Source organism: Oncorhynchus keta, chromosome 22 (assembly GCF_023373465.1).
Source record: "Oncorhynchus keta strain PuntledgeMale-10-30-2019 chromosome 22, Oket_V2, whole genome shotgun sequence".
Lineage (NCBI taxonomy): Eukaryota > Metazoa > Chordata > Actinopteri > Salmoniformes > Salmonidae > Oncorhynchus > Oncorhynchus keta.
This window is the reverse complement of record NC_068442.1, coordinates 18,832,731-18,950,539: the sequence shown is the minus strand read 5'-3', so window position 1 is coordinate 18,950,539 and position 117,809 is coordinate 18,832,731. Positions and strand designations below refer to the sequence as shown.

Here is a 117,809-nt window from a genome sequence, read left to right as displayed (position 1 = left end):
GAATATGTAGACTAAAATGTGTGGTAACTTATCATCGTAGTGTTGTTATCGATCATGCAATAAAAAAAAAAACACTTTAGACTACATATCCCAAGTGGCAAAGCCCCCTTTTATAACCGTATCCAGGAAGTCATTTGCCGTTGTCAAGCAAACTTGTGCGTGTCTTTGCAAATGCTCTCTGAAGAATGTGCACTTCACACGTTTACGAATGTAGCTAGCTATCTAAGGTAAGATAAAATACGACATTGGGTATTGGGATGGATAACCAAAATGAAAAGTTATTTGTGATTCCATTTGGACTTTTAAATACATTTGTTATCTGCAGCCAATCAACACGTCAACACATTTGTATGATATTGAGTGAGATGTTAGCCAGCTTCTTTTCATACTCAAGCCAGCAGAGCCAACCCCTAAGTGTGATGTATCAGCTAGCTGACTAACAAGGCTAACTAACCAAATAGCCAGATAAGCGACTTTTTCTGACAATATACCTCAGATAGAATGTCTTGTTTAGGAATTTATGCAACAAGTACGTTAGATGCGCCAGTAGAAGTGGCGCTAGCTAGCAATGTCAATTTTTATATGCTTTGTTTTTAGTATCTTAGATATATTCTTAAATGGTTTCAATTGCAGTTACATGAGCCACATCACACTCCTTTACACATAACAGCCATCTCACACACATAAATATGTTGACGCTTTCACTAACATATTATTATTCACCTTTATTTAATTGCTTCCAGGTGTCCGTGAGTGATGATTTGTTCCCAGGACTCTGTACCTCTGGCGCGGCCAGGCACAGAGATGGTACTGGTGACTTCGCTGAGTGGGTCTGGTCAGATGAACCCAACCCCTGCTGCTTACAAGGACTCTGACATGCTGGTGGAGCTCTACCTCTCTATAGAAAAGCTGGTGAGGCTCTTATTGGGAAGGGATGTGTGGCCCTTTATGGGATATGGAAGTATGCTTCTTGACTACATTTAGGGCATTAAAACAATTATATAATTGTAGTTTGCACAAAACGTATACATTCCTATATTCGTATGCTTTTAAAGGACAAGCATGTGACTCCACAAATTAGCTAATGTTCTTAAACCATTAACATGCTCCGTGACCTTGATTGCTGAGTGGACATATGGGGGGATATTCAAAAGTGTCACAAGCATCAGAGGTTGATGAATGGCACACTGGACGCTCAGGATGTAGGCCTAAGCACAGCATTAGAGAACATAAATGACACACACCCTCTGTCTATGTACGTAGAAGTCTTCATATTTAATACCCTGATATCAACATTAAGGCTAACATCAATAAGATTTTTTTTAAAATGTAATCTCTCCTTGCAGTGTCTGTTTTCTAAAATGTTTTTTATCAAAATGACAAAACAAACTCATTGCCTTTCCGTCAGTGTCACTATTGAAATTATTTGGTGGGCTAGTTTATAAATGAGGCTGTGGTGTGGTTGCCTGGTGCAAAACGCTATTAGCCTCTTCAGTGAAATTGGTCTCTGGAAAGGAGGAGACAGCTGGGTGCAACTAGAGAAATCTGTCCATTAAAGCTTTTGGGGATATTTGGATTTATCTCTGATGTCTGTGCTTCCTTGTGAGTATGCTAAGCCAAAAGGCATGTAGTGCAAACACTCCCATCTATAATCATCTGTGGTATGCAGTCAAAAATGAGATTTTCCTTTATATGGATTTGGTCATTCCATGGTCACATCACCATGCGGCAAATTAGTTAATAGAACAATAAGAAATAGTTCCAAACCTCTGCCTATACAAGCTAGTTTTCTGTTTTTCCCTCCCCACTCAGACACTCTTAGCTAAATTCTTGCTTGAGAAAATTGAAAACAATCACAGTAAGGTACATAGTTGTTACCCACCAATTAGTTGATATTGAGATATAACCATCTGCATTGGACCTTTAACCTAGAACCTGACTGCCTCCTCCAGTAACAGACAGACAGACAATAGTCACAGTCACTTGGATCTCTTTATTACTTTTTCATGAGTCAAATTTTGAAAGTTTTCATTGCCTGTTTGTCATGCAATAAAATGCAAATGAATTACTTAAAAATCATACAATGTGATTTTCTGGATTTTTGTTTTAGATTCCGTCTCTCACAGTTGAAGTGTACCTATGATTTAAAAAAATACAGACCTCTACATGCTTTGTAAGTAGGAAAACCTGCAAAATCGGCAGTGTATCAAATACTTGTTCTCCCCACTGTGTGTGTGTGTGTGTGTGTGTGTGTGTGTGTGTGTGTGTGTGTGTGTGTGTATATCTATATATAAATATAAAAAGAAATGTGCGCTCACTGTCAACTGCGTTTATTTTCAGCAAACTTAACATGTGTAAATATTTGTATGAACATAACAAGATTCTACAACTGAAACAAAAACTGAACAAGTTCCAGACATATGACTAATATAAATGGAATAATGTGTCCCTGAACAAAGGAGGGGTCAAAATCAAAAGTAACAGTCAGTATCTGGTGTGGCCACCAGCTGCATTAAGTACTATAGTGCGTCTCCTCCTCATGGACTGCACCAGATTTGCCAGTTCCTGCTGTGAGATGTCATCCCACTCTTCCACCAAGGCACCTGCAAGTTCCCGGACATTTCTGGGGGGAATGGCTCTAGCCCTCACCCTCCGAGCCAACAGGTCCCATAGGTGCTCATTGGGATTGAGATCCAGGCTCTTCACTGGCCATGGCAGAACACTGATATTCCTGTCTAGCAGTAAATCACGCACAGAACGAGCAGTATGGCTGGTGGCATTGTCATGCTGGAGGGTCATGTCAGGATGAGCCTGCATGAAGGGTACCACATGAGGGAGGAGGATGTCTTCCCTGTAACGCACAATGTTGAGATTGCCTGCAATGACAACAAACTCAGTCAGATGATGCTGTGACACAGCGCCCCAGACCATGACAGACCCTGCACCTCCAAACCGATCCCGCTCCAGAGTACAGGCCTCGGTGTAATGCTCATTCCTTCGAGGATAAACGCGAAGAGCAATTTTTGCCAGTCCTGTATGGTCCAGCGATGGTGGGTTTGTGCCCATAGGCGACGTTGTTGCCGGTGAGGACCTGCCTTACAACAGGCCTACAAGCCCTCAGTCCAGCCTCTCTCAGCCTATTGCGGACAGTCTGAGCACTGATGGAGGGATTGTGCGTTCTTGGTGTAACTCGGGCAGCTGTTGCCATCCTGTACCTGTCCCGCAGGTGTGATTTTGTGATGTATCGATCCTGTGCAGCTGTTGTTACACGTGGTCTACCACTGCGAGGACGATCAGCTGTCCTCCCTGTCCCCCTGTAGCGCTGCAATTTATTGCCCTGGCCACATCTGCAGTCCTTGTGCCGCCTTGCAGCATGCCTAAGGCACGTTCACAGAGATGAACATGGACCCTGGTCATCTTTCTTTTGGTGTTTTTCAGAGTCAGTAGAAAGGCCTGTATGACAGCTTTATAGGGATGATTAATCCTACGCAGTGGGCTTGTCTATCATGTAGAGAAGTGGCCTCAGAGCCCAGGTATACAGTAGCTTATTGTTGCGTCTCCCTTATGACCTACACTAACTACAGCTGAATGAGAGGGAAACAGAAAGTACAACACTCTGACACACATATAGTACAGAGACGGAGGAGATTTAGGTATCAGCACTGGGGAGGACCAACACATCTGATTCAGCAGCCAAACCATGTTCAGACCACTTCTATTCCTCCTATCGAGATACTCGACTGAACAAACCACTTCAGCATCTCTGACCGGACCTAATACACCCAGCAAAAAAAGAAAGTATGCATGGAATTGATATACAGTGTATTTACAACCCTTGAAGTTTTCCACATTTTGTTACGTTACAGTCTTATTCTAAAATTGATTCAATCGTTTTTTTCTCTCTCTTCAATCCCTTTATAATAAAGATCTGTGGCTATATATTTGGCTATATATAAAACCTGCTCCAGAGTGGTCAGGACCTCAGAATGGGGCGAATGTTCACATTCCAACCGGACAACAAGCCTAAGCACACAGCCAAGACAATGCAGGAGTGGCTTCGGGACAATTCTCTGAATGTCTTTGAGTGGCCCAGCCAGAGCCCGGACTTGAACCCGATCGAACATTTCTGGAGAGACCTGAAAATAGCTTTGCAGTGACGCTCCCCATCCAACCTGACAGAGCTTGAGAGGATCTGCAGAGTAAAATGGGATAAACTCCCCAAATACAGGTGTGCCAAGCATCATACCCAACAAGACTCGAGGCTGTAATCGCTGCGAAAGGTGCTTCAAGAAAGTCCTGACTAAAGGGTCTTAATAATTATGTAAATGTGATATTTCTGTTTTTTATTTTTAAGGTCCAATAACATGTTTAAAATAATCCATCTACCTTGAGGATCTGTTTGGACAATTTGCACATTTGGGTCAAAATGATTGATATCATCACTGCTTTTTTAGTTTCTTTGCCAATAGGAGAAGTATATTCTGCACCCCCAGTCATTTTTCCATACAACTACATCTAAAATTGTTGAATGACTTTTCTGTAAACAATAGATATTATATTCCTTCTCTTTTAGCCAGGTAAATACTGATAGTCTTTTATTATCGGTCAAGCCATTATAATTATAAATGGCTATACTTACTTCACCATTTACCACAATGAGATACAAGTTTCAATACTATTTATCATAATATATGTTTGTAAACTTGCCATTAAATAGTGCCATAATGATTGAATGTCCAAATAGCTGTACCACTGTCCAAATAGCTGCACTACTACTGAGTAAACCTCCAATTGTTCTCCACTATTCCATCTGCTAAAACCTCCCCCCATCCCAGGTTGGATTGTCGTCCCAGTGACAAGCAGACCACCCCTGTCCACCTGTATCCTATGGCCTTTGCGAGGTTGGGACCTATCCAGCACTGTTTCATACTGTAGGCTTAGAGAAACAATGTAAAAAAAGACCATTACATATTTATATCTGACTGAGGGATGCAAAGTACATTGAAAGGAGGTGATTCCACACAGGTGTGGTTCCAGAAGGTGAAGGAAGCATGGAGAGGTCAAGAGTTTTAAAAAATAAAATTATTATTATTATTTTTTACATTTAAATTATTATTATTTTTTAAGAGGTCAGAGTTAGCCTGACTTGTAAAATAGGCTAAGGAACAGAAGTTTGGTTTTGGAGAAACGTCATCAATGCGTGCTCTGCAAGCAATGCAGTGGATGAAGGCGCGGCAAGAGCATGGTGAACGGATAGATGTGATAATGGACAGCGAGGAAGAAGGAGAAGAGCCAGGTGTAGTGGGAAGAAGCGTGTTGAGGAAGAATGGCGTCAGACATGATAAGGAGGAATCTGGGCCAATAGGAGTGACATTTTGGGAGAAAGTGGGCCCCTGCTTGTTGGCAGATCCATTTGTGGTTTCAGGGTGGGTGAGAAAGGAGTTGTGGGCAGTTGAATCAGTGAAGTAACCTGTAGCGGACTTGTGATACTGTATGTTTTTGTGTTTTTTTCTGATCAGAGGGAGCAGGCGCTACCACGTTGTTTCTGGTGCAATGGTCATGTTTCAGCAGTGTGTAGAAGGGATATTCCAAGATGTGGGATGTGTGCAGTAGTGCATGGGACAGAGTATTGTGTAATTTCGGTGGATAAAGTTGTATGTGTCAGCTGTAGGGGTGCCCTTGTTGCTGGGGATCTGAAGTGTCCTGGGCGACAGAGGCAGGTTGAAGTGGCCAGAGTCAGAGTAGTGCAGAGGGTGTCGTATGCTGAGGCAGTGAAGGAAGTAAAGGGGGATGAGTCAAGGGTGAGGGATCCTGAGAGGATCCCAGTGAGTAGTAGATTTTTGCCAGCACAGAGGGATAGGGTAACGAGTGAGTTATGCTTCAGTAAGGTTGACTTCTTAGTGTTCATACTGTAGCAATGGTTATCAACTGTACCGCAGAAATGCAATGTAACTCACAGCAAATAGATGTTGTGGTGGCAGCTGCAGAGAAGGGTATACGAGATTTGACTTCAGAAGAGTTACAGGGTGTGTTGAGGGGTGGTGGCCCGTCCTCCCAGGCCATCAAAGTAGGGGAATAGTGTAGGTGGCATCTGCAGAGAGGTACCTGGGTATATGAGTTAATGGGGTGCTGATTTTTATTTATATGAAATAGTGGTATATAGGTATAGGGTCAGTTGGTGGTGCAAGTTTTTCCTTTTAGGAACAGGAATAAAGATAATTTAATGTTGGTAGGTCGTGACTGGGTTCACATTTTAGTACAGTAGGGGGCGGTGTATGCACCTTTAAGTTGGATTCGATCCGCCAACCCAATCCCAAAGAAGAAGGTGTGGTTCCGGAGTTAATTAAGCAATTAATATCTATCTTGCTAGGGTTATGAATGAAAATGCTGGGCAGGCCATTATGTTGGCTACCATGGCTTTGCCCCCATAGGATGACAATGCACCCATCCACAGGGCTCGAGTAGTTTTTAATGGTTTGATGAGCATGAAAATGATGTAAACCATATGCCATGTCCTTTTCAGTCACCAGATCTCAACCCAATTGAACACTTATGGGAGTTTCTGGAGTGGTGCCTCAGACAGTGTTTTTCTGCCACCATCAACAAAACACCAAATGATGGAATTTCTCATGGAAGAATGGTGTCGTATCCCTCCAATAGAGTTCCAGACACCTGTAGAATCTATGCCAAGGTACATTGAAGCTCTTCTGGCTCGTAGTGACCCAACACCCTGTTAAGACATTTTATGTTGCCATTTCCTTTATTTTGGCAGTTACTTGTAACACAGTGAGCTCCAAAAGTATTGGGACAGTGACATATTTTGTTGGATGCATTTGCTGTTTGTTTTGGATGTTTGTTTTCAGATTATTTTGTTCCCAATAGAAATTAATGGTAAATAATGTATTGTGTCATTTTGGAGTCACTTTTATTGTAAATAAGAATAGAATATGTTTCTAGACACTTCTATATTAATGTGGATGTAACCACGATTTCAGTGCTGGAGTACATAGCCAAAACAACAAAAAATGTTTCGCTATCCCAATACTTTTGGAGCTGTATTTTGCAGTATTTGCAATTATAGGGGACTGTGTACTGTATACTCTACTATATATGACGTGTATGTGAACAGTACTGTATGTGAATCCTTGTTTTAATCAAACATGAAGTGGGCATTATGCAATACCAACTGTATGTGTGAAATGTACAGTGTTGACAGACTCACACATTATGTGTTCATATTATGTGTATTGACTCATAGTATAGATAAATTAAGACAATTAAAATCTACACAGACATGGTTTACTGTTAGACAGATAAAGGCCAGACAAAAAAACATACCATGGCTGTGTGATGCACACAACCAGGGGTTGGAACCAGTTCAGGGAACTGCACAGAAAATTTGAGGAAAAAATATGTTTTTCAAGGAACAGAATCAGAACCGGGAACGAAAGTGATCTATTCCGGAACAGAAACATTATTTTAAAATAATGTGAATCAGTTAATAACGATATTTTACATTCCGGGAATTTTTTCCTATCCCACTAAAAATTGCAACAAAAGCCCTTTGCAAAGCCCTCACTGTCACTCAGAAACGTATTCCAGTGTCTGCCTGCCAGCTGAAAATCTTTGCGTGTGTGTGTAGGCTACCCCACACTCTGGTTTGTACTGTACCATACATAGCTCTCTCACTGAGCACAACTCCCTCCTGCTCTTCCCACTGCTTTAACAGATAAGGACAGAAAGAACCGCACCATCATGCTCACCTATGTCCTTAAGAAAGGCCCAATTGCTCAACTTGTGCGGGCATGACGGAAGTTTGTCTGCGCAGGGGTGAATCACTAGCAGCAGACTCTGTCTCTCTCTCTCCGCTAATGAATGGAGATTATAGGTCTGTTAAGGCGTGGCTGGGAGGGAGCCAGCCAGTTGTTTAAGACCCAATCGAATCAAGTCATCGGCCCTCTGTGACGTGTGAGGAACGTCTCTCTCTCTTTATCTTATCATCTTGCAGGTGCCTACTTGCCCAAGCTGGTGCAGCTGAAAATTAACAACAGTATGATAACGTCAGTGGGGTAAGCGGAAAGTCCCACTCTATAGTGCTCTGTCTCTCTGTCTATTGTAGTTATGTGTTGGAATTGTGTGTTAAATAAAATAAAGCATTTTCTGCTCTGAGTACTACAAACACTACTACTAGCAGCAGCTAACAGTATAAAGGCAGGTAGCCCTAGATGCTCCATTCCTATGATAGGGGACAAAGCAGGAGACCCACTGTGTGTGGGTTTCCCATCCTCCCACAAAGAGAGCTGTAATTGGAACCAGAGCTAGCGTCGTCCCATGGGGATCTCTGTGACGCTTCACCCTGGCCTGGCTGTCTGCATCAGGAAAGGCCCAGAAGCAGAAGGCTCTGGAGGCCCGCAATGTGGTTAAGAGCTAGGCTTTGAAGACCGAGACCACTGGGTCCTGCTGGTAGGCTATGGGATAGGAACATACACAGTACAGGTGCAGTGGCTTTATTTCCACTAAGGCAGGCCGTAGGGAGCTGTAACACTAGGGCGAGGGGGAACAGCAAATCTGACTGAGGGCCTTTGTGGAGAAAGAGGATGCACCCGGCCTGTAAATCGCACAGCAGACAGACAGACAGACTGTAGCCTGTTTGCCAGATCAATTTTTGCTTTAGCCAGAACCTCTGTCATTTGCATGTATAACAGCACAAAGCACACAGATTTGGCAACCAGGCAAGGCTGACAAGGTGCTGCTGGAAAAAGCCTGTCGTTGGAGGATGAAGATGAAGCCATTGTGCATCTGGGTAAGTGTTATACAGGAAGCAGAGGATGCGAGACGAGCAGAGGAGAGAAATATCTGTGTTACATGGCCTGGATGTTCTGTAGAGGGAGCTAGGGATAAGAGAGGAGAGGGAAGGTAGAGTGATACAGGATCAAGGTATATAAGAGAGGAAAGGAGCAGAGGGGAGATCGAGAACTGTGTGACCCACCCTGTGAGGAACAGCCAAGGGCCGGCCGGACGTGAACAGCCTCGATAGCATTTCCTGCTCTGGGCTACAGAGGCTGATGAGGAGAGAGTGTTTGTTAGGGAGGGTGGTGGTCAGGGACAACTGAATACTGCGCCTGCTGTCAGGAGAGAAAGTAGGGAGTGTAGAGAAAGTAGGGAGTGTGCTGTTGGGGCTAAGGTTGAGGGGACCAGCTTTTAAAAATATACTGAAGTTGGGGACAGACCATAAGTCATAGATAAACAAGGCTTCCAAAGGGTTTCCCATGGACCTGGGATTGGATGCGGGGGCTGGGTAAGTGTGCAGAGAGTAGGGATAGAAAGTCCAGAGGGGTTGTGGAGAATGCAGTATGCTGGCTGGGTCCTGGAGGCCTGTCGGGAGACTGTAAGGAGTGTGCTAAGGTCCAGGGGTACTCATAACAGAGGCTGGTGAGAGAGGAGAGAGTGTGCGAGGGAGGGCTGGGACTGGCGGATGGAGGTGTCAAGTGGGGACCGCTTCGGGAAAAGGGCTGGTAGGATCCTTTCAGATGTGATTATTTTTCCTTATCATGAATTCCAAATTTTCAGACCAATACTATGTCTTACAACTGTTGCTATTTTATTATCGTTATTAATGGACAGGTGGCCTTTGGTCTAAAAGGCAACCATTTTGGTCGCATAGTCCTATGCTCTAAATATTTCTGCTGTGCAAGCTGGAGTATTGATAATTTGGTTGGTAGCACCTAGTCTCACGTTGCCATACCTCCAAAATCACATCGTGGTCACGGCTCCCTTGGCGGTCTTTAGAATTTTGTTTTGCAAAAACTGTTTGAACGATACGCTGGCTCCCAGTGGCAAGATTTTGATTGGATGTTACATTTTAAGAACCCTCCCCCCACACGCCCATAGAAGGGGTGCTGTGTGTTATGTGCATCACTGTTTTCTGTCCGGGTAGGACACATTTTGTAGAGTTGTTGCGTATGCTAGTTTCAAGTGTGGCTGACAGTCTGCGATTTATATTTATTGAAATTGAATGTGGGTTATGCTGGTAAAGTTAAAAGTCCCCAAAACATTCTAAATTGCTTTGGTGACAAACACACTTTGTGCCTTGTATCCATAGAGCCCCACACTGGATATGTCATAATATCCATAAAACCTAGCGGTCAAACTGGGAAATGGTTCCAATCGTTCTTTCACCATTCATTTCAGAAACACTTAAAATAAGGGCTGTGTTTCATGTAGGCTTACCCTGGCATGATGTTTTAAAAACCATGTAAATCTTTTGGACAAGGTGACTTTTATCAATATATTCGGCGCTATTTACTCTCAGATTAAAACATGCTAATTAGCACAAATCAGACATCACGCAAGACTACAAATCCTCGCAAGCTTCTGCACGTTGTCTCTCAATGGCAACTTTGCTAACAGGTACATTTAAAGAAATGTGGTGGTAGGATAAGCCTACACAAAACACAGCTCTTATTTTAAGTGTTTCTAAAACCCCCTATGGGAAAAATGAATGGTGGAAAAACTTTTGGAACCGTTTCCCTTCTTTTTAGGTTTAACGGTGGTTGGCATCCATTGTTAATTGTGCATTACCGCCACCGTCTGGATGGGGTATTGAATAAGAAAAAAACATTCTGGGAAAGGGGGAAAATGACATCATACAAAATAAAACACGTCAACTAACATTTTTAAAAAATGCAATCATACATTTTCCAATCACATTCCAATCCAAAATACATCCCTTAGGAGCCTGTGATGGGGCTACGTTCACCGACAGGATTTCTTGCACCGCCTCGGCTGTGAAATCACGAAGTCCCAAAAAATGTTTAGCAGGATTCAAAATGATTCCAATTTTCATATACTTTTTCTCTGCTTGTGCTGTACAGTTTATGACCATTACAATAAATAATACAACGTCCACCTTTTTACCATGTAGCATTTCACTGTCCATTGGTTAATGAGAAACCTTCACCGGTCTTGGTGGCTCTACTACAATTGCTTCTTCCCCGCTACTCGTTCCTTCTAATTTTCTCACCGCCTCCAGATAAGAGACATGCTGGACACTCCTTACCCTTGCCACCTCATTCTCCTCCACCCTAACAGGACACTCCTTACCCTTGCCACCTCATTCTCCTCCACCCTAACAGGGCACTCCAAGAGTTCAAGCGCATGTTCACCTCCACAGTTGCAGCATTTCCCTTCATATGGCATACAATACTCTTCCCTTCTGCACACACTTGACACATGACCAAATATTTTAGATTTATGACACTGAAGGGGCTTGTGCACAAAAGCTCTGACAGGGTATCTCATGAATCCTAACTTTATATGAGAAGGGAGAGACTCTTCATCAAAGAACAGTAGCATGGATGAAGTGAACTTCTTTTCTCCGTCCATCGTACAGGTCAATGAACGTGCACCAACCACTCCTCCTATGTCTTCAGTAATATCCTCTACCTTTATTTCTTGCGTCACCCCAGAAATAACCCCCTTGATAGGCTCCCTGCTACGAAAACCCAGGCAGGAAACATTCCACTCCGATATCTTTTTTGAGTCTTAACACTCGCGTCTTCTGCTCCGCAGACACACAAAAAAATCTAAATAAGACCACTTCTTGTGACTCTCACCGACTCCACACTTTCTTCCAACACATTCCAGATTTTCCTGGATACGTTAAACGGATGTCTCAAGTAGCATTCATCCAAAACCCTGACACTGACCAAAAACAAGTCTAGTGGTTTCCTATTTTCCAACACAGCTTTACTTCTCGTTTCCCGTCTCCTTCGCCACTGTAACCCACTCATTCTCACTCCGTACTATTAGCTTCACTCAACTCACTAGCAGTTTAAAAAAACACCTCAGTTTTTGCAATCATCCTTCCGTAATCCTGGCTACCTGAACTATTTCCCTGTTTGTCCGCTAGGTTTTATGGGTGTTATGACTCATGCAGTGGTACTCTATTCGTCCACATGGCTGCGCTTTATTACCACAGGTAAAATCTTGGAAGATTGCCCATTATTTCGCTGTAGTATGGACCCGAATAAACAAAGTGAGTGGGAGAACCAATTTAAATTAAGTAAATGTTAAAAAAACAATTTTTTTTTTTTACAGTCCTAGTAGTAGGCCACTTTGTAGGCTAACTCAACTGAGCTGCTAGCTAATGTTACACATTGTTTAGCTACGTGAATTAAATGTCATCAGCTAGCTAACTTTCTATTAGCTAGCGATCTTGATGTAATTATTGTAAATGAAAACAGTCTTCAAATGCTTTTGTAGAAAGCAGTCATGAAATGAAGAGGGTGAAATTGCAGCTCCAACTGTCAGAAAAGGGAGAGTGTAGGCTACTTGATAGCGCAGGTAGCTTTGTGGGAGAACATTATGAAAACATTCTCCAGTTCCAGACCCGAGAGAGAAAAACCTTGAGGACAGAGAGATAATAGTGACATAATATTCAGTGCGGTCTAATTTGAGTATAATGAAGCCTGTTTCTTTGTGATGTTTTCTGTCCTCAGATAAAGAAAGCCTGTGTTTTCAAATGAAGAGAAGTGTCCCAATGAATGTTCAAAAAGACTAATGGTGCATTTCCGCACATGATTTACACCAGTGTTTTACCCATAAGGCTCAGACTTTTCGGTTTCCATCTACACGGGCCAGCACCCTTGTGCCACTGGGCCATGTCTCTGTTGGACCTGCTCTCACTTGGGGCCAAAGCCAAGCCACTGGTACTTTGCTGTTTAATTTACATAACAAAGGCTAAACCTTCTCACAAACCAACTTTGTATACCAGCTGTATTTTTGTATACAAAATGTTGATAACATAGGTAGGCCTATCTATATGCCATGAGTTACATGTGTAGGCCTACTTATGTTAGCACAGGTTGTATAAAAATATACAGTTAAAACATCACACACAATGTATAAACCTATTACAATTGGGGCAGGCGAACCCTGCTGGAGGTCTGCTGGGTGTGCAAGATTCTGTTTCAGCCCAGCAATAACACACCTGATTCAACTTATCAAACACAAGGAGTTGACAATCAAGTGTGCTATTTCTGGTCTGTAACAGAAGTTTGGTCACCCAGTAGAACAGGGATCAGTGGAACAAGGTTGTGCTATCGCTGGTATGGTGTTTTTTCTTTTGTTCACCTGAAATGATCCTTTAGTAATAATAGTCTACTCCTCAATGATCTATTGTTGTTTTCACTAAGATGTCTAATCTTAAAATACGAGTTATCTTATTTGTACATTTTATAGCGATGAAGGGTTGATTCTTTCAAGGGAAGTGTTTTAGCTTGTTTTAATTGTTAAACTATTTTATTCAAAGGAACTAGTGTCAATGTTGATTACTCGCATATCACAATCCTGCAATAAAGAGGGGAAGGGCTTCTGTCTCTGTGTCTGTTTCCGTGTTGTATTCTCAAATGAACATTTCCTTTTTGCCTAGTAGTTGAACAAATTATTTTCAGATGGTTATACCAAGAATCATTTAGCTATTTGATTTTGAATTGTAAGACCCCTTGAAGTATCAAAAAATGATTTAAAAAATATTTGTTGAAAACAATGTTTGGACCTTACTGCTGTTAGCCCATACAAGTGCATTGAATAACAGATTCACTACATGGAACAACAAAAGGAAGTTTGTTATGAAGTGTCTGTCCTATATCTGAGAGATATAATATATAATAGATATAATATACTAAGCTATTTAGAATAGCAAGATAATTTGATTTTGAATTTTAAGAACCCCTGAAGTATCAAAAATAATGATATACAGCACCAGTCAGAAGTTTGGACACACCTACTCATTCCAGGGTTTTTCTTATTTTTAAAACAATTTTGACTATTTTCTACATTGTAGAATAATAGTGAACACATCAAAACTATGAAATAACACATGGAATCATGTAGTAACCAAAAAAGTGTTTAAAAAATCCAAATATATGTTATATTTGTGATTCTTCAAAGTAGCCACCCTTTGCCTTGATGACAGCTTTGCACACTCTTGGCAACTCTTGTAACATAACAAAATGTGTAGGAAGGGAAGGGGTCTGAATACTTTCCAAATGCACTGTAGGTGGATGCCATGGATTGAGATGCATCCAATGCAAAAAGAAAAACATATCTCTAGCTTAAACTGATGCATTTGTATTATGCTAATTATATTCCTGTGGGTGAGTGGACATCGACCTGAGGGGGTTTTAAGTGCCGACATATAACATTGGTTAGTGCAAATCCAAATGTGAGTAAAATGTAGGTACAGTATGAAAATAATATTAGTCAATAATATCCTTTTTTATTAACATTTTGTTGGCTTTATAATCATGAGAAATGTAACTATACTGAACAAAAATATGAACGCAATATGCAACCATTTCAAAGGTTTTACTGAGTTTCAGTTCATATAAGGAAATCAGTAAATTCATTAGGCCCTAATTTATGGATTTCACATGAATGGGAATATAGATATGCATCTATTGGCCACAGATACCTTTAAAAAAAGGTAGGTGCGTGGATCAGAAAACCAGTCAGTATCTGGTGTGACCAACATTTGTCTCATGCAGCTTAACACATCTCCTTTGCATAGAGTTGATCAGGCTGTTGATTGTGGCCTGTGGAATGTTGTTCCACTCCTCTTCAATGGCTGTGTGAGGCTGTGTGAAGTTTCTGGATATTAGCGGGAACTGGAACATGCCGTCATACATGTCGATCCAGAGCATCCCAAACATGCTCAATGGGTGATATGTCTGGTGAGTATGCAGGCCATGGAACAACTGGGACATTTTCATCCTTCATGAATTGTGTACAGATCCTTGCATTATCATGCTGAAACATGAGGTGCTGGCGGCGGATAAATTGCACGACAATGCGCCTCAGGATGTCGTCACGGTATTTCTGAGTTCAAATTGGCATCGATAAAATTCAACTGTGTTTGTTGTCCGTAGCTTATGCCTGCCCATACCATAACCCCACCACCACCATGGGGCACTCTGTTCACACCGTTGACATCAGCAAATCGCTCTCCCCAAAAGACACCATACACGTGGTCTGCGGTTGTAAGGTCGGTTGGACGTACTGCCAAATTCCCTAAAACGATGTTGAAGATGGCTTATGGTAGAGAAATTAACTCTGGTGGACATTCCTGCAGTCAGCATGCCAATTGCACGCTCCATCCCAACATGAGAAATCTGGCATTGTGTTGTGTGACAAAACTGCAGATTTTAGAGAGGCCTTTTATTGTCCCTATTACAAAGGTGCACTTGTGTAATGATCATACTGTTTAATCAGCTTCTTGATATGCCACACTTGTCAGGTGGATGGTTTTTCTTGGCAAAGGAGAAATGCTTGGGATGTAAACAAATTTGTGCACACAGGTTCCTTGACTAACCTGTACCCCCACACATTTCCTCGGTACCAGGCCCCCTGTATTCTACTGTTAATTGTTATCTTTACTTTATTTCATTTTGGAAATATTTCTTGAACTGCGCTGTTGGTTAGGGGCTTGTAAGTAAGCATTTCAAGTATTCGGCACGTGACAAATAACAATTGGTTTGATTTGAATTTGAGAGAAATACACTTTTTGTGCGTATGGAACATTTCTGGGATCTTTTATTTGAAACACGGGACCAACACTTTACATGTGGCATTTATATTTTTGTTCAGTGTAGCTAGTTATACCTAGGTAGCTTACAACGTTAGCTGACTTTTCTCAAAACGTACTTCATTGTGGCTAGCTTCTTCTTGGCCCTAATGCTAGCCAGCACAGCCAAATATCACTCCAGAAAAAAATATATATATATACAGTGCCTTGCGAAAGTATTCGGCCCCCTTGAACTTTACGACCTTTTGCCACATTTCAGGCTTCAAACATAAAGATATAAAACTGTATTTTTTTGTGAAGAATCAACAACAAGTGGGACACAATCATGAAGTGGAACGACATTTATTGGATATTTCAAACTTTTTTAACAAATCAAAAACTGAAAAATTGGGCGTGCAAAATTATTCAGCCCCCTTAAGTTAATACTTTGTAGCGCCACCTTTTGCTGCGATTACAGCTGTAAGTCGCTTGGGGTATGTCTCTATCAGTTTTGCACATCGAGAGACTGAACATTTTTCCCATTCCTCGTTGCAAAACAGCTCGAGCTCAGTGAGGTTGGATGGAGAGCATTTGTGAACAGCTGTTTTCAGTTCTTTCCACAGATTCTCGATTGGATTCAGGTCTGGACTTTGACTTGGCCATTCTAACACCTGGATATGTTTATTTATGAACCATTCCATTGTAGATTTTGCTTTATGTTTTGGATCATTGACTTGTTGGAAGACAAATCTCCGTCCCAGTCTCAGGTCTTTTGCAGACTCCATCAGGTTTTCTTCCAGAATGGTCCTGTATTTGGCTCCATCCATCTTCCCATCAATTTTAACCATCTTCCCTGTCCCTGCTGAAGAAAAGCAGGCCCAAACCATGATGCTGCCACCACCATGTTTGACAGTGGGGATGTTGTGTTCAGGGTGATGAGCTGTGTTGCTTTTACGCCAAACATAAAGTTTTGCATTGTTGCCAAAAAGTTCAATTTTGGTTTCATCTGACCAGAGCACCTTCTTCCACATGTTTGGTGTGTCTCCCAGGTGGCTTGTGGCAAACTTTAAACAACACCTTTTATGGATATCTTTAAGAAATGGCTTTCTTCTTGCCACTCTTCCATAAAGGCCAGATTTGTGCAATATACGACTGATTGTTGTCCTATGGACAGAGTCTCCCACCTCAGCTGTAGATCTCTGCAGTTCATCCAGAGTGATCATGGGCCTCTTGGCTGCATCTCTGATCAGTCTTCTCCTTGTATGAGCTGAAAGTTTAGAGGGACGGCCAGGTCTTGGTATATTTGCAGTGGTCTGATACTCCTTCCATTTCAATATTATCGCTTGCACAGTGCTCCTTGGGATGTTTAAAGCTTGGGAAGTCTTTTTGTATCCAAATCCGGCTTTAAACTTCTTCACAACAGTATGTCGGACCTGCCTGGTGTGTTCCTTGTTCTTCATGATGCTCTCTGCGCTTTTAACGGACCTCTGAGACTATCACAGTGCAGGTGCATTTATACGGAGACTTGATTACACACAGGTGGATTGTATTTATCATCATTAGTCATTTAGGTCAACATTGGATCATTCAGAGATCCTCACTGAACTTCTGGAGAGAGTTTGCTGTACTGAAAGCAAAGGGGCTGAATAATTTTGCACGCCCAATTTTTCAGTTTTTGATTTGTTAAAAAAGTTTGAAATATCCAATAAATGTCGTTCCACTTCATGATTGTGTCCCACTTGTTGTTGATTCTTCACAAAAAAATACAGTTTTATATCTTTATGTTTGAAGCCTGAAATGTGGCAAAAGGTCGCAAAGTTCAAGGGGGCCGAATACTTTCGCAAGGCACTGTATATTGATATGGCCATTGTTGTAGACCATTTCTCCCTTCTTGCCGCAGCTTTAGCTAATCTCGAAATATCAGAAATGCAGCGAAAACAAGCGTGCTGCAAGCGTTCTAAAAATGTGCTTGTTGACTAAAAGTGCTTGTTTTTTTCTGTGTCACTACTCTGGTGAGGACCTTTGGCAAGACATTTGATTGGTTTAACGTGTTACGAGTCGTCACTGATTAACACCCCTCTTTAGTAGATTTCCGCACTTCCGCACTTCCCCTGGTTTCCCGTTTTACAGATGGAAAAATTAAGGAGGCTTTTATATTATTTAAAAAAATGGCTTCCTATTGGTTCAGTCCAGGGACCAATCACAATGTGAACACAACACAAAACATAATTTGTTTGGTCAGATTGTGGCAACTCATTTACCAATGAGGGGATTCAATTATCTGGCTCGGGTTACCCTGGTGAAAGGAGTTTGCAGTGGTTGAAAAGTGATTGCATTAGTTTTGGAGGCGGTATTATGATACTCATAGTTTGTCGAGCCTCGTGGTTAGTAGGGTTGTGGCTACCAGTACAGCTCCATCTAGTTGTCACATTGGGGATAACAGTTGTGGACAACTGTAGCATTTTAGCTAAGCCTAACCCAAAACCTTTTCCTAACCTTAACCTCATTTTCCTAACCAGCTACGTAATGTCACTTCTGCTCGTAGCTGGGTTAGGCTTAGCTAAAATGCTACAGTTGTCAACAAACCATCAATCTCGACAAACCATCAGTATCATCACAGGGGCTCCAGGGGATGAGCTTCAAAACATGATTCATATAGGCTATCTAAATACCTTTAAATCAATCTATTACCCTGGTGCTCGTTTTAAAAGTTGGGTACACCAGTGCTACTCGTACCAATGAACAAAGCCCTGCCGGTAGCCTTTTTCCCTCCTGATGTTCTGTTGTGACAACTCCACCCTTGCCTCTGGATCATGGCTGTGTAGGGACCTGGGAACCACGCTGTCTCACCTTCAGGTGCTGTGGATATCTCACTGCAGCCTGGCAGACCTGGATGGTGTCCCCTCCTCCTCTCTCAAGGTAGAGTTTGTAGTGGAAAACCTTTGCAGTGTACCATCATGAACTACAGTCTACAAGACCTGTTACTCCACCTGGCTTCTATCCACCTCGTTCACCTGTGAAAACCTCACAGTTCAACGAAGTTTGACGTTTTATGTATTTGACTATGTAAATGTTGAGTTCCACTAAACCTGAGCCTGTGTTGGTATGTCCTCTCCCTATGCTAGGAGTTGTATGTGGCCTACGACAGAGTGTCGGACCTGAGTCAGTTGAGCATGCTGGAGAATCTACAGCTGTTGGACCTGGAAGGGAATGATGTGAATGACCTGGTGCAGGTGCAGTACCTGGGCCAGCTCTCCCAACTCTGCACGCTCACCCTAGAGGGAAACCCTGTCTGTATGCACCCCCCACCCTAATGCCAAACAGGTATTTGTGCACACTCCTACACTCCTAACCCTCACCACAACCACAATCATGTGTATTATTGTATATATTACTGAATCTGGATTTTAGATACTCCAAGATGTGTGTGTGTGTGTGTGTGTGTGTGTGTGTGTGTGTGTGTGTGTGTGTGTGTGTGTGTGTGTGTGTGTGTGTGTGTGTGTGCGTCCAGGCATGGGGGTTGTGAGTGTTTGAGTCTGGTAATGAAATTATCCAGAATGACTGTGCTACCATGGCTCTGCATGCTGGGCTCAGGCTGTGAGTCATACTCTCCACAATGTCCCCCATATGGGCCCAGATGATAATGTCCGCATCAGGCAGAACAGGGTGCGACTGGAGAGCAGGGGACAGGGAATTGGTGTTCAGAGCAAAACAGGCTTTGCTTGTGTAAGTAGGGATGGTACAAGCTGTGGTGATAGTTAGTATAAACATTGCTCAACTAGGCAGGGTTGAAAATATACTCTCTTTAGCACAGGTGTTGATATGGGAATGAGCCCATATTAAAATGGTATATTAAGGTTTCGCTATAATGATGTGATGCAGTGTTGAAGTGGTATGAATGGATGAGTGAATGTGTTTATTTTTGACCCACCCAACCAGCAGCAGGAATTAGGAAACTGGGGCAGTGAGGGAGGGAACGCTGTCCTGAATATGCATTAGGCTTGGTCCAAGCTCTGAGAGAGGGGTCCTTGGGTTTGCTTTTTTTTCTTCTTTTCTAGACTCTATACCCTTGGTGGAGCACAGAAAGTGCAGCTCTCTCTCTTTCTTCTCTCTCCTCCCCCTTGGTCTCACCTCTCTCTTGTCTCTTTCCCTCTCTCTCCCCTCTCTCTCTGTTGGTTGGTGAAGGGTGAGAGTACTCCGCTCTAATTTAATCTCGTAGCAGCAGCATAGTGCTTTTACTGGTCTCTCTCCCTCCTCGCTCTCCTCAGTGCTGTCTCCCAGTGCTGATATAGGACCAGAACACTGTACAAAGTGCAGATTATTGCCATTATTAGCACTCAGAACCATTTTCTTTGTCTCCTCCTTTGAACAGAAGTTACACTCATTGTGGCTTAAAGCTCTTCTAACAGGGCTATGTTCTTTTACAGTATGTTATTCTGGTGTTAAGTGGTGTGTTTGGCGTTGAAAGGATAACTTTGAAAGGCTGGACATTCCTTGGCCTTAATCAACCATTAAAATCACAACCAAAGCACAACATTGGACCCTTTATGAAGTCACCTATCATATTTGTATCACCTAATATACTGAATCGACTGTGTAGTTCAGAGGTAGGCAACTCTGCTTCTCCAGGGCTGCACTGGATGCATTTATTGTTTAACACACCTAGCCTAATTCAACCTGTCATCTGCTTATATGGACCTCGATTAGTTGAATGAGGTGTAAGTGCTGGGCTGGAACAAAAGCCTGCACATACTGCAGCCCTCCAGGACTAGATTTTCCCCACCCTCCATGTAGTACCCTTTGACTGAGCTGGTCTTCTGCAACTGAAAGTAGTTGGAGTGGATCTGTTAGCGTTTCTTTTTTTATGTGTGGGATCTCTTCCTTCAAGGTACCCTCTCGTGTTTCTTCATCCTGCCTTCTCCTTTCCCTAGTTCGAGGAGGAAAACGGTTACTGCTACCGGTTGGCGGTAAGGGAGCTGGTCCCATAGCTGCATTACCTAGACTACATGTGTGCAGAGGAGAAGGCAGGGCTTGGCTGCACCAACTCCATGGGGGAAGACTGGGCCCTGCTCAGAGAGTCCATCAAAGACAGCAGCTGTGTAGAGATGGCACAGGGTGTGTGGGTGTCAGTCGTTTTGCTTCCATAAGGCCATTAATACTACTCTGTATTGTACTCTTCTATATGTTCCCTCTTCCCTGTCTGGCCATAGAGGAGAGAGCAGCCAGTGTGAGTGCCTACTCCAGACCTAGCTCTGGCCAGCGCCTAGCTAACAGCCTCTCCAGTTCCCATCCCTCCAGTCGACCGGTCAGTGCCAGGCCCCTCTCAGCAGTGGACTCCAGACCCCTTTCTAGGTCGTGACCCTTATCAGGGGCTGGATCCAGAGCCTTCTCTCCTTCCGGGTCTAGATCCGGTTCTGCTGATGCAGGTCCAGCCTCTGTGGACCCAGACGCTAGCGTTCTGACGCACGGTGAGATACTGTATTGGTGTCCTTAGCACTGAAAGCCCTACCATCTCCACATACAAGGCCCTACTTTTAGTAATTGAATATGGCCCATATAGTGAACCAGGCTTATTGTTTTGTATCCTTCTTGTGTGTTATTCAACAGTTTCTAATGTATTTCACTTATTTTCAAACAGTAGCATCCAAATGTATAATTAGTCAACACTACCACCATGAGGACATGTTGTAACAGGGTCTGAAGATTCATCATCATGTCGTTTTAAATCAGTGATCATTGATTTTCTGACCCCAGAAATCAGGCATACTATGCCTTTATCCAGTTTCATAATTTCCCATGTTGTGACAATCCCATCCCTGATTAGCTATCCTCCACAGTAAGGTGCAGGGAAGGTGCAGGGAAGATCTTGTTCTGTGGGAACCCTGTCCAGGCCCTCAGAGCCAGGCGACAGAAGATGAGGGTATGTTGACCCATCAGTGGGGAGAAACTGTAGATACTGAGTTCTTACTCATCTCTGGCACATTGACCACCACAGCAGAGATTTGACAGTTTTCCAGCGCCAATGGAAGGTGGCCCAGAGTGAAGGTGGAATAGTTATGTGTTGTGACAGACCATTATGGCTGGGAGACGTCGCCCCCCCCCGTCTCTCTAATGTGATGTCAGGATGAACAGAAGGAGATAATTATCTGAGAGAGGAGGGGAGGGTGATGGAGCGATGCAGCTGTGGCCCAGGTGACATGACAGATGGAGCTCCCTGCCAACGTCCGACGATCTGTCATCTCTACACACTCTGTCACTTTCTCTCTCTGTTCTTCACTGTATTTCTTCCTCTGCCTCCATCCATATTCTATATGTTCATCCCTCTCCACATTCCTGTCCCTCTATCCCTCCCTCTGATTCCCTCTCTCTATTCCCCGTACCCTCCTATCTCCAACCTCATCCATCTCTCTCTCTCTCCCTATGCAGGTGCCACCCCCACCTCTGTATAAAGCTCTGTCTTTAACTTCATAATGTCTCCCTGCCTCTCTCTCCCTACCTTTGTATGCAGACTGCGGCCCCCTCACCTGTGTCCACTCCGAGCGCCCCACCCCTCCATGTTTTGGAGCACACATATGACCTTTCGGAGCAGGACGGACACCAGCGCAGCGACGTGTTCTCTGAGCTCAGGGCCTGGAGGGAACAGCATAACATGTACCGACCACTCAGTCCTGTGTCAGTCAGCCAGCCACTCTGAACTGACTTTTCACTCCTTTCTATGACTGTGTTCCAGACGTCTATTAGCCATGGAGAGGGATGGCCTCAGATACTGACCATCCTCCACAGTGATGAAGAGAAGGATTATGAAGGAAGTCTCAGCATTTTCAGTGGCGAGGAGGTGGGTGGAAAAAGAGACGGGTCGAGTCACTGTGCAAACACTGGCTCGCCAGACTTACCTTTCCAGTCCCCCTCTTCAGGTGAGTCTATCTCACCTCTGGTTTACAAGGCCATCAAACATGTCAAACCTATTCAGTATATAAAATATAAAACCAAGAAACCTAAATATAAATCCAAGGATTTTAACACAGAATTACTTGAAATCACACTACCACAATGCAACATCAAATGTTCTCTAGTAAACTATGCTTCATTTACAGATGTGTTTCAGATAAAAGCCAAATCCCTTGAGGTTGCCTGTATCTCCCTGTCCTCTGAATCCACCCTGACGCCCTCTCCCCCTCAAAACGCCACATCAGACCCTGGTGGCCGGAGGGTGTCAGAGCTGCGAGCGCGTAGACTGAGGCTTAGTGGTGGGGTGGCTGAGATCAGGGCTGGGACTGCTGTAAAGCCACACAGAGCTAGGTCCAATTAGAGGAGACCCAGGCTTGAGGAACCAAGGGCTCCAGGTGTCTGTGAGGCCCAAAGTCCCTCTGCTTCCCCAGGATACTCACCACCTGCCACACAGGCCAGCCTCCATCCCCCTAGTCCAAGGGCTCAGGTCACCGACAGGCGGAGCTTCTGTGCAGTCCAGCAACGGGCATCAACCAATCACCTCATGCAGACCACCAGAGAGGATGGCCATCATGTTTAGTGAAAAGGACCCTGGGGGCTGGATTACATCCAACAATCACCTGAAGAGTGGAACATGGGATCCAAGTGTGAACTTCCTATCTCAATGTTTTGACTCCCTCTGCTGGACAGTTAGAGAATAATTTGCATCCCTCTTTTCTTTCCCAGCTCAGAATTGCACTGATCTCACAGTGCCTTTACTGAGGACAACAGCCCTTGTAGGGGGAGGCACAGTCCCAAAATTCAATTTTTGTTTTATCAAGGCAACGGTGTGCTTAAGGACCATGTGGACACATCCGAGCGGTCGGATAGGCTGTTTGGAGTGTTCATCCGACTGGATTAAAAAAAGTCATAAAAACGTCCCCCCAATTTCTAAAACCAAAGTTGTGCCCCTGATCATAGCAAAAGTAATGAAGACATCACATGGAGGTTTCTAAATGAAATAGTGTATGTGCATATAATCAGACTGTGTCAGAGTGCTTTAGGCTAGTACTAACACTACTGGAGCTTTTTCAGAATATTTGGAAAAAGTTAGTTGGCCAGTGTTCCTGCTTAGAGAAATACCCCTGAGCTGCTGGATCAGGACCAGTGCTATTGTGAAGCTTACAATGGAAAGGTCAGGACCAGTGAGGAAAACTGATCCTAAATCAGTTTCTAAGGGTTCAATGTAATTGAATTGCTGTTGGTTTTGACTAGAGAAACTGTGTGACACCTTCCTATTCATGTGGTGTCCCGTGTCGACAACAGGTGAACAATGTCAACCAAGCTGACATATTTGAGCAAGCCCAATCCTGTTCCGGGAGACCGGGAATAAATACACACACACACACACACACACACACACACACACACACACACACACACACACACACACACACACACACACACACACACACACACACACACACACACACACACACACACACACACACACACACACACACAGGGCCTGATTCCAGTCCACATGTCTGTCAGTTCTGCTTCACTGCTGTCTCAGGCAACAGGACACAAATAAAGGAGCAATAGAATAACAAAACATTGTCTGTCATCACAACCACAGACTACTGTTAGTTAACTTACTACCATTGAAGACTTGTGTGGGATTAATGGATACACAGAAACGCAGAAAATACCATACGAAGGTGCATGTTTCAACCATGAGACTGTCCTTACATAACAAGAAGAAGCTGTTGGTTTGACTTGCCTGAATAACCTGATGCATTTTGCTGCCTCCTGTCTGAGCCCATCTGTGCAGCCGTTTCCCAACATGTACCTGTGCTTTCACCAGATCTGTAAAGCTGGCACCCTGTTGGGCCTTCTCAACTGCAATGCCTACTTACTGCTCATTTCATTTAATTCTCTGAGGTTAACACTCTTGGCAAAGGGCAATCATGCACACTGCCTGCTCGTGATGGGAGAGAAAGACAGAGAGAGAGGGAGAGAAAGAGAAAGAGGGAGAGAGAGGTGAAGAGAGAGAGAGAGAGAGAGAGAGAGAGAGAGAGAGAGAGAGAGAGAGAAGAGAGAGAGAGAGAGAGAGAGAGAGAGAGAGAGAGAGAGTGAGAAAGAGAGAGAGTGAGTGAGAGAGAGATCTATGCAGCAGACAGCTGGAGAGGGAGGCTTAGTAGTAGTAGGCTCATTTAACATGTTTATAATTTGACTGTGGAAAGACAGACTCCCAGCTGGTGGTGACTGACTGGAATCTGGATTGTAGAGAGCTTGGCCCTGCTCACCAGTCATTAGTCTGTAACCAACCACGTGCACTGTAAATGTAGACTGCAGGTTGTATATCTACTCTCCCACCATTACGCCACAGACTGAAGTCTACCAGCGTTATCATTAAACAAGAAAATACCTTCACCACTATACAAGGCTGCTATTTGTAACCAGCTCACCACGACATGAAGATGACAGACCACATAGTAAAGGGCCTGGTAACATACTGTCAGGGTGTGGGTACATTGGTTGGACCCTTCTGCCCCTGGGTTACTGTGAATGGAACACTATCAACCTTTTTGTTGGGAGATGATTGACACTGTTGGTATGACAGCAGGTGGAAGGAAGATGCTTTTTCCCTGATATCAAATTAAAAAGACAATTATACCACCACACCACTCCTCCCAAAATCTGCCTCTTGATTCCCAGGAGATATCTTTCAACAGAACATTGATGCTCTTTAGAGGGTGGAGGAAGAGTGTTTAGGCTCAAGTCCAATTTAAAAAAGTAAACAGTACTAATTATAATGTCACCCCGTTTACCAGACATCTGAAACGCAAACAAGATGCCAAGTGGATGGATGTTTATCGTATCATCATTTTTTTTAGATTCTTTCTTAGAAGTAAACGATCTTATGAGAGGAGATGGGGACACCTCATTCCTAGCTTCAGTGGACATGTGGCATGCAAATATAAACCGGCGTTCTTACACTGAAAACAACATACCTATAGTGACGGCCCAAACATAGAATAACTGAACACAGAATTCTGAATAACAGAATATCTATGGGCCCATACAAGTTTGGTACTAGGTGGTAACTAGCCCCCCCTAAGAACAATGTCTAATTGCTGATATACTTATTTCCCACCATAATTTGCAAATAAATTCATTAAAAATCCTACAATGTGATTTTCTGGATTTTTTCAAATAATTTTGTCTGTCAAAGTTGAAGTGATGAAAATTACAGGCCTCTCTCATCTTTTTAAGTGGGAGAACTTGCACAATTGGTGGCTGACTAAATACTTGTTTGCCCCACTGTATATATCTAACTTTTTTGGAATATATCTACAACTTACCAGAAAATCACTTTGTCTCAAAGTTGTGATGACACAGACTGCATATTTTGTTGAGCAAGAGCAGTGGCAGCCAGGGAAAGTGTTGAGAAAATAATTTGGTGATATCTTGGTCTTAATGTGACTACACAGTTACCCCAGGGGGCTAGTTACCCCTAGTACCCTGCTTTGACTAATGTAAACAGTGTCAGCACAACATACATACTAGCTATAAAAATAAGGACTCAGAAATAATTGGGTTTGGATATGATTTATGATCTTGTCAAGTAGGTTTCTGTTAAAATCACAATCCGACAACCTCAATCATAAGAGGCAGAAGGAGAAGTGATATAACTACAGTAGATGAGTTACAATATAAGTTAACAAGGCACAAAATCGCAGTCTGAGCCTGATGCCAAGCAAGAAATGTGTAATTATATAACAGACATGCATTCTCTGACAAAGACACCTTGACAAGTGTGAGCAATTAATAAGAAACCTATTCGAGGAAACTGCCTGCCTTGTTCTGTTACTTTAGGTGGATGCATGTCAGTTTTCCTTTCTCGAAATGATAACAAAGCTCAACTGGGTCCCAGTGTTGGAACAGCTTATGGGTTCAGACATGTATAGTATGGAACAGAATCCTGCCCACAGCAGTGTTCATTTTGGCACTATTTTTTAGATTGAATCTACTCTTAGTCAATTTGACTAAAACAGTTTTTTTTTCATTTAAATAATGATTATGTCTAGTTATTGTCAAAATGACAAAAACAATGGGCCATTTTAGTAAACTAAATACCCTTAGATTTGAGTTACATTACAAATGTTGTATTGCCCCATGAACTTACAGTAAACATAAATCACTGACTTAAGTGCAGAAACTTGTCTTACCAACATATATTTTTGCATAACATCCTACTCTCTTCCCAACAGCAGACAAACATACATACATGTACAGTTGAAGTCAGAAGTTTACATAACTAGTTTTAATGACACCAACCTAAGGTTGTTCAACCACTCCACAAATTTCTTCTTAACAAACTATAGTTTTGGCAAGTCGGTTAAGACATCTACTTTGTGCATGACACAAGTCATTTTTACAACTATTGTTTACAGACAGATTACTTCACTTAATCACAATTCTAGTGGGTCAGAAGTTTACATACACTAAATTGTGCATTTAAACAGCTTGGACAATTCCAGAAAATGTCATGGCTTTAGAAGCTTCTGATAGGCTAATTGACATAATTTGAGTCAATTGAAGGTGTACCTGTGAATGTATTTCAAGGCCTACTTTCCAACTCAGTGCCTCTTTGCTTGACATCTTGGGAAAATCAAAATAAATCAGCAAGGACCTCAGAAAATAATTGTAGGCCACGTTCATCTGTACAAACAATAGTACGCAAGTATAAACACCATGGGACCACGCAACCGTCATACCGCTAAGGAAGTAGATGTGTTCTGTCTCCTAGAGATGAATGTACTTAGGTGCGAAAAGTGGAAAACAATCCCAGAACAACAGCGAAGGACCTTGTGAAGATGCTGGACGAAACAGGTACAAAAGTATCTATATCTACAGTCCTATATCGACATAACCTGAAATGCCACTCAGCAATGAAGATGCCACTGCTCCAAAACCGCAATAAAAAAGCCAGACTGCACATGGGGACAAATATCGTACTTTTTGGAGAAATGTCCTCTGGTCTGATGAAACAAAAATTGATCTGTTTGGCTATAATGACCATCATGTTTGGATGAAAAAGGGGTGGCAGCATCATGTTGTGGGGGTGCTTTGCTGCAGGTGGGACTGGTGCACTTCACAAAATATATGGCATCATGAGGCAGGAAAATTATGTGGATATATTGAAGCAACATCAAGACATCAGTTTGGAAGTTAAATCTTGATTGCAAATGGGTCTTCCAAATGAACAATGAGCCCAAGCATACTTCCAATGTTGTGGCAAAATAGCTTAAGGACAACAAAGTCAAGGTATTGGAGTGGCCATCACAAAGCCCTGACCTCAATCCTATAGAAAATGTGTGGGCAGAACTAAAAAGGCATGTGCGAGCAAGGAGGCCTACAAACCTGACTCAGTTACACCAGCTCTGCCAGGAGGAATGGGACAAAATTCACCCAACTTATTGTGGGAAGTCTGTGGAAGGCTACCTAAAAAGTTTGACCCAAGTTAAACAATTTAAAGGCAATGCTACCAAATACTAATGAAGTGTATGTAAACTTCTGACCCACTGGGAACGTGATGAAAGAAATACAAGCTGAAATAAATCATTATCTCTACTATTATGACATTTCACATTCTTAAAATAAAGTGGAGATCCTAACTGACCTAAGACTGGGAATTCTTACTAGGATTAAATGTCAGGAATTGTGAAAAAAAGGTGTATGTAAACTTTCGACTTCAACTGTATTGAGAATATACACCATGTACAAAACATTAAGAAGACGTTCCTAATATTGTGTTGCACCCCCGCCCAAACTTTTGCCCTCAGAACAGCCCCTTTCCATCGGGGCATGGACTCTACAAGCTGTCAAAAGCGTTCCACAGGGATGCTGGCACATGTTGACTCCAATGCTTCCCACAGTGTCAAGTTGGCTGGATGTCCTTTGGGTGGTGGACCATTCTTGATACACACAGGAAACTGCTGAGGATGAAAAACACAGCAGGGTTGCAGTTCTTGACACACGAAAACTGGTGCGCCAAGCACCTACTACCATAACCTGTTAAAAGGCACTTAAATCCTTTGTCTTGCACATTCACCCTCTGAATGGCACATGCACAATCCATGTCTCAATTGTCTCAAGCCTTAAAAATCCTAGTTTAACCAGTCTCCTCCCCTTCATCTACACTGATTGAAGTAGATTTAACAAGTGACATCAATAAGGGGTCATAGCTTTCACCTGTATTCACCTGGTCAGTTTATGCCATGGAAAGGGCAAGTATTAAGCAATGGCTTTTTTTCTGGCCACTCTTCCGTAAAGCCCAGCTCTGTGGAGTGTACAGCTTAAAGTGGTCAATGGACATATACTCTAATCTCCCCTGTGGCGCTTTGCAGCTCCTTTAGGGTTATCTTTGGTTTCTTTGTTGCCTCTGATTAATGCCCATCTTGCCTGGTCTGTGCGTTTTCGTGGGCTGCCCTTTCTTTGGCAGATTTATTGTAGTGCCATATTCTTTCTATTTTTTAATTATGGGTTGAAATGGTGTTCTGTGGGATGTGCAAAGTTTCAGATTTTTTTTTTATAACCCAAACCTGATCTGTACTTCTCCACAACTTTGTCCCTGCCCTGTTTGGAGAGCTCCTTGGTCTTCATGGTGTCACATGCTTAGTGGTGTTGTAAACTCTGGGGCCTTTCAAAACAGGTGCTGAGATCATGTGACACTTAGATTGCACACAGGTGGACTTTATTTAACTAATTATGTGACTTCTGAAGGTAATTGGTTGAACCATGATCTTATTTAGGGGCTTCATAGCAAATGTATATGCACGCACCACTTTTCCATTTTTTAAAATTTCTTTATTCAAGTAATTTTTTTTCATTTCACTTCACCAATTTGGACTATTTTGTGTATGTTCATTACATGAAATCCAAATAAAATAAAAATTTAAATTACAGGTTGTAATGCAACAAAATAGGAAAACTCCAATGGGGATGAATCATTTTGCAAAGCACTTTATAACAATTATCCGGCCATGTAAATTCCTAATTCAATCTACATAGATATTGCACATTACATACAAAACAAAAAGACACACACAAGCACAGAGCAAGAGAGAGTGAAAGTAGCATGCTCGACTCCTGGTCTAAATCTGTAAATCTATATCACTGGGTCAGGATTAACCCAAAATAAAATTATTTACCCAGTCAGATATAGTGTAGTGGCAAGAGGGATTTGGTCAACTGTTGCCATCCATTTTCCTTTCAGTGCCACCAAATGCTTGCATATAGGCCACTGGTATTGCTACCAAAACGTTTACGAACGTTGCAGATAGAAATTGCGTGAATAGAGCCGACGCTATTCCTTATTCAGCATGTCAGAGAGGCATGCTTGTTCTACATTGTATATTTCTATATTAACGTTCCAAAACGTTGGGTCCTCCTGAACGCGCCCCAGGTTGTTTGCTATAGCTAGCTAATAAGGTAACATGATTGAACAAAGTGTATGCTAAACAAATGGTTAACGGTCCGGTCCGCAAGTAGCGTAGGTTTAGGAAGGTCGTTTTAGAAAGGTATGCGTTATGCTTTCTGAATGTAAAATGCAGCCCACCAAAGCAGGATAGAAAGAAAAAAAGTAGTGTCAGTGTCATGGGTCTTATTTTTTGAACAGTAATAGCTAGAATCAAGCTGTTTTTTTCTGAGGAAAAGTGGGAGACTTGGTTATTATGTTGGCTACAGAACCTGGCTATGAAATGCAGTGTGGAAAGTGCAAGGTTTGAGCGAGACTATACATTCCAAAACGTTTCTATACTCAAGGGAGAGAAAAACTGCTATTCTTTTTAATTTTGTGGAGCAGCTTGTGTTTTTCTTCACCAGGCAAATGGTAGGCTAACTAACTAGACTGCTTGTTGTGACTGGTTAGCTACCGGGAAGCAAGAGAGGCACCTGCTTGATGTGTAAAATCGGAGGCAGAACGGAGTCTGTCTGGCCACCCGCATGATTGCGCCCTCTCAGCTCACCAGCTGATGTAGGCTAGGCTGTGTGCTGCTGAACAGGTCTGTTACTTTTGTAACTGAATATAAACATTTTAACAATGTAATTTAACAAATGGAAGTTTGGAAATATGGGGAAAATGCAGACTGTTTTAAGCTTGGGAAGGACACTTATTTCACAGATGTAATCATGTAGCCCAATATTGGGACTACTGTTTATCTCTCACTTGCCAGCTACTCCTTGACATCCCGCTAAGGTGCAACCTTTGGTATGGTGATGGAAGGCTACTCCGAGTCAGAGTCTGCGCTACAGCAAAGCCTAATCTAAGCAGACATGCCTGTGCTCATGATGATTCTTACAGGAAAATTGACTTTATAAAAGGAATTTGCTCATGGTGCACGCCGCTTAAATGACATGTAACACATTTGGACCAATACCGTCGGACATGAAACAACAATTCAAATGTAATGACAGCACATAGGATTTTGCACCCTTTGCAGGAGCCTTTTCATTTTAAACACCAGTGGTGCAACTAGTGCTTTTTAAAAGCACTAAATCAAAACAGTGGAGAGCGGGAGTGAAGCAAATGGTCCAAACCACTCCTTTTCCGAGGATGGGGCGAAGTGGTGCAACACTTATCTATTTTAATACAGACAAGCTCAAGAAAATGACAAATTAGCCAATAGATCACGATAATTCTCATGTAAAAAGTGGTGTTTCAAAAACATTACATCCATATTTTGTTATGCGGAGTGGAACCCAAGAGCAGACTCCGGTGAGGAGACTGGGATGAAGTAACCAAGGTATTTATTGACACGGGAGAGATGGAGTGCAGGTCAGGGGAAGCCTGGGCGGGTTGCTGGAAACCAGGTGCGGAGGCTGAGGCTGGAGCGAGAGGGGTTGAGACAGGGTAAGCAGGTCTGGAGGGGAATTCAAAGGAGTAGTAGAGTGGGAATCCAGGACAGAGTAGCAGAATGACGAGACTTGGGACTGGAGACGGGGACCAGAGTCAGAGCGGGCAAAACTGTAGCGGAGGGGAAAACAGCATCAGGCAAGGAAAACAGGCACAACAGGATCTGAATAGCAACAAATGGCTAGAAACGTAAATGGACTGAGCAGAGATTATGATCTGACAGTGTGGAAGTGGCAGGGCTGAGTATTTGTAGAGGTCTTGATTATGGAACAGGTTACAGCTGGTGGGGGGAGGTCTGCTCTGACTCCAGCACACCAGTCTCTGCCTACACAATCACACACAGAGAGAGGGAGGGGGAGAGAGTACTGGGGGAGTGGCGGCAGGTCAAGGAGACACAGGATGAGCGGTAGATGGCATTGCAGGAGCCGATGTGACAGTACCCCCCCCGCCTGACCAAGCTTATCTAGGTGTGAGGTATAAAAATCCCGTAAGAAGTAGGGGTCCAGAATGTGACGGCGGGCACCCAGCAGTGCTCCTCAGGCCCGTATCCCTCCCAGTCCCCTAGGTACTGCCAGCCATGACGGCGCACGTCCAGGAGCCGCCAGACGGTATAGGCAGGATGGTCATTGATCAGCCGAGGGGGTGGAGGAGCTGCTACAGGAGTAGACAGGGAACTGGAGCAGACAGGTTTAATCAGGGATACATGGAAGGTAGGATGGATCCTGAGAGAGGCTGGGAGTTTCAGGCACACCACAGAGGGGTTAATGACCCGGTCAATTTCAAAGGGACCAATGAATCGGGGGAAAGTTTCTTCAATGCCATCTTCAAAGACAGGTCCTTCGATGAAAGCTATACCTTATGACCCGGGGTGTAGTCTGGAGCTGAGGTCCGGTGACGGTTGGCTTGAGACTGGGTCCTATCAGATGCACAACGAAGGACAGCCAGGGCTTTCCGCCAGGTATGGTGACAAAGGTGCAGATGGTCCTGGACAGGGAACCGCAACCTGTTGGGTGGGGAACAAGGGGGGTTGGTAACCCAGAGCAGGAAGGGTGACATACCTGACGAGGGGTTGGTGAAGGTGTTGTGGGCATATTCAACCCAGGGTAGCTGAGCGCTCCAGGAGGAAGGGTTGGCAGAAATCACGCAGAGGAGGGGAGTCTCCATCTCTTTGTTGGCCCATTCGGTCTGGCTGTTGGTCTAGGGGTGATATCCAGTAGAAAGACTGACATTGATACCAAGAGCTGAACAGAAGGTTCTCCATACCTGGGAGATAATTTCCGACAGAGGACCCCAGTTTATGTCGGTGGGGATGCCATGCAGACGGAACACATGGGATACGAACAGGTCTGCAGTCTCCCTGGAGGATGGGAGCTTGGAGAGGTGAATGAAGTGAGCCATTTTGGAAAACCTGTCAATAAGGGTGAGGATGACAGAGTTACCGTTAGATGGGGGAAGGCCATTGACGAAGTCCAGAGCTATGTGTGACCAGGGGCAACTGGATCTGGGAAGAGGGCGGAGCAGACTGGAAGTGGGTTTAGTGGAGGTTTTGTTCCGGGCACAAACCGAACAGGCAGAGACAAACTCCCAGACATCTCTCCATGGTGGGCCCCCAAAAGTGCTGACGCAGGAATGCGAGGGTCCGGTTCATACCAGGGTGACAGGTGAGGTGGGTAGAATGGCCCAACGGAAGAACATCAGAGCGAACACAATCTGAAACAAACAGAGCATTACTAGGACCGTTACCCAGGTCAGGCTGGTTCTGCTGAGCTTGGCGGATACGGGACTTGATCTCCCAGGTGACGGCGGCAACGATGCAGGTGGATGGCATCAACAAAACTAAGAAGATGATTGTGGACTTCAGGAAACAGCAGAGGGAGCACCCCCCTATCCACATCGATGGGACAGTAGTGGAGAGGGTCGTAAGTTAAGTTCCTCGGCGTACACATCACAGACAAACTGAATTGGTCCACCCACACAGACAGCATTGTGAAGAAGGCGCAGCAGCGCCTCTTCAACCTCAGGAGGCTGAAGAAATTTGGCTTGTCACCAAAAGCACTCACAAACTTCTACAGATGCACAATCTAGAGCATCCTGTCGGGCTGTATCACCGCCTGGTACGGCAACTGCTCCGCCCACAACCGTAAGGCTCTCCAGAGGGTAGTGAGGTCTGCACAACGCATCACCAGGGGCAAACTACCTGCCCTCCAGCACACCTACACCACCCGATGTCACAGGAAGACCATAAAGATCATCAAGGACAACAACCACCCGAGCCACTGCCTGTTCACCCCGCTATCATCCAGAAGGCGAGGTCAGTACAGGTGCATCAAAGCAGGGACCGAGAGACTGAAAAACAGCTTCTATCTCAAGGCCATCAGACTGTTAAACAGCCATCACTAACACTGAGTGGCTGCTGCCAACACACTGACTCAACTCCTGCCACTTTAATAATGGGAATTGATGGAAATTGATGTAAAATATATCACTAGCCACTTTAAACAATGCTACTTAATATAATGTTTACATACCCTACATTACTCATCTCATATGTATATGTACATACTGTACTCTATATCATCTACTGCATCTTTATGTAATACATGTATCACTAGCCACTTTAAACTATGCCACTTTGTTTACCCTACATACCCTACATTACTCATCTCATATGTACAGTGGGGCAAAAAAGTATTTAGTCAGCCACCAATTGTGCAAGTTCCCCCACTTAAAAAGATGAGAGGACTGTAATTTCCATCATAGGTACACTTAAACTATGACAGACAAAATTATTTTTAAAAATCCAGAAAATCACATTGTAGGATTTTTAATGAATTTATTTGCAAATTATGGTGGAAAATAAGTATTTGGTCACCTACAAACAAGCAAGATTTCTGGCTCTCACAGACCTGTAACTTCTTCTTTAAGAGGCTCCTCTGTCCTCCACTCATTACCTGCATGAATGGCACCTGTTTGAACTTGTTATCAGAATAAAAGACACCTGTCCACAACCTCAAACAGTCACACTCCAAACTCCAATATGGCCAAGACCAAAGAGCTGTCAAAGGACACCAGAAACAAATTTGTAGACCTGCACCAGGCTGGGAAGCCTGAATCTGCAATAGGTAAGCAGCTTGGTTTGAACCCGTTGGGTCAAAATTATCACAAGAACGGTGAGCAAAAATCCCAGAACCACACGGGGGGACCTAGTGAATGACCTGCAGAGAGCTGGGACCAAAGTAACAAAGCCTACCATAAGTAACACACTACGCCGCCAGGGACTCAAATCCTGCAGTGCCAGACGTGTCCCCCTGCTTAAGCCAGTACATGTCCAGGCCCGTCTGAAGTTTGCTAGAGAGCATTTGGATGATCCAGAAGAAGATTGGGAGAATGTCATATGGTCAGATGAAACCAAAATAGAACTTTTTGGTAAAAACTCAACTCGTCGTGTTTGTAGGACAAAGAATGCTGAGTTGCATCCAAAGAACACCATACCTACTGTGAAGCATGGGGGTGGAAACATCATGCTTTGGGGTTGTTTTTCTGCAAAGGGACCAGGACGACTGATCCGTGTAAAGGAAAGAATGAATGGGGCCATGTATCGTGAGATTTTGAGTGAAAACCTTCCATCAGCAAGGGCATTGAAGATGAAACGTGGCTGGGTCTTTCAGCATGACAATGATCCCAAACACACCACCCGGGCAACGAAGGAGTGGCTTTGTAAGAAGCATTTCAAGGTCCTGGAGTGGCCTAGCCAGTCTCCAGATCTCAACCCCATAGAACATCTTTGAAGGGAGTTGAAAGTCCGTGTTGCCCAGCAACAGCCCCATATCACTGCTGTAGAGGAGATCTGCATGGAGGAATGGGCCAAAATACCAGCAATAGTGTGTGAAAACCTTGTGAAGACTTACAGAAAACGTTTGACCTCTGTCATTGCAAACAAAGGGTATATAACAAAGTATTGAGATAAACTTTTGTTATTGACCAAATACTTATTTTCCACCATAATTTGCAAATAAATTAATTAAAAATCTTAATTTGATTTTCTGGATATTTTTTAAATAATTTTGTCTGTCATAGTTGAAGTGTACCTATGGTGAAAATTACAGGCCTCTCTCATCTTTTTAAGTGGGAGAACTTGCACAATTGGTGGCTGACTAAATACTTTTTTGCCCCACTGTAGAGCCTTCTTGGAAGAGCACTTCTAATATAACGCTATGGCAGTGCCCAAAGGCCTCACATTGTTGACGCCTAAACTTACTAAAGGCAGTGACAGTGTCCTCATGAGTGACAGAACACTGAGTCAATCACGGTGCAATGCTGAGCCAATCACAGTGCAATGCTCCTATTTTCTGCTGGCCTGCCCCACCACCACAGAAAGCACTGAGCTAGGCTGAAATACCTGCATTTTGGAGCGGACTGTTTGTACGCGGCGTTATTAACGCAATAATATATATATATTTTACATTGTTTGCAAACTGATATGTCACACACATTAATGCCACAATAACATGCAAAACAGGCCACCCCCAAAATAAAATCATATATATATATATATATATATACATTTTTATTTATTTGGGGGTGAAATAATGTGGGGCTCAAAACAGGCTCCGCCCCACCTGCCCTGAATGACGGGACGCCACTGCAGTTAATTACCGATTTCTGAGGCTGGCAACTCTAATGAACTTATTCTCTAAAGGTAACTCTGGGTCTTCCTTTCATGTTGCGGTCCTCATGAGAGCCAGTTTCATCATAGCACTTGTTGCTTTTTGCGACAGCACTTGAAGAAACTTTCATGTTCTTGACATTTTCCAGACCTTCATGTCTTAAAGTAATGATGGACTGTCGTTTCTCTTCGCTTATTTTAACTGTTGTTGTCATAATATGGACTTGGTCTTTTACCAAATAGGGCTATTTTCTTTATACCAACCCTAACTTGTCACAACACAATTGATTGGCTCAAACGCATTAAGGAAATACATTCCATAAATTAACTTTTAACAAGGTACACCTGGTAATTGAAATGCATTGCATGATGAACTGGAGTTCTGGGTCGGGCTGAGTAAGGAACGGAGGTGAAGCGACGCTTGAGTTCATGGAATGCTGCCTCTGACTCAGTAGTCCAGTGGAACGGGGTGGAGGTGAGAAGTGCAGCCAAACGGCTGTAGTTGCGGCTGAAACGTCTAAAAATGTGCAAACCCCAGGAAACGCTGTAGCTGCTTCAGGTTGGAAAGCCCAGGCCACTGACTGCCATGACCTTGGCGTGGTCCATACGCAACTGTCTCTGTGACAAAAGGATCTCCAAGTGGTTACCTTTCTGGCGGTCCAGTCAATCTGTGGGTTGTGTAGCTTTAACAAAGGATGGCCAAGAACCAGGGGAGAGTAAGAACAGTCGATCATGTGGAAACTGATCTTTTCCTTGTGATTTCCAGAGAAACACAGGATGACAGGGACGATTCTCTCACCGACACGGGCGAGGAGCTGTCCATTGAGAGTGTTGGCTTCGAGGGGTGAATCGAGTGGGACAGTGTCCAGGCCCAACTGGGTAACGACACCTCGGTCCAGGAAGCTCTCGTCGGTGCTCGAATCGATGAGAGTAGACAGAGGAAAAGCCTGGCTCTGCCACACAAGGTTGCCTTCAAGAAGAGGAATGGGGAAAGATGGGCAGGCAATTTGGCTCAACAGCCCCACTACTGCCGAGCCCCCTATTTTGCTGGATGCAGGGAACAAGTGGAGACAAAGTTACCAACCGGGCCACACTATAGGCAGCTCCTAGCGCTGATTCGTCATTGCCTCTCCTCTGGAGAGAGACAGGCCTGACCGAGCTGCATGGATTCAGGATCTGCATAAGCCTGGGGTTGGGATGCAGTCAGAGAAGGATGACAAGGCACATGCAACCCTACCTACCCTCTCCCTCGATGCTCACAGAGACAGTTTTTGATGCGGATAGTGAGAGAGGAGTTCATCAAGTCCATCAGGATCATTCCTGGACACCAACTCGTCCTTGAGGGTCTCGGTGAGTGCGTTCTGGAATGCTCCATGAAGGGCCTCATTCCAGCCACTCTCAGCTGCGAGGGTGTGAAACTCACAGGCCATCTCAGCAACACTATGGGGGCCTTGACGGAGGGACAGGAGTCATTAAGCGGCATCCTTACCGCAGACCGGGTAGTCGAAGACCTTCATCTCCTCTGTAAATCTGGAGTAGGAGAAGCAGATGGGGAACTGTTAGGAAAATTATGATTAAATGACTGAACAAATAATTTTAAATGGAACTGTAACTAAGTAAACTTATACTCTGTTTTATTATATCTGATTAAAAATACGAGTTCCTAAGAAGGGATTGTATGACACGGACAAGGAGTAATTAAAGTTAATGAACACCATTCCAACTAGGAAGAAAGAAAGGGGTTGTGAATTAAGTAAACAGATAAGGTAGTTAACCTATGATTGAACCGACGAAACTTAGCTCTGAGTTGTTTTAGATAACCTAGGAATGCAGTCACTGTCTTTTCTGTTAATTAGAACTGTCAGGTAAGTGGTGATCGATAATGTTGAGAGGTCAAAAGTTAATTCAGTTGTGTTGTGTGTATGTGCTAGGGGGGTCAGAATGAACTTTTAAAGTTCCCTTTGTCCCGGTCGAGAGGAGGGGATTCTATTAATATATATAATATAATATATAATAATAATATAATAATATATAATAATATATATATGGCATATATATATATATATATATATATATATTAAGCAATGAAATGACGTCATGTTGTTGTATATAAACTGTTGCTCGTGGTAACGTTCGCAGCACGCTCCAAGAATAAATTCTGTTACCTATTATTGAAAAGACTTGGCCCGTTTGCTAGCATAAGACTAGGGCTGTTGCTCAAATACTAATGAACATTGTCCCAAAAAGGCTCTGCAAGCTCCGAGGTCGCCAACGCTCGGGAGTCAGAACAAATGGCTCCCGGAGTGGAGGAGAAGTACTTGGAACTGGTTGTTAGCCCTGGGAAAAGGGTCGGCCCTGTAGGTCAGAAAGGCTCTGTGAATACTCCTTGGTGTGCTCCAGAATGGTCTTCAGGGATTGGTCATGTCGCTCGAGCAGGGCGCCTTGGCCGATGAGGGTTTGGTGGAGAGTAGCAGAGTCTTCTGGGTTCATCTCTTTTGTCAGATTGTACTGTTATGCAGAGTGGAACAGGGGAACCTAAGAGCAGACTCAGACAAGGAGAATGGGATGAAATAACCAAGGTATTTATTGACACACAAGGGGAGATGAAGTGCAGATCAGGGGAAGCTCGGGTGTGTTGCTGGAAACCAGGTGCTGAGGCTGGAGCCAGAGGGGTTGAGACAGGGTAAGCAGGTCCGGAAGGGAATTCAAGGGATTAGTAGAGTGTGGAATCCAGGACAGAGTAGCAGGATGACGAGATGTGGCACTGGAGACAGGGGCCAGAGTCAGAGCGGGCAAAACTGTAATGGAGAGGAAAACCGCATCAGTCAAGGAAAACGGGCATGACAGGATCTGAATAGCAACAAATGGCTAGAAACGTAGACTGACTGAGCAGAGATTATGACCTGGCAGTGTGGAAGTGGCAGGGCTGAGTATTTGTAGAGGTCTTGATTATGGAACAGGTTGCAACTGGTGGGATCTGCTCTGACTCCAGTACACCCATCTCCGCCCACACAATTACACAGAGGGAGAGGATGAGAGAGTACTGGGGGAGTGGCGGCAGGTCAAGGAGACACAGGATGAGCAGTAGAGGGCGTTGTAGTAGCAGATGTGACATATTTTGAAAGTGTCGGTACAGCTGCTCCGTTTGCGCCATTGCTCAGGCGCCTATGCAAGCGAGGAAGGTGTTTTGAATTTCATTCTCTGTGACACCATCCCTGGTCCATGTAAGCCTATCTCATCTGTTCCTCTGCCCTAATCTTTGCTGTAACAATCTAAGTGTATGCTTTGCCTATGCATTAAAAACTGAGATCAAGAACATGTTCATTGATGTAGCCAACAAGCCAATGCACGTGTAGCTTAGCTTAGTGCTGCTAGAGCTGCTGGCTAGGGTTTAATATTTGCAAATGGAATTTGCAATAGATGCCTGCCAGATACCATTTAGCTTTGAACATTTATATGACAAAAACTGTAGGTTATTACAAGTTGCTACAATTTGATTTCACAGACAACTCACTGAAGCATTATAAAACTTTCAGTTTCTCATTGTGAAATAACTAAAGTAAGGTAACCTACATAGAACTGATTTGTTGTCACCAAATTGTGTCACGTTAGTTGTTGTTAGCACCATAGCCAATATTAAGTGATAATGCCTGAGTGTTTGGAATATATATTGGCACTGGTGTTGTTAGGCCCGATACGAAGTTGAGGTATCTATGTAGGTATCATACAGGTATCATATAGTATCTATGGTTAGCTCAACCTCTGTAAGTGTGGGCCTACATGGATTCTGATTATGTTGGGGATGTGAAGTGTTTTTCCAAGGCCGTTGTTTACTGTTGCTATGAGCGATGAGACCATTGGTTTCTTGGCATAGGCAGGAAAATAGAAATAAAAATGGGCAGAAGAAGGAGTGAACCTGTTGCTCGGAGAAGTTAGTGGAATGCTGTTAAAGGAAGGGGAGCGGATATGAGAACTATCTGTTGTTTTGTAGTTCAATATAAATATGTCAACTTTATGATATTCAAATGCACTTAAAGTAAAAACTTCCAAATCTAGCATCTATGTCTTTACTTTCAAGAAAAGGAAATAAACGGCATAAGCCAGCCTGGACACGAGTCATCATCATCATCAACAAGTTGTTTCATTCTCCGGACACTACCCCTTTAAGATGTCAATCAGACTGTTGTTCACACACTGGGTGTCACCTCTTCCACCGAAGTCGGTCCCTCTCCTTGTTCGGGCGGAGTTTGGCGATCGACGTCACCGGCCTTCTAGCCATCGCTGATCCACTTTTCACTTTACAACTTGTAAAAAATAACCCTGAAATAAGGGACGAAGTAGTTTGAAACCCGAATTGCTATAATCCGCTAAGAGACAAAATTGGTATAACACCTGCACAAAAAAACACCTGTTAGCCAGCTACAGTAATGTTATCTAAGTAAGCCATGCTAGATGGCTTAATTTTGTGTGTGTGTGTGTATTTGTTTTCAGTTTCTGATTGCCTCCTCCAATAACCATAATGTATCAATGTTTCTCCCATTGAAATATTTGCACAAGTATGTAAATATCAGGTTGATATTTTAATGTGTCAATGGGATCAATTCCTTCACTATCTGACCAATAGTGTGCAACTGCAACCCGCCATTCAGGGAGTTCCTGCATGTGGGCATTTATGCATCTGCAGGAACGCCCCGCGCATCCCATTGGTTCCTGCATGATCGCCCGCCTACTGTGTACCCAAGAAACCGTGCCCAACAGGCGGTAGCGAAGGACACTGTCTAGGTGCAGGCATGGGCAATTCCAGTCCTCGGGGGCCTGATTGGTGTCACACTTTTTCCCCATCCCTAGCAAACACAGCTGATTTACATAAATTGCATTTTTAACTGAAGATCATGATTAGTTGATTATTGGAGTTCGGTGTGTTAACTGGGGCAGGGGAAAAAGTGTGACACCAATCAGGCCCCCGAGGACTGGAGTTGCCCAGGCCTGTTTGTCCCCGCCTCCCACTGGCACAGCAGGCAGGAGGCTGGGGCGATACAGTCTGCAGAGCAAGGCTTCACTAGATTCCACGCCCACTTTACTTGTCTTATTTCCCTTCTTGTTAGCCACGGCAATCCATTCCTTCTCTCATCTTCACTCGACGAGCCATCAGTTTCAAACAAAACAACCGCCTCCTCCATCTTCTCCATCCTTCTGGCCGCTCCTAGCTGTACTGGCACCTGCCGCTCCTCCTCTCTGACAAGGTTAAAAGGTAAGGGTGATATATTTATGTCAGCCTGTGAGACCAGCTTTAAACTGTGAAGAATGTTACCTTCATTTAGTGCAATAAAATTATGATTTAGTGTGACATCCATTACATATACGGGTTTGTGCTTGTCTGAAAGATAAAGACCTAGATGAATGTAAACTATTTATCAGTGCATCATAGCTGTGGGAAGTAGGGGTGCTGAAGATGCTGCAGCTCCCCCTGAAAAATCTGAATTGCAAAAATATATTAATAGCAAATTTTGCACAGTACCAGTCAAAAGTTTGGACACAGCTACTCATTCCAAGGTTTTTCTTGATTTTTACTATTTTCTACATTGAAGAATAATAGTTAAGATATCAACACTATGAAATAACACATGGAATCATGTAGTAACCAAAAAAACTGTTAAACAAATCAAAATATATTTGAGATTCTTCTTGATATCTTTGCACACGGTTGGCATTCTCTCAACCAGCTTCATGAGGTAGTGACCTGGAATGCATTTAAATTACCAGGTGTGCCTTGTTAAAAGTTAATTTGTGGAATTTCTTTCCTGAATGAGCCAATCAGCTGTGTTGTGACAAGTTAGGGCTATTTTCTGTATACCAACCCTATTTGTTAAAAGACCATTTCTATATTATGGCAACAACATTTGAAATAAGTGAAGAGAAACGACAGTCCATCATTACTTTACGACATGAAGATCTGGAAAATGTCAAGAACTTGAACGTCTCTTCAAGTGCTGTCGCAAAAAGCAACAAGCGCTATGATGAAACTGGCTCTCATGAGGACCGCAACATGAAAGGAAGACCCAGAGTTACCTTTAGAGAATAAGTTCATTAGAGTTGCCAGCCTCAGAAATCGGTAATTAACTGCAGTGGCGTCCCGTCATTCAGGGCAGGTGGGGCGGAGCCTGTTTTGAGCCCCACATTATTTCCCCCCAAAATAAATAAATAAAAATGTATATATATATATATATATATATATGATTTTATTTTGGGGGTGGCCTGTTTTGCATGTTATTGTGGCATTAATATGTGTCACATATCAGTTTGCAAACAATGTAAAATATATACATATTATTGCGTTAATAACGCCGCGTACAAACAGTCCGCTCCAAAATGCAGGTATTTCAGCCTAGCTCAGTGCTTTCTGTGGTGGTGGGGCAGGCCAGCAGAAAATAGGAGCATTGCACTGTGATTGGCTCAGCATTGCACCGTGATTGACTCCGTGTTCTGTCACTCATGAGGACACTGTCACTGCCTTTAGTAAGTTTAGGCGTCAACAATGTGAGGCCTTTGGGCACTGCCATAGCGTTACATTAGAAGTGCTCTTCCAAGAAGGCTCTATGTCATTGGCCACAGAAATCTTAGCTAGCAGTCATCATCATCATGAATCAAGTGTACTGGCAAATCCTTCTTAATACTTGTCATATCAAGAGAAATAAAGAAGAAAATATATAGATAAAAATGTATCGGTGCTCATCGGCCGTTGGACATAAACATTACACAACAAGTTGGAAATCGCAAATTCAACAATGAGTTGTTTGGAAGGAATCGTTGACAGTGGCTAACTGCAAGTATTGCAACTGGGAAGAAGGGAATAACACGTTTTTGAACGGTCATTCAACTCGGGAACTGTTAATCCAGAATCTTTCTCTTTGATGACAAAATTTGCCCATGGAGGACCGCCGCGCCACTTTCCTGTTCAAGCACATCACAACAAGTCCAGAAATGTCTTATGCTGCTTCATAAATGATGTGGGATGCCAGAGAGATATGTATACTGTAGCTAAGAAAGTCATTCTAAGTGTATGTTGTGTAGTAAGCTTTTAGTAGCCCATGTGCCTCACCCTAATCATTTGGTCTATTTCATTTCATTTTGCTTAACATTAATGTTCTGACACGGTGGTGCTGCAGCCTGTAACCTGTTTTAGAGAAATGTCATCATTTAATATTGTAAGAGGTTTCATTGTCTGCTTATATGCCCCCTTTATCCTATGGGAAAATACTGTAAGAGCATCCCATGTTCTGCATTCTGTCGCTGTACATTTCAAAAGTACTGAACAAATAGTTATTAACTACGTCCATCTTACCGTAGCTCACTCATTAATATCTTAATCGAAATTACGTAATGCCTCTTATCCGCTCATCGTCCCCTTATGCCATAGTTTGTACATTTCAATTGTCAGTAGAAACCACATTTGTTTAAGCAAGTCAGCCATATCAGCTATGGTTTTTAAAAAGACAGTAAACGAGTCTGAATGAATTGTTTCGCTGCCAGACAAGGCTCCGCTGATAGCCAGGTGTAGCTGTGGTAAGATGTAGGCCCTAACAGTTTGTGGGCACCACTTGTCGCTGCATATAGTGCAATTAATGTATTGTTTAGTGTTGTGTAGTGTCTTTGCTGGCATGCATCTTACTTTCTTTTGTTGAGTTTGTCCCACTAAGATTTACATGCTAAAATTGACACGGATTAATTGCACCTCAGATTGCAGCCCAAATAAATGCTTTACAGAGTTCAAGTAACAGACACATCTCAACATCAACTGTTCAGAGGAGACTGCGTGAATCAGGATTTCATGGTCGAATTTCTGCAAAGAAATCACTACTAAAGGACACCAATAATAAGAAGAGACCTGCTTGGGCCAAGAAACACGAGCAATGGACATTAGACCGGTGGAAATCTGTCCGTCTCAAATGTGAGACTTTTGGTTCCAACCGCCGTGTCTTTGTGAGACGCAGAGTAGGTGAACGGATGATCTCTGCATGTGTGGTTCCCACCGTGAAGCATGGAGGTGGAGGTGTGATGTTGTGGGGATGCTTTGCTGTTGACACTGTTGGTGATTTATTTAGAATTGTGTTAGCCATGTTTAACCAGGTTTGTGCTTAGTGGGATTATCATTAGTTTTTCAAGAGGACAATGACCCAGCACACACCTCCAAGCTGTGTAAGGGCTATTTGACCAAGAAGGTGAGTGATGGAGTGCTGCATCAGATGACCTGGCCTCCACAATCATCTGACCTCAACCCAAGATGAGTTGGGATGAGTTGGACCGCAGAGTGAAGGAAAAGCATCCAACAAGTGCTCAGCATTTGTGGGAACTCCTTCAAGACGGTTGGAAAAGCAATCCAGGTGACTACCTCATGAAGCTGGTTGAGAGAATGCTAAGAGTGTGCAAAGCTGTCATCAAGGCAAAGTGTGGCTACTTTGAAGAATCTCAAATATAAAATATATTTGTATTTGTTTGACACTTTCTTGGTTACTTCATGATTCCATATGTGTTATTTAATACTTTTGATGTCTTCACAATTATTCTACATTACAGAAAATGGGAAAAATAAGTAAAAACTGTTGAATGAGAAGGTGTGTCCAAACGTTTGACTGGTACTCTACATAATCACAAGAGGAGTGCACTTAGCCTTTACTAGTATTAGCGGGCCGATATAGACATCTGTAGAGTCTGTAGAGGGATAAAAAAAAATTGCAGCATCTCTGCTTTGGCAAAAAAAGGTTGTTGTATAATTAAGCAATAAGGCCCAAGGAGAGGTTGTATACGCAACGCGGAGTGCCTGGACAAAGCTCTAAACCATGGCGTGTTGACCATATATCACAAACCCCCGAAGTACCTTGTTTCTATTATAAACTGGTTACCAATGTAATAAGAGCAGTACAAATAAATGTTTTGTAATACCCATGGTATATGGTCTGATATACCATGGCTGTCAGCCAATCAGCATTCGTGGCTCGAACCACCCAGTTTATAATGAAGAACAGTATCTTGCAGGATTCAATAGATGGATTTGTAAGAGTTGTTTACATTTACATTTACATTTAAGTCATTTAGCAGACGCTCTTATCCAGAGCGACTTACAAATTGGTGCATTCACCTTATGACATCCAGTGGAACAGCCACTTTACAATAGTGCATCTAAATCTTTTAAGGGGGTGTGAGGCAGGGTCGTACTCTGCGGATGTTGTAGAGCATGAACCTACAGGAACGGGCCACCGCCTTGATGTTAGTTGAGAACGACAGGGTGTTGTCCAGGATCACGCCAAGGTTCTTAGCGCTCTGGGAGGAGGACACAATGGAGTTTTCAACCGTGATGGCGAGATCATGGAACGGGCAGTCCTTCCCCGGGAGGAAGAGCAGCTCCGTCTTGCCGAGGTTCAGCTTGAGGTGGTGATCCGTCATCCACACTGATATGTCTGCCAGACATGCAGAGATGTGATTCACCACCTGGTCATCAGAAGGAGGAAAGGAGAAGATTAATTGTGTGTCGTCTGCATAACAATGATAGGAGAGACCATGTGAGGTTATGACAGAGCCAAGTGACTTGGTGTATAGCGAGAATAGGAGAGGGTCTAAAACAGAGCCCTGGGGGACACCAGTGGTGAGAGCACGTGGTGAGGAGACAGATTCTCGCCACGCCACCTGGTAGGAGCGACCTGTCAGGTAGGACGCAATCCAAGCGTGGGCCGCGCCGGAGATGCCCAACTCGGAGAGGGTGGAAAGGAGGATCTGATGGTTCACAGTATCGAAGGCAGCCGATAGGTCTAGAAGGATGAAAGCAGAGGAGAGAGAGTTAGCTTTAGCGGTGCGGAGCGCCTCCGTGATACAGAGAAGAGCAGTCTCAGTTGAATGACTAGTCTTGAAACCTGACTGATTTGGATCAAGTAGGTCATTCTGAATTCTGAAGAAGTTGTTGCCCTGTCCCTTTCTCTGCCATTGTCATTCTAATGGATGTTGCAAAGTTATGGGCAAAGACACAAAAGATCATATCAAATTAACACATTTCTTGATCAAATAATATGGAAAACAACAAACTACTTAATGTAAATGTACATTCATGTATTGTACTTAGGCTGGTCATCTAGGTTTGTACCTGTAGACTTTCCATCACCATGAAGAAAAACAATGTACAATACAGCAATTGAGTACATTGAAACATCAAGTGGTTTGTGATGATGTGGTGATGTGGCTCAGTTTGTATCATGGCACTTGCAATGTTAGGGTTGTGGCTTCAATTCCCACGGGGGACCAATATGAAAAAGTATGAAAATGTGTGCACTCTCTACTGTAAATTGCTCTGGATAAGAGTGTCTCAAGTTACAAATTCTGGTAAACACATATACATTTAGTTATTTTTTTTCCACAAAACTAGTGCACTGGGCCTTTACTAATCCTGTATTAGCAGACTGATATAGACCCGCGGCTATGTAGTGCATGATGTTGCTGCTTTTCCCTATGAAATAAATAATCTGCCATAGCAGTGGGAGAGTGCCAGCTGTTATAGTGTTCTGTGGGAAAACAGCAGTCCTTATAGTTGTGTGTCTACGGCCACATACAGTCTACGGTGTGGTACGGCCAAGAGCAGTCAAATCAAATCAAAGTTTATTTGTCACGTGCGCTGAATACAACAGGTACACAACAACACCTTATAGTGAAATGCTTACTTACAGGCTCTTACCAATAGTACAATAAAGGTATTAGGTGAACAATAGGTAGGTAAAGAAATAAAACAACTTTAAAAAGACAGGCTATATACAGTAGCGAGGCTACATACAGTCAGGCTGATTGAGGTATTATGTACATGTAGATATGGTTAAAGTGACTATGCATATATGATGAACAGAGAGTAGCGTAAAAGAGGGGTTGGCGGGTGGTGGGTGGTGGGTGGTGGGTGACGGGACACAATGCAGATAGCCCGGTTAGCCAATGTGCGGGAGCACTGGTTGGTCGGCCCAATTGAGGTAGTATGTACATGAATGTATAGTTAAAGTGACTATGCATATATGATAAACAGAGAGTAGCTGCAGCGTAAAAGTGTTGTGAAAATTATTTTATGTACTAATTAAGTCCTACTTGGTAAGTCCTACTTGGGCTCCCAAGTGGCGCGGTGGTCTAAGGCAATGCATCTCAGTGCAGGAGGCGTCACTGCAGTCCCTGGTTTGAATCCATGGTGCATCTCATTAGGCTGTGATTGAGAGTCCCATAGGGCGTCCGGGTTTGGCCGGGGTAGGATCTCATTATAAATAATAACTCTTTTTTTGGGGGTATCTGTACTTTATTTTACAATTGATATTTTTTTAACTTGAACTTTTACTTCACTACATTCCTAAAGAAAATATTGTATTTCTTACTCCATACATTTTCCCTTGACAACCAAATGTACTCGTTACATTTTCAATGCTTAGCAGGACAGGAAATTTGTCAAATTCACCTTATCAAGAGAACACGTGGTCATCCCTACTGCCTCTGAGTGTTGGCATGTGCCCTTGGCTATCCATACATTTTAAAAACAAGAAAAGGGTGCCGTCTGCATTGCTTAATATAAGGAATTTGAAAGGATTTATACTTTTACTTTTGATACTCAAATAAATTTTAGCAATTACATTTACTTTTGATACTTAAGAATATTTAAAACCAAATGTAAGATGGCGCTGACAGATATGGCATCTCTGCTTCTAAGCAACTTTGCAATATTTAGATTTTTTTGTGTGTTATTTCTTACATTATTAGCCCATAATTTTTTTTGTGTTATTACATACAGCCAGAAATAACTTTTGGTTATCAGAGCGGCGTTAACTCACCATCATTACGACCAGAAACATGGCCCCGTCCATACAGCTAGCTGGGTTCTCAGTACATCGTGCAGACAGGAATAAAGAACCCTCCGGGAAGAAGAAAGGTCGGGGGTGTATGTTTCATGATTAACTACTCATGGTGTGATTGTGATAACATACAGAAATTAAAGTCCCTTTGTTCACCCAACCTAGAATACCTCACAATCAAATGCTGACCGTATTACCTCCCAAGATAATTCTCTCCGGTTATAGTCATAGCCGTGTATATTCCCCCTCAAGCCGATACCATGACAGCCCTCAAAGAACTACACTGGACTTAATACAAACAGTGTAGTTATTCCCTCTGTAACGCAATCAAACAGGCAAAACGGAGTCGCAATGCAACCGCTCAAACACAAGATGTATGTGGCCGGGTCTACAGACAATCATGGACTACAAAGGGAAAACCAGCCATGTCACGGACACTGACTTCTTGCTTCTGGACAAGCTAAACACCTTCTTCGCATGCTTTGAGGATAACACAGTGCCACCTACACGGTCTGCTACAAAGGACTGTGGCTCTCCTTCTCTGTGGCTGATGTGAGTAAGACATTTAAGTGTGTTAACCCTCGCAAGGCTGCCGGCCCAGACGGCATCCCTAGCCGTGTCCTCAGAGAATGCGCAGACCAGCAGGCTGGTTTGTTAACGGACTTATTCAATCTCTCCCTATCCCAGTCTGCTGTCCCCACTTGCTTCAAGATGTCCACCATTGTTCCTGTACCTAACACCCAAGACCCAATTAAATTTTCTTACCGCCCCAATAAAGCAATCACCATCGCACTGCCCTTTCCCATCTGGACGAGGAATACCTGCGTAATAATGCTGTTCATTGGCTATAGCTCAACACCATAGTACCCTCCAAGTTCATCATTAAGCTTGGGGCCCTGGGTCAGAACCTCGCCCTGTGCAACTGAGGCCTGGACTTCCTGACGGGCAGCCCCTAGGAAGTGAAGGTAGGAAACAACACCTCCACTTTGCTGATTCTCAACACAGGGGCCACACATGGGTGCGTGCTCAGCCACCTCCTGTATTCCCTGTTCACCCATGATTGCTTGGCCACGCACGCCTCCAATTCAATCATCAAGTTTGCAGATGACACAACAGTAGTAGGCCTGATTACCAACAATGACACCCTGGGAGAGTGATGCCAGGAAAATAGCCTCTCCCTCAACGTCAACAAAACAAAGCAGCTGATCGTGGACTTCAGGAAACCACAGCGGGAGCACGCCCCTATCTACATAGACAGGACCGTAGTGGAGAAGGTGGAAAGCTTCTTCGGTGTACACATAACTGAGGATCTGAAATCGTCCACCCACACAGACAGTGTGGTGAAGAAGGTCCAACAACCTCCGGAGGCTGAAGAAATGTGTCTTGGCCCCTAAAACCCTCACACACCCTTACAGATGCGCAATTGAGAGCCTGGTACGGCAACTGCCCACAACCGCAGGGCTCTCTAGAGGGTGGTGTGGTCTGCCCAACGCATCACTGGGGGCCAACTACGTGCACCTGATGTCACAGGAAGGCCAAATATATCATCAAGGACATCAATCACCCCATTCACAACCTGTTCACCCCTCTATCATCCAGAAGGCGAGGTCAGTACAAGTGCATCAAATTTGTGTCTTTTTAGACATTTTCATGTAGATGTGATTGTGTGTTTTGGATCATTGTATTGCTGCATGACCCAACTGCGCTCCAGCTTCAGCTCACAGATGGATGGCCTGACATTCTCTTGTAGTATTCTCTGATACAGAGCAGAATTCATGGTTCCTTCTATTAAGGCAAGTCGTCCAGGTCCTGAGGCAGCGCTGTTAGTCAACTCTTTGGACTAATGATTAAACCCCAGATCAGCTAGATGCAGGCAAGAATGTGCAAGGTGGTATTGAATGTGTCACTGTCTGTCACCTTGATTACTCAAATTTGTCTATAGACCTGTGCACCTACATTATAAACTATCATTTGTAGGTTGTAGCAACCTCATTTTTAAATTTTACCTTTATTTTACTAGGCAAGTCAGTTAAGAACAAATACTTATTTTCAATGACGGCCTAGGAACAGTGGGTTAACTGCCTGTTCAGGGGCAGAATGACAGATTTGTACCTTGTCAGCTCGGGGATTCGAACTTGCAACCTTTCGGTTACTAGTCCAGGATATAGGGGTATAGGTGTATGGATATAGGGCAACTTCGAGTATCATGTAGTAGCCTAAACCTATCGATAGGTGAATGGTGAAGGTGAATAGGTGAACGGAATATGAATGACAGTTATCCAATATGGTGTAACAGACATAAGGCCCCCAAAAACCATCCTCCCTAAACCATCCTCCCTAATCTTAAACGGCAAAGAACGCCGTTGTTGCTGTGGAATGCCATTAAAGTATTTCAGCATGAACTTAGTTAGCGCTATGTTTGTATCTTAGTCTTTTTGTTAGTCAATATCCCATCCCCTGATCTGTAGACTAGTCCTTTCATTCTGCTCCTCGTCATCTCCTAATGGTGGAAGTAACAGTTTACTTCTGCAATCTAAAAACTGCGGTGCAAAATAAGCCACATTTGCATCTTTCTATTTCTTTGGGAGCTGCACTTCAGTGAAACGCAAAAACATCATTTGGTATGTTCATGGTGTATTTTCCCATGACATGAATACATTCCCTCCCCCAGTGTATATTGGGTCTTATCATATTGCTGTAATGAAACAAAAGATGTGTATCTAATTGTAGGTCTGCCCCCTCCTTGCCCTCATTCCCCTCCTCCTCCCTGAAATCCCCCCACACTGAATCATCTGTCCAGCTGCTTTTCCATTGGAAAACAAAAAGGCTTGTGTACCAGCTGGAGATAGCACTTTACACACATCACCCACACACACATCACTCATCCTTACACACTGTTAGCTGTGGGTTAGACAGAGTGCATTCCGTTCATGGGCATGACCCCAAGTAAACTACGCACTCCCACAGCAGTCCACTCTGTGGAAAGATCCATAGAGGTACTCCCTGTTCCCGTCACCCCAATTAGGCTACTCACTGGGTGAATCTCAATATACACTCTTCCTCTGTCCCAGTCAGAGCAGTTTGAAGTGTTAGTGTACTTAATCCTGCCTGTACTCTTGCAACAGCCTAATCAGAGCTGTGACTCACATGTTCTCTGATTGAAAGGCCCATAAAAACATAACTTAGGCTACTTCTGGTTCCTCCTGTCAGCTCCAGGTTATCTCTACAGTCAGTCAGTCACTATTATACTGGAACACGGTATTTACAGAACATGCTGCTCAAACACAATGTCTCATTGTTCAGTCTCTGATTATGGGGATCTATGATTTTGAAATGACTGTCATACTAGGATGTTATAAGGCTACTTTTATTAAGCTTACAATAGGCTATATCCATTCAAAGAGCATGCCAGATCCATAGCTATTAGGCTACCCTCTATTACTATTAGGCTACAGTGCAATAGGTCATTCATTGTTCATTTTGGGGATAAATCTCATTTTCAAATATGCTAGGTGATGTCTACCTGCTGCTGTATGTAGCCTAAACATCCGTGCTAAACTGAGATCTATGGTACAGCTGTTACTAAAAGACTAATTCAGCAGCCATTACAGGGCTATCACAGAGCAGTCCACTTCCAGTCAAAACTCTCCATTACCCACTTCAAATAAATCAACCCTAGCCATTTAGACCTGTCTGTTCTCCCTGTGGTGTGTACCCCCCTTTTGGCGAGAGCGTTTTACTGCTGAAGTAGGGTCATTTAGTGAAACAGATCACGTGCTCAAGTATTGCTGAAAAGGTGAGGGACGTGTGAGTGCAAATATACAGCTATCTTTTCTGTTTAGCCCGTTTACATGTATTTCACTCTCCCTCGTCCCTACACGTTAGCTGTTGTTGGGAAATCAGGGCTATTCTGCACTGCACTTTTACAGCGCTTCAGAAGCCAGTCACATTCTTATCAAACCACACAGTACACCAGCCACCTGTGACCGTGTTATCATCAGCAGACCAGTTGACAACACCAGAATGGTGTCAACAACAGATAATAAAGTGGAATATCAGCTGTTTGCGAACGTAGGACCAATTGAAGCTGTAGCACTTCTCGTCAGGCTCACACAGTGGTGTAGAGTGGTGGAGATCGCATTGATCCTCTCAGCCATGGGAAATACAGGGAGGATATGGGACTATCCTTAACCACTGATACAGGGTCAGATATTTTCCCATCCTCCTAATAGTTAGGCCTAAGGTTTGGATTGGGGGAATGGGGTATGCTGGCCTGTGGTTAATGCCAATTTCTGCTTCAAGCACAGTGAAGCTGTGGGGGTGTTAGCAGGTTAAAGGGCGTAATGGCGGGCAGTTTGAGCTGGACTAGAATCTGCCCCCCTTGAGCAGGGAGGGGGAGGAAAATGGGGACAGGACTTGGTCTGGTGGCCTCTTCAGTGTCTGGCCCCCTTTTTGACTTCCATTCAACCCCCCTTTCTTTCTCTCTGTTTCTCTCTATCTGTTTTTCGATTATTCTCTCTCTTTGTCTCTCTCTCTTCCTCTGTCTTTTTCATAAAATCTTCCCTGTCTCTTTTCTCGTTTTTGCTCTCTCTCTCTCTCGCACTCTCTATCTCTGTTTTTTGTGTTAAGGGAACTGCAGTCATGTGACTTTTTTGTCTCAACACAATCACCAGTGTTTGTCATTGGTCGATTTCTTTGAAAGAGCATTGGTCTCCAGGGCGACAGAGAATGGCGGCACCACTTTACTTTTCTCTCTTGCTCCCACCCCTCCCTTCCACATCACGCTGAGTGTGTGGGGGGGCTCTTATTCACTCCACTGGATCAGGTAGCAGTGTAACACTCTCTCACAGTGACAGGGCTGTTTCTCTCTCTTGCTCCTCTTTCACACCACCACAGAGACCCAGACAAACGGTTGGAGTCTACTAAACAAAGTGAGTAGTTGTTGGCTTTTTGTCCCATGTTTTGCAAGTTTGCTCTGTGTCTTTTTCTGTTGGCTGTCTTTGTCAAACTGTTGCTTTCAAGAGTGTTTTAATTCATGTGAAGTAATAGACGTTGATGTCGTTCTAAGGCAGATTGTAACAAAAAAACGAATGATAAAATCAGTCTGCAATTGCACTTTTTGTTTGCTTATGTGGCATTCACATTGTCTTCTGGCAACTGATGAAAAATGTTCTTACCAGTAGCTTATCTATTAAAGACATTACCATGGTAACGACAAGAGCAGAGCAATCACTTGAGTGTCTAAAGGTGAATGCAGGTCTAACATTGGCACAAATGTCTTGTCTTCATACCAGGTGAGGGTACATTTTTCAAAGCTCTCATGTAGGCTATTTACATTCTGAACATCTTTAAGGAGTCATAGAGTCATGTTGTTATTATTGCATACTGACTAATAATCAATGAGTATGATTCATTTTCTGGCTAGATTGATGGTGGATTTCCTTTCCATGGGAAATTAAAATTGACAGGTAATTTTGGTGTAAAGCTGCATTAGCCCTCAACATGGACCTTACAGTTAGTTGTCTTAATTTCAGTGAAAGTCTATGGAAAAAATGTGTATTTAAACTGATGGCGTGACATCTGTGGTCTCAAGATTTCTGTTCTTAAAATCATTGGGTTGTATTGGCCGTGCAGTAGAGAAAGCTGTGATTTTGAGACTGCAGCTGTGAGCTGTCTGTGTTCTTTTGGCCTTGTCCCGACACAATCTTTGGGCTGAATTAGGCCACTTTCTCACATTTTTGCATGGCAACCGCCTTCAAGTGTTGTCCTCTTTTGGCTGTGTTTGGTATCCGTGACAACGCCAGAAGCAGAGCTCTCGGCCACTCCCACAGGTGCACTCTTGTCTTGTCTGTCTAATGGCCAGAGGATCTACTGTTACACACACACACACTGCTCGATTGACCTGGCTGTCCTGTGATACTTGACCTGCACAGATCAGTCAGTTATCAGTTCCTACACAATAGAGCGGACATACTAGGTTCATTTCAGCATCTTTTTAGTCAGGGGAGACCAGTCGGGGGAGAGGTTATACTCAGAGTTGGGTTGCTGATATTAGAGACTGTATTGCTTGTCTGTGTCTTGTATGGGAAGGCTAATGTACGGGAGGCAGACTGGCTGGATCTAGACATGGAGGCTAATGTACCGGAGGCAGACTGGCTGGATCTAGACAGGGAGGCTAATGTACAGGAAGCAGACTGGCTGGATCTAGTCAGGGAGGCTAATGTACGGGAAGCAGACTGGCTGGATCTAGTCAGGGAGGCTAATGTACGGGAAGCAGACTGGCTGGATCTAGTCAGGGAGACTAATGTACGGGAAGCAGACTGGCTGGATCTAGTCAGGGAGGCTAATGTACGGGAAGCAGACTGGCTGGATCTAGTCAGGGAGGCTAATGTACCGGAGGCAGACTGGCTGGATCTAGACAGGGAGGCTAATGTACCGGAGGCAGACTGGCTGGATCTAGACAGGGAGGCTAATGTACCGGAGGCAGACTGGCTGGATCTAGACAGGGAGGCTAATGTACGGAAGCAGACTGGCTGGATCTAGACAGGGAGGCTAATGTACCGGAGGCAGACTGGCTGGATCTAGACAGGGAGGCTAATGTACCGGAGGCAGACTGGCTGGATCTAGACAGGGAGGCTAATTTACCGGAGGCAGACTGGCTGGATCTAGACAGGGAGGCTAATGTACCGGAGGCAGACTGGCTGGATCTAGACAGGGAGGCTAATGTACCGGAGGCAGACTGGCTGGATCTAGACAGGGAGGCTAATGTACCGGAGGCAGACTGGCTGGATCTAGACAGGGAGGCTAATGTACCGGAGGCAGACTGGCTGGATCTAGACAGGGAGGCTAATGTACCGGAGGCAGACTGGCTGGATCTAGACAGGGAGGCTAATGTACCGGAGGCAGACTGGCTGGATCTAGACAGGGAGGCTAATGTACCGGAGGCATACTGGCTGGATCTAGACAGGGAGGCTAATGTACCGGAGGCAGACTGGCTGGACAGTTTGGGAAACAGCTGGTCTGTGACGAGTGAATAATTGTTTATCTACTCAAGATTTTAAGTGTGTTTGTTTGTGTGTGTGTGCGCCCCCATGAGTGTGAGTGTGAGTGTGTGTGGGCTCACAGGAAGCTGTGGTGGAGTGTGTCATGGCTTTATCTATCCGTAGACATTAATACTTGACTAAGAAGAAACGGGGACTTGGGCCGCGTTGTTGCTCCCTGCTGCATGGTGCTTTGTATGATGTCACCCCTGGTGGTGTTAGTGTTTCTGTAGATTCTTTAGGCTACTAGATTATTTTTATGCCAGGTTCTGATGAGCCCTTTTACACTACCACTGTCTAGAATATGAGACGTACGGCATATTGTGAGGATGATATCTATAAAATAAATGTGCAGTAAGAACAATACAAGTCCATTATGTGAGTGGAGACAGTGTCATGTTCCCCAGGCTGGCGGTTGTGTGCAGAGGGAAGGGGAGGGTGAGGGTGGGACGTACACTGACTCAACCAGCCACCCCACTGCACACACAGCAAGATGAATCATTTGATCCACAGAAGAGAAAGAGAAGTGGAGTGAAAGCCATTGAGACTTATTGTTCTAACAATAGATAGCCCTTTCCCCAAACATCAGAGAGAGAGAATGGTACAGACAGACAGACAGACAGACAGACAGACAGACAGACAGACAGACAGACAGACAGACAGAGACGGACGGACAGGGAGACGGACGGACAGGGAGACGGACGGACAGTGAGACGGACGGACAGGGGGAGAGGGGGAGAGGGGGAGACAGACAGACAGGGGGAGAGGGAGACAGGGGGAGACAGGGGGAGACAGACAGACAGGGAAAACAGGGAGACAGGGAAAACAGGGGGAGACAGGGGGAGAGGGAGAACCAGACAGAGACAGGGCGTCAGTGCCTGCATTAGGGGACCTCACACACTCTCTGTTAGTCTTACTCTGTGTTTTTGTTCACCCCTGACCTCTGATCTCTAATCACCTGACTGGTCCATTTGCCCTAACCGGGAGTTCATGCCCTTCCACTACCAAAGCACATGCACCCCCACATGAGGATCTGTCTTTTTCAGCCATCTATTTCCTGTGTTTGAGGGTTACAAAATCCACTTGTCACTTAAATCTGGCTGGATTGATTGCTTTCATTTTAGTCCTGCGACCCTTTCATACTCTTGCTTGTGTTGTTTTTTCTGCTGAAATGTTTGTAATGACCTGTCAAACACACCCCGTTAGTGGCTGAAATGGGCTGAATGGAATACATTATCTTTCCGTTGCATCTATAAGAATGCTAAAGCTTGGTCAAGGATTTAATGCATTGTCTTGACACTTAGATGAAAAGAAAGGTTCCCTTTTATTTTGAAAAAGTAATAATTCAATACAGTTGAAATGTTTACAAATTAGATGCGCTGAAATGAAACCACCCCCGAAAATGAACACTTGGATTATAGTGATATTATGTCTCGCAAACAATGTAAAGTATGTATATATAGGTGTAATCTAGAGCCAAGCCTGTTGATTTTTAATCTGAGGGCATCCTGCTATTGACACACGTTGAATTTTGCAACAACAACCGCAATTAATGAAGCAGTCTAGACAGCTAGGTCTAGACAGCTCAGGTGAGTGCAGTAGGTCTAGACAGAGCAGGTGTATGCAGTAGGTCTAGACAGAGCAGGTGTATGCAGTAGGTCTAGACAGAGCAGGTGTATGCAGTAGGTCTAGACAGAGCAGGTGAGTGCAGTAGGTCTAGACAGAGCAGGTGAGTGCAGTAGGTCTAGACAGAGCAGGTGAGGGCAGTAGGTCTAGACAGAGCAGGTGAGGGCAGTAGGTCTAGACAGAGCAGGTGAGTGCAGTAGGTCTAGACAGAGCAGGTGAGTGCAGTAGGTCTAGACAGAGCAGGTGAGTGCAGTAGGTACAGCCCTGTTCCACCCCTTTATATTAATTAAGTAATATATGCAAATATACCCAGTATATTTATGCAAATGAGGCACATATCATTTTCTTTATTTTAACACAAAATATAAAACAATTGTGTGTGTGTGTTTATTTGATCATCTGTCTGTCCATCTCTGTCTGTTTATCCATCTTTCTCTTTCTCTCTCTCCCTCACTTGCTTGTCACTTGCTTGTCACTTGCTTGTCCCTCATTTGCTTGTCTTTCTGTTTCTCTCTGTCTGGCCTGGCGGTTTGTTATCCCACTCACCCCCACCACCAGAACTCCCACAATGCAGAGGAGCTGAGGGTTGGGGCTTGGGGTCAGTGTGTGATTTGAGCGTACTGTTGACTTAAACCCTGACTGGCTTTTGTGTTCCACACTGAGGTGCTCCATGCATGACTGAGCGAGAGAGCCCTTCCCTGCACTGGCTGTGGGATGACACCAAACTGGTCTAAACTGGATGACAGCAGAGGAAGAGATACAGGCTACCAGGTTCGCTTCTCTCTTTCCTATTGTTGACCTGATATATGAACCGTTTTAATGCACAGACAAGACAATGGCCTGTTGTAGTAGTGCAGATGAAATGAGGTGGGATTATTATTAGGGATGCACGATATCGGTGAACATATCGGAATCGGACGATATTATCTAAAAATGCCAACATCAGTATCGACCCGATGTCTAGTTTAAAGCCGATGTTAAAAACCGATGTCAAAGCTAACGTGCATACCTATATAACGTAATAACACCACGTAAAATTTTGCGCTACACGTGCAACACAGCCTTCCTAACCTAGCCCACAATGTCTGCTGTGTGGATCGAGCAGTCAACAAGTCGAGCAGTCATTTAAAGAGTAAGAACATTTCAGCGAGACAACTCAAAGGCAAGATCATGGAATTCATTGCCCTTGAAAATCAACCATTCTCTGTCGTGGGTGATGTTGGCTTTCGCCAACTGGTTGAGCACCAGTACACACTACCAAGTGCGCTGTTTTTCAGATGTTGCACTACCGGAGTTACACAGTAATAGCGTCACTGCTATTAGCTTCACGACATACATACTATGGAACGCTGTATGGGTCATTGCATGTCAAAAAAGATACAGTAGCACTGTCTAAGCTGTACAAAAAAAGTCTGCAAACAAGCAAACACCGGCCACAAACGATGTGTTTACAATACCCCGTTGGTAATAAAGCATTATTTGTTTGACCGCAACTTCTGGGGTAGCTGGCTTTAGCTTGGTACCTAGCTAGCACCAATACAACCAGCCTGAAAACAATGACCAGTAGAAACTGCAGTTATTTTCATTATACTTAGCAATGATTTAGGAATCCTTGTGAGTAAGTATTAACTAGGTTGCCACTTGATGTTCGCCTATTTAAATTGAACTTCAGTTCATGAAAATAAATAACTAGCCAGCTACTTAACCCTGTTGCCCAAAGTGAACGTTATATACAGCCAGCTAGCTTTATCTGGCTAGTGAGACTCGACCGACTCGGGATATGTGTTGTGAAGCTAGCCACAATAAGGATTAGGCACAATAGTGGAATTTGCAGTTTGCCTTCAAAGTAAAAGTATGTCATTGACAGTGATGCAAATGAATACAAATATTATAATGCTAAATGGCATATATTATTATTATTATTATTATATTATTATAATTATTTTATTTTGAAGGCTAACCACAAAGTCCACTATTGTGGCTAATCCTTAATGTGGCTAGCTTCACAAAGATGGGTCCGACCACCATTAATCAAATAAGAACTGTCTTATAAATTAGGGTTATTTTAGATGATGACACCTAGCTATTTCATTTTTTTTTTTAAACCTTTATTTAACTAGGCAAGTCAGTTAAGAACAAATTCTTATTTTCAATGACGGCCTAGGAACAGTGGGTTAACTGCCTGTTCAGGGGCAGAACGACAGATTTGTACCTTGTCTCGGGGGGTTTGAACTTGCAACCTTCCAGTTACTAGTCCAACGCACTAGGCTAACCTGCCGCCCCGGGGGCTAACTATAGCTACTGAAACAGATTGTCATGTTATTTGACCCAAACGGAGTTCCATCGAAATCCTGGTTGAGAATGAAATGACTGAACAAATGAACAACAGAACAGCACAGCAAGTAAGTGAAATAAATATAAGTAAATAAGTTTACATACACTTAGGTTGGAGTCATTAAAACTCGTTTTTCAACCACTCCACAAATTTATTGCTAACAAACTGTAGTTTTGGCAAGTCTGTTAGGACACCTACTTTTTTAATTTGACATTTTTTATTTTAATTTTACCCCTTTTTCTCCCCAATTTCGTGGTATCCAATTGTTAGTATCTACTATCTTGTCTCATCGCTACAACTCCCGTACGGGCTCGGGAGAGACTAAGTTTGAAAGTCATGCGTCCTTCTGTAGCTCAGTTGGTAGAGCATGGCGCTTGTAACGCCAGGGTAGTGGGTTCGATTCTCGGGACCACCCATACGTAGAATATATGCACACATGACTGTAAGTCGCTTTGGATAAAAGCGTCTGCTAAATGGCATATATTATTATTATTATTATTATTACACAACTCAACCAAGCCGCACTGCTTCTTAACACAGCGTGCATCCAACTCGGAAGCCAGCCGCACCAATGTGTCGGAGGAAACACCGTGCTCCTGGCAACCTTGGTTTGCCACAGGAGTTGCTGGTGCGCAATGAGACAAGGATATCCCTACCGGCCAAACCCTCCCTAACCCGGACGACGCTAGGCCAATTGTGCGTCGCCCCACGGACTAGGACACCTACTTTGTGCATGACACAAGTAATTTTTCCAACAATTGTTTACAGACACGTTATTTCACTTATAATTCACTGTATCACAATTCCAGTGGGTCAGAAGTTTACATACACCAAGTTGACTGTGCCTTTAAACAGCTTGGAAAATTCTAGAAAATTATGTCATGGCTTTAGAAGCTTCTGATAGGCTAACTGACAGCATTTGAGTCAACTGGATGTGTACCTGTAAATGTATTTCAAGGCCAACCTTCAAACTCAGTACCTCTTTGCTTGACATCATGGGAAAATCAAATGCCCCCAGAAATAAATTGTAGACCTCCACACGTCTGGTTCATCCTTGGGAGCAAAACGGCTGAAGGAACCACGTTCATCTGTACAAACAATAGTACGCAAGTATAAACACGATGGGACCACACGGCCGTCATACCGCTTAGGAAGGAGACGCGTTCTGTCTCCTAGAGATGAACGTACTTTGCTGCGAAAAGTGCAAATCAATCCCAGAACAACAGCAAAGGACCTTGTCAAGATGTTGGAGGAAACAGGTACAAAAGTATATCCACAGTAAAACGAGTCCTATATTGACATAACCTGAAAGGCCGCTCAGCAAGGAAGAAGCTACTGCTCCAAAACCGCCATAATAAAGCCAGACTAAGGTTTGCAACTGGACATGGGGACAAAGATCATACTTTTTGGAGAAATGTCCTCTGGTCTGTTGAAACAAAAATAGAGCAGTTTGGCCATAATGACCATCGTTATGTTTGGAGGAAAAAGTGGGAGGCTTGCAAGCTGAAGAACACCATCCCAACCATGAAGCACGGGGGTGGCAGCATCAAGTTGTGGGGGTGCTTTGCTGCTGGAGGGACTGGTGCACTTCACAAAATAGATGGCATCATAAGGAAGGAAAATGATGTGACTACATTGTAGCAACATCTCAAGACATCAGTCAGGAAGTTAAAGCTTGGTCGCAAATGGGTCTTCAAATGGACATTGACCCCAAGCAAACTTCCAAAGTTGTGGCAAAATGGTTTAAGGACAACAAAGTCAAGGTATTGGAGTGGCCAATGAAGTGTATGTAAACTTCTGACCCACTGGGAATGTGATGAAAGAAATAAAAACTTAAATAAATTGTTCTCTCTACATTTCACATTCTTAAAATAAAGTGGTGATCCTAACTGACCTAAGAATGGGAATTTTTACTAGGTTTAAATGTCAGGAATTGTGAAGAACTGAGTTTAAATGAATTTGGCTAAGGTGCATATAAACTTCCGACTTCAACTGTACGCAAATACCAACAAAATAACAGTGGTGTGTGTGTGTGTAACCTTTTTTTAACTAGGCAAGTCAGTTAAGAACAAATTCTTATTTACAATGATGGCCCGGACGACGCTGGGCCAATTGTGTGCCGCCCTATAGGACTCCCAATCATGGCCAGATGTGATACAGCCGGAATTCGAACCAACAACTGTTGTGACACCTCTTGCACTGAGATGCAGTGCCTTAGACCACTGCATCCATGTGTGTGTGTTAACTGTTTAACTGTACTAGAATGCTTAAAAGGCCACTAAAATTTTAAATATCGGTTATCAGTATCGGTATCGTTTTTTTTACAAGGAAAATATTGGATATCGGTATCGGCCAAAAATGTCATATCGATGCATCGCTAATTATTACGATTTCATAATGAGATCATAAAGATAGACTTACATTATTCCCTGATTGAGACAGGTTTCAGGGCATTGAGCCAGGTTTCGGGGCATTGAGCCAGGTTTCAGGACATTGAGCCAGGTTTCAGGACATTGAGCCAGTTTTCAGGGCATTGAGCCAGGTTTCATTGGACATTGAGCCAGGTTTTCAAGGGCATTGAGCCAGTTTTCAGGGCATTGAGCCAGTTTTCAGGGCATTGAGCCAGTTTTTGAGCCAGGTTTCAGGCATTGAGCCAGTTTTCAGGGCATTGAGCCAGTTTTCAGGGCATTGAGCCAGTTTTCAAGGCATTGAGCCAGGTTTCAGGGCATTGAGCCAGTTTTCAGGGCATTGAGCCAGTTTTCAAGGCATTGAGCCAGGTTTCAAGGCATTGAGCCATGTTTCAGGGCATTGAGCCGGGTTTTCTGCCTATATTTAAGAGTAAACCATGCAAAGACTTAAGAGAAAGCCATCCAGCCCATCTTAATGATACACTGAGCAGAGCTACAATGCAGGAGCTATAGTTTGACCCTGACCATAATGATAGGAAGGAAAAACAAAACATTACTATTACCTTGGTCTTACTTACCCTGAACATGTCTATGTCAACAAAAGTTCAAAACTTAGAGTGTGTCATTGCAATCCAGGGATGGCTTCAATTGGACAAACAATGAAGCAAACATTGGAAAAAAAGGAAAAACAATATCAACGTTCTTATTGGACTGTAGTCCCTTTTTAGGTAAACATTTTTTCTCATGTTTGCTCCTATTGAACAGGACCCTGTCTGATTCTACTACTTGTTTGTTTTAAAGACCTGTCCCACTGGGCACAGACGTCCGTTCAACGTCCAGTTTTGATTTACATTTGGTTGAGTTGTCAACTAACGTGAATTTACAGTGAAATCAACAAATGTTTTCACCATGTTATTGGATTTTGGTTAAAAAGTGGGTGAAAAAAAGACCACATGCCCTGACGTTGATGACTTTTTGCAAATCCAATACATTTTCCATCGTTGATTTTTGGGGGTTGGAATGACGTGGAAACAAGGATGATTTAACCAGTTTTTGCCCAGTGCGGTGTCTATCTGTCCTGTTCCCACTTGCTGAATGAGGTTTTCTGGGAAACGGGGGAACAAGAGAGGGAGGTCTAATCTCTGAAGAGGGGGAGGGGAGACAGTTGAGCCTTAGACAATGCTATTCAAGACTGATGCAGAACAGCCAACAAAAAAAACCTCAGCCCACTACCCTCCGCAGGACCTAATTGAGAGAGTCCCAGGAAAGACCGGTCTATTTATCATTCTCAAATCAAACAAATGTTATTGGTTGCGTACACATATTTAGCAGATGTTATCGAGGGTGTAGCTAAATGCTTGTGTTCCTAGCTCCAACAGTGCAGTAATACCTAACAATACAGAACAATGCACACAATCCAGACGATACAAATAAAGGAATGAAGAAATATAGAAATATTAGAACGAGCAATGGACAATATATGATTAGAAAATGTGTGCACAGCAGTACTTATATATAATGAGCCGTGTCTAGAATACAGTATACACAATACATATGAAGTGGGTCAAACAGTATTTAAACATTATTAAAGTGGGCAGTGTTCAATGACTATGTACATAGGGCAGCATTGTCTAAGGTGCAGGGTCGAGTACCGGGTAGTTCCCGGCTAGTAACAGTGGCTAAAGTTTAGGGCAGGGTACTGGGCAGAGGCCGGCTAAAATACTTGAAAGTACTACTTAAGTAGTTTTTGGGGGTATCTGTACTTTACTTTTACTTTACTACATTCCTAAAGAAAATTATGTACTTTTTACTCCATACATTTTTCATGACATGCAAAAGTACACCATTCTTTAGCTTAGAATCTTGGTAATCGAACCGCTTTGTCCGATTTCAATGGGCTTTATGGCGAAAGCATAGCATTTGATCGTCTGAGGACAGCGCCTCAGCCACTTCCTGCATTAACATGAATTCATAACCTGCACAGGTGTCACAAAAATCAAAAATAGTGATTAAAATAAATCACGTACCTCTGAAGATCTTCATCTTTTTGCAATCCCAAGGGTCCCAGTTACACAATGAATGGTCGTTTTGTTCGATAAAGTCTTTTATATCCCCAAAAAGTCTGTTTAGTTGACAGGCTTCATTCAATAATCCGCTGGTTTCTCCTCATTCAAAATGCATACAAAATGAATCCCAAACATTACAAATATACTTCGTCCAAACAAGTCAAACAACGTTCCTAATCAATCCTCAGGCACCCTAATATGCAAATAAACAATCAAATTGAAGACGGAAAATAGTATGTCCATTCCCGGAGATAAATAACCAAGTGCGCGCCCTCACCGGAGCGCGCCGCAAACATTTTCCAACCAAGCAGAGGCATAACGAAAGTCAGAAATGGCGATGAAATAAATCGCTTACCTTTTGAAGATCTTCATCTTTTTGCAATCCACAGGGTCCCAGTTTTACAATGAATGGTGGTTTTGTTCAATAACGTCCTTCTTTTTATCCCAAAAATGTCAGTTTATTTGGCGCGTTTGATTCAGAAATACACCTGTTCCAACATGCCCACAAAGGAATCTAAAAAGTTGTAGACTTCGTCCAAACAATTCAAACAACATTTCTAATCCAACCTCAGGTACCCTAATATGTAAATAATCTATCAAATTTAAGACAGAATAAACTGTGTTCAATACCGGAGTAAAGGATAGAGGAGCGTGCACTCATTCACACGCTCCAATAGACTAGAGTCCTTCTGAGGGATACTTCGAAAGAATACGAATACTTCTTCATTTTTCAAAAAACAAGCATGAAACCATTTCTAAAGACTGTTGACATCTAGTGGAAGCCATGGGAACTGCAATCTGGGTCCTAATTATTAGACCTTTCCATAGAAAAGCATTGAAAAGTCCTCCCACTAGCCTTATAAAGTTAACTAGCCTCTCAATGCACTTCATGATGACAGAAGTGAGTGCTACGGGGCGATTAGTCATTTAGTTCAGTTACTTTTGCTTTCTTGGGTACAGGAACAATGATGACATATTGAAGCAAGTGGGGACCACAGACTGGGATAGGGAGAGATTGAATAAGTCCGTAAACACCTCAGCCAGCTGGTCTGTACATGCTCTGAGGACGTGCCTAGGGATGCGTCTGGCTATCCGGGTTGTGGATTTAGGAATGCTCTCTAAGTCTTTTGTGTGCTGGGATTGAACAGTGAGAGGGAGGAAATGTATCTGTATTGGGTTTGAATGTGAAGATTAAGCTTTTTTAGACATCTGTTCTTGCTTTCTTTTTGCTGGATGCAAACTGGAGGGATGGAGAAGGGGGGTGGGGTGTTGAATGTCATAGAAAAGTAGGGGTGGTTGAGGGGGAGGGATGGGGTGATGGAAAAGGGAGCTATAGAGGGAGAAGGCACCCTCAGGAATGCCTGGAAGGTGACAGTAAACTCTCCAAGCCTTCAGATGGTTCATTATATCACAGGGCCCACAACTAACCCAACTTGCCCTGTCCAGTTGGCTCTGTTTGACTTTTGGGATTTCCCAACTAAGTTGGCCCTCATCGTTAGGAAAAAGACTGACTTCTTGAAATTGTCCCTATAAAAAGTTACTTCCCTCTGACACCTTCTGCTTTTCTCACCCTGGCCACTATCAGCTGAACCTCTAGGGTACTCTCCCTTTACTGTAGAAGTGGCCTTCTGTGTGTTTGTGTGAGAGAGAATTACAGGCAGGATCTGTTGTGCATCTCAGCTCTTAAATGTGTCAAAAGCTTGTGTCTCAGATGTGTCTCAGATGTGAGCAAACTCTGATAGTTCTGGCTGAAGTAAAAAGCTGTGTCTAGCCTCGTCTAAATGGTATTACATTTGGGACACGGGCTATTGCAAGAAAAACATAGACCAATCCTTTTGCATTTTAGTGTCAATGTGTCTGTGTTTGTGAATGTGTTTAGCTAAAGATGGTTATGAATAATTTCAGGTTAGTCTGTAAATGAATCTAATGCTCAGTCTGTCTGTTGATTTCAACACAACAAAATCTAATTGGTCTGGCATGGTTCCAAACCCAGCCTAAGTAGCTTAGCAGAACAAGACACGCACACACACACACGGTCTCTAAGGTGCAGGGTTGAGTACTGGGTGGTAGCCGGCTAGTAACAGTGACTAAAGTTCAGGGCAGGGTACTGGCCGAAGACCAGCTACTGGTGACTATTTGACAGTCTAATGGCCTGGAGATAGAAGTTGTTTTTCAGTCTCCCGGTTTACCTCTATTTTTTTCTGCCTACAAGATGGTAGAGGGGTGAACAGGCCATGGCTCAGGTGTCTGAGGTCCTTGATGATCTTCTTGGCCTTCCTGTAATACCGGGTGCTGTACAATAGATGTCCTGGAGGGCAGGACGTATGTGTGTGTTCCCAACCCAAATGGTCAGGTTTGCCCTGCACTCCCTGGGAGAGGCTCCCTCACTGTTTAAACACACACTCACCTTTACACACACACACACACACACACACACACACACACACACACACACACACACACACACACACACACACACACACACACACACACACACACACACACACACACACACACACACACACACACACACACACACACACACACACACCTGGACATGGGACTGTGACCTCATTCCAGGAAGAGAACATCACCTGAGAGACTAATTTACATAGTCAGCTGTTCATGTGACCAGAGGCCAGAGGGAGGAAGTCTACTTCCTCAGGTAGTATGTACACAAACACACACAAATAAATACACACACATACACTATGCAGTGTACGGTGTGAATATTAAGACAGTTCAATACAGCAAATTAAATTCTGAGTGTGTTATTAAGAGTGAAAGAGAAAGGCAGAGAGAGAGAGACTCCTCTACTAACCACTACCTGGAGAGGGGGAGGGGCCTGCCCTGTCAGCAGAGTGTCAGGAGAGAGAGCTAGAGAGAGAGAGAGCTGGAGAGAGAGAGCGAGAGAGAATGAGAGAGCGAGAGAGAGAGAGAGCGCAAGAGAGGCTTAGCAGTCTCAGATCTTTGCTGTGGTGAGAACATCCAGGAGAGCTGCATTCCTGAAGCAGCCAGCGAACGAGTGAGGGAGACCGATAGATAGAAACCAGAAAGGGAGAGGAAAGATAGAAACAGAGGAGTACCGACAGACAGATCGGTTTAATCTCCAGCCACCTCATCTGACTCTGACCCCTGCTGGACTTTACCTCCCCTGAAACACTCACTCACTCACTCCCTCTTTTGTTGGGACTACACTTCCTGATCCCACTCTCCAGAGCTCGGAGGAGCGAGTGGAATCTACCTGAGAGAGAAAAAGCTAGAACGAGAGCGAGAGTTGAGAAGGAAGACATTTCCACACCTGGTGAGTGTGACACATTTTGTTCTGGGAAAGAGCGTGTGTGTTTCTCTGCGTGAGTGTGTTTGTATGAGGGAGTTTATGTGTTTGAATGTTCCTCAGTAGTTTGTGAGGAAGTTTGTTTTTAAATTCTAAGTGCATCATATTGTGTTTGAGTAAAAGCTTACCCAGAAGTGCAAGTTTGGGTAGAAAAACAAAATATTTGACTCGTGATGAAAATAATAGTGTGGTCATCCTCACAATTCAAGCCAGTCCTCCATGAAAGTAATTCAGTTTGTCTTTCTTTTCACTTGATTTGTGCCCTGGAAACGGATCTTTGTGTGTGGTTTATTCCCTTAAAAACATGTCTAGAGTAGTTACTGCTAGAACAATGAAACCATTAGAATTGAAATAGCCTAATGTTTTCCATGTTATGGTCTCTAGTGGTCTTCGATGGTAAAAGATCCAAACGCATAAGACTGCCATGCAATTACATAATTTTATTTTATTTGAGTCTCTAGCCCATTTCTCCATCAATGTTTTGGGCTTGTAGGAAAAGTCTTCAGAGAGCTGTCACTAGTTGGACTAATACATATGCCATTTAGCAGTCGCGTTTATCCAAAGTGACTCTTACATTCATGCCAAAATACATATTTCATATGGGTGGACCCGGTAATTGAATCCACAACCCTGGTGGCACAAACGCCATGCTCTACCAACAGACCCACACTGGACCATACAGGACTTTTCAGGGAAAGTTTGGTTGAAGCATTAGGTTGCTAAAAGACGAACAAACTGAATTACTTTCATGGAGGACTGGTATGAATTGTGAGGATGACCACACAATTTATTTTCATCATGAGCCAAATCTATTGTTTTTCTAACCAAAGTTGCAAAGGAAATGTTGTGTTCTCTGAATAGGGGAGAATCAGGAGCTGCAGGTAGCCTAGTGGTTATAGCGTTGGGCCAGTAACCGAAAGGTTGCTATATTGAATCCCTGAGCTGACAATGTAAAAATCTGTAGTTCTGCCTCTGAACAAGTCAGTTAACCCACTGTTCCTAGGCCGTCATTGTAAATATTAATTTGTTCTTAACTGACTTGCCTAGTTAAATAAAGGTTGAAAAAAAATCACCAGATTGACAAGGAATACATTGCATAGTAGGGAGAAGCAATACTCCAAGCTGCAGCTTCAAACTACTTGTCAAAAATAGAGAACTGATACTGTATGTTGGATTGGCATAGGGTGTGGGGTGTCCATGTGTGGCATATCTTACTCATTGGTAGGAATAACTTTGATCCAAATCAGATGCTGGGTACTATATTTACTATGTATCATGAATCCTATAAATAAAAAGGGGAAATATGGGCGCAATCAATTAGCTTAATTTCACAAAGATCAAATTATATTTGAACAAAATAATGTTTCAGGAATGCTAATCATATCTGTTATTTACTCCAGAAACGACTTGAGAACAATCTGAAATGGTGTGTGTCAAAATCCTCTTTCGTGTGTGTGTGTGTGTATGTATGTATGTGAGTGTGTGTGCGTTCAGTGTCCCTGATCAGGCTACTGTGTCCTTAAATGTATCTGTTGGTGCTAAGCCCCCTCCTCTGTAACATGGCACAACCTGGAACTGTCTGTCCAACCCGTGTGTGTACTGGTGTGTGTGTGTGTGTGTCTGTGAGGTCTATACGTGTGTGTGTGTGTGAGAAGGCATGATAAAGCCATGGGTGTCTCTTCCACAGCCTGCACGTCACCAAGCTCTTTTTACCCTCACAGATTAAAGATCGATTTATGGAGGGCTACACATGCTAAAACATAACTCATTATCCTAGCCTATGTGTATGTGTGTTTCGAGATAGCGTCTTATTATATGTCTGTAGTTGTTGTCTTGTCCTGTGGATCGATGAGGGAGCCAGAGAGAAAAAGAGAGGTGATTTTATTTCCTGGCTTACCCTGAGACAACATATCGCTACATCCGCAATAACATCTGCTAAATATGTGTATGCGACTAACAAATTGGATTTGATTTGAGTAAACAGCCATACTTCATGTGTTATCTGTGTGTGCATGTGTGTTTAAACTACCAACGGGACATAATCTATATTATTCAATTATTGCACCCACACTGCTTGCGCGCGCCAACAGAATTCAGCTCTATTTGTGACGCAGATCGCGCTGCAAGTCCTGCCTCTTCCATCTCCTCATTGGTTTATAGAAGCAGGTACCCACGTGCCATCTCCTCATTGGTTATACCCACGTGGATGACTGAAAGACGAACAGGGTCAATGGCAGTAATGCACCTAATTTATGAAATAGAAGAAAAAGCCTGGAAGGAGGAGAGATGACTAGAAATGATTCAGTTGACCGTTTTATATGTGGATTAATTGGCGGAGTAGACAACCTTGTGCATTTCAGGTAAAATAACAACTCAATGTTTATATCCCAGGACAAATTAGCTAGCAACAGCAAGCTAGCTAAATAGGACAAATTAGCTAGCAAGTTCAAGATCAAGTGCAAGCTAGCTAAATTGCCATAAATGTTTAATGCTTTTCGACCTGTCCCCAAATTAATATAATTGGTTCAGAGTTTCAAAAAATATTTTAACATGCGTGTCGTGATCACGTTTGGTGTTGGGGGACAAAATAAATGTATAAACGCGCGCAGCCGGTTTGGGTTCTGTGTTATGTTTCACTGAGTCGTGGCTGAACGACGACATGAAGAATATACAGCTGGCGGGTTTTACAATGTATTGGCAGGATAGAACATCAACCTCTGGTAAGACAAGGGGTGGCGATGTATATTTGTAAACAACAGCTGGTGCACGATATCTGTCTCAAGGTTTTGCTCGCCTAAGGTAGAGTATCTCATGATAAGCTGTAGACCACACTATCAACCAAGAGAATTGTCATCTGTATTTTTTGTAGCTGTCTACATACCACCACAGACTGATGTTGGCACTAAGACCGCACTTAATGAGCTGTATATCGCCATAAGCAAACAGGAAAACGTTCATCTAGAAACGGCGCTCGTAGTGGCCGAGGACTTTAATGCAAGGAAATTTAAATACATTTGACCAAATCTCTACCAGCATGTTAAATGTACAACCATCTATGGATGGCATTGAGGAGTACACCACATCAATCACTGGCTTCATTAATAAGTGCATTGATGACGTCGTACCCACAGTGATCGTACGTACATACCCCAACCGGAAGCCATGGATTACAGGCAACATCCGCACTGAGCTAAAGGGTAGAGCTGCCGCTTTCAAGGAGCGGGACTCTAACCGGAAAGCTTACAAGAAATCCCGCTATGCTCTCCGAACCATCAAACAAGCAAAGCATCAATACAGGACTAAGATCGAATCGTACTACACCGGCTCCGATGCTCATCGGATGTGGCAGGGCTTACAAACCATTACAGACTACAAAGGGAAGCACAGGCGAGAGCTGCCCAGTGACACGAGCCTACCAGATGAGCTAAATTACTTTTATGCTCACTTCGATGCAAGTAACACTGAAACGTGCATGAGAGCATCAGCTGTTCCCGACGACTGTGTGATCACGCTCTCCGCAGCCAATGTGAGTAAGACCTTTAAACAGGTCAACATTCACAAGACCACAGGGCCAGACGGATTTACCAGGATGTGTACTGCGAGCATGCGCTGACCAACTGGCAGGTGTCTTCACTGATACTTTCAACCTCTCCCTGTCTGAGTCTGTAATAACAACATGTTTCCAGTCCACCTGGCCATGCTGCTGCTCCAGTTTCAACTGACCTGAGCCCTAGGACCATGCCCCAGGACTACCTGACATGATGACTCCTTGCTGTCCCCAGTCCACCTGGCCATGCTGCTGCTCCAGTTTCAACTGTTCTGCCTTACTATTATTCGACCATGCTGGTCATTTATGAACATTTGAACATCTTGGCCATGTTCTGTTATAATCTCCACCCGGCACAGCAAGAAGAGGACGGGCCACCCCACATATGCTCTCTCTAATTCTCTCTTTCTTTCTCTCTCTCGGAGGACCTGAGCCCTAGGACCGTGCCCCAGGACTACCTGACATGATGTCTCCTTGCTGTCCCCGTTCCACCTGACTGTGCTGCTGCTCCAGTTTCAACTGTTCTGCCTTGTTATTATTCGACCATGCTGGTCATTTATGAACATTTGAACATCTTGGCCATGTTCTGTTATAATCTCCACCCGGCACAGCCAGAAGAGGACTGGCCACCCCACAGCCTGGTTCCTCTCTAGGTTTCTTCCTAGGTTTTGGCCTTTCTAGGGAGTTTTTCCTAGCCACCGTGCTTCTACACCTGCATTGCTTGCTGTTTGGGGTTTTAGGCTGGGTTTCTGTACAGCACTTTGAGATATCAGCTGATGTACGAAGGGCTATATAAATAAATTTGATTTGATTTGATGTTTCAAGCAGACCCTGTGCCCAAGAACACCTACGGGAAACCTGCCTAACTGACTACCGACCCGTAGCACTTACGTCTGTAGCCATGAAGTGATTTGAATGGCTGGTCATGGCTCACATCAACACCATTTTCCCAGAAACCCTAGACCCACTCCAATTTGTATACCTCCCTAACAGATCCCCAGATGATGCAATCTCTATTGCACTCCACAGTGCCCTTTCCCACCTGGACAAGGAACACTTATGTGAGAATGCTATTCATTGTTCAACATCACAGTGCCCTCAAATCTCATCACTAAGCTAAGGACCCTGGGACTTAACACTTCCCTCTGCAACTGGATCCTGGACTTCCTGACGGGCCGTGCCCAGGTGGTAAGGGTAGGTAACAACATATCCGCCACGCTGATCCTCGACACGGGGGCCCCTCAGGGGTGTGTGCTCAGTCCCTTCCTGTGCTCCCTGTTCACTCATGACTGCATGGCCAGGCACAACTCCAACACCATCATTAAGTTTGTTGATGACACAACAGTGGCAGGCCTGATCACTGTCAACGGAGAGACTAGAAATCAGTCAGCCTATAGGGAGTTGGTCAGAGACCTGGCCGTGTTGTGCCATGACAACAACCTCTCCCTCAATGTGCTCAACGTGATCAAGACAAATGAGATGATTGTGGACTACAGAGGACCGAGCACGCCCCCATTCTCATCGACGGGGCTGTAGTGGAGCAGGTTGGGAGCTTCAAGTTCCTTGGTGTCCACATCCCCAACAAACTAACATGGTCCAAGCACACCAAGACAGGCGTGAAGAGGGCAAGACTAAACCTATTCCCCCTCAGATCCTCAAAAAGTTATACACCATCGAGAGCCTTCTGACTGGTTGCATCACTGCCTGGTATGGCAACTGTTCGGTCTCCGACCACAAGGCACTACAGAGGGTAGTGCGTACGGCCCAGTACATCACTGGGGCCAAGCTTCCTGCCATCCAGAGCGCCAAGTCTAGGTCCAAAAGGCTTCTTAACAGCTTCTACCACTAAGCAATAAGACTCCTAAATAGCTAGTCAAAGGGCTACCCAGACCCCTATTTTACACTGTAGCTACTCTCTGTTTACTATCTATGCATGGTCACTTTAACTCCACCTACATGTACACATTACCCCAATTACCTCGACTAACCTCTGTCCCCACACATTGACTCTTTACCGGTACCCCCTGTATATATCCTCACTGTTGTTATTTTAATGCTGCTGTTTAATTATTTGTGCCTTTTTTTCAATTTTTATTCTTACGGTGGGGCAAAAAAGTATTTATTCAGCCACCAATTTTACATGTTCTCCCACTTAAAAAAGATGAGAGAGGCCTGTAATTGTCATCATATGTACACTTCAACTATGACAGACGAAATGAGAAAATAAAATCCAGAAAATCACATTGTAGGATTTTTAATTAATTTATTTGCAAATTATGGTGGAAAATAAGTATTTGGTCAATAACAAAAGTTTCTCAATACTTTGTTATATACCCTTTGTTGGCAATGACAGAGGTCAAACGTTTTCTGTAAGTCTTCACAAGGTTTTCACACACTGTTGCTGGTATTTTGGCCCATTCCTCCATGCAGATCTCCTCTACAGCAGTGATGTTTTGGGGCTATTGCTGGGCAACACAGACTTTCAACTCCCTCCAAAGATGTTCTATGGGGTTGAGATCTGGAGACTGGCTAGGCCACACCAGGACCTTGAAATTCTTCTTAGAAAGCCACTCCTTCGTTGCCCGGGCGGTGTGTTTGGGATCATTGTCATGCTGAACAGACCCAGCCACATTTCACATTCGATGCCCTTGCTGATGGAAGGAGGTTTTCACTCAAAATCTCACGATACATGGCCCCATTTATTCTTTCTTTTACACGGATCAGTCCTGGTCCCTTTGCAGAAAAACAGCCCCAAAGCATGATGTTTCCACCCCCATGCTTCACAGTAGGTATGGTGTTCTTTGGATGCAACTCAGCATTCTTTGTCCTCCAAACACGACGAGTTGAGTTTTTACCAAAAAGTTCTATGTTGGTTTCATCTGACCATATGACATTCTCCCAATCTTCTTCTGGATCATCCAAATGCTCTCTAGCAAACTTCAGACGGGCCTGGACATGTACTGGCTTAAGCAGGGGGACACGTCTGGCACTGCAGGATTTGAGTCCCTGGCGGCGTAGTGTGTTACTAGTGTGATAGTAGGCTTTGTTACTTTGGTCCCAGCTCTCTGCAGGTCATTCACTAGGTCCCCCCGTGTGGTTCTGGGATTTTTGCTCACTGTTCTTGTGATCATTTTGACCCCACGGGGTGAGATCTTGCGTGGAGCCCCAGATCGAGGGAGATTATCAGTGGTCTTATATATCTTCCATTTCCTAATAATTGCTCCCACAGTTGATTTTTTTCAAACGAAGCTGCTTACCTATTGCAGATTCAGGCTTCCCAGCCTGGTGCAGGTCTACAAATTAGTTTCTGGTGTCCTTTGACAGCTCTTTGGTCTTGGCCATAGTGGAGTTTGGAGTGTGACTGTTTGAGGTTGTGGACAGGTGTCTTTTATACTGATAACAAGTTCAAACAGGTGCCATTAATTACAGGTAACGAGTGGAGGACAGAGAAGCCTCTTAAAGAAAAAGTTACAGGTCTGTGAGAGCCATAAATCTTGCTTGTTTGTAGGTGACCAAATACTTATTTTCCACCATAATTTGCAAATAAATTCATAAAAAATCCTACAATGTGATTTTTCTGGATTTTTTCCCCTAATTTTGTCTGTCATAGTTGAAGTGTACCTATAATGAAAATTACAGGCCTCTCTCATCTTTTTAAGTGGGAGAACTTGCACAATTGGTGGCTGACTAAATACTTTTTTGCCCCACTGTACCTTTTTTTTATTCCATTTTTATACAAATTTCTTAAAGCATTGTTGGTTCATTAAGGGCTTGTAAATAAGCATTTCACTGTAAGGCTACAACTGTTGTATTCTGGGCATGTGACAAATACATTTTTATTGGATTTGTTTGTGTATGTTGGTTTCTCAGTGTGTTTAGTGTGTGACTGTGCCAGTATGCGAGTCTGTCGGTGTGTGTGTCTCTTTGTCAGTGTGTGTGAGATGGTGTCAGTGGTAATAGATGGTTGTGGAGGGAGGGAGGGAAGTGATTGTGTTTAAACACAGGAGCCTCATATTTATTATCCTTTTAAAATTGGCTATGTGTGTGTCTGTGTGTGTTTGTGGTGTGTGTGTTTTCTAAAATGAAGCACATCATCCAGCTGTCTCCTCAGTCAGTGACATCAACTGTAAGTTCCCCTCTTATCTTAGCCTGGTTGTTTCGTTCTTGTCTGTGCGCACACACACACACACACACACACACACACACACACACACACACACACACACACACACACACACACACACACACACACACACACACACACACACACACACACACACACACACACACACACACACACACACACACACACACACACACACACACACACACACACACACACACACACACACACACACACACACACACACACACACACACACACACACACACACACACACACACACACACACACACACACACACACACACACACACACACACACACACAGGATTAAACCTGCACTATGGTTAATTTCCCACAACATTGGGCTGGGTGTGTTTTGAATGGAGAGAGTGGTGCATCCTCTGAGGGATGGCTGTGATGTTATTTTTAATGGCCTTTTATTACATCAGTATACATCAATGGAGAAGCATGACCCCTTTTCTCTGCCTCTGTTATGAATTGTGTGTGTGTGTGTCTAGCTGTAATGTAATACAATCTTGGTGAGTGCAGTCAGTTTCCTCTAACTCATGATGATGGTGTACATAGAGACTGTCCTCAAGCTTGTGAAGTGGTTTTGCCTGTCACGATGAGAACTAGGCTACCTACTGAAAGTGGACTCAACTCAAGGCAACATTATAGGAATGTTTGCATGATGGAAAGTATTGCTTGTTTCTTATGTGTTTTAGCGAGTGAGTGAGTTGTGCTTGGCTCAGGAAGGAGAGCGCACTGCGGTGATAAAAGATTGATCCAGTGTTGCTCTCCTCACGTGCACTCTTCTCTCTCACACACACACGCGCACGCACACACACACACACACACACACACACACACACACACACACACACACACACACACACACACACACACACACACACACACACACACACACACACACACACACACACACACACACACACACACACACACACACACACTATCTCTTCTCTTCTTTCTCTTTCTCTTATGCTCAATGAACAATTTGACGTTGATATGTTACCTCATCAGTCCTTTCAATAAGCCATGTTTACATTGCTTTGTAAACGTGGCCCTAACTGCGTAGCAGGAACCAATAGCATTCAGTCTGTTTGTGTTTCTGGATTGAAATGTTTGATACCAATTGCTGCAAGTTTGCATTCAGTCATCCAGTTAGAGAGAAGTTCTAATGGAAAGTCCCGGATAGTCAGGCTGTGGTCATTCAGTCATCCAGTTAGAGAGAAGTTCGAATGGAAAGTCCCGGACAGTCAGGCTGTGGTCATACAGTCATCCAGTTAGAGAGAAGTTCTAATGGAAAGTCCCAGACAGTCAGGCTGTGGTCATTCAGTCATCCAGTTAGAGAGAAGTTCTAATGGAAAGTCCCGGACAGTCAGGCTGTGGTCATTTAGTCATCCAGTTAGAGAGAAGTTCTAATGGAAAGTCCCGGACAGTCAGGCTGTGGTCATTCAGTCATCCAGTTAGAGAGAAGTTCTAATGGAAAGTCCCGGACAGTCAGGCTGTGGTCATTCAGTCATCCAGTTAGAGAGAAGTTCTAATGGAAAGTCCCGGACAGTCAGGCTGTGGTCATTTAGTCATCCAGTTAGAGAGAAGTTCTAATGGAAACTCCCGGACAGTCAGGCTGTGGTCATTCAGTCATCCAGTTAGAGAGAAGTTCTAATGGAAAGTCCCAGACAGTCAGGCTGTGGTCATTCAGTCATCCAGTTAGAGAGAAGTTCTAATGGAAAGTCCCGGACAGTCAGGCTGTGGTCATTCAGTCATCCAGTTAGAGAGAAGTTCTAATGGAAAGTCCCGGACAGTCAGGCTGTGGTCATTCAGTCATCCAGTTAGAGAGAAGTTCTAATGGAAAGTCCCGGACAGTCAGGCTGTGGTCATTCAGTCATCCAGTTAGAGAGAAGTTCTAATGGAAACTCCCGCACAGTCAGGCTGTGGTCATTCAGTCATCCAGTTAGAGAGAAGTTCTAATGGAAACTCCCGGACAGTCAGGCTGTGGTCATTCAGTCATCCAGTTAGAGAAGTTCTGATGGAAAGTCCCGGACAGTCAGGCTGTGGTCATTTAGTCCGGCAGTGAAAGAGCAAGAACTTGGTGCCCCATTAGCAACAAACTCGCTCACTGTCAGACTACAACCTGAAAACACACACACCTCAGGATTTGTTGCTACTGACAACAGTCTACCTGGGTGACGGTGGTGTGCTTTTCCACTGCACTCTCAGCTTCACCGCTGACCCTGTCTGTTTCTTACTGCTTCACCTCTTTCACCCTGACCTGAAGACAAGTGTGTGTATGTGTGTGTGTATTTTCTGTCAGTGTCCTTGGCAGTGTTGCCAAGCTTCCGGACACCTGTGGATGTAGAGACCACGGGCCGTGTGCGTGTGCACGCACTGCAAAACATGAAATCTAATCAAGCCTAAATATCTTATATTGAGTGATAATTCACTTATAATTCGCTTGGAAAGAAAACAAATACTAAGTGATCTAACATTATTGGCAGATCATTTTGCTTATTTTAACCTAAAAATGTCTTAAAGATATTTGTCCTTAATATTTTAAAATCAGATAAATTCAGATTTGCCAGTGACGTAAGATCATTTATCTTGGTAAGAAAAAAAATATTTTAAGTGAATTATCACTCAATATAAAATATTTAGGCTTGCTTAGATTTCCCTTTTTGCAGTGTGTGGTGCGTCTCGTGAGATTTATCTTGACGCAGCTTTATCTCCTCAGCACTGTCTTGCTACCGTGGCAACGCAAACATCCCACAATCCCCTGGGAGAGTCTTGTGATGCCAGGCGGAGACATGGCGATGGGGTGTTGTGTTTGAGGAGCACACACACACACACACACACACACACACACACACACACACACACACACACACACACACACACACACACACACACACACACACACACACACACACACACACACACACACAGACAGAGGCCTGAGAGAGGGGTGCCAAGCATAAGGCAAGCTGTGAAGGTACTAAATCTATGATTTTAAAAGAGTATATAAAGAATATAAAATGATTTGTATTTTTATTAACCCATCCACCCCCCCTGTTCGGAGGATACATATTTTTTTATTATGATTTTTTATTTTACATACATTTTACATGTACATTTTACATACACATTTTGCAGACACATTTTATATACAGCAATCACATAACAATAATACATTACTGAACATAAGCTCCTTAGTCCCACCCCTCAGCCACTCTCATCACATCCCATCTATCACCGTAGACCATCCTCATTTGGTTTCCATGTGCCATATATTTTTAAATTGTCCTGTCTTGTTTTACATACATTCTGAACCTTTCTAATAGTATAGTATCAACAGGTTTTGAGCCAAAGATAAAAACCTTTCCTACAAGTATTATTCTATAATTTATTGACTGACAATGGCTTTCCAAATTGCCCAACACTGCTATTTGTAAGGTTAATTTTAAGTGAAACTTGCCTCTAAGTAGAGTTGAAGACGTTGCCTTATTTATTTTAGATGTATTTTTAGCCTTTATGTAAACATGGAGTCACCATTAAGACCAAATGTAATTTATTGATGGTCCCAAACTAGCCCCAGACATAGGCCATCCAATGTCAAACCACCAGCCGGCTGAAGCTAATTGGCCAAAGCAATTAGCTAGCACTAGCTAGCCTAGGCAACTTCAAGACATAAGACTTGGTTAACTGTTTAGGTTATCTAGAAGGGTGAGTGAGTGCAACTGGGTCGTTCATGAAAAGAGTGCCTTTGATATTTTCAGTCTGTTATATTAAATGAAACACCCTTTAATATAGACCACATGGAGAATTCAATTTTATGACTGAAGGCTTGCTAAAGTGCCAAAATCCAGCATTTTGACATGTCCCTCCATCAACCCTGTGTCACTTCAATGAAGAGTTCAACCCACTTAACCATTTCTCCAAGTTTTCACCATCATAGTAACGTCCTAGTTATTTTTGTTGCTTTTTAAAATAATTTCTGAAGATGATTATTTATGTAATGTGTTTAGTGATTCATTTACGTCTGTCCATCATTTTAAGGTCAAACCCTGTAACATGAACTCTCGTTTTAATATGGTGAAACTATTCCATTTGAAATAAAACAAATTCAGAATAAACATTGAACATCTAATAGATCATAGTGTAAAAGCAGGTGAGCTGGTCCTACTCTTTTTGGTGTAAAACTGAGCGGACCCGTAGATAGAAATGCTAGAACTGTTTTAGCATTTTCATTGTGTTGGTGACGCTTGCATTCAATTGTCACTCCCTGTTGCACAGAACAAGCTTCCATTCCCCCTGTCACAAGGGAATTTAAGGCTGATTTAAGAAGAAATCATCAACCCTGTTACGGTCAACCCTGTTACAGTCAACCCTGTTTCTTTATTTGGCATTACTATAGTAATATTTTGATTGAATTAATCTCTTGAGATGGGAAAAGTCGTTTTTTATGAAGTTGAACATGTGCTCTTTATGTCAATGTTAAAATTAGGTGAAATCAAAGTTTTTTGGGGTCAAGTTACACTTCTCAAAAGGCACCAAATTGGTGAAATTACCCAGCTGTGTACTGTTCGAACACACACACAAGAGACAACCACATTAAAACACCCCCCACCCCACTCCCAAGACAACTCTCGTTTGGCTTCAGTCATGGCCACTGCATTTCTTAATGACCAGGCTGAAAAAAAGAGGCCAAATCAGAAAGTTCAGCCCCCCTTTAAACCGGGATCTATTATCTGTGAACATCATAGAAGTAGGTCAAAGTTTTCTCCATGAACAGGTAACACATCTAAAAATCTGCGGATGGCGTTTCTCTTAAACAAAAACAAATATATTCAGTGTGACCTGCTACTGCTGACTATCAGGCAGTGGGACAGGCTGTTGCTGAGTGAGTGGTGGGAGGGCTGGAGGTGTGTGTGTTGAGAGAGCACTGCATCACACAGCTTAGTCCACTATTGGCTGAGTCACGTGAGCGAGAGGAGACAGATCAGCACACGTGCACATCATGACAACTTTTTACCAGTTGTAGGTAGGCTATTTAACAAGTGGAAATTTTAAATCAAAGTTATTGGAACAGAAGTTATGGAATTCCATCGCGAGCTTCTGTTATGGGGAAAAGTCCTCAATTAAACTAACATTAAATGTGGAGAATAATACATTTGCATCTTTTGGCCATCAAGTAGCCTATTCATTTATACAGTACCAGTCAAAAGTTTTGACATGCCTACTCATTCAAGGGTTTTTCTTTATTTTTACTATTTTCTACATTGTATACTAATAGTGAAGACATCAAAATTATGAAATAACACATTTGGAATCATGTAGTGACCTAAAAAGTGTTTAACAAATTGTTTACTAAGAATGTAAACAATACATTCTTCAAAGTAGCCACCCTTTGCCTGTCACTCTCTTGGCATTCTCTCAACCAACAGTCTTGAAGGAGTTCCCACATATGCTGAGCACTTGTTGGCTGCTTTTCCTTCTCTCTGCGGTCCAACTCATCCGAAACCATCTCAATAGGGTAGAGGTCAGGTGATTGTGGAGACCAGGTCATCTGATGCAGCACTCCATCACTCTCCTTCTTGGTCAAATAGTCCTTACACAGCCTGGAGGTGTGTTTTGGGTCATTTCCCTGTTGAAAAACAAATGATAGTCCCACTAAGTGCAAACCAGATGGGATGGCACATCACTACAGAATGCTGTGGTAACCCTGCTGGTTAACTGTGCCTTGAATTTTAAATAAATTACTGACAGTGTCACCAGCAAAGCATCCCCACACTATCACACCTCCTCCTCAATGCTTCACGGTGAGGACCACACATTAACTCATTTAATCATAGCAGTCAAATGAGTTAAATCGACAGTCATTGATGGAAAATGATCTGGCGAGTTTAATAATGGCAAATTATTTTCTCTCTTGCGACATATTAAAATGAGTTTATTATGTCATAGTTCATATCCAAACTTTGCTTCTAATATCATTACAGATTACCTCGATATTCCTTCTTAATTGGCTCGATAACGTTATGGGAAAACGATTATTGTTTAAATGTGGCAACTCTTCTCTTGCTGTGGAAAACAAATGTTGAGCTAGTTTTCAGGCCTTTTGGGTGGGTTTTGAGTGGTCATTGGGCTGGAAAGGTTAAATAGACCTGGAAACCCTAGACAGATGTAACGGTGAGAATCTGTCAAGGATCACATAGAATTATATGATTATGTGATTACAAACAGCAAATCAGGATTTGGTGAAGGCCGTCAAACCGGATGACGGGATTGAGGCTACCCACTAGGCTACCCTGGGGCGGCAGGGTAGCCTAATGGTTAGAGCGTTGAACTAGTAACCGGAAGGTTGCAAGCAGTTAACCCACTGTTCCTAGACCATCATTGAAAATAAGAATTTGTTCTTAACTGACTTGCCCAGTTAAATAAAGGTTAAATAAAATAAATAAAAATAAGCGGTTTCCACTTGATTCCACAGACACAATGTCAAAATTGGCTAGATCTCCATCCTGCTCTGTTAACTGTGGACTGGTTGTACCACCATAGACACTTTAGCTTTGAAATATTAAAAAGTGCCTCAGCTGTGTGTGTGGAAATTAACTTTGTAAATGTATCCCAGGCATACACAAAGAAAAGCTGAACCCCTCCCCCATGCCCCCCTCCTGGTTCACAGGGGGTTGAGATATCTTCCCCAGAATAAATCAATCTCAACAGCCTGGCCAGTGTCAACTATGGATCCCTGACTGTGTGTGTGTAAACCAAACTGCAGGTTTACCTCAGTGTGTGCACATGCGCATGTCTGTGTGTGTGTCTGTGTGTGTTAAGAGGGGTGAAAGTGAGGTTTCTGGGGCTGGGACAGAGCGAGGCAGATGTACAATCCTGTTCCATTAAAGTGTCTAGGATACAAAGAGTTCCACCATAAATCTACATCCTCCTCTCCATCCATTCACCCCGCCACTTGGAGAGCGATAATCGTTACTCGTCCCCCAGTTTAATGAGATAGAGAGATTTGTGGCTGACACCTCTGCACCACTCTATAAATCTGTCCTAATGAGTGGCCTTAGCCCTTCTTAGCCCTACATCCACCTATAGATCCCCACGGCATGACCCACACTCATGTCAATAATACCTTCATAGCATCCATAAACATCCACACACTCGGCTCCCCTCTCACTAAACCCCTTCTGCCCCTAAACCCATACCTTACTCCCCCCGCGACCTTACCTCTGTCCTTTCACAATCCTGTTTCAAGTACAGACCTCACCTGAAGGTCTACTCACTCACTCACTCACTCACTCACTCACTCACTCACTCACTCACTCACTCACTCACTCACTCACTCACTCACTCACTCACTCACACTCACTCCACTCACTCACACTACACTACACTACACTACACTACACTACACTACACTACACTACACTACACTACACTACACTACACCGCACACACACACACACACATTCCTGTGTTGTGTTTGCTCCTATCCCACTATCCCATGGCCATTATTAGATGTGTGTGTTAGGTTTGCATATCCCTGAACTTAACCATGGGAGCCACATGTTAATCTATAACACCTGTTTATTACCTAATCTGTGTATTACTTTGATAAACGTTTCACTAGTGTTTAGGAGATTAAATGAAGGATAATAAATGGATCCGTAGGAAACTAAGGCGTGTTTAGTGTCATGGGATTGAGCTTGCTGTTGGTTGACTACAGTATCCATTGCATGACCCCAGGTTAGGAACTTTGAAAAATATTTCCCTCGTGTTAGGGAGAAGAAATGGAACTAGGTCCTCATAGAAACTAAGCTGAGTTCAGTTGAATTGAAACCAGTGTTGAGTTGCTGTTGGGCAAACCGGACAAAATCTGTAACAATCATAGACGTCTCTGTTTCATAAGTTTGGACATCAGAGTAGAGCACAGTAGAGTTCAGTACAATACAGTAGTACAGTAAAGTATAGGTCATTACAGTACAGTAGAGTACAGTAAATTATACTCTACTCCAGTGTGCTTTACTATACTGTACTAAACCGTACTCTACTCTACAGTACAGTACTGTATTGTACTGAACTTTTATATTATTTTCTTGTACTGTACTGTACTGTGGTGTCCAAACTTGTGAAACAGATGTCTATGATTGGTTCAGATTTGGATTGACCAAATTTCAACTACTTTTCACCTTCCTTGGATGTCTAAAGTCGGTCGGTGCTCAGTGGATGGGAGGACTGGTTCCAGTAAATGGAAAGTGAGGGGGTTCATGAGTAGGTGTCAGCAAGGTGACATTAACTGGAGAGAGAAGAGGGGGGGGTGTCCAGACTGGTTTCATACACTTGCTTTGACCACAACATGATAGAAAGAGAAAGAAAACAGTTATGAGCTGACAGTGTGCCAGTGGAAGGGAGGACAGTAGCATGTGACCCAACTGTGGTTAGTGTCTGACTATTAAGAATTCCTATTGTAGCCAATTTAGTTCCGATTTGGTAACAGAACGGCACGTTTTAATCACTTAATAAATCTTAAACCAAATTGCTATCAGCAAAAACAGTATCACATAATTGGTAGGTCTACCTTGACTTGTTACTTCTGTGAACTTTCATTATCCTCCCTCCTCATGAGAGAGAGAAATTAGAAAATATCTTAAAGAAAGACAAGACACTTGGTAATATTTCTTAAAATTACAGATGGTAAATCATTTCCGCAAAACTAAATATAAATGTTGATATTATTTGGCACAGTCTTTTGATGTATTTCTAGTATCTTTTAGGACTTTTTCTGGTAGATGTTGTCTAAGAACCCTTTTCTGTCTGTTCTACCAGAAATGAGAGCCTTTGCTTATTCTTAATATTTAGGATGGAAAATGGTTGAAAAATGTATATATTCCTTAATTTCACAAACATCTACTCTTATCTATCATTTGACACCAAATTGTCTATTCTCCTATGAACTTCACATGCTAGCGCTCATGGGGATTTTTACACAGAAATGCCCTATTGTTAACATTGCATGGCCCCAGCCAGGTTGGGTGACTTGGGAGGTAACCTAACTGGGTGGAATGCAGAACAGAGCTCATCTGTTATAACATTCATCTAGCTGACAACTCCATGTTTTGGAGTCATATATTATTACCGTCTGTCCAGCCCTGTTAAAGTATACACACCTGCATTAGTCTGGACTGGATCCCAAAAGTCTCTCCATTTGTTGTTTGGTTTTAGGCTATAGACAACTTAACTTCGTGTTTGATATTTAACATTGTAACACTTTAAATGGGTATCATTTGGAACATTTTGGAGCATACTGCTGGAACATTAAATCCCCAAAAGGAAAAGAAAAAATGGATTTAATTATTGATGTTAGCAAACATGGGATGAGCCTTAAATTACTAATGAGACCAGCCCATTGGTACTGGTGGCCGACACACACACACACACACACACACACACACACACACACACACACACACACACAGACAGACAGACAGACAGACAGACAGACAGACAGACAGACAGACAGACAGACAGACAGACAGACAGACAGACAGACAGACAGACAGACAGACAGACAGACAGACAGACAGACAGACAGACAGACAGACAGACAGACAGACAGACAGACAGACAGAACAGGGCTTACGAATAGAGCTGTCATTAGTGCAATTTAAGGATACCATTTTTATCCTTAAGGTAGGAATAAAGAACTCTCTGTTCTTAATTTAAGTCCTAGATTTTGGGCACAAACCTAGCATCAACATGATATGATCTAGGCCAGCGATCATCAAATAGATTCAGCAGCGAGACAATTTTTTTCTTGAATGGATGTCAGGGGACTGGAACATAATTACAAATTATTTGTAGACTGCAAATTGACATGTAAGCAGCACAAACCGATATAATATTTGACTAAAACATAATCATTTCAAAACTTGCTTACATTTGTATATGATCACATATATTATGCGTGGGAATCACTTAGACCTGATTTGCGGGTGTTTTTACAGTCTTTTATGTCAAGAATAGTTTTTGGTCAGAAAACTTTGGGGGCCAGTTGGGAAACTCTGATCTAGGCTAATTTCCTTCTCTTCTCTGTCTGACATTCTTTCTCTACTCTCTTATTCCTTTTTCAGTTATTCAAATTCAGCCACTTCAGAATGTGTTTTATCGTGTGTGTGTGTGTGTGTGTGTGTGTGTGTGTGTGTGTGTGTGTGTGTGTGTGTGTGTGTGTGTGTGTGTGTGTGTGTGTGTGTGTGTGTGTGTGTGTGTGTGTGTGTGTGTGTGTGTGTGTGTGTGATTTCCCTTCCAGGCCTGCGGTTGTGCTGAGTCAGGTATAGAGTGTATAATTACACATATAGGTGCCCATCAGCAGTCTATGGCTGTAGCCTAGTAGCTCTGCTAACAATAAGGCCTCCTGTACTCTGTAGAGCTCAATAGCCACACCAGTCACTCCTCACTTTCTCCGTTTCTCATATCAGAGGGGCTGTATAGGGCTGAGGCACGATAAGTAGCATTCTATTTTTCATCTTCATTTATTTACAAAAACGTTGCCTGCTGTATACTTTACAGTAGTGAATAAAGTGTTTATCCAGTTAGGTCAGTTGTGGATGAGGTAGGTCTGAGGAACTATGAGTAAGCCTCTACTAAAACTGGGCCTGCTACATAGTTCAGCTCTTCCCAAACTGTATTTCCTGCTGATGTCTGTCAAACTCCCACCTAAAACAGAGTTTTACCGCCCCACCAATTAAACAGAAGCAGATGGGTTGTTCCACCTCAAAAAGCACAAGAAAGAGGATTTCGACACCCACCATCTCAGATTGTTCTGAAATCGTTTTTTCTTTGTAGTTAGTAACAGATACGGTTAGCATTATAGAAATATAATTTGATCACTGAGGAATTAAGATACTTGATCTCACCCAAATTGGACATTTTAATCAATAGTATTCAGATAATATTCAATAAATATAGCACCAACATCTGGATTGGACCAAATTTCTTCCTGCCATTGAGTAAGACATGAGGAATCCCAAAGAAATGGTCAAAAGACACAACGGACCCCCCCCCACACCCCATGCCAATCCCACCCCAACAAACACTATACAGTATCGGCTCTCTATGTTTTACAAGTATTATAAAGCTGTAGCTTGGAGTATTACTTCTCCATACTATGTCATGTATTCCCTGTGATGTTTTTGTCCGCTGTTCAGAGAAATGTATAATTGAAGTCACTTACATTATTTACCATAAAGTAGCATCACTATATGCTGCTTTTCATGCTATACTGCCACACTGTTTTATCCATTTTTCTGGTCTCTTGTGTTTATTAAATAGATCACACCATTCCCTTTGCAACTTTGTGCAGAACACCAATAGTTTTGGTTCATTATGAAAATAAATTGTGTCGTCATCGTCACATTTCAAGCTAGTCCTCCATGAAACAAATTCAGTTTGTCCTAATAGCAACCTAATGCTTAAACCCAACTAGCATTGAATAGTCCAATAAGTGGCCGATCTATGAGATGGCTATCCCTATGCAATTCTCATATGAACACTTTTCCTAAAAGCCCCAAACTTTGATGGAGAAATGAGCTAAGGACTAAAAAGTAGTTGCAACCCAATACCGTTACAATAGCAAAACACTATATAGTGTGTGTTTGGAAGTTTTACCATTTGAAGAGCCTTAAAGACCACAACATTGAAAGCATTAGAACTGCTGTAGCCTAATTGTTTGGTTGTTCACCAGGTCTAGCAGTTACTAACCCAGGCCTTTTTTGAAGGGAATAAACCGCACACAAAGGATCCGTTTCCTGGACACAAATCAAATTGTATTAGTCACATGTCCCGAATACAACAGGTGTGAACAACAGTGAAATATTTACTTACGAGCCTCTAACCAACAATGCAGTTAAAAATAATAATAATAATACGGATAAGAATAAGAAATAATAAAAGTAACAAGTAATTAAAGAGCAGCAGTAAAATAACAATAGTGAGACTATATACAGGGGGGTACCGGTACAGAGTCAATGTGTGGGGGCACTGGTTATTTGAGATAATATGTACATGTAGGTAGAGTTATTAAATTAACTATGCATAGATTGATAATAGCAGAGAGTAGCAGCGGTGTAAAGGGGGGGGTAGTGTGGGTAGTGATTTGATTAGATGTTATGGCTTGGGGGTAGAAGCTGTTTAGCAGCCTCATGGACAGAGACTTGGCTCTCCGGTGCCGCTTGCCATAGGGCAGCAGAGGGAAAGGTCTATGACTAGGGTGGCTGAAGTCTTTGACAATTTTTAGGGCCTTCCTCTGACACTGCCTGGTATAGGGTATAGAGGTCCTGGATGGCAGGAAGCTTGGCCCCAGTGATGTACTAGGCCATTCGCACTAACCTCTGTAGTGCCTTGCGGTTGGAGGCCGGGCTGTTGCCATACCAGGCAGTAATGCAACCAGTCAGGATGCTCTCGATGGATCTTTTGAAGATCAAATGTATTTATAAAGCCCTTCTTACATCAGCTGATATCTCAAAGTGCTGTATAGAAACCCAGCCTAAAACCCCAAACAGCAAGCAATGCAGGTGTAGAAGCACTGTGGCTAGGAAAATCTCCCTAGAAAGGCCAAAACCTAGGAAGAAACCTAGAGAGGAACCAGGCTATGTGGGGTGGCCAGTCCTCTTCTGGGTGTGCCGGGTGGAGATTATAACACAACATGGCCAAGATGTTCAAATGTTCATAAATGACCAGCATGGTAAAATAATAATAATCACAGGGGGTGCAACAGGTCAGCACATCAGGAGTAAATGTCAGTTGGCTTTTCATAGCCGATCTGAGGACCCATTTCAAATCTTTTCAGTCTCCTGAGGGGGAATAGGTTTAGTCGTGCCCTCTGCACGACTGTCATGGTGTGCTTGGTCCATGTTAGTTTGTTGGTGATGTGGACAGCAAGGAACTTGAAGCTCTCATCCTGCTCCACTGCAGCCCCGTTGATGAGAATGGGGGTGTGCTCGGCCCTCTTTTTCCTGTAGTCCACAATCATCTCCTTTGTCTTAATCACGTTGAGGGAGAGGTTGTTGTCCTTGCACAACACGGCCAGGTCTCTGACCTCCTCCCTATAGGCGGTCTCATCATCGTCGGTGATCAGACCTACCACTGTTGTGTCATCAGCAAACTTAATGATGGTGTTGGAGTCAAGCCTGGCCGTGCAGTCATGAGTGATTAGGGAGTACAGGAGGGGACTGAGCACCCACCACTGAGGGGCCCCTGGGTTGAGGATCAGCGTGGCGGATGTGTTGTTACCTACCCTTACCACCTGGAGTGGCCAGTCAGGAAGTCCAAGATCCAATTTCAGAGGGAGGCACTTAGTCCCAGGGTCCTTAGCTTATTGATGAGCTTTGAGGGCACTATGGTGTTGAACTCTGAGCTGTAGTAAATTAATAGTATTCTCACATAGGTGTTCCTTTTGTCCGGGTGGGAAAGGGCAGTGTGGAGTGCAATAGCGATTGCATCGTCTGTGAATCTGTTGGGGTGGTATGCAAATTGGAGTGGGTTAATGGTGTTGATATGAGCCAGGACCAGCATTTCAAAGCACTTCATGGCTGCAGACGTAAGTGCTATGGGCCAGTAGACATTTAGGCAGGCTTAAAACATGTTGGTATTACACTTGCCAGTTAGTCAGCGTATGCTCGCAGTACACATTCTGGTAATCCGTCTGGCCCTGTGGCCTTGTGAATGTTGACCTGTTTAAAGGTCTCACATCGACTGTGGAGAGCGTGATCACACGGTCCTAAGGAACTCCTGGTGCCCTCATGCATGTTTCAGTGTTATTTGCCCCGAAGCAAGCATAGAAGTAGTTTAGCTCATCTGGTAGGCTCGTGTCACTGGGCAGCTCTCGCCTGTGCTTCCCTTTGTAGTCTGTAATGGTTTGCAAGCCCTGCCACATCCGACAAGTGTCAGAGCCGGTGTAGTACAATTCGATCTTAGTCTTGTATTGACGCTTTGCCTGTTTGATGGTTTGTCGGAGGGCATAGCGGGATTTCTTATAAGCTTCCGGGTTACAGTCCCGCTCCTTGAAAGCAGCAGCTCTAGCCTTTCGCTCAGTGCGGATGTTGCCTGTAATCCATGGCTTCTGGTTGGGGTATGTACGTACGGTCACCGTGGGGACGACATCATCGATGCACTTATTGATGAAGCCCATGGCTGATTTGGTGTACTCCTCAATGCCATTGGGGGAATCCTGGAACATATTCCAGTCTGTGGATCTGGGCCTGTTCCCGAGAAAGCAATATATTGTTCGCGTCGGGCTCATCAGACTCGTTAAAGGAAAACAATTATTCTGCCAGTCCGTGGTGAGTAATCGCAGTCCTGAGGTCATAAGAGACGATAGCGGCAACATTATGTACAAAGTAAGTTAAAAAATAAGTTACAAACAATGTAAAGATACGAACAAAAACACAATCGGTTGGGGACACATAAAACGTCAGCCTTCTTCTCTGGCTCCATTGTTGTGATTAAGTTTAAAAGAAGGACAAACTGAATTACTTTCAAGGAGGACTGGCTTGAATTGTGAAGATGACAACACAATTTATTTTCATAATGAGCCACATCTTTTGGTTTTCTACCCAAAGTTGCAAAGGAAATGTTGTGATCTATTTAATAAACACAATTGACCAGCACAATGGATAAGAGTGTGGCAGTATAGCAGGAACTACCGAATCTAGTGGCCACCTGCTACTTTATCAGTACTGTTTGGTAAATAATGCAAGTGACAGAGAAATGTCTCTGAACAGGGGAATAAAACATTACTAGATTCACAGGAAATACATGACATAGTATGGAGAAGTGATATGTAACGACTGAAAAGGAATCAGCTGTGTCCCACCAGTTGTCCCTGACCCACCATTTGGAAAACACTGGTCTAGTGAACATAGAGGGGTAAACTGTTGAGTTAGTTAAATCAGCCAAAAACAGTGCATTTAGTCAGGCCAGTGAGTGGATGAGGTTGGGGTGAGTCATTAGTGTGAGCAAAACCTATATTCTTCTCTTGGTATGATTAAACCACACCATAACCTCTGATTGGGCATGACTATATAAACCGTTTTGCCCAGATGTGTGCTTTTTCTGTGGTTTAGAGTAGAAACCTGCCATCAAGTCACTGTCCCACTGACTTTCTCTGACTGGTGATGACGAGAAATCAACTCCTTTGTCAGTATTGCCATGCTTGGTAGCTAGTTGATGATCTTTGGGATTTCACCCAGACTGTGGTTTTCACATTGTGCTGTTCGGCTGCAGGACTGACACTCTGAATGTCTTGTGTGTCTGTCTCTGTCCGTCTGTCCGTTAGCCTTATTGTTGTTGGTGTTTATACTATATGTTGCTACTGTTGGTTTATATGTATCCAACTGGGTGGTTACTCTGCATCTTTTAAACTGAGTGAGATGTTGCTCAACAATGCCTGGCTGGCATATGCCTTGTCATTTCACAGAGCCGTAGAGACACAGGTGTCCACATTATTAACTTACCACTAAAACGCTGTTGACAGGCTTTGAGAACACACATTTATTATAAAAAATGTTTTCATTCTTGCAGCAAATAAACCCACAAACCTGGCGGACATAAGGCTTCAGCAAGCCAATCTGTATAATGAGTTGATATTGATGTCTGTAGCAGTGCAGTGTTCTTCTATACGAGTGGCTGAAACCACTTATTACCACAGTTTATGATGCCTCCTGCTAAGTCATTAGCATCTGAATAGTGCTACCACAGACAGACAGAGGGGATATTTTCAAAGAGGTTCTGCCGATCAGTCACATGTGTTTGGGATTTGTTCAGAGAAATATTTGCCAAATTAATGTGCTGTGAAATGCATTATTCATGAGTTGTTTCTACGCTCCATTCGCTGGAAAACCAGGCAACTGCTCAGTCTAATTAGCAAGCTGTGTCCAACCTGGACTCAGGGGTAGATGTAACATATTAAATGTAAATCCGGGACATGCCAATAAGTATTATATGTTACATTTCGTATGGTGTGTATTCATTTTGGATGTCTGTCATCCATTTGGTATGATATGTTACGTATTACAATTTATATGATATGTGACGAATTGTGATTCGTACAATATGTTACAAATGTGCAAAAATATGATATGTTACCAATTCCAAGTTTTTGTGAATAACGTTAGCTAGGTGGCTAACGCCAATGTTAGCTAGGTGGGTAACATTAGCTAGACTAGGGGTTAGGATTAGGGTTAGGGTTAAGGTTCAGTTTAGGAGTTGGTTACAGGGTTAAGGTTAAGGTGAGGGGAATGGTTAGCTAACATGCTAAGTAGTTGCAAAATTGCTAATTACCAAAAATTATAAAGTTGTCCGTGATGAGATTTGAATATGTAACCTTTGGGTTGCTAGATGTTTGCGTTATACCTCCACCCATCAACCTGACCGACTAAGCAACTTACTTTCGTTATTTACTCAAGTAACCTTCTGTCTTGTGTAACCATACCAAACGTAACATACAGTATCATGCTAATTTGAGTGTCCCGAATGTACTTTTACTATGTTACGTCTAGTCTATGAGACCAGGCTGTCTAGAGAGGCCAGAGCAGCCTGGCCACCACTGTGTAAGAGAAAAAACGTGACACACACAGCTATACAGACTGTGAATCAGGAGAAAAAACCTGCCTCTACCTCCACACACAGGGACCTTTAATGCTTTTTTTGTTTTGCTAAGACCTCCTAATAAATTAAACCTTTCGTTGAGGTTTTGTTGTTGTTCAAACCTCTTTATTACATTGTCACAGACCGTAAAGGTTAATCCGCTCGAGTCTGAGGTGTGGTCCTGTTTGAAAAGTTCTCCAGGAATTAAAGTCCTTTTTAGGCCAGCATGTGGAGGCTTGAGTTCACAGATCTTATTTCCTCCAGGGCCTGTGACCACTCCCTGTTCTCTACTGCAGTCAGTCAGTCAGTCAGTCAGTGAGTGCAGCTCTGTAGGAGGACAAAGCTACTGCTAATCACTTCTGCATGTGAACACATATGCTTAGGTATGGCCTACTGCAGCAGGCAGTTTTGTGGGCTTTTTATGTCTGTGTTTAGAGTGTCACAATGTGACAGCATCTTGTCTTTCTCCTCCTCAGACATCCAAGGAAGTTAGAAACTGCTAGGCTGCTTGCTCTGGACTGTTGCAACAACAAAAAAGGTACAAGAAGACTGCACACTCAGATCTACGGTACGCTCCCATGTGATTCATTGAAACAACATTTTGTAATGTTTCTCGACTCTTGAGTGTTTAATTTTTTTTTGCTGAGCCTGTGCCTTGACCTGTAGCACCTGCTCCAAACCACTGGACGTGTGTGTCACCTTTTCTTCTATACATGCTCTGTAGTGGAGACATCCGGTTATGTTGTCAGAACCCTGCTGGATGCAGATGACAATGATTTGACATAATTGGCTGTTTTATTAGTCTAATTTCTCTCACTTGTGGAGCTGCTCTGAACGATGGAGGGACAGAAGAAGAATAGAGGGAATGGATGTTGGAGGAATAAAAAGTTTAATCAACAGTTTTATTATAGCGTTATCGCTGTCCCACATGGGGCAGAATGGTCACAAAACAGACGGCCTGACAAGACGGACAGAACCAACAAAGCAGGGAATGAGTGTCAAGCCGAACAAACAAAGCGAGCGTGAGGACGACATAAAAATGTGGAGCCCATTGTGACAGACTATGTTGTTGTACATTACCGATAGGAGGAGCAATCAGTGTCTCTGGGGTGCAAAGCAAGAGGAACCCAGAGGAATATATTGTGACCATTGTAACAATGAGTCTCTCCAAAGTGCAGATGGGACCAGGGTGGTTGGTGCCAGCTGTTTACTGTCTCTGTCTCTGCCCGGAGGTGAGAGTGGCACAGCAGGCAGAGCCGTGCCCGTCGCTAGGGCACTGCCCACTGTCCAGACCGCCAGAATGACACTCATTATCACACTGTTTACTTCAGGGAGGCTGGGGGTGATACTTACACTGGTACTGGCTGTTGATGTGTCAAGGACTGTGTGTGTGTTTGCCTGTGAGTGAGGATATTAGGGAGAACAGAGATTCGGTTTTAATGTTTGTGTTTCATAGAGAAAGAGAGCGCATTTGAAACTCTGTGTGTGTGTGTGTGTGTGTGTGTGTGTGTGTGTGTGTGTGTGTGTGTGTGTGTGTGTGTGTGTGTGTGTGTGTGTGTGTGTGTGTGTGTGTGTGTGTGTGTGTGTGTGTGTGTGCGTCATCTTTGAGGGTGTGTGTGCTGTACACTGGCCTTTGTTCCTCATTGTTCTCCTCTCTTCCATGTGACTACTCAGTGACAAGGGATACTCTCTCTCTCTCTCTCTCAGTGATTGTACAATAATAGTTTTGGGCCTTGGTGTCAACAGTGCTTTCTCTCTGAGGGGCGGGGATAGATTTGAATTAGCATGTAGCGCAGTTAGTGTGGGCACACATCCACCCATACCGCTCCTTGCTTTTCACTGCCTAAGGGGAAGGCGTTGGATCGGATTCATATCCTAAAGCACATGCGGAAAGTTTTCCCATATCCTTTATTATAAGGTCTGATGTACAGCAAGTAGGTGTGTCTTTGTGAATGTGTGTGTGCGTGTTCCCCTCTATGAACAGCTGTGGAGTACCTATGGAGACCTCTTCATGCTCTGCTTGTCTTGGGTCCTGTGCTGTATACAGCCGACACTGTAACTCATACAGATACAAACAGTCTTTTACACACAGACGGAAAGATATATGCTGCCTGTGTGTCGGTGTGGGCTTTGATGCTGGTCACTTGAGGAAAACCTGTACTGAGTCTTTTGTGCTCTGTCGAATGTAGATGTGTGTTCCTGTCCCCCTGAGAGCTGACCCTAGTAGCTTGGCTGACATTAAACTAGGCAAATGTCACCAATGAATGACCATCACCTCTACTGTACGATGGAAACCTAGAATTGGTTGGCATGGACCACTGTGTGCTTGCTTGTGTGAATCTGTGTGCGTTTGCGTCAGCAGTCACGCTACCAGCAAAAGGATTGTAATCAGATTATAGATACTTTTGAAACACTGCGTACTTGTGTGAATCTGTGTGCGTTTGCGTGAGCGTGCATGTGTGTGTGAATCTTTGTGTGTGTGTGTGTGTGTGTGTGTGTGTGTGTGTGTGTGTGTGTGTGTGTGTGTGTTTACAGTGATCTATCAAGTGAGTTAGTAGCCACAGGAATGTGTCTATGGTAACCATGGTTCGAGGTTATCAGGACAAGAAGCTCTCTCTTCTGAGGAGCAACACCTCATTATTCACCCTATACAATCCTAGAACAAGCTGTGGCAAGAGTCTTATCCTTCAGAGCACCAGACGGTGTGTCAGTGTTGGTTTCTTCCACTAATGATGAGTGTGTAGCAAGCAGCCATGTTGGAGGCTTCATGATGATGATGATGAGAGGCATGAAAAGAGAAGGTGAGAGAAGGGAAGGGCACATGTTTGTAATCACTGTTCTGTCTCTCTGGGTGGATCTGGACTGAACTAGGAGATAATGAGCATGAGCAGAGCAGCATTGAGCAACTCAGGGTGGGTTGAGGGGATGGGGTCGGGGCGGGGGATATTTCTGGGCTGCTTTTTTGCCTGTTCTCTGAGACTTTTGGGTGTGGAGGGCCTGGGTGGATATTTGTGTTTTTGAAAACCTGGAAAGTGGTGGTGGATGTGTTTCTGAACATGTGTCAGTGGTCTGTGTGGATCCTCCACAACCACATAGACGAGTGTTAGTCAGGCCTTGAAATGCCGCTGTAAGGATGTGGTGAAGTCGCGATGAAGACAGTTGGGGTCGGAGAAGCTGTCAGAGGCTGCTGGACGTCTTGTTGACATACTTACATTATCCCAGGATATATGTGCACGATTCATTTTTTTTCTCCAGAAAGGTAGGGGTCATGAATAATGACGAGTGAGCAAGTTACAGTTATCCCCTGTTTTTTGGTCATTTCGAGAGAGTAGCATTTCTTGGGGGTATGAACTTTCTCACACATCCTTATTCACAATTCATTCAGGATTATCCATAATCACGGTAGCATCCACATTAATGTAGTAGTGTTAAGAAACATATTCTATTCTAATATACAATAAAAGTGACTCCAAAATGAGCGTAACGTAACAGACCGGGAGTCAGAAAGCAGGTGAATAATGGACTGATGACAGGAGAACAGTACTGAATGTGGTAGAAAACAATAACACCTAAGGACTGATGACAGGAGAACAGTACTGAATGTGGTAGAAAACAATAACACCTAAGGACTGATGACAGGAGAACAGTACTGAATGTGGTAGAAAACAATAACACCTAAGGACTGATGACAGGAGAACAGTACTGAATGTGGTAGAAAACAATAACACCTAAGGACTGTACTGAATGTGGGAGAAAACAATAACACCTAAGGACTGATGACAGGAGAAGAGTACTGATGTGGGAGAAAACAATAACACCTAAGGACTGATGACAGGAGAACAGTACTGAATGTGGTAGAAAACAATAACACCTAAGGACTGATGACAGGACAAGAGTACTGGACTGATGACAGGAGAAGAGTACTGAAAACAATAACACCTAAGGACTGATGACAGGAGAAGAGTACTGGATGTGGGAGAAAACAATAACACCTAAGGACTGATGACAGGAGAAGAGTACTAAGGACTGATGACATGAGAACAGTACTGGATGTGGTAGAAAACAATAACACAGGAGAACAGTACTAAGGACTGACTGACAGGAGAAGAGTACTGAATGTGGTAGAAAACAATAACACCTAAGGACTGATGACATGAGAAGAGTACTGAATGTGGGAGAAAACAATAACACCTAAGGACTGATGACAGGAGAAGAAGAGAAAACAATAACACCTGGACTGATGACAGGAGAACAGTACTGGTGGTAGAAAACAATAACACCTAAGGACTGATGACAGGAGAACAGACTGAATGAGAAAACAATACTGGATGTGGGAGAAAACAATAACACCTAAGGACTGATGACATGAGAAGAGTACTGAATGTGGGAGAAAACAATAACACCTAAGGACTGATGACAGGAGAAGAGTACTGAATGTGGTAGAAAACAATAACACCTAAGGACTGATGACAGGAGAAGAGTACTGAATGTGGTAGAAAACAATAACACCTAAGGACTGATGACATGAGAAGAGTACTGAATGTGGGAGAAAACAATAACACCTAAGGACTGATGACAGGAGAAGAGTACTGAATGTGGTAGAAAACAATAACACCTAAGGACTGATGACATGAGAAGAGTACTGAATGTGGTAGAAAACAATAACACCTAAGGACTGATGACATGAGAAGAGTACTGAATGTGGGAGAAAACAATAACACCTAAGGACTGATGACAGGAGAACAGTACTGGATGTGGGAGAAAACAATAACACCTAAGGACTGATGACAGGAGAAGAGTACTGAATGTGGGAGAAAACAATAACACCTAAGGACTGATGACAACTGAGGGCTAAATAAAAGGTGAGTAATCAGGGTTGTGATGAAGTTAAGGTGTACCTAATGATGGGACGCAGTCCACCAGGTACTGAAGCCGACCCCCACAACGTTGGGAGTCCAGGAGGGATCTGACGGCATAGGCAGGGCTTCCCTCAACATCCAGGGGAGGTGGAGGGGTGTCTTGGGGGACAGCATCAGCCAGGGGACCAGGAGCCATCGGCCTGAGGAGGGAAACATGAAAATAGGGTCAGATCCGGTAGTTAGTGGGGAGCTGTAATCGGTATGTTAACTCAATGACCCTCCGGAGGACATTGAAATGCCCCATAAAATCAGCTTCCGGCAGGGCAAGTGGAGCGGGAGGTTCCTGGTGGAGAGTCAGACGCGATCACCAGGATGGAACACGGGAGCCTCACTATGGTGGCGGTCCGCCTGGCCCTTCTGTCGGTTGACGGCGCATTAGAGCCTCTCATGGGCAGCGTTCCAAACCTCCTCTGCACGCCGGAACCACTCATCCACCGCATGGGCTTCGATCTGGCTCGGTGTCCACGGGGCCAGGGCCGGCTGGTACCCCAGGACGCACTGGTAGGGAGACGGTGGAGGAGTGACAAAGTGAGTTCTGAGGCCCAGTCCCCCTACCGGTCCAGACAGTGACTCCTAAGGAACCCCCCCCCCCGGGTCCTGGTTGGTCCTCTCCACCTGCCCATGGGACAGAGGCCAGTATCCGGATGTGAGACTGACCATGACCCCCAGCTTCTCCGTGAAGGCTCTCCCACAGTGAGAGTGAGTGGTGCTGTGATGTGCGTTATTGTGCCGGATCCCAATGGTCGCATATCCGGGGCTTGGGACAGGAAAAGGAGAGGAGAGCGGATATGAGGTTAAGTTCAGGGAGGAGGCATGGGCCTGGTCGATGATGTTCCCAGCAGCACCGGAGTCCACGAGAGCTGTAGAGAGAACACTTGAGGCACAGGTCCGCGTATATGATGGGTTGCCAGGACTGGTGGTTAGTAAACCTAGAGACGTCGAGCGCTGGAGAGGTGGAGCAGGAGTAGACGTGACAATGACACAATACATTATTAACCACTCATTTATATTGAGCACAAAATGATCTGAAACACAACCAAAAAGAAGTGCAAATGCTTCCAACAAGTTTGTAGATTCACAAGCTAAATGTTATCATTTAGCATGCTAGAAATATGGGACCAAATACTGAACTTTGGAATACTTCATTTATCAGGGGTGTCAATCATTTAGGACTCCCCTATACATGTTTCAACCATTTTCCATATGAGAAATGAGAAATAAGCAAAGGCTCTTCCACTGGTCACCTGCTACTGTCCTCCCTTCCACTGGTCACCTGCTACTGTCCTCCCTTCCACTGGTCACCTGCTACTGTCCTCCCTTCCACTGGTCACCTGCTACTGTCCTCCCTTCCACTGATCACCTGCTACTGTCCTCCCTTCCACTGATCACCTGCTACTGTCCTCCCTTCCACTGGTCACCTGCTACTGTCCTCCACTGGTCCACTGGGTCACCTGGTCTACTGTCCTCCCTTCCACTGGTCACCTGCTACTGTCCTCCCTTCCACTGGTCTCCTCCCCTCCCTTCCACTGGTCACCTGCTACTGTCCTCCCTTCCACTGGTCACCTGCTACTGTCCTCCCTTCCACTGGTCCACTGTCCTCCCTTCCACTGGTCACCTGCTACTGTCCTCCTCCCTGGTCTTCACCTCCCTTCCACTGGTCTCCTGCTACTGTCCTCCTTCCACTGGTCTACTGTCCTCCCTTCCACTGGTCACCTGCTACTGTCCTCCCTTCCACTGGTCACCTGCTACTGTCCTCCCTTCCACTGGTCACCTGCCTGTCCTCCCTTCCACTGGTCTTCCTGCTACTGTCTTCCCTTCCACTGGTCACCTGTCCTACTGTCTTCCCTTCCACTGGTCTCCTGCTACTGGTCTTCCCTTCCACTGGTCACTGTCCTCCCTTCCACTGGTCTACTGTCCTCCTTCCACTGGTCCACTGGTCTCCTGCTACTGTCCTCCCTTCCACTGGTCTCCTGCTACTGTCCTCCCTTCCACTGGTCACTCTGCTACTGTCTGCTTCCACTGGTCTTCCTCCCTTCCACTGGTCACCTGCTACTGTCCTCCCTTCCACTGGTCTTCCTGCTACTGTCCTCCTTCCACTGGTCACCTGCTACTGTCCTCCCTTCCACTGGTCTTACTGTCCTCCCTTCCACTGGTCACCTGCTACTGTCCTCCCTTCCACTGGTCACCTCCCTTCCACTGGTCACCTGCTACTGTCCTCCCTTCCACTGGTCACTGTCTCCCTTCCACTGGTCTACTGTCCTCCCTTCCACTGGTCACCTGGTCTACTGTCCTCCCTTCCACTGGTCACTCCCTTCCACTGGTCTACTGTCCTCCCTTCCACTGGTCCCTGCTACTGGTCACCTGCTACTGTCCTCCCTTCCACTTCCACTGGTCACCTGCTACTGTCCTCCCTTCCACTGGTCACCTGCTACTGTCCTCCCTTCCACTGGTCACCTGCTACTGTCCTCCCTTCCACTGGTCTCCTGCTACTGTCTCCCTTCCACTGGTCTTCCTGCTACTGTCCACTGGTCTCCTGTCCTCCCTTCCACTGGTCACCTGCTACTGTCCTCCCTTCCACTGGTCTCCTGCCTGTCCTCCCTTCCACTGGTCACTCTACTGTCCTCCCTTCCACTGGTCTCCTGTCCTCCCTTCCACTGGTCCCTGCTACTGTCCTCCCTTCCACTGGTCTCCTGCTACTGTCCTCCCTTCCACTGGTCTCCTGCTACTGTCCTCCCTTCCACTGGTATCCTGCTACTGTCCTCCCTTCCACTGGTCACCTGCTACTGTCCTCCCTTCCACTGGTCTTCCGCTACTGTCCTCCCTTCCACTGGTCACCTGCTACTGTCCTCCCTTCTACTGGTCTTCCGCTACTGTCCTCCCTTCCACTGGTCTCCTGCTACTGTCCTCCCTTCCACTGGTCTCCTGCTACTGTCCTCCCTTCCACTGGTCACCTGCTACTGTCCTCCCTTCCACTGGTCTTCCGCTACTGTCCTCCCTTCCACTGGTCTCCTGCTACTGTCCTCCCTTCCACTGGTCACCTGCTACTGTCCTCCCTTCCACTGGTCACCTGCTACTGTCCTCCCTTCCACTGGTCTTCTGCTACTGTCCTCCCTTCCACTGGTCACCTGCTACTGTCCTCCCTTCCACTGGTCTTCCGCTACTGTCCTCCCTTCCACTGGTCACCTGCTACTGTCCTCCCTTCCACTGGTCTCTTCCACTGGTCTGCTACTGTCCTCCCTTCCACTGGTCTCCTGCTACTGTCCTCCCTTCCACTGGTCACTGTCCTCCCTTCCACTGGTCTCCTGCTACTGTCCTCCCTTCCACTGGTCACCTGCTACTGTCCTCCCTTCCACTGGTCTTCCGCTACTGTCCTCCCTTCCACTGGTCTCCTGCTACTGTCCTCCCTTCCACTGGTCTGCCTGTCCTCCCTTCCACTGGTCACCTCCTGTCCTCCCTTCCACTGGTCTCCTGCTACCCTCCCTTCCACTGGTCTTCCGCTACTGTCCTCCCTTCCACTTCCACTGTCCTCCCTTCCACTGGTCACCTGCTACTGTCCTCCCTTCCACTGGTCTCCTGCTACTGTCCTCCTCCACTGGTCCACTGGTCTCCTGCTACTGTCCTCCCTTCCACTGGTCACCTGCTACTGTCCTCCCTTCCACTGGTCTCCTGCTACTGTCCTCCCTTCCACTGGTCACCTCCCTTCCACTGGTCTACTGTCCTCCCTTCCACTGGTCTCCTGCTACTGTCCTCCCCTTCCACTGGTCTCCTGCTACTGGTCCTCCCCTTCCACTGGTCCTCCTTCCACTGGTCTCCTGCTACTCCTCCTTCCACTGGTCTACTGTCCTCCCTTCCACTGGTCACCTGCTACTGTCCTCCCTTCCACTGGTCTCCTACTGTCTCCCTTCCACTGGTCCTCCCTTCCACTGGTCACACCTGTCCTCCCTTCCACTGGTCTCCTCCGCTACTGTCCTCCCTTCCACTGGTCACCTGGTCTACTGTCCTCCCTTCCACTGGTCACCTGCTACTGTCCTCCCCACTTCCACTGGTCACCCTCCCTTCCACTGCTACTGTCCTCCCTTCCACTGGTCACCTGCTCCCTTCCACTGGTCCTCCCTTTCCACTGGTCACTGTCCTCCCTTCCACTGGTCTTCCGCTACTGTCCTCCCTTCCACTGGTCACCTGCTACTGGTCCCTGCTCCCTTTCCACTGGTCACCTGCTACTGTCCTCCCTTCCACTGGTCACCTGGTCTACTGTCCTCCCCTCCCTCCACTGGTCACCTCCCTTCCACTGGTCTACTGTCCTCCCTTCCACTGGTCTCCTGCTACTGTCCTCCCTTCCACTGGTCACCTGCTACTGTCCTCCCTTCCACTGGTCACCTGCTACTGTCCTCCCTTCCACTGTCCCTGCTACCTTCCACTGGTCACCTGCTACTGTCCTCCCTTCCACTGGTCACCTGCTACTGTCCTCCCTTCCACTGGTCACCTGCTACTGTCCTCCCTTCCACTGGTCACCTGCTACTGTCCTCCCTTCCACTGGTCACCTGCTACTGTCCTCCCTTCCACTGGTCACCTGCTACTGTCCTCCCTTCCACTGGTCACCTGCTACTGTCCTCCCTTCCACTGGTCACCTGCTACTGTCCTCCCTTCCACTGGTCTCCTGCTACTGTCCTCCCTTCCACTGGTCACCTGCTACTGTCCTCCCTTCCACTGGTCTCCTGCTACTGTCCTCCCTTCCACTGGTCACCTGCTACTGTCCTCCCTTCCACTGGTCTCCTGCTACTGTCCTCCCTTCCACTGGTCACCTGCTACTGTCCTCCCTTCCACTGGTCTCCTGCTACTGTCCTCCCTTCCACTGACACGTTGTTATGTTGAGCCCATAATGTTTTTTTTCTTCTCTTTCTGTCATCTAGTGGTCAAGGCAAGACCCTGACAACAGTCTTGACAGCCCCTCCCTCTCACTCTCCCCCTTTCCCTCTCTCCTCTCTCGATATTATGTCACTTCTTTCAGCTTCTCATGGGAGGTGTCTTACTGACACCTCCCATGACACCTACTCTTTTTTCTATTCAATGTATCAAGCACCGACTGACAGTGGACGTCCTTGGATGTTGAAAGTAATTGAAATTTGGTCAGTCCGCCCTGGCCAGACAAAATCTGAACCAATTACAGACGTCTATGTTTCACAAGTTTGGACAGCACATCACATTAGAGTACAGTAAAAACAAAAATGTAGCTAATTCCTGGAAAATGGTTTAAAAACACATATGCCTTATTTCTCTTTGCTTACATTTGACACCGAATTGTATGTTCTCCTATAAACTTCACATGATAGTGCTCATGGGGCTTTTTACATGGTAATGCCCCATAGATACCACCGTTGTTCCTGTGACAAACAAACAGTGAGAATAGGCAGTAACGTGGTTGGTTTATTTCCTGTTGCTGTGCTTGATCACATTTCACTGTCTAGGAGGTGTGTTTTTGTGGGAGGACAGCTTGTCATGGCACACTCAACTCCTAAGTTGTCACAGGGTGTCATAGGCTGCGTGGGAACCTGCCACACCCCCAACACACTAGGGCTCGTTTGGATAATAAGACTTGGTGAGGTGCTATATGAGATTGAGATAATGTATAGGGGTCAGGGGACAGATACCTCTGTTAATCCAAAGCGTTACCCTCTTCTTATCTAATATGTCCTCACCTTATCTCACCACCTGATGTTACAACCATCTGAAAACACTAGATAAATTAAAGGAAATCTTTGGAGGCCTATATCAACTTTTACACTTGCTTCCATCTATCGTCCAGTTTGGCAGATTCAATACAAGTGACAAGGAAAGGAAGCCATTTTGTAGAATTCAGGTGTAGTGTTTGTTCCCGTTTCCTACCTGAGTGTGTTGAGCGGTGTCTCTCTCAGGCCACTGTGATGGGTTGGTGTTGGATGCCATGTTTGATTTACTGGGTTACTGAGTATATGTTTAGAGACCTAGTCTTCTCACAGACAAAGGAGAGTTTGTTCCAGCGTCTCTCTCTCACACAGGCCTGTAAGGTAGCATTCCACTGCTCTCGGCCTGACCGATACCAGAGGAAGGAAAGAGGGCTGTTATTGAAGGAGATAAGCAATGCGATAGAGATTGATGACTCATTTTATCTCATCTCGATTAGAGTGAACACACTTTGGTCTGTGTGTGAGTTTTTTATGTGCACATAGTTATTGCAGTACAGTGAAAAAATATTTTGGCCAGTCGTGACAATTCCACCATAGTGCTAGAATGCTCTTTTGGTGAGGTTGATACGCAGATGAACCCTTCCTCCCTCCCTGACTTGCATTCTAAATGAAAACAGCCTGTGTGAGTAACCGGAAGATAGATAAAAATGTGGCAATGTTGAGTTTTGACTCCTTTGTGTGGTGGTGTTGTGAATAGTTCTGTGTCCTGTTGCCAAATGAGCTCCCCTGATGCTACCCAGCTCGTCCAGTGTTTGGCCTGTAAATACCACATCATGAGTAATGTTGGGGGTAGCTTGGTCACAGGGAGGGGAGCTAGTAATGGTATATAAACCGTAATAATGACGTTTGTTAAGAAAGCTGGAATTCTTGTGCTCGTCAGATGAAGTCACTGCATTCCTGCTGGGCAGCTCCCGTATAGGTGGCGCCTGGACCACAGTCAACATTTAATGGGGAGGAGATAATAGAGGATTTGGGTAAAAACACCTCAGCGAGAGGAGGGGGAGGAGCTAGGCTAGGGGGAGGAGCTCGAACACTAGCTGTGCTGTGTGCCAGTTACACAGCAAGTGGGTCATATGATCTATTACTCATGTTGACAGAACCTTTCTAAGGATCACGCTGCCATATTGGTGTCTTTGGCCTTACTGAGTTATCATGTGCCAAATGAGACACTTTATAGGCCTAGCCTACTACTACTGTCATAAAAATAAAAAAAGGTCTCTGTGTGTGCTTTATTGACTTTGAGTCAGGCTGCGCATGTTATTGCCTTGTTATTAGTGTAGAGCAGATCAAGCATAGTCATAAATCGGCACACAGGGAAGTGGTAAGTGCTGTTCCTGTTCGTCACTGTGAAATACACTCAGGCTTAAGGTAAATCTCATCCTATGTTAGGCTGCGCTGCTCTTCCCAGAGACAGTCTCTGAAGTTCCAGGTCTGCCAGGTCAGCTCCTGGTGGGAGGCATCAAAGTGGAACACACACACACACACACACACACACACACACACACACACACACACACACACACACACACACACACACACACACACACACACACACACACACACACACACACACACACACACACACACACACACACACACACACACACACACACACACACACACACACACACACACACACACACACACACACACACACACACACACACACACACACCGCACACGCACACGCACACGCACACACACACACACACAGAGTGGCTACAGTGCATTCTGCCTGTCCACTCCCTTTGGCAATAAGCTGTCTTAACGTCTTTGAAAGAGGGAAGTGGAGAATTTAATTGGGTTACAGATCTGTGTTGACGCTCTCGGGTCCGTGAGGGTACCATCAGAGCTCTAACTAACCAACAGGAAACTTCAGGAACGCAATACTCGGCTCTGCTCAGCTCCCCAGGAGCAGTGGGCTGGAAATATAAACCTCATTCACTACTGGTAGACTCAGTCACACATACGCAGGGCCTGACGTCAAAACGGCTCTGTTACGTATAGAGCCTGCAGGAGAGATGCTAAACCCATAGCCTCAATAATCAACAGATGGAGAAGGAAATGGGCCACTTGTATGTGACACAGATGCCTACAGGGTGTGTTAAAGTTAGCAACAATATTATGCTGCTGTGTCTTGAGGGATTACTTTTTTTCACCCCCTTTGGCTAGATAACGGTGTGGAAGTTCGAAATGTTCCGTGTAACGTGTATAATAGTTTGGTTGGTTGGTTGTGAGGGTGTTGTTTAATCTTATCCATGTTTCTCTTCCTTGCAGAGAGGAGTCAGTAGTACCATGCAATGCTGAACTGAGCCAATCCGAGCCAAGCCAAGCGTATCTGAACGGAAGTCCTTGTCACATCTCATAGGGTGGTGTCTCAGATGGAGCTGAAGGTGTGGGTGGATGGAGTGGTGCGCGTGGTCTGTGGCCTATCAGAGGAGACTTCCTGCCAGGATGTGGTCATCGCACTGGCTCAGGCCATTGGTCAGTATCTCAGTCTCTCTTCCTCTCTAGGGTGCAAGTTCTGTCCCTCGACATCCTTAAGGCTCTTTCCAAACCAACCCTGACTGGCCCCTACACCATAGTCACTTAACTAGATCTGAAAAGATTGGATAGGATTCAGCAATATGGTGAAAATCCCACTGATCATAGGGCAAGGTGGAACTCCTGTATTACCATATGTCTTCCACCTATCCCATCCTTTCTGACCTCAAAGAAGTGCCAAGGGGGAACGGGGCTAGGGGTTGACTTGGTATGGAGCAAGCTTCTGTCACCACATCCTCAGGCTGTACTGAAGACGCATACTGCAGTGCCAAAAACTAAACTCCATATTTAGCAGTTTCCTTTCCTCTGTGTGTGAGCGGCTGCCAGGTCATTAGGGAGAGCTTGTCCTCATTTCAGAGTCCTCATGGAGATTTCACTTTGTTTGAACATGTTTATATGTTGTATAAGACTTATACAACAGTCTTCTACTCATATTTTTCATTGCTAAGAGAGAGAGAGAGAGAGAGAGAGAGAGAGAGAGAGAGAGAGAGAGAGAGAGAGAGAGAGAGAGAGAGAGAGAGAGAGAGAGAGAGAGAGAGAGAGAGAGAGAGAGAGAGAGAGAGAGAGAGAGAGAGAGAGAGAGAGAGAGAGAGAGAGAGGGGGAGAGAGAGAGAGAGGGAGAGAGAGAGAGAGAGAGAGAGAGAGAGAGAGAGAGAGAGAGAGAGAGAGAGAGAGAGAGAGAGAGAGAGAGAGAGAGAGAGAGAGAGAGAGAGAGAGAGAGAGAGAGAGAGAGAGAGAGAGAGAGAGAGTTGAGTGAAGGACTGCAGACCTAGAGTTTAGAGTCTTGTATAGCCAGAGCTAGAGAGAGGGCAACTACCAGTTAACTGTATATATTATGGAACTTTGGGTGTCAACATGATGCCCACTTACTGTGTATTTGTGTGGTGATGTCTGGTATGTGTGGCTCTCCCTCTCTCTCCCGATCTCTTTCCCGCTCTCTTCCTGCCACAGGTCAGACAGGTCGCTATGTGCTAATCCAGAGACTGAGGGACTCAGAGAGGCAACTGTTAGCCAATGAGAAGCCCCTTGAGTCCCTGGCCAAGCTGGGCCAGCACAGCAACGATGTCCAGTTCTTCCTGCGCCGCACCGGCCCCAGTAGCAGTGATGGACCAGGGTCTGGTTCTGGTACCAGCCAGGACCGGGTCACCCCTCTTCCCCTGCCCAAACACCCCGACCCAGAGCCCCTCAAACACAACCAGCCCAAGAAGTCCCTCACCTTCAACCTGGGGCCCTCCACCTCCCCCAGAACCAAAGCCAAGCAGCTCATCAGAAAGTCTCCCTGCGACTCCCCCGAACAGAGGACCTCACCCAGCCCCATCCCTCCCCACCATGCTCCCTCCTCACACTCCCCTTCTCCCTCCCCCCACTCTCCCTCTCCCTCTCCCTCCCCTCCAGTGGGCCCGTCCAAAGAGGAGGTTTTCCGGCAGGTTCTACAGCAGCAGGAGAGGCTGAGGGCCATTGAGGCCCAGCTGGAAACCATGGAGAGAGACTCTCGGTCCTGGAACAGGGCCTCCCCGGCCCCCTCCCCTGTCCCAGAGGCTCGTCTCCCGGAGGAGATGGAAGCTCTGGAGCAGGCAGCCAGGAGGAACCAGGCCGAGTTGGCCCACGAGACGTTCTGGGAGGAAGAGCTGCAGGCGGAGGTGGAGAGAGAGAGGGGGATGAGGAGGAGGCTGGGGGAGCTCCATTCCAAGATGGACGACTGCGGTAGGCGACTCCACGACTTCTCATCTCGCTCCGCCCAGCTTGAGCAGCAGATCCAACGGGAGAGCCTAGCGGGCGCCGCCCAGCCTGGGAGGGCCAATCAGGCAGGGGGTGAGGAGTCCCTAGGGGCGATGAGGGCGGAGCTACAGAGCCAGGGGAGGCACAGCGAGGAGCTGGAGGGGGCGTTATCAGAGACGGACAAGGCTCTGGGGAAGGCCGAAACACTGCTGCAGGTAAGGAGAGAGGGCAGGGCCCTAGAGAGAGGTGTGTAGCTTGCTCTCTCCTTCACCCACACACCTACCCAGTACCCACAAGAAGCTCAATGGGTGTAGCTCAGTGGTACCCAAATGGGGGGTCAATGGTGTGGGACAAACTGATTCAAGCCTGGGAAACCAAGTGAGTCAATCAATTAATGGTGGGCTGCAGTGATCTTTTACATTGTGATCTGGTAGATCACAAGAACATTTGAAAAACTTTATAAAAAATGTTTGGGAACCACTGGTGTAGGAACCCTCGCTCCCTTTTGCCAGTACACTGCAGCAAACACACACATATACACTTATCAGTGCAATGACACTCAACAACAAGTAAATATGATATCTGACTCCAATGGTGATGGGGAGATCTACAGTATATTTATTGGGAAAAAAACTTTCTCAAAATTAAACAATGTTTTGTACTTAAATCCAACTTGTATCTAATTGGAAGAATGTTTGCTATGAATTGTAATGTGACCCCTGTTGGGTGTCTGACTGAACTTGCTTGACTGGTATGATTGGCTGTGACAGCCTAGTTCTCATCTGGAGCGATTGGATGTACTCTCCCATATACGAATCTGTACTCTCATTCGTATGACACTGACAGTGCCTCTAATTCCTTATATCCTTGTATCTTAAACGGAGAAAATGATCAAAACAGAATAAAGATCATTATTCAATTATAGTGGTGTAGAGCACCTAAGTAAAAATAGTTTACAGTCCTTTTTGGGGGAATCTGTACTTTACTTGACTATTTATATTTTTGAAAAGTTTTACTTTTACTTCACTACAAAGAAAATAATGTACTTTTTCTCCATACATTTTCTCATTACATTTTGAATGCTTAGCAGGACAGAACATGGTCCAATTCACACACTTATCCAGAGAACATCCCTGGTCATCCCTACTGCCTCTGATCTTGCAGACTCATCCAACACAAATGCTTCATTTGTGTTGGAGTGTGCTATCTGTAAATTTGGCTATGCGTCAATTTGAAAAACAAGAAAATTGTGCTGTCTGGGTTTGCTTAATATAAGGAATTTTCTATTCATACTTTTAAATTTACTTTTGATACTTAAGTATATTTAAAACCAAATACTTTTTGACTTTTACTCAAGTAGTATCTTACTGGGGAACTTTCACTTTTACTTGAGTCATTTTCTATTAAGGTATCTTTACTTTTACTCAAGTATGACAATTGGGTACTTTTTCCACCACTGTTCATTTGCACAACTGCATTTTCTTGGCTTGACTTGGACACAAGCAGGTCTGGTTGCTTACAGTTGGAGGCGGTAATGTTGTTTAGAGCCGGACTGGTATATCGGTTCACTGATATTGTCGGCCGGTATCGGCCTTTTAATGTTATCGGTATCGGCTGATAACTCCACAATAACTGATATTCAAATATAGGATGAAAAAAAAGGGAATTTCATGCTTATCTGAACACTTGTGGACATTCTTATGTGTCATTATTGTCACAAAGTCTGTAGCATAGTTAGTGGACAATTGCTCTTTTGGATGGCAATTTGTTTTATTTCCCAGCTGTAAAACAGTGTATTGGTAGATATATCAGTATCGGAAGGTTTTGCCCCCCAAACAACAGATTGGTGAGGCTCTAATGTTGTTGTTGTGGTGAGGCTGTGCCTGGTGAATAATGGCCTTACCCAGTTGGAGGGAAACACAAGCCTCATCATAATTCACATGAAACCTGATACTCGACCAGAGCCACTTTGTGGATCAGGGCTACTGTTCAGGTCAGATACACCCAGAATTGTACATTCTGTTTCAGTAGGAAGAACAGCTTTTGACAAGGTAGAAGAATAGTTTTGGAAGGTTTATCCAAGAAAACAAACAGAAGGCTACTCTGATTGTGCAAATACCCCCCTCTTATTTTATTATGTAGCTAATGATATTCTAATGTATTTCATGTGGGTTGAGTGCATTTGCTACATCCCACATTAAGAAAGGGCCATGGGCGCTCTTAGACTATTACAACCCATCTGGGGATCCATAAGTAATGGCTGTGCTACGTTAGAAGGCAAGTCAATCATCTAAGTGGGAGTGTGACTTGGTCTACATTGTCATGATGACTGACTCATTTAGTCAGTCACAACATTTCTTATCCAGAGCAACTTAAAGGAGCAATTGGGATTTTCGGTTACTGGCCCAACGCTCTTAACCACTCCGCTACCTGGCCCTGTATAAATGGTCCTCCAAGGAGGAAGGACCCACTTGCTGCCTGGTACACTGCAAACACAACTGCAACCCCAGTACATATGACTAGAAACACTCTGAATCTGAATGAAGATGAGCCTGCAGGTGTCAGTTGTTTCCCACAACTAATCCATTCCGGCAGGGTGTAGAGCACATCTCTCTCTATCTACCCCCCCCGAGAGCGACTTTATAGTTGACGTTGGCAAGACAAGTGGCTTCTCTCTTCTTTTCACCCAGTTCAATTCAAAGTTCAAAGTTCAATTAAAATTGATGGGCATCTATACACTTAAACATACTTTGCTGATTGCAACAAGCTTATGAACTGTATGTTCATGAATGTTACACCTTTTATGCAGCAGGTTTGTTAATGATGACAAGCCACCCTGGGGCGGCAGAGTAGCTTAGTGGTTAGAGCGTTGAACTAGTAACCGAAAGGTTGCAAGTTCAAATCCCTGAGCTGACAAGGAACTAATCTGTCATTCTGCCCCTGAACAGGCTGTTAACCCACTGTTCCTAGGCTCTCATTGAAAATAAGAATTTGTTTGTAACTGACTTAAATAACTGACTTAAATAACTGACTAACTGACTGAAATAAATCTGACATCTGAGATGAATGCTGTGGCTGTTGCTGCCCTCTGGTGGTGAGAATAGGAAGTACAGCCTTTGAAAGAACTCGCCAGTTAGTCTGCCTTTGTTCCTATGATTATGTAACTTGTCCAAGTAACCTTGCAAATTACATTTCATGTCTCTGCCAGTTAGCTCTATATTTGTGATTGATTTATATTCCAACTAAGCATTTCAGATTATCTGAAATACCTCACCGCTTCTTTATCTAAATACAAACATGACTGAAACTGTCCTATGTACATTTCAGAGGACAGTTTCAGCGGGGCGCCGTGGGGCCAGTAACTAAAATGTTGCTGGTTTGAATCCCTGAGCCGGCAAGTTGGAAAAATATGTCGTTCTGCCCTCGTGCAAGGCAGTTAACCCCCAACAACTGCTCCCTGGGTGCTGTTGATTTAAGGCTGCCCCCTGCACATCTCTGATTCAGAGGGGTTGGGTTAAATGTGGAAGACGCATTTTGTTTGAGTGCATTAAATTGTCTCACTGTCTTGGTATCCTCTTGAGGAGAGAGATTTGCTCATTAAAGCCCATTCTCAACTTTTGACCTATACAACACCTATGCCTATAGGATCATTAAGTGTGTCAGTGTAGGGGTTAGGGGTCTATTTGGGATTAGGTGTGACTGTTCTGGCCCCCTCTCTATGTCCCTCCTTAGGAGAAGCAGGAGGAGTTGGAGGAGCTGAACAAGGAGTTGAGGCAGTGTAACCTGCAGCAGTTCATCCAGCAGGCGGGCGTCCTGCCGACACACACACACTCACGCACAGACCTCAGCGACCAACTAGAACTAGCTCACCTGCTACAGGAAGGATATAGGAATGGAGGTATGGATCCACACACACACACACACTCACTCAGATGATTGCTCACCTTAAACCTCTATCTTTCTCTCCACCAGGCCTGAGTCTGCTCCCCTCAGAGTCGCCTCCCCGCCCCACAGCCAAGCAGTTCCTGGGACACCCCCGCAACCTGCAGAACCCGCTGGTGTCCAGCCTCAACCCTGAGGGTGTGTATGTGTGACACTCTACCTGCCGCTACCCCGCCCTGTCTCACTCCGCTCTGCCCCCCTGCCTCGGCTTGATTTTTTTGGGCCATGCCTGGCGGCCACACCCCTCTTTTCTGTTACTAAGGGTGGAGGTCCCTGCATGGAGCCCCCAACCCACTCCCTGCCCCTGAAGGTTTCCCTTAACGACCTTCTTCTGTCCTCTGACTGCCCCTTTACGCCTCTAATGCTATCTGATTCCCTGATCATTCTGGTTATCTGTTAAATTGGTCCGTCTACAATTATGGTATTCAACTCTGCTTTGCTAACATCTTAGTTGCACATCTCCCCTCCCTCTTCTCTTTCTGTTTCGTCCCAACCGCTCTCTCTTTCCCTTACTTCTGTCTCTCTCTCTCGATCACCACTCTCTCTAGCTGTTTCTGTCTCTCTCGATCACCACTCTCTCTAGCTGTTTCTGTCCGTCTGTCTGTCTGTCTCTCTCGATCACCACTCTCTCTAGCTGTTTCTGTCTGTCTCTCTCGATCACCACTCTCTCTAGCTGTTTCTGTCCGTCTGTCTGTCTCTCTCGATCACCACTCTCTCTAGCTGTTTCTGTCTCTCTCGATCACCACTCTCTCTAGCTGTTTCTGTCCGTCTGTCTGTCTGTCTCTCTCGATCACCACTCTCTCTAGCTGTTTCTGTCTGTCTCTCTCGATCACCACTCTCTCTAGCTGTTTCTGTCTGTCTGTCTGTCTCTCTCTATCACCACCCTCTCTAGCTGTTTATCCACTCTCCACCACTCTCTCTGTCTGTCTGTCTGTCTGTCTTTCTGTCTGTCTGTCTGTCTGTCTGTCTGTCTGTCTGTCTGTGTGTTGTGCATGTTGTGGACTACCAGTAGCTCTGCCTCCTGCTGCTCCCTCCACTCCAGCTGTGCTGTAACATCCAGACGGGTGGTGCAGCTGTGAGTGCTTCATGATTCCCCACAGTATGTCGCTGTGTCCCCTGCCCCAGTCAGTCCAGCGATGCAGGGTGTCTCTCCACCCTCAGAACAACAGGCTTATTCTCTACGGACAGCTGTGTTTCAACACAACCACACTGTTACACTGTCACCACTCTATTTCTGTATAAAAGAGTGAGCCTCATTTAAATCAATAAAAATACACATTTTTGCTGCTTACAATTGATAAGAGGCTCAACGACTGACCAATCGGGCTGTAGTGTAAAATATATATTTTTGATTATTGTGTCAGAGAGGCTTTTATGTTTCTGTTTGGGAGATTACTTCCATATTGTCTTGTATGTTGGTGACCTTTGACTTCCAAAGAGAGAGAGAGAGAGCCTGACCTCCGAACTCTGTAAGGTGTATTGCACAGTCCATTCTCTCCCGTGTGAGGTCATGGGCCCTGTATGAAAACTTTAAACATGCATCCTTCCTTTGTCCCTTCCATGACGTAATCTCTGATCCAACTTGATTGGATAGTGTAAAGTAAGAGTTTCCATGATATTTCAGATGAGTGATTACTTCTAAGGACAGAGAATGGAACAATGCATTTCAGAAGTACTGAAACAGGGCCATGGCCCTATATGTGTGATGTTGGGTTTCCTCCTAACTGGTTGGAATGGGTTTCCACGGTGTGTGTGTGTGTGTGTGTGTGTGTGTGTGTGTGCGCGCGCTCTCCCTCCAGGTTGCTGAGGTATTTGGACTGTTTCTCTGGCTTTATTGGGGAAATAGAAGTAGCATGCTTGAGGTAGAAGTTGCCCCTCATCACAGATCTAGGATCAGTTGTCCCTATGACCCAATCCATTAGGTGGTTAAATAACTCAGAATCAGACTCTGAATCAATGGTTAGGGCCAACTTCTACCCACTACCAGGGCATGCTTTACTGTCTCTATCTAGCAAGCTCTCCTTCCGCCTTAAAAAGAAAATTGGTTTCGAGAAAAGTGTTTTCCTAACCAAACCAAATGAATGGAGACATCATCCCCACTTATTTTTGTGTGTCTTGCAGTCGTGACATCCAGAGAATCGTCATGGAGATAAAACAAGGGACAGCAGGGCCAAGGAGTTGTTCACTGTCCAGTTAAAGGGATAGTTCACCCAAATGATAAAATTACAGGAAACAGTGCCAGGAACACTAATCCAAAGCATGGATTGTTGTCATGCATTGTCTATACTGCTTACATGGTATGGAAACCAATATGTAATTTTGTGATTTGGGTGAACTATCCCTTTAATGTCACCACCACATATTCTATTTAACCCCTGTTTGTCTTTATAACTACTGTCTGTCATTATTATTATCCAGATTACCACATATGCTACAGTGGAGGCTGCTGAGGGGAGGACGGCTCCTAATAATGGCTGTAATGGAGTCAATGGAATGATATCAAACACATGTGGTTGAATCCATTCCATTTACTCCGTTCCAGACATTATTATGAGCCGTCCTCCCCTCAGCAGCCTCCACTGACATACTATATACATACTGTATATACTACATAAATATATTTACAGCATTTGGCTACTGTATACCATATGAAGTAAGATACATAGTACCTATGTATGAAATGTAAAATAATTTAGGAAACCTTTTACCTAGAGAATTATGACTTTTTCTGTGTATTTAAATATAATAAAAGATGAGGCATTATGTTTTAGATAATCTGGCTGTTGTTGGTGTGTTTTGAATTAATGAAAACGTTCAATCCTCTGAAAGTCATCTTTGAAGAATTGAAGAAACCACATCATATTTGCAGATGTACTTGCATATACAGGCCTGGTTTAGTGACACAATAGCATATAGCAAGGATAGGCCGTTGTTGGGAATGTCCAACTCTAAATATTTCACATGCTAGTGCATAAAGCTGACTCAAAACTCAAGTCGCTCTTTCTACGAGGCACATTTGTTTCATGCATTATACATTTATTATAGGTATTCCTAGATTAATAATGGCTGCTATAAGGAGCTGTTTTGAATGGTTACTGCAAGTCTTCCAATGCACTGTGAGTGACAGAAAGCACAATACATTCATTACACACAGGTGGCTCACACAGTCTGTTCCAAAAATGTCTCTCTTGGTGTGGCAGGGAAGTAGTGCACACATCCTGGCACCTGCAGCTATGGGGAGGGGGGGGATTATAATACAGTAGACATAGAGTATGTGTGACCTAGCACCGATTGCTATGGAGATTACTATGCTATGTTGACATGTCCACTCACAAAATGGCTGAACATACACATTTAATGCACGCTCATTCTCTATTCAAGTGCTTCCTCCTACCATATACTGGCCATTTCCCAGGCTCCAGTCTAGACCTCTTCTCTCATCTCAACCACAGTGACTTGCTTCGGTAATTGAACATGGAAAATAAAAAGGAACTTATTCACAAAGCAAACATGACACGAGTGCATAACTAGGAACAAGTACAATCTACTTTTAACAGACTATGCAAATGATCAAAAATGCAAATGAAATCTATCCAGCCCTTTATGATAAGCAGCCCTGGTCCTGATAGTGTATTTAGCAGACTAGATAGCATTGAAAGTAAAATGTCTATTCACAGTTTTCTGCTCTGTAATGTAGCTTGTTTGAGATTTCACCACTACAGTAAGTGATATCATAAACAGTGATCAAACCCACTTCTCTCTGGACCCACGTCAGATGACTCAGTCCCACCGTTCTCCCTCTCTCTGTGTTTACCTGTGTAAACACGGTGGCTGTCTGACGGAACGATTGACATGAACCACCACTGTCCTGAAACAAACTCTGCTTAGCTGCTCCACAGCTCTGTACATATTTGTCCTTGCTACCACTTGTTAGGAATCCCAAGAAAAGTACATCAAAAGATTCCTCATCTCTTTACATACTGTATGTGCACCCATATATTTAGACCTTTTTTCCACCCTTCAGTAGTTGTCTCATGACTTTGTCAATGTCAGGCATTTCTCTACATGCCTGTTGTAACCCTTACCTCGGTGGGTTGGGGGAGTAGCTGAGGCACACACAGTACCAGTCAAAAGTCTGGACACAAACTCTTTCCAGGATTTTTCTTTATTTGTGCTATTTTCTACATTGCAGAATAATAGTGAAGACATCAAAACTGAAATAACACATGGAATCATGTAGTAACCAAATAAGTGTTAAACAAATCAACATATATGTTATATTTGAGATTCTTCAAAGTAGCCACCCTTTGCCTTGATGACAGCTTTGCACACTCTTGGCATTATCTCAACCAGCTTCATGAGGTAGTCACATGGAATGCATTTCAATTACCAGGTGTGCCTTGTTAAAAGGTCATTTGTGGAATGTCTTTCCTTCTTAATGCGTTTGAGCCAATCAGTTGTGTTGTGACAAGGTGGGGTTGGTATACAGAAAATAACTCTATTTGGTAAAAGACAAAGTCCAAATTATGGCAAGAACAGCTGAAATAAGCAAAGAGAAACGACAGTCCATCATTACTTTAATACATGAAGGTCAGTAATTCAGGAAAATTTCAAGAACTTTTAAAGTTTCTTCAAGTGCAGTTGCAAAAAGCATGATGTAACTGTTTCTCATGAGGACCACCACAGGAAAGGAAGACCCAAAGAAACCTCTGCTGCAGAGGATATGTTCATTAGAGTTACCAGCTTCAGAAATTGCAGCCCAAATAAATGCTTCACAGAGTTCAATTAACAGGCACATCTCAGCATTAATTGTTCAGAGGAGACTGCATGAATTAGGCCTTCATGGTCAAATTGCTGCAAAGAAACCACTACTAAATAACACCAACAATAAGAAGAGACTTGCTTGGGCCAAGAAGCACAAGCAATGGACATTAGACCGGTGGAAATCTGTCCTTTGGTCTGACGAGTCCAAATTTGAGATTTTTGAAAGGATGATCTCCACATGTGTGGTTCCCACTGTGAAGCATGGAGGAGGAGGTGTGATGTTGTGGGGGTGCTTTGCTGGTGACACTGTCTGTAAAAAATAAATAAATTCAAGGCACACTTAACCAGTAAGTGTGCCACTATTTGACCAAGAAGGAGAGTGATGGAGTGCTGCATCAGATGATCTGGCCTCCACAATCACCCGACCTAAACCCAATTGAGATGGTTTGGGATGAGTTGGACCGCAGAGTGAAGGAAAAGCAGCCAAAAAGTGCTCAGCATATGTAGGAACTTCTTCAAGACTGTTGGGAAGTTATTCCAGGTGAAGCTGGTTGAGAAAATGCAAAGAGTGTGCAAAGCTGTCATCAAGGCAAAGGGTGGCTACTTTGAAGAAACTAAAATATATTATTATTGGTTCAACACTTTTTTGGTTACCACATGATTCCATATGTGTTATTTCATAGTTTCGATGTCTTCACTATTATTCTACAATGTAGAAAATAGTAAAAATAAAAGAGAAACCCTTGAATGAGTAGGTGTGTCCAAACTTTTGACTGGTAGTGTATGTTTGTCAGAGCTACTTGAAAGAGCATAACAGTTTTGATATTAAGATGAATTATGTGGAATTGGATCATAGTGATAAAATCAGGACATGTCTGGCTTGACTGGGGATAGTTAAGCCCCAAATCCCTACAATTCCCATAGCCTAGAGAGACAGGGAGACAGAGAGGGGGGTGGGGGGAGAAGTGGGAAAAGAAAGGAGAGAGGGACAGTTCTCTGATCTGGTATGACTTCACTAAACCACACCTGGGAAAGGGAGGCTCATACACAGACACACACTGAGCTGTTGCAGGGTCACATTGACATGAGTATGCACTGGAAGTGAAACACTAAACGCTAATGTTGTGTGATAGTCTCATGGGAAGATAAGAGAGAGATGTGGGGGAAACAAATACCAAAACACAGACTGAGTAAAATGGATGTTTTCCTATTAGGGATTATCACACAGGAAGGCCTTCCAGTTCAGGAGCAGTTTAAACACATCCAGTTAGTCTCTAATCTTTGGAAACATCCCCTTTGTGGCCTGTACAGACAGAACAGTCACAAGGGCACTAACACTCTCACACAAACACACACAACCTCACCCACTCAAAATCTAACCCTGAGGAAAGCAATCTGAAACAGTAGAACATTAACAGATTAGGATGGGTTGGCAGGGTGCTAACCTAATGAGGGCATTATGTTTGCTCACAGATACAGTACCACTCATCATGGATCCTCTCTCAACTAATCTGTTTAGGATGTTTCAGCAAGAGGCCGGTGAAACTTTTGCCTTTTAAATATAGAAACTTTATAAAGAATGACCTTCTTTAGGTTGGAAATCATGGCATGGCATTGAATGTTGTTATCACTAGAAAGAACGGGGGCCCTGCCAAAAACTGACTTACTTGTGTAGATCTGAAAGGATTGGATAGGTATAAGCCCTATGATGGTAGTTCCACTTTTGCCATACTGCTTATACCTATCCAATCATTTCAAATGTACAGTACACATGTGCCTGGGTCTAAGAGGTAGGGGGCTAGAGGCTGTTTGTAGCCGGTCCTGAATGTTCTAGATATAGCCCTGCTGCCTGCATGACTGCCTGTTGATGGGGTGGTGCTGTGAGCGTTTGCACGTTCACATCATGCTGAGTAAGCCACTGTTAATGAGTCTGACTTACATCACTTACATATCTACAGTATCTACTGGGAGTCATCCAGGAGGCAATAAAGTCAATACTGAAACAACACACAGGCTTTTAATTGTACAGTAAGAACGAAATAAATATACTTGAGGCCACATGATTTCAATAGAAAGTTTACTTTTTCCCCCCCCATGGGGACACATTGTCGAGCTAATTGTTTTGGAACTGAGTATACATAGTTATATACATTGATACAAGTATCTATGCTAATTAACGAAATACACAGAAAAGTCAACTAAGGCAATGCCAAAGAAAAACTCACCACCAGTAGAGTCCCAGTAGATGGCATGAAAGGTCTACAGGACGGCAGGTCCATAATAAGCTAATGATAAAGGCCTCTGACTGACAGTCTGTCCAGAGACTGTGTCCTGGGATATAATACAGTACTCAGAAAGGCCACAAGGAGGGCAGTAAAAGCTAATAGGTGTCAGATAGCACTAGATGTACAGCTTGCGGATGGATATACGTTACATTTAGAGAAAGTCTGTCTGGACAGGGCAGTTCCCACGACGGCAGGAGGGGCAGGGAAGTCTCCCTAAAATCAGGTTAGCCGCTGTCACACGCACAGTGGAATTGGGATAGGCGCAATGTACGTTAGTCAGTGGCTTACCTGATTTCAGATTTGTAAGATATCCTACTAAATGCTGACATGAGTGGCTGGGGAGGGGGGTAATAACACAATAATAGCATAGTAATAATAATAATAATAATAGCCTAGTAATAATAATAATAATAGCCTTATCATACATCTTATTTCACATCAACATGGCATGCAGATGTACACTTAATTGTGGCCTTAGGAATTTGGCAAAGCAGTTGCCTACATAGTGTGAATCCAAATGCTGAAAATAACTTTTGGATTTAAAACTATATGGCAATCTCAGTTAGTTTGGAAGGCTATTCTTTGGCATTTTCATCTCAATTCTCGATACATTTCAGTTGTAAAATATTTAGCATGGTTCTCTTTTCATCTTATCAGTCAAAATGACAAATATGATCAACACTAGTGATTAATTCTACAACACAGGCCTATAACATATCATACACCCTGTGAAACATTGTATCTAGCTATTTCAAAAACATTTGGAAAATAATTCTCATTTTGAACAGAATACAACATTTCACCAGATAAAAACAT

At 44.1% G+C, this 117,809-nt stretch overlaps 1 protein-coding gene and 1 long non-coding RNA gene across 24 annotated transcripts; one reads left to right on the top strand and one right to left on the bottom strand.

Annotated features, from left to right (window-relative positions):
• The first annotated feature begins 52,706 nt into the window (after positions 1–52,706).
• On the top strand, positions 52,707–112,723 carry LOC118370932 (ras association domain-containing protein 8-like). Of its 10 annotated transcripts, XM_035756163.2 has the most exons (9): positions 52,707–52,873; positions 57,272–57,379; positions 66,636–66,721; positions 91,574–91,665; positions 104,017–104,223; positions 105,235–106,217; positions 109,735–109,900; positions 109,975–110,082; positions 112,066–112,723. In XM_035756163.2, the coding sequence occupies exons 5-9, from the start codon at positions 104,121–104,123 to the stop codon at positions 112,095–112,097; spliced, it is 1,392 nt and encodes a 463-aa protein (XP_035612056.1). In that variant the 5' UTR covers positions 52,707–52,873; positions 57,272–57,379; positions 66,636–66,721; positions 91,574–91,665; positions 104,017–104,120; the 3' UTR covers positions 112,098–112,723. The 10 variants fall into 10 exon arrangements, with proteins under 10 accessions (XP_035612056.1, XP_035612060.1, XP_035612057.1 ...); XM_035756167.2 differs by lacking the exon at positions 66,636–66,721 and having other exon boundaries at positions 91,574–91,635; XM_035756164.2 differs by lacking the exon at positions 66,636–66,721.
• LOC127910597 (uncharacterized) lies at positions 94,088–103,413 on the bottom strand. 14 transcript variants are annotated; one of them, XR_008075413.1, is made up of 9 exons: positions 100,428–103,413; positions 99,348–99,420; positions 98,968–99,199; positions 98,413–98,470; positions 95,766–97,347; positions 95,448–95,712; positions 95,236–95,288; positions 94,916–94,968; positions 94,088–94,825 (listed from the first exon to the last, which is right to left on the bottom strand). It is a non-coding gene; the product is annotated as an uncharacterized LOC127910597 (long non-coding RNA). The 14 variants fall into 14 exon arrangements; XR_008075423.1 differs by lacking the exons at positions 94,916–94,968; positions 95,236–95,288; positions 98,413–98,470; positions 98,968–99,199 and having other exon boundaries at positions 99,348–99,405; positions 100,616–103,413; XR_008075426.1 differs by lacking the exons at positions 94,916–94,968; positions 95,236–95,288; positions 98,413–98,470; positions 98,968–99,199 and having other exon boundaries at positions 95,766–97,318; positions 99,348–99,405; positions 100,616–103,413.
• Positions 112,724–117,809: the final 5,086 nt, after the last annotated feature.

Excerpts from the sequence above, each read along its gene's own strand:
- LOC118370932 (XM_035756170.2), top strand. The coding sequence starts at position 104,121 with ATGGAGCTGAAGGTGTGGGTGGATGGAGTGGTGCGCGTGGTCTGTGGC. Across the intron at positions 109,901-109,974 it reads GGAAGGATATAGGAATGGAG|GCCTGAGTCTGCTCCCCTCA; the intron begins GTATGGATCCAC and ends TCTCTCCACCAG. Across the intron at positions 110,083-112,065 it reads GTCCAGCCTCAACCCTGAGG|TCGTGACATCCAGAGAATCG; the intron begins GTGTGTATGTGT and ends TGTGTCTTGCAG.